Source organism: Oncorhynchus mykiss, chromosome 3 (assembly GCF_057628025.1).
Source record: "Oncorhynchus mykiss isolate SJ-2025 chromosome 3, ASM5762802v1, whole genome shotgun sequence".
Classification (NCBI taxonomy): Eukaryota; Metazoa; Chordata; class Actinopteri; order Salmoniformes; family Salmonidae; genus Oncorhynchus; species Oncorhynchus mykiss.
Genome location: NC_143024.1, coordinates 25,501,602 through 25,612,372, shown reverse-complemented (window position 1 = coordinate 25,612,372; position 110,771 = coordinate 25,501,602). Strand labels below are relative to the sequence as shown.

At 44.4% G+C, this 110,771-nt stretch overlaps 4 protein-coding genes, 2 long non-coding RNA genes and 1 pseudogene across 8 annotated transcripts; 3 read left to right on the top strand and 4 right to left on the bottom strand.

Annotated features, from left to right (window-relative positions):
* Positions 1–5,031: 5,031 nt before the first annotated feature.
* On the bottom strand, positions 5,032–20,104 carry LOC110510755 (maternal B9.15 protein). The gene is made up of 5 exons (XM_021591989.3): positions 19,906–20,104; positions 12,299–12,476; positions 8,273–8,410; positions 7,253–7,592; positions 5,032–7,050 (listed from the first exon to the last, which is right to left on the bottom strand). Exons 2-5 carry the CDS (start codon positions 12,469–12,471, stop codon positions 6,841–6,843), a joined length of 861 nt encoding a protein of 286 aa, XP_021447664.3. The 5' UTR covers positions 12,472–12,476; positions 19,906–20,104; the 3' UTR covers positions 5,032–6,840.
* A 12,604-nt stretch (positions 20,105–32,708) lies between these two features.
* On the top strand, positions 32,709–57,690 carry LOC149984482 (uncharacterized). The gene is made up of 3 exons (XR_016493160.1): positions 32,709–33,281; positions 42,258–42,312; positions 56,735–57,690. It is a non-coding gene; the product is annotated as an uncharacterized LOC149984482 (long non-coding RNA).
* A 2,856-nt stretch (positions 57,691–60,546) lies between these two features.
* Positions 60,547–82,372, top strand: spaca6 (sperm acrosome associated 6). Of its 3 annotated transcripts, XM_090226299.1 has the most exons (9): positions 60,547–60,760; positions 60,864–60,950; positions 62,370–62,441; positions 63,316–63,339; positions 63,664–63,741; positions 65,468–65,571; positions 65,861–66,017; positions 66,350–66,533; positions 73,010–73,757. In XM_090226299.1, exons 1-9 carry the CDS (start codon positions 60,547–60,549, stop codon positions 73,113–73,115), a joined length of 1,026 nt encoding a protein of 341 aa, XP_090082425.1. In that variant the 3' UTR covers positions 73,116–73,757. The 3 variants fall into 3 exon arrangements, with proteins under 3 accessions (XP_090082425.1, XP_090082420.1, XP_036831308.2); XM_090226294.1 differs by lacking the exons at positions 60,547–60,760; positions 60,864–60,950 and adding an exon at positions 80,956–82,372 and having other exon boundaries at positions 61,496–62,441; positions 73,010–73,081; XM_036975413.2 differs by lacking the exons at positions 60,547–60,760; positions 60,864–60,950 and adding an exon at positions 79,933–82,372 and having other exon boundaries at positions 61,496–62,441; positions 73,010–73,081.
* Positions 82,373–83,464: 1,092 nt separating this feature from the next.
* LOC110510523 (hyaluronan synthase 1) lies at positions 83,465–86,929 on the bottom strand. The gene is made up of 4 exons (XM_021591887.3): positions 86,164–86,929; positions 85,657–85,882; positions 85,340–85,472; positions 83,465–85,223 (listed from the first exon to the last, which is right to left on the bottom strand). The coding sequence occupies exons 1-4, from the start codon at positions 86,854–86,856 to the stop codon at positions 84,548–84,550; spliced, it is 1,728 nt and encodes a 575-aa protein (XP_021447562.1). The 5' UTR covers positions 86,857–86,929; the 3' UTR covers positions 83,465–84,547.
* Positions 86,930–91,603: 4,674 nt separating this feature from the next.
* LOC149984481 (trypsin-3-like) lies at positions 91,604–100,318 on the bottom strand (annotated as a pseudogene).
* A 1,288-nt stretch (positions 100,319–101,606) lies between these two features.
* LOC149984480 (uncharacterized) lies at positions 101,607–105,725 on the bottom strand. Its single transcript, XM_090226279.1, has 2 exons — positions 105,269–105,725; positions 101,607–103,798 (listed from the first exon to the last, which is right to left on the bottom strand). The coding sequence occupies exons 1-2, from the start codon at positions 105,352–105,354 to the stop codon at positions 102,523–102,525; spliced, it is 1,362 nt and encodes a 453-aa protein (XP_090082405.1). The 5' UTR covers positions 105,355–105,725; the 3' UTR covers positions 101,607–102,522.
* On the top strand, positions 104,225–105,838 carry LOC149984479 (uncharacterized). Its single transcript, XR_016493156.1, has 3 exons — positions 104,225–104,536; positions 104,905–104,966; positions 105,720–105,838. It is a non-coding gene; the product is annotated as an uncharacterized LOC149984479 (long non-coding RNA).
* The last annotated feature ends 4,933 nt before the right edge of the window (positions 105,839–110,771 follow it).

The following is a 110,771-nucleotide window of genomic DNA, read 5'->3' as shown; positions in this document are numbered from 1 at the left end:
GTTTTCTTTATTTTTACTATTTTCTACATTGTAGAATAATAATGAAGACATCAAACTATAAAATAACACATATGGAATCATGTAGTAACCATAAAAGTGTTAAAAAAATCTAAATATATTTTATATTTCAGATTCTTCAAAGTAGCCACCCTTTGCCTTGGTGTCAGCTTTGCTGGAATTTCTTTCCTTAATGCGTTTGAGCCTATCAGTTGTGTTGTGACAAGGGTGGGGTGGTATACAGAAGATAGCCTTATTTGGTAAAAGACCAAGTCTATATTATGGCAAGAACAGCTCAAATAAGCAAAGAGAAACGACAGTCCATCATTACTTTAAGACATGAAGGTCAGTCAACACAGAACATTTCAAACATTTTGAAAGTTTCTTCAAGTGCAGTCGCAAAAACCATCAAGAACTTGATGAAACTGGCTCACATGAGGCTCGCCACAGGAAAGGAAGAGCCAGAGTTAGTTCATTAGAGTTACCAACCTCAGAAATTGCAGCCCAAATAAATGCTTTGCAGAGTTCAAGTAACAGACACATCTCACATCAACTGTTCATAGGAAACTGTGTGAATCATGCCTTCATGATCGAATTGCTGCAAAGAAACCACTACTAAAGGACACCAGTAAGAAAAAGAGACTTGTTTGGGCCAAGAAACATGAGCAATTATCATTAGACTCGTGGAAATATGTATTTTGGTCTGATGAGTCCTAATTTGAGATTTGGGTTCCAACTGGCCGTGTCTTTGTGAGACGCAGAGTAGGTGAACCAATGATCTCTGCATGTGTAGTTCCCGCTGTGAAGCATGGAGAAGAAGGTGTGATTGTATGGGGGTGCTTTAATGGTGACACTGTCAGTGATTTATTTCAAATTCAAGGCACACTTAACCAGCATGGCTACCACAGCATTTTGCAGCAACATGCCATCCCATCTGGTTTGCGCTTAGTGGGACTATCATATTTCAACAGGACAATGGAAAAACATTCCAGGTGAAGGTGGTTGAGAGAATGCCATGGGTGTGCAAAGGTGTGCAAAGCTGTCATCAAGGCAAAGGGTGGCTACTTTGAAGAATCTCAAATATAAAATATATTTGGATTTGTTTAACACTTTTTTGGTTACTACATGATTCTATATGTGTGTTATTCACCATTATTTTTCAATGCAGAAAATAGTAAAACTAAAGGAAAAACCCTGAAATTAGTAGGTGTGTCCAACATTTTTACTGGTACTGTATGTTGACACCCCTTCAAATTAGTGGATTCAGCTATTTCACCCACACCCATTTCTGACAGGTGTATAAAATCGAATGTACTCAAATCCTCTCAAAAATTTTAGAAAAGACTGTTGCGCAGCAACTCACTGCCTTCCTGAAGACAAACAATGTATACGAAATGCTTCAGTCTGGTTTTAGACCCAATCAAAGCACTGAGACTGCACCTGTGAAGGTGGTAAATTACCTTTTAATGGCATCAGACCGAGGCTTTGCATCTGTCCTCGTGCTCCTAGACCTTAGTGCTGCTTTTGATACCATCGATCACCACATTCTTTTGGAGAGATTAGAAACCCAAATTGGTCTACACGGACAAGTTCTGGCCTGGTTTAGATCTTATCTGTCGGAAAGATATCAGTTTGTCTCTGTGAATGGTTTGTCCTCTGACAAATCAACTGTACATTTCGGTGTTCCTCAAGGTTCCGTTTTAGGACCACTATTGTTTTCACTATATATTTTACCTCTTGGGGATGTCATTCGAAAACATAATGTTAACTTTCACTGCTATGCGGATAACACACAGCTGTACATTTCAATGAAACATCGTGAAGCCCCAAAATTGCCCTCGCTGGAAGCCTGTGTTTCAGACATAAGGAAGGGGATGGCTGCAAACATTCTACTTTTAAACTCAGACAAAACAGAGATGCTTGTTCTTGGTCCCAAGAAACAAAGAGATCTTCTGTTGGATCTGACAATTAATCTTAATGGTTGTACAGTCATCTCAAATAAAACTGTGAAGGAACTCGGCGTTACTCTGGACCCTGATCTCTCTTTTGACGAACATATCAAGACTGTTTCAAGGACAGCTTTTTTCCATCTATGTAACATTGCAAAAATCAGACACTTTCTGGCCAAAAATGATGCAGAAAAATTAATCCATGCTTTTGTTACTTCTAGGTTAGACTTCTAGGTTAGACTACTGCAATGCTCTACTTTCCGGCTACCCTGATAAAGAACTAAATAAACTTCAGTTAGTGCTAAATACGGCTGCTAGAATCCTGACTAGAACCAAAAAATGTGATCATATTACTCCAGTGCTAGCCTCCCTACACTGGCTTCCTGTCAAGGCAAGGGCTGATTTCAAGGTTTTACTGCTAACCTTCAAAGCATTACATGGGCTTGCTCCTACCTATCTCTCTGATTTGGTCCTGCCGTACATACCTACACGTACGCTACGGTCACAAGACGCAGGCCTCCTAATTGTCTCTAGAGGCAGGGCTTTCTCCTATAGAGCTCTATTTTTATGGAATGGTCTGCCTACCCATGTGAGAGACACAAACTCGGTCTCAACCTTTAAGTCTTTGCTGAAGACTCATCTCTTCAGTGGGTCATATGATTAAGTGTAGTCTGGCCCAGGAGTGTGAAGGTGAACGGAAAGGCTCTGGAGCAACGAACCCCCCTTGCTGTCTCTGCCTGGCCGGGTCCCCTCTTTCCACTGGGATTCTCTGCCTCTAACCCTATTACAGGGGCTGAGTCCCTGGCTTACTGGTGCTCTTTCATGCCGTCCTTAGGAGGGGTGTGTCACTTGAGTGGATTGAGTCACTGATGTGATCTTCCTGTCTGGGTTGGCACCCCCCCTTGGGTTGTGCCGTGTTAGGAGATCTTTGTGGGATATCCCTCCAGTGGTGTGGGGGCTGTGCTTTGGCAAAGTGGGTGGGGTTATATCCTTCCTGTTTGGCCCTGTCCGGGGGTATCATCGGATGGGGCCACAGTGTCTCCTGACCCCTCCTGTCTCAGCCTCCAGTATTTATGCTGCAGTAGTTTATGTGTCGGGGGGCTAGGGTCAGTTTGTTATATCTGGAGTACTTCTCCTGTCTTATCCGGTGTCCTGTGTGAATTTAAGTATGCTCTCTAATTCTTTCTTTCTCTCTTTATTTCTCTCTCTCGGAGGACCTGAGCCCTAGGACCATGCCTCACGACTACCTGGCATGATGACTCCTTGCTGTCCCCAGTCCACCTGGCCGTGCTGCTGCTCCAGTTTCAACTGTTCTGCCTGTGATTATTATTATTTGACCATGTCATTTATGAACATTTGAACATATTGGCCATGTTCTGTTATAATCTCCACCCGGCACAGCCAGAAGAGGACTGGCCACCCCTCATAGCCTGGTCCCTCTCTAGGTTTCTTCCTAGATTTAGGCCTTTCTAGGGAGTTTTTCCTAGCCACCGTGCTTCTACACCTGCATTGCTTGTTGTTTGGGGTTTAAGGCTGGGTTTCTGTATAGCACTTTGAGATATCAGCTGATGTACGAAGGGCTATATAAATAAATTTGATTTGAGTACACAGCGATGCAATCTCCATAGACAAACATTGGCAGTAGAATGGCCTTACTGAAGAGCTCAGTGACTTTCAACGTGGCACCGTCATAAGGTGCCACCTTTCCAACAAGCCAGTTCATCAAATTTGCTAGAGCTGCCCCGGTCAACTGTTAGTGCTGTTATTTGTGAAGTGGAGCTGCCCCGGTCAACTGTTAGTGCTGTTATTTGTGAAGTGGAAACATCTAGGAGCAACAACAAACTTTATCAAGATGTGTAAAAGTGGTAGGACATACAAGCTCACAGAATGGGACTGCCGAGTTCAGAAGCGTGAAGCGTGTAAAAGTCATCTGTCCCCAGTTGCAACACTCATTGCCGAGTTCCAAACTGCCCCTGGAAGCAACGTCAGCACAAGAACTGTTTGTCGGGAGCGTCATGAAATGGGTTTTGATGGCTGAGCAGCCGCACACAAGCCTAGGATCCCCATGCGTGATGCCAAGCATCGGCTGGAGCTGTGTAAAGCTCGCCGCCATTGGATTCTGGAGCAAAGGAAACACATTCTCGGGAGTGAATGAATCATGCTTCACCATCTGGCAGTCCGACGGACAAATCTGGGTTTGGCGGATACCAGGAGAACGCAACCTGCCCCAATGCTAGTGCCAACTATACAGCTTTGTGGAGGAGGAATAATGGTCTGGGACTGTTTTTCATTGTTCGGGCTAGGTCCCTAAGTTGCAGTGAAGGGAAATCTTAATGCTATAGTGTACAATAAAATTCTAGAGAATTTTGTGCTTCCAACTTTGTGGCAACAGATTGGGGAAGGCCTTTTCCTGTTTCAGCATGACAATGCCGGTGTGGAAGAACTTCACTGGCCTGCACAGAGCCCTGACCTCAACCCCATCAAACACCATTGGGATGAATTGGAATGCCGACTGCGAACCAGGCCTAATCACCCAACATTAGTGCCGACTTCACTAATGCTGTTGTGGCTGAATGGAAGCAAGTCCCCGCAGCAATGTTCCAACATCTACTGGAAAGCCTACCCAGAAGAGTGGAGGCTGTTATAGCAGCATTTTTTAAATTTTCATTTTATTTAACTAGGCAAGTCAGTTAAGAACAAATTCTTATTTACAATGACGGCCTGCAAAGGGGGGACCAACTCCATATTAATGCCCATATATTTTGAAATCAGATGTTCGACAATCGGCTTGGTTGGGTTGTGTATCAGAGGACGCATGACTTTCAACCTTTGTCTCTCCCGAGCCCGAACGGGAGTTGTAGCGATGAGACAAGATAGTAGCTACTAAAATTTTTTAAAAATGGATACCACGAAATTGGGGAGAAAAAGGGGTAAAAAAAACAAGTACAGGTATAGTTACAAGTGATTCTGGCCTGAGGTAGCGTACAACTCTTGCGCATGTAAATATATACATATTCTCTCAATACAGTATTTGTCTGTGTGAAACAGTACAGTATACACAAGGTAACAGATTGCAAAAACACAATTTCATTTTATAAATCGATTGATTTAATGATATGTGCTGACAAGACAGAGAGATGATATCAGTATAAAAACTGACACAGCTTAACATAAACATTAGCATGGACAATTGTCTATCAGATACAGTAAGAATCGTGTGAATACAGAGTACTGCTCTGTACTCAGAACAAGTGAAAAGGCAATTCATAACATTGAATAAATATACATCCAGAGCAGACCAATGGACCAATAAAAGCCCGTATAAAAATAGAGAATATAGGTATTAAGTTATGAAAACATCTATTCATATTAAAGCTAAACATTTGGATCACCCAAGCATTTTTAATTTCCAATATATAAAACTATTTACAGTAAATCCATGGAAGACTGATTATACAGGAGTGAATACAGTTCAGTGCAGACCCATTCTATCCCAGCAATCACTCACATTTATTTATAAAGCCCTTTTTACATCAGCAGATGTCACAAAGTGCTATACAGAAACACAGCCTGAAACCCTTAACAGCAATCAATGCAGCACGAACCTAGGAAGAAACCTAGAGAGGAACCAGGCTGTGCCGGGTGGAGATTTTAAGAGTACATCACAATTGTGATGTTCTTCAATCTGGCCTTTACTAAAGATTTCTAAAAAAGGAAATGATAAACAAATAATTATTAAAATCATACATGCACCAACACTACAAACTTTATCAAGATATGTCAAATAAAGAATATCCATAAAAATGCATGGAATTTGACTTTACAACAGTGATTTTGGCACCACCCACAGGTGGAAAAATAAATTACAACAAATTCAAAAAGCAAATGTGGTTGATAATTACTATTTGTTAACAGGTTACAGTATGTACAAAAAGCTTCTGGTTGGTCTGTTAATTATTATAAAACAGAGAGAGGTACTTGACAGGTCAAATATACAGGTTACAATCACAGTGAATTGTCAAAAATAATGAGACTATTGTCTCGTATTGATACATTATATTGTAATGATGTGCAGTTAGATGCAGCTTCAGAGAACTCAAGAGACACGGTACATATGTTACTACATGTAACTGCATATCATTACAGTCTATAGCCGGGCTGCCCAATCTAGGTCCTGATACACTACTGATACACTACTGGTTTTCATCCTCTCCTTATCAGGGACTAATTCAGACCTGTGACACCAGGTGAGTCCAATTAACTACCAGTAGAAACAAAAACCAGAAGTATTTTAGGCCCACCAGGACCATGAACTGCTCTGTATCTTACAGTGCATATTTACAATTTTGATGCTTAGAGGTGACAGATGAAAGGTAGTCGAAGCTTTGTTTTTCAGCTTATTGCTGAGGATTCCTGAGATGTTACGAGCACCCAATGAAGGAATACAGCCCTCAAACTACACTCTGTAACTCAAAGCCAGTTCCACTGCTTTTTGTCAATACGAATCATATGAATAGACTTCTTTTAATCAGTGGATTACCCTAAACCCACTGGTAGCCCTTAGGGAAGTGCCTGTAGCAATATTTGCTAAATGCTTGTTTTAGTATAATCCCTGTTTACTTCATTGGCAATTCTACCTAAGAAAGTTACATAGAGGAAATCCCCAAAACTGATTGTCACCAAAAATAAAAATATTAAGTGTACAGCAATCAAAAAATGATATAATGACTCAAGTTCTGCTCCTCGCTAACCCTTCAAATATTTTGTCATACTATCTTAATTGCGCCTCACCCACACCTTCAAAAACCTGCATAGACCCATTGTGATTGGCTTAATGCGTGATCGGCTCATATGTAAAATAGCAGTTTAACCTCCCCCTCTCCAACCAGTTGGTTTAGTTCTTCACAGCCCCCCATGGCTGCAGAGTGGCATAAGGCATGATGAACTGCGGGGGTGGCTGGGGCAGGACGTAGTAGCCGAACACTGGAGGAGGTGGAGGTGGAGGCGCGTACATTGTGGTGAGGAACACAGGACCCTTCTTCTTGTATGTTGTGGGCCACACAGGGGCAGGGTGGTAGAAGTAATGCTGAGAGGTGGGCTGGAGCTGGAGAACAGAGGGAGAGAGAACTTAAGATAGGATTTAGATTATAATTCATCTTCAATTCAATCAGATAGTACTTAGAGATCACTTCCTCTGGATGTGTAGGATCTGGTGCTACGTGAATCCACGTGTCCATAGTGCTACATTGTGCATGTCAGAGAGGGAGATTTGGTACCACATGTAGATTAACCCGAAAAGTTCTTACCAGTGTTTTGGTGACCTTCTGTTGAGCATGCTCCCCCCGGAACCTGTCCCGAACCCTGGGCATCATGGCAATCACATAAGGTTCGCCCTCCGCCTTCTCCTTCTCTTTCTTTCCCTCTTTCTCTTTCGTCTTCTCCTCATCTTTTCTTCCGTCCGTCTCTCCATCCTTCCCCTCCTCCTCTGTATCGCTGGAGACAGCAGAGCCACAGTCAGACGAGCTGGCAGAGTGGTAGTCAGACGTATCCAGGTCAACATCTTTGTCTCCTTTCACATCTTCCTCATCCTCCTCTTCTCCTTCTTTGAAACGTGCTACTGTGAAGTACCTGCAGTTCTCCCCTGACCTGTGAGAGAGGAAAGAGAATACATTAGTTTCTGTAACAAAACACATTGGAATGACCTATAAACCACCTTGTAGCCATTTCCTGCAGTCAAATTACCTAGTGGCCTCATGGGTGGAATGTTATTAATATATATTAATATTCATTTTTCATAATTTCATGATCAAAAAAGCCGCCGAAAATCTGGTGTTTCTATGTCAAACGTTATTTTAAAATGTCAGTCTTCTGTGATGTATATAAAGTGTAATATTAGGATGCAAACTCTAAATTGAATACATTTCAACTCTAAATCTGACATGGAACAGGTGTCTTCTGTTTTTTAAGCCCATAACCATGTGTATGAGGTGTATACTTTTGTTTCACAATAGATATGTTTAAGACTACCAATAATCACTGTGACCGTGATTTAGCCCACTGCAGTAAAAGTCGCCCTCAGGATCACTCCCTCATTGTAGTTGTTGTATTTTCTCACCCTCCTCCTACTGTAACTTGATGAGTCATCACATAGTGGGCAGGTTCGTACAACACATGCATCATGATGATAAATATGGTACCTCCAGAGAGCTGACTGTACAATGAATGATGAATGAAAGCCTTCTTCCTCTGCCTTCTGAGACTGAGTATGTCACTGTCTCACTGTGTGTGTAGGTCTGTGCACGTGTGAGTAACATAGTGTGACTCACCGTGCACACACCTCCAGTGGGTCGATCCACAGCGCAATCTCACATGGGAGGCCCAGCTCGCTGGGTTTGAGCTTGCTCTCCTCACACGCTCTCAGCACCTCCTCATCATACACCACCCCCTCGCTTACCCTGATGCACCTAAGAGAGGTCAAAGGGCAGAGAGCTGTTCACCTGGACCACAGTCAACTTATCATATACAGTGCTGTGAAAAACTATTTGTCCCCTTCCTGATTTCTTATTTCTTTGCACATTTGTCACACTTAAATGTTTCAGATCATCAAGCAAATTTTAATATTATTTATTTTATTTTATTTATTTCACCTTTATTTAACCAGGTAGGCAAGTTGAGAACAAGTTCTCATTTACAATTGCGACCTGGCCAAGATAAAGCAAAGCAGTTCGACACATACAACGACACAGAGTTACACATGGAGTAAAACAAACATACAGTCAATAATACAGTATAAACAAGTCTATATACATTGTGAGCAAATGAGGTGAGATAAGGGAGGTAAAGGCAAAAAAAAGGCCATGGTGGCAAAGTAAATACAATATAGCAAGTAAAACACTGGAATGGTAGATTTGCAGTGGAAGAATGTGCAAAGTAGAAATAAAAATAATGGGGTGCAAAGGAGCAAAATAAATAAATAAATAAAATACAGTTGGGAAAGAGGTAGTTGTTTGGGCTAAATTATAGGTGGGCTATGTACAGGTGCAGTAATCTGTGAGCTGCTCTGACAGTTGGTGCTTAAAGCTAGTGAGGGAGATAAGTGTTTCCAGTTTCAGAGATATTACAATATTACATAATATTACACAAATATAACCCAAGTAAACACAACATTTAGTTTTTAAGTGATCATTTTATTTATTAAGGGAAAACAGCTATCCAAACCTTCATGGCCCTATGTGACAAAGTAATTGCCCCCCCCCTTGTTAAATCAGGAATTTACTGTGGTTAATCACATTTTTTGGAAAGCTGAGTTCAATTTCATTAGCCATACCCAGGCCTGATTACTGCCAGACCTGAAGAATCAAGAAATTACTTCAATAGAACCTGTCTGACAAAGTGAAGTAGGCCAAAAGATCTCAAAAAGCAAGACATCATGCAGCGATCCAAAGAAATTCAGGAACAGATGAGAAACAAAGTAATTAACATCTATCAGTCTGGAAAAGGTTACAAAGCCATTTCTAAAGCTTTGGGACTCCGGCAAACCCCGGTGAGAGCCATTAACCACAAATGGAAACATTTGGAACAGTGGTGAACCTTCCCAGGAGTGCCCGATCTACCAAAGGTCACAAAAGAACCCACAACAACATCTAAAGAACTGCAGGCCTCACTTGCTTCAGTTAAGGTTGGTGTTCATGACTCAACCATAAGAAAGAGACTAGGGAAAAATGGCATCCATGGCAGAGTTCCAAGGCAAAAACCACTGCTGACCAAAAGGAACATAAAGGCTTGTCTCACTTTTGGCAAAAAAACATCTTGATGATCCCCAAGACTTTTGAGAAATTAGTCTGTGGACTGACGAGACAAAAGTTGAACTTTTTGGAAGGTGTGTGTCCCGTTACATCTGGCGTAAAAGTAACACAGCATTTCAGAAAAAGAACATCAGACCAACAGTCCAATATGGTGGTGGAAGTGTGATGGTCTGGGGCTGCTTCGCTGCTTCAGGACCTGGGCGATTTGCTGTGATTTGATGGAACCATGAATTCTGCTCTCTACCAAAAAAATCCTGAAGCAGAATGTCCGGCCATCAGTTTGTGACCTCAAGTTGAAGCGCACTTGGGTTCTGCAGCAGGACAATGATCCAAAACACACCAGCAAGTCCACCTCTGAATGGCTTTAAAAAAACAAAATTAAGGTTTTGGAGTGGCCTAGTCAAAGTCTGGAATTGAATCCGATTGAGATGCTGTGGCGTGACCTTAAAAAGGTGGTTCATGCTCGAAAACCCTCCAATGTGGCTGAATTAAAACAATTCTGCAAAGAAGAGTGGGCCAAAATTCCTCCACAGCAATGTGAAAGACTCATTGCCAGTTATCGCAAATGCTTGATTGCAGTTGTTGCTGCTGAGGGTGGCACAACCAGGTATTAGGTTCAGGGGGCAATTACTTTTCACAAAGGGCCATGAAGGTTCGGATAGCTTTTTTCCCTTAATAAATAAAATCATCACTTAAAAACTCAATTTTGTGTTTACTTGGGTTATCTTTGTGTAATATTTAAATTTGTTTGATCTGAAACATTTAAGTGTGACAAATATGCAAGAAAATAAGAAATCAGGAAGGGGGAAAATACTTTTTCACAGCACTGTATACAGTGCCTTTGCGAAAGTATTCGGCCCCCTTGAACTTTGCGACCTTTTGCCACATTTCAGGCTTCAAACATAAAGATATAAAACTGTATTTTTCTGTGAAGAATCAACAACAAGTGGGACACAATCATGAAGTGGAACGACATTTATTGGACATTTCAAACTTTTTTAACAAATCAAAAACTGAAAAATTGGGCGTGCAAAATTATTCAGCCCCTTTACTTTCAGTGCAGCAAACTCTCTCCAGAAGTTCAGTGAGGATCTCTGAATGATCCAATGTTGACCTAAATGACTAATGATGATAAATACAATCCACCTGTGTGTAATCAAGTCTCCGTATAAATGCACCTGCACTGTGATAGTCTCAGAGGTCCGTCAAAAGCGCAGAGAGCATCATGAAGAACAAGGAACACACCAGGCAGGTCCGAGATACTGTTGTGAAGAAGTTTAAAGCCGGATTTGGATACAAAAATATTTCCCAAGCTTTAAACATCCCAAGGAGCACTGTGCAAGCGATAATATTGAAATGGAAGGATTATCAGACCACTGCAAATCTACCAAGACCTGGCCGTCCCTCTAAACTTTCAGCTCATACAAGGAGAAGATTGATCAGAGATGCAGCCAAGAGGCCCATGATCACTCTGGATGAACTGCAGAGATCTACAGCTGAGGTGGGAGACTCTGTCCATAGGACAACAATCAGTCGTATATTGCACAAATCTGGCCTTTATGGAAGAGTGGCAAGAAGAAAGACATTTCTTAAAGATATCCATAAAAAGTGTCGTTTAAAGTTTGCCACAAGCCACCTGGGAGACACACCAAACATGTGGAAGAAGGTGCTCTGGTCAGATGAAACCAAAATTGAACTTTTTGGCAACAATGCAAAACGTTATGTTTGGCGTAAAAGCAACACAGCTCATCACCCTGAACACACCATCCCCACTGTCAAACATGGTGGTGGCAGCATCATGGTTTGGGCCTGCTTTTCTTCAGCAGGGACAGGGAAGATGGTTAAAATTGATGGGAAGATGGATGGAGCCAAATACAGGACCATTCTGGAAGAAAACCTGATGGAGTCTGCAAAAGACCTGAGACTGGGACGGAGATTTGTCTTCCAACAAGACAATGATCCAAAACATAAAGCAAAATCTACAATGGAATGGTTCAAAAATAAACATATCCAGGTGTTAGAATGGCCAAGTCAAAGTCCAGACCTGAAACCAATCGAGAATCTGTGGAAAGAACTGAAAACTGCTGTTCACAAATGCTCTCCATCCAACCTCACTGAGCTCGAGCTGTTTTGCAAGGAGGAATGGGAAAAAATTTCAGTCTCTCGATGTGCAAAACTGATAGAGACATACCCCAAGCGACTTACAGCTGTAATCGCAGCAAAAGGTGGCGCTACAAAATATTTACTTAAGGGGGCTGAATAATTTTGCACGCCCAATTTTTCAGTTTTTGATTTGTTAAAAAAGTTTGAAATATCCAATAAATGTCGTTCCACTTCATGATTGTGTCCCACTTGTTGTTGATTCTTCACAAAAAAATACAGTTTTATATCTTTATGTTTGAAGCCTGAAATGTGGCAAAAGGTTGCAAAGTTCAAAGGGGCCGAATACTTTCGCAAGGCACTGTATGTATCTTCTCATAGACATCCACACGAAATAACAACCCAGTTACTTCAATTCTTTAATATTTCACTTCCCTTGTTGTTTACCTGAATGCCTGTCCTTTGTTGGGGTTGTCGGGGTACCAGTGGTCTTTGAATTTGTTGACCAGAAGTTGCCGCAGCTTTTCAGCAAAAGCGTCAGCTTTGGTTCCATCCAAGCCACCCCGCTCCACGGCTAGGCGTCTCAGGAAATTCACCCCGGCGTTTACCTCTCTCTTCATAGTTTCTGTGAGGAAATAGGTGCAGAGAACATTAGTCTATCCTGTAAAGCTACTCAACTAATTTAGAAGATTTTAACCAACTGTACAGCGTGAAAAAATATTCCCAAAACTACAGCGTGTGTGTACTGTCAACAACATTATGTTCGCAGTTCCCCAAACCCCAGAATAGCCCTATTTCACAGTCTGCCTTTCAGTCTCATGTTGGGCAGGAGGAAGTCAGCTCCTCGGATAAGAAGACTTCCTAGGGTATTTAGCCACTGTGTGTTTTCTATTATCATTACCTTCAGACCACACTAGAGGTGTATGCAAGTCAGACTGGTCTTCTGTTGTTGAAACAAACTGGGAGCCAAAGGTCGTAGTTTTTATACAGGCAAACAAGATGCAAATAGACTCATAGGCCATGTTGGCATGTCAATATGTTACATACCCAAAACGTGTCAGATTCAGTTACAGACAAAAGGTACAGTATGTGCCTTCTGATGGATAGTGTCTGTTTCTTCTCAATAGTGCCAGACAGTGTCAGATTGACACAGGGGAGAAGCTACAGTACAACCCCTGCCTACAGTACTGGTCAAAGAAGTGTAATGTTTGCCAGCATAGCAGAAACGTTGAGCCAGTGTAGCTGATTAGCCATCATGAAACTACGTATGTGAGGAGTGGAAAGTGTGTGGACTTCCTGCTCTGGTTTAGTCGAGGTGCGAGGGTTAATTGTTGTTGTTAGTGTAGACCTGACATACAGAGAGAGTCAGGGAGATTTTGAAATAAACATTAGTTGCATCAGCTTGAGGAAGGCGTGACAATTATATTCCACCTTAAGCATCTTCCCGGAGGTGACAGACTTTATCTGGTGACACAACTATGTGCTAATGGCATTACGTAAACTGTTGAGCAATTATACAGAAACAATTTGTTTTTACAGTTCACAAGACGTTCATTTCCCTTAAGACCAACATAACAAATAGCTTTCCCGTACAGTCCCACCGGGCACAGATGTCAGTTCAACGTCTAGTTTCGATTTACATTTGGTGGAGTGTCAACTAGCCTGAATTCAATGTGAAATCTGAAGAGAGAAGAAAAATTGTGTCATTGGATTTAGGTCGTCATTTAGGTCGTCATTGAAAAAAAATATGAAATACCCTTACGTTGATGACTTTATGCAAATCCAATTCGTTTCCCACGTTGATTCAACGTCATCACATTGATTTTGGTAGTTGAAATGATGAGGAAACAATGTTGATTCAACCAGTTTTGCCCCAGTGGGGTAGGTTCAGTGAGCTTATACAGTTAGTAACCACGTTGTAACTCAGTTGTAGAGAAATACCAGGTGGTGAGGGAACAAAGTCCTATTCAATACATTATTATTTCACAATATTGCTTTCAAATGCTTTTGATGATCACATGGTACTGTGATTGTATCTTATTCAATAACAGAATGCATTTTTCATTAGAACTCTACCAGTACACAGTCACAAGTCCTTGAAGAACTCAGTGTGCCTCAGGATGTTATGTTGAGACTCTCTCCCTCTATATCTCTTTCACATAAACACACATGCAGACAGACACAGATACACACTACAAACAGTACCCCCAGTCTGAAGACAACTCTCTAAACCCAGCTGATTATGGTTTTTCAGCTAGGATTTCCTGTTTCAGATAGCTGGCATAACTGAAAAGCATTTGCAGGTGGTGCCTCTAGTCTGCACTCTTAAACTGCCTCGTCCCACCGCCAGTGGAAAGAAAGAATGTTAGATAGGCAACAGGATATTTACAGGGGGGGGGGGGGGTGACAGAATGTTATTCCTTTTTACCTTAGGGGTATACAGAAGAAGGGTAGACTATTTAGTTATACATGTGATCTCGTCTAAAAATGTGACATGGACCAATTTGAATAGACTGAAAAAGATTGTTTTCATCACCATGTTGAAACCCAATAGGAATGTGAGAAGTTACTGATGTAGGATCTTCATTTGAGTTTTGCTATAGCAGGAAAACAATCCTGCAGCACCAGAAAATGTGAATTATTATGTGGATTATAATTAATGTATGTTTCTGTAGGGGTCAAATTTTTTTATAAAGGAAAATCAAGTCTGAAATTTCAAAGTGGAAATTATAAACTTCAGAAGCCTTTTTAAACCTCAAATACACTACAAGTTTAAAATGTCCTGCTATGCAGGAAAGTTCTCCTGCAACAGGGTGACCAAATGAAGATCCTACATCTTTGCAGAAATAAAGTAACACAGACTGTTACAGACACAGACTACTGACTCATCACATTGTTCTGACCGAGTAGTTCCCAGTCTGACCACTTCTCTTAACTTCACAGCCACATAATGTCTTTCAGTCTAATAATATCGACCACAACTATCGCCACATGTTTGTTCTTTTCAGACTGCACAGCAACATATAATAATTAATTTGACCTGTATTGTCACAGCAAAATAATCCTGCAGCGACTGGATTGGAACGTTTAGTCAATAATGTTGCTTGATCGGTGGTTAGGACATCAGCTCGCCAAAGGTAGGCTACATGAAAAGTGCAATATTGTTAATATGTGTTAGTGTGCTCCTCTGTATTTCAGCAACAACAGAGTGATCAAATTAAGATTCTACAACTGTAGAGCCATTTCTCAAAAGTGTAACTAACAGACACATATTTTGGCCACTGCTGTACATCACTGAGGACACTGAGAGGCAAATTGGGAGACATGAGCATCTCTGAACTTGGTAATGTGGTTCTTGTGCAGTATCTAGGCCAGGGCATGTAATGGCGAGGGTTATCAAGTCAACAAATGGTGAGAAGTTTCATTCTGTGCGACGCTCCACTCTACTCTGCAGTCTAGTGTGAAACCTCTTACAGCTCAGAGAGCTGACCTCATGTTAGATGATGGCCCAGTCATTTACTGGTTGCCTCATCTGACATCATAAACTTTGCATATTAAAGTGCCATTATCGCTGTCATGACTAAATCATTCACTACCTTATTTAGACTGGATTGATGTGGACGTTGCTTGTGATTAGACTAGAATATGTTAGGACCACCGAGACCAGAATTAAACATCTTCCTGTCTATAAATGACATTTTTCAGTTAAAAAATGTAATGCCATGAACACCCTCATCTATATCCTAGATCTGCATAGATCAGTGGCTCCCAAAACTTTGTATAGTCCCGTACCCCTTCAAACATGCAACTTCCAGCTGCGTACCCCTTCTAGCACCAGGGTCATGTCATGATCGTCATAATAAGTGGACCAAAGCCCAGCGTGATCTGGTTTCCACATCTTTTTATGACTAAGTGAAACTCACAGCAAAACAAAACAATAAATCTCAAACAAAAGGTGAAGCTAACAATAGTGCTAACAGGCAACTACCCATAGTCAAGATCTCACAAAGCACAAAGGGGAAAAAGCCTAAATATGAACCCCAATCAGAGACAACGACAAACAGCTGCCTCTGATTGGGAACCATACCTGGCCAACATTGAAACATAATCCCCTAGATGACCCACCCTAGTCACACCCCGACCTAACCAACATAGAGAATAAAAAGCTTTCTATGGCCAGGGCGTGACAGGTCAGCACACTTTCAAATGTCGTTTTTTGCCATCATTGTAAGCCTGCCACACACTATACGATACATTTATGAAACATAAGAATGAATGTGAGTTTTTGTCACAACCCGGCTCGCGGGAACTGACAAAGACGTCTTATAGGACCATGGCACAAATAATAATATAATAATCAATAATTTTGCTCTTTATTTATTATTTATTTTCCATCTTACATATAAAACCTTATTTGTTCAACGAAAATTGTGAATAACTCACCACAGGTTAATGAGAAGGGTGTGCTTGAAAGGATGCACATAACTCTGCAATGTTGGGTTGTATTGGAGAGTCTCAGTCTAAATCATTTTCCACACACAGTCCGTGCCTGTATTTAGTTTTCATGCTAGTGAGGGCCGAGAATCCACTCTCACATAGGTACGTGGTTGCAAAGGGCATCAGTGTCTTAACAGCACGATTTGCCAAGGCAGGATACTCTGAGCGCAGCCCAATCCAGAAATCTGGCAGTAGCTTCTGATTAAATTACATTTTCACAGAACCACTTTTTGTAATTTCGATGAGGCTCTCGTTCAGTAAGTGGACTGGAGGCAGGGCATGAAAGGGATCACAAATCCAGTTGTTTGTGTCATCCGTTTCGGGAAAGTACTTGCGTAATTGAGCACCCAACTCACTCTCAGGTGCTTCGCTATATCACATTTGACATTGTCCGTAAGTTTGAGTTCATTCTCACACAACAAATCATACAATGATGGAAAGACCTGTGTGTTGTCCTTAATGCAGACAGAGAAGAGCTCCAACTTCTTAATCATAACCTCAATTTTGTCCTGCACATTGAATATAGTTGCGAAGAGTCCCCGTAATCCTAGATTCAGATCATTCAGGCGAGAAAAAAACATCACCCAGATAGGCCAGTCGTGTGAGAAACTCGTCATCATGCAAGCAGTCAGACAAGTTAAAATTATGGTCAGTAAAGAAAACTTTAAGCTCGTCTCTCAATTAAAAAAACGTGTCATTACTTTGCCCCTTGATAACCAGCGCACTTCTTCTGTATGTTGTAAAAGCGTTACATGGTCGCTGCCCAAATCATTGCATAATGCAGAAAATGCACGAGAGTTCAGGGGCCTTGCTTTAACAAAGTTAACCATCTTCACTGTAGTGTCCAAAACGTCTTTCAAGCTGTCAGGCATTCCCGTGGCAGCAAGAGCCACTTGGTGTATTCTACAGTTTACCCAAGTGGTGTCGGGAGCAACTGCTTGTACGAGCATTACACTCCACTATGTCTCCCTGTCATGGCTTTTGCGCCATCAGTACAGATACCTACACGAGCAGCAGCCCGTTAGTGGAATTCCTGCGAGAGATTTGTGATTGGATGTTAATTATATGATTAGGCTAACCGTACTTGACATTGTGTTGTTATTTTGCTGAACACTAGATGGATTAATTACATTTTTGGCAGTGAAACGAGGCTACTCAGGCGAGAAAGAAAACTTACCCAAATGTATAGCCTCGTTGGAAAATATAAATGAACTGTTCGAAAATGTGAAGATTGAAAAAAAAAATGTGAAATCACATTTTTATTTGGCATATCCCCGATGGCATTGCGTGTACCCCCGTTTGGGAATACCTGTTCTAGATCAAAAGCCCTCACCAGAAGAGAGGTGGAGAGCCATGGTGGATGCCTTATGCTGCTAAGGGGGCCAAGAGGTTTAAAGAAGCACTCAGGCTATTTTTGAACTTTTCCTGTTAAAAAAGAATATCCAGAGTATAAATAGAGTAATGTTCACACCAATGGTGGCTGGTGGCACTTTAACTGGGGAGGGTGGGCTCATAGTAATTGAACTGGAATTGCTGGAACGGAATAAATGGAATATTTGATACCATTCCATTCGGTATTATGAGCTGTCCTCCCTTCACCAGCCTCCTCTGGTACACACACTTAAGGTTAAAACAATACGTTTGGAGAAAAATAATGTTTTCTTAAACACAACTGCAAACTTCAAGGAGTTGTGATTGGCATCCTCTCTTGCTTGAGGGGAAAATAGAGGACATCAACCACCCGAGCCACGGCCTGTTCACCCCACTATCATCCAGAAGGAGAGGTCAGTACAGGTGCATCAAAGGTTGGACCGAGAGACTGAAAAACAGCTTCTATCTCAAGGCCATCAGACTGTTAAATAGCCATCACAAGCCGGCTACCACCCGGTTACGCAACCCTTTACCCTAGAGGCTGCTACCCCATGCACATAGACATGGAACCACTTTAATAATGGAACACTAGTCACTTTAATAATGTTTTCATACTGTTTTACTCATTTCATATGTATATACTGCATTCTGTATATACCATATTTACTGTATTCTAGTCAATACCACACTGACATTGCTCATTCTAATATTTATATATTTCTTAATTCCATTGTTTTACTTTTAGATTTGTGTGCATTTCGCTACACCCGCAATAACATTGCTAAATATGTGTATGTGACCAATATAATTTTATTTGAAGATGAAAGCCCCCCCCCCTGTTCCATGTCATACCTTGACCTCCTATTGAGATGTGCCTTTCAGTAAGTAAATCAGGTGATAAAGAGGTGAAAAGGAGCCTGGGTATATTGCATTTACAAGCAGAGCAACCGTTCCAGAAGCAGAGTCTATGAGTGACAGTACACAGTGGCCCACTGCCTCTAACAGACAAAGCAGTAACACTGAGGTGTTGGTATTGCAGCAACCCCTGTATTGATCTTTGTGTAAAGACCGAGACATGACCTCTCTACAGCCCAATAACAACATACATGTCAGTCCATGTTGTGCAAGGGTGAGAAAATTGACATGGTGTCCCAATATTCTGAACCAGTCCACTGAGCCTAACACAATTCAATAGCCTATATAATAACCAATAATTGTATAATAACTAGTTCCTATTAAGATGAGTGAACACTGGCAGTGAGAAGCTTCTGTGTTATACATGCTGTCTGTATTTATTTGACACCAGTTAATGAATATGTTTGTTGTTGAGTAATATGGCTGCTTGGAAGATTATGGTTATAGCACAGTAATGTTATAGCAGCATATACAATACATTAGAGTGTTGGCCCATGCCATGTGGTGAGTCTTGTTGATAGCAAGTTCATGTAAATTTCAAGAAAACCACTGAAACTTCAGATCTAAAAGAGTGGATTTGAGTGTCCTATAGCCTGGCCACGTGCTTCCTGAGCCTATGGAAAGAGTCCACACTGCAGAGATTGGATACATTTTAATACTTGAACTCAAGTGATTGCTATAGTGTAACTTGTGAAGAACATTAAAGTGTTATCATTATCATATAGATCACACATCCTGTAGGCTACACGTCAAACAGATTTCAGATTGGGTTTTCCGTTCAGCCCGTGGTTTTTGTCATTTTCCGCGTTGTGGCGCAGACTTTCTTTCTTTTTTTTGCCTCGTTCGAAAACATTGAACAGGGGAGTGGGTTCTCAACGCGGAAATCCCCCCATGTAATTGGAAATTTTCTAAATGTTTCCTTGAATAGATTCCGCGTTTAACCTTGAAGATGAAGTTTTTTTTTTTTTAAATATACAAACTTAAATAATACTTCGATTTGGGAATAAAAAAGCTAAACAACAATTATACTAGGATACAATTAAATTGGGATTGTCGTGGTGAGTAGGCTGTTGTAATTGCTGTAATTTCTAGTCATTAAGCAACACATTCCCTAAATAATAAATACATGTACAACGTTTGTAATAACCAAACAATAACCAAGTTATTTAAATCACGTGGAAAGAGCCAACATTTGTTTATAAAATTATTTTTCAATCTCATCAAATGGTTGACTTACAAATACGGTACACTTCACAATATTGCTCACTTACCTGTATAATAACCGCAGTATTTTAAATATCCAGTACAATGACTATTTTCTCTATTTCCTTTCTATATTGCTGTGATCATATTATTTGTATAGTTATCCGCACATGTTGCTTCCTTGTTCTCTTTTTCGTACATTCAAAGCGATCCACGTTCCTGGTTTTGCGTTGGTCTGTGGGAATATCTCAATTGCAAACTCCTCGCGTCCTCTCTCTCGCCTTTTCTCAAAACCCATTGGATGAGAAAGCAATAAGTCCCGCCCCTCTGACCTTCTCCTCCAATGGGTTATGATAAGGTTACGGGGAGAGGACGCGAGTTATAATGCAATTGAGATTTCCCTGTGTTGCGTAGTGTTGCAAGCGAGAAGTTACACCGTAAATATGACTCACTTCCTTATTCGGAGCTATGAGCAATATGCTGACTCCCTTTTACTACAACCAGAGACTCCCACTACAGACCAAATATGGTAAGACCCGGTGAACTGATAGTCTTCTACTATCACAGGCTATCATTCAAAAACAAGGATGAAATGTAATTATCACCATGTTATAACCTTATTATAGTCCTAACCTATTATTATTTATATTGATGAATAGTAGGCCTAACAAGACTAACAAGGCTTGTAAGACCACTACAACAACAACAGCCACTCAAAGTAAAATGCCAGTCTACTCAAACTTGAAATTCACCTGTGGTAAGCTTCCATGTTAATTTCAAAGTGACTCCATAGGCCTGCATGTTGGTGTCATGCATGTTGGTGTCATCAGTCGTCTCTGACAACCAGATGTTTTGCATAATTTGTCTAACATACAGTACATAAGGGCAATTATTCTTCCACTCAGGAATCATTCAATAAGTTAAGCGCTTATCAATCATGCCTATAGCATCTTGTATTCTTCACCACTGATGTATATTTAACTTAGGACAGGTAGTCACAGTTTACCTAAGAACGTCCGGGGGCACATTCATTCTGTCATCAAAATAATAATGTTCTTGTCAACCAAATTCAAGACACTACATTTTAGGCTTGTATTCAAAAACATCCTCCAGACTGCTACAAGGAGAAGCCTTGAAATTCCTGATGGCCCTCCTGGATGGCTGCTTACAGTGCTCAAGTCATTGCTATATTGTAACTTGTGAAGAACATTGAGGTATTCAATGAAATGGTTATCATTTAGAGATCACATATCCGGAAGCCAACAGATTTCAGATTGGGTTTTCCGTTCAGCTCGTGGTGTTGTCATTTTCTGTGTTTTGGTGCCTACATTCTCATATACCTCAAGCATAATTGACTCCTCCATTTATGTTTTCAAAAGATCAGGCACCGGCAGCCAGGTGAAACAAAAAAGCTGGTACAGTGTCCAAATGCATCATCCAAAGAAAATAATTATTAGTCAGCTAGCTAGCTAGCCAAGACAAAAAACGTTGACTTGCCAGTCTGTCTTCAAATCTGTAAAGTTTAATGTTAGAAAAAACAGCATAAAGCAAAATATACTGTACCAGTCATAAGTTTGGACACAACTACTCATTCAAAGGGTTTTCTTTATGTTTTACTATTTTCTACATTGTATAATAATAGTGAAGACTAAATATGATCCCCAATCAGAGACAACAACAAACAGCTGCCTCTGATTGGGAACCATACCTGGCCAACATAGAAACATAATCCCCTAGATGACCCACCCTAGTCACACCCCGACCTAACCAACATAGAGAATAAAAAGCTTTCTATGGCCAGGGCGTGACAAATGCCAAAAGTGTGCAAAGCTGTCATCAAGGCAAAGGGTGGCTACTTTGAATATTCTCAAATATAAAATATATATTGATTTGTTTAACACTTTTTTGGTACCTACATGATTCCAAATGTGTTATTTAATAGCTTTGCAAAGCGGAAAATAGTAAAAATAAATAAAAACCCTTGAATGAGTAGGTGTGTCCCAACTTTTGACTGGTCCTGTATGTACAAATGTACAGGAACACTGTGCTTAGGCTGCTGCTAGGGCGCCATGGCAACTAATGAGCTGCTGTGACCTATTGGTCCCCACTGCTGGAGCTGTGGGTCTGATTTCTGATTGAAGAAGTACAGGCTACACTCTCAAACTTTCTTTTTGACCAGCAGAGGGCAGACTGGTCTGAGGTGTCCCATGTTTCTCTCTCTCTCTCTCTCTCTCTCTCTCTCTCTCTCTCTCTCTCTCTCTCTCTCTCTCTCTCCCTCTCCCTCTCCCTCTCCCTCTCTCATCTCTAATTCCTATCACCCCCCACCACACACACACACACACTTAATCTCTTCACATTCAAATTCTAGAGTGGCTCAGCAATGTCGTCACCTTAGCAGGAGCTGGCCAGGGAACAGTGTGTTAGACTGCTGTCTGGTCTCTCCTTTACTCTCCCACCCCCCTGCTGCTTCCCTCCCTCCATTGGATCATAGTCCCTGTCCCAGATGCCAAGTCAAGAGGAAATGATCGTAGAGAGAGAGAGATGGAGAGAGGGAAGGTGGGATGGGAGAATTAGAAAGAGAGAGGATAAAGATATTGTAGGGTCATTGTGGTCTGTTGAGAGTATATGAGTAGGAATATTAATTAACGACAAAAGGAATATTGAACAAAGTCTCTCTCACTATCTCTCCTTCTCCCCTCTGCTATCTTCCCTCTGCTCTCGGCTCTCTGCATCTCTCTCTCTCTCTCCCCATACATTTTCTTAGCCTACGTCTCAGTGGGTCATTCCGGTCATTGACGGCAAGACTGATTGCATTTTGTTCTTGATGCCTTTAAACAAGCAATTAATTTGACCAAAGAGCCACGGGTTGTTTGGCTTCCTGTTACAATCAGGACTGACAGAGAGTGTTGAAAGCCAAGACTGGTCTGGCTCCTTAGAGCTCTTAGAGTAAGGCCCTCCACACAGCTTGAGGGAGAGGTGGGGATTCAAGAGAGAGAAAGTAAGGTTAAGTTCACTCAAGTACATTTAGGCATCTCATATATTGTTACACAGTTGACACATGGTACCCGGGGTGTAGGAACGGGTGGGCCTGGGTGGGCACACACTTATATATATATTTTTTAATGCTCTACTTGTCAGTGTTCCAAACAGGACATTATTTTTTATTTTTACCTAATCACAGTACTTGAGTTGGGCAGGAGCTCCCCAGAACTGAGTACTGACACCTCAAATTTTCTTCTGCTTGAGTTCCTGCACCTCCCATAGAATATTAGCTAAAAAGTATTGAGGAGTTTCTACACCTAATTATAAACGGTACCGGCACCCAAAATGAGTACCGGCACCTATTTCAGTCCAAGTCAAGCACTGACCTAAACATGCATACACCATCAAAAAAAATCTAATACGTTTTATTTTTTATTTCTCTCATACACATATTTAGCAGATGTTATTGCGGGTGAATCAAAATGCTTTTGTTCCTAGCTCCAACAGTTCAGTAATATCTAACAATATACTGAAATCTAAAAAATAAAAGAATGGAATTAAGAAATATATAAATATTAGGACTGGCAATGTCGGAGTCCGGAGTATAAATATGTATGTATGTACAGTGCCTTGCGAAAGTATTCGGCCCCCTTGAACTTTGCGACCTTTTGCCACATTTCAGGCTTCAAACATAAAGATATAAAACTGTATTTTTTTGTGAAGAATCAACAACAAGTGGGACACAATCATGAAGTGGAACGACATTTATTGGATATTTCAAACTTTTTTAACAAATCAAAAACTGAAAAATTGGCCGTGCAAAATTATTCAGCCCCTTTACTTTCAGTGCAGCAAACTCTCTCCAGAAGTTCAGTGAGGATCTCTGAATGATCCAATGTTGACCTAAATGACTAATGATGATAAATACAATCCACCTGTGTGTAATCAAGTCTCTGTATAAATGCACCTGCACTGTGATAGTCTCAGAGGTCCGTTAAAAGCGCAGAGAGCATCATGAAGAACAAGGAACACACCAGGCAGGTCCGAGATACTGTTGTGAAGAAGTTTAAAGCCGGATTTGGATACAAAAAGATTTCCCAAGCTTTAAACATCCCAAGGAGCACTGTGCAAGCGATAATATTGAAATGGAAGGAGTATCAGACCACTGCAAATCTACCAAGACCTGGCCGTCCCTCTAAACTTTCAGCTCATACAAGGAGAAGATTGATCAGAGATGCAGCCAAGAGGCCCATGATCACTCTGGATGAACTGCAGAGATCTACAGCTGAGGTGGGAGACTCTGTCCATAGGACAACAATCAGTCGTATATTGCACAAATCTGGCCTTTATGGAAGAGTGGCAAGAAGAAAGCCATTTCTTAAAGATATCCATAAAAAGTGTCGTTTAAAGTTTGCCACAAGCCACCTGGGAGACACACCAAACATGTGGAAGAAGGTGCTCTGGTCAGATGAAACCAAAATTGAACTTTTTGGCAACAATGCAAAACGTTAAGTTTGGCGTAAAAGCAACACAGCTCATCACACTGAACACACCATCCCCACTGTCAAACATGGTGGTGGCAGCATCATGGTTTGGGCCTGCTTTTCTTCAGCAGGGACAGGGAAGATGGTTAAAATTGATGGGAAGATGGATGGAGCCAAATACAGGACCATTCTGGAAGAAAACCTGATGGAGTCTGCAAAAGACCTGAGATTTGTCTTCCAACAAGACAATGATCCAAAACATAAAGCAAAATATACAATGGAATGGTTCAAAAATAAACATATCCAGGTGTTAGAATGGCCAAGTCAAAGTCCAGACCTGAATCCAATCGAGAATCTGTGGAAAGAACTGAAAACTGCTGTTCACAAATGCTCTCCATCCAACCTCACTGAGCTCGAGCTGTTTTGCAAGGAGGAATGGGAAAAAATGTCAGTCTCTCGATGTGCAAAACTGATAGAGACATACCCCAAGCGACTTACAGCTGTAATCGCAGCAAAAGGTGGCGCTACAAAGTATTAACTTAAGGGGGCTGAATAATTTTGCACGCCCAATTTTTCAGTTTTTGATTTGTTAAAAAAGTTTGAAATATCCAATAAATGTCGTTCCACTTCATAATTGTGTCCCACTTGTTGTTGATTCTTCACAAAAAAATACAGTTTTATATCTTTATGTTTGATGCCTGAAATGTGGCAAAAGGTCGCAAAGTTCAAGGGGGCCGAATACTTTCGCAAGGCACTGTACATGTCACACCCTGGCCATAGAGAGCTGTTTATTTTCTGTGTTGGTTGGGGCGTGATAGTGACTAGGGTGGGTCATCTAAGTGATTAGTGATTTATGTTGGCCTGGTATTGTTCCCAATCAGAGACAGCTGTTAATTGTTGTCTCTGATTGGGGATCATATTTAGGCAGCCATTTCCCCATTGTGCTTTGTGGGATCTTGTCTATGGATAGTTGCCTGTTAGCACTATTATTTAGCTTCACGTTTCGGTTTGGTATTTTGTTGTTTTTGTTCGGTGTTCATTTAATAAAGGAAAATGGACGCCTACCACGCTGCACCTTGGTCCACTCATTCTAACGAGCGTGACAGAAGATCCCACCACAAACAGACCAAGCAGCGTGGCCAGGAGGAGCAGACATCATGGACATGGGAGGATATTTTGGACGGTAAAGGATCCTGGACGTGGGAAGAAATCATGGCAGGAAAGGATCGCCTTCCATGGGAGCAGACGGAATCAACAAGGGAGCATCAATGACGACTCCGGGGTTCGCAACCACGACGCAAGCACGAGAGGCAGCCCCAAAACATTTTTTTTTGCGGTGATACGCACTGTGTCTCCAGTGCGCATTCACAGCCCAGTACGTCCTGTGGCTCCTCCCCGCACTCACCATGAGGTGTGTGTCACCAGCCTGGTGCCACCTGTACCGGTCCCACGCATCAGGCCTCTGGTGCCACTCCAAAGTCCGGTAAGTCCTGTGCCTCCTCTCCGCACTCGCCCTGAGGTGCGTGTCACCAGCCCGGTGCCACCTGTACCGGTCCCACGCATCAGACCTCCAGTGCGCCTCCACAGTCCAGAGCTTCCGGCGACAGTTCCCATTCCAGAGCTTCCGGCGACAGTTCCCATTCCAGAGCTTCCGGCGACAGTTCCCAGTCCAGAGCTTCCGGCGACAGTTCCCAGTCCAGAGCTTCCGGCGTCAGTTTCCAGTCCAGAGCTCCGGTGACGGTCCACAGTCCGGAACCTCCTGAGACGGTCTACAGTCCGGAACCTCCTGAGACAGTCTACAGTCCGGAACCTCCTGAGACGGTCTACAGTCCGGAACCTCCTGAGACGGTCTACAGTCCGGAACCTCCTGAGACGGTCTACAGTCCGGAACCTCCTGAGACGGTCTACAGTCCGGAACCTCCTGAGACGGTCTACAGTCCGGAACCTCCTGAGACCGTCAACAGTCCGGAACCTCCTGAGACGGTTTGCGGTCCAGAGCCTCCAGTGACAGTCTGCAGTCCAGAGCCTTCAGCCTTCAGCAGGGGTTCCCAGTCCAGAGCCTCCTGCGAGGTTTCCCAGTCCGGAGCCACCGGCAACGATCCACGGTCCGGTGCCTCCGGCGACAACCCACGGTCCGGTGCCTCCGGCGACAACCCACGGTCCGGTTCCTCCAGCGACGAGCCACGGTCCGGTTCCTTCGGCAAGGATCCACGGTCCGGAGCTTCCGCCGACGATCCCCGCACCAGAGCCGCCATGGAGGATGACGTATCTGCGAGCAGAGTGGGTAACCCCCGCACCAGAGCCGACACTAGACACCCCCCCCTAACCCTCCCTTTTGGTTTCAGGTTTTGCTGCCGGAGTCCGCACCTTTGGGGGGGGGGGGATACTGTCATGTCCTGACCATAGAAAGCCTTTATTTTCTATGGTGGAGTAGGTCAGGGTGTGACTGGGGGAGGTGTTCTAGTTTATTATTTCTATGCGTAGTCTAGTTTTTGTATTTCTATGTTGGTCTGGTATGGTTCCCAATCAGAGGCAGCTGTCTATCATTGTCTCTTGATTGGGGAGCATATTTAGGTAGCCTTTTCCCACCTGTTGTTTGTGGGATCTTGTTTTTGTATGGTTGCTTCTGAGCCCTACAAGGCTGTACGTTTGTTTGTTTGTTTCTCTTTATTGTTTTGTTGCTGGTTACGTTTAAAATAAATACGATGAACCCAAATCACGCTGCACCTTGGTCTACCCATTATGACGATCGTTACAGTACACTACCGTTCAAAAGTTTGGGGTCACTTAGAAATGTCCTTATTTGTGAAAGAAAAGCACATTTTTTTGTCCATTAAAATAACATCAAATTGATCAGATATACAGTGTAGACATTGTTAATGTTGTAAATGACTATTGTTGCTGGAAACGGCTGATTTTTAATGGAATATCTACATAGGCGTACAGAGGCCCATTATCAGCAACCATCACTCCTGTGTTACAATGGCATGTTGTGTTAGCTAATCCAACTTTATCATTTTAGAAAGCTAATTGATCACTAGTGTTACAACTTCTAACAGTGGTGAGTGGAGGAGTCAAGCGCAGAGAGCAGGTAATTCAGTTCGTGGATATTTTATTCCATAGACTGTGGAGCCACGACATGCAAAACACCAGGGCACATGAAACAACCCGTTCCAAAATACAACGGACTAAAACTGTCCGGAAAAATACTGATTACACTCATACACCAGATAACAGGAAAACAAGCCCGCACAAATACCCAGTGGGCCTATTGCCCTTAAATAGCCTACAAACAAACACTAACTCAAAACAGGTGTACCCAATTACCCAATAAACAGAAACAAACGGAAAGGGAATCGATGGCAGCTAATAGGCCGGCGACGACGACCGCCGAGCGCCGCCCGAACAGGAAGAGGCACCATCTTCGGCGAGATTCGTGACAATTAGAAAACCCTTTTGCAATTATGTTAGCACAGCTGAAAACTGTTGTTCTGATTAAAGAAGCAATAAAACTGGCCTTCTTTAGGCTAGTTGAGGATCTGGAGAATCAGCATTTGTGGGTTCGATTACATGCTCAAAATGGCCAGAAACAAAGAACTTTCTTCTGAAACTCATCAGTCTATTCTTGTTCTGAGAAATTAAGGCTATTCTATGCAAGAAATTGACAAGAAACTGAAGATCTCGTACAACGCTGTGTACTACTCCCTTCACAGAACAGCGCAAACTGATTTTAACCAGAATAGAAAGAGGAGTGGGAGGCCCTGGTGCACAACTGAGCAAGAGGACAAGTACATTAGTGTCTAGTTTGAGAAACAGATGCCTCACAAGTCCTCAACTGGCATTAAATAGTACCCGCAAAACACCAGTCTCAACATCAACAGTGAAGAAGCGACTCCGGGATGCTGGAGTTGCAAAGTTAAAGCCATATCTCAGACTGGCCAATAAAAAGAAAAGATTACGATGGGCAAAAGAACACAGAGACTGGACAGAGGAAGATTGGAAAAAAGTGTTATGGACAGACAAATCTAAGTTTGAGGTGTTCGGATCTCAAAGAAGAACGTTTGTGAGATGCAGAGAAAATGAAAAGATGCTGGAGGAGTGCTTGACGCCATCTGTCAAGCATGGTGGAGGCAATGTGATGGTCTGGGGGTGTTTTGGTGGTGGTTTACCACCAAAGTGGGAGAGTTGTACAGGGTAAAAAGGATCTTGAAGAAGGGAGTCTATCACTCCATTTTGCAACGCCATGCCATATCCTGTGGACGCTGCTTAATTGGAACAAATTTCTTCCTACAACAGGACAATGACCCAAAGCACAGCTCCAAACAATGCAATAACTATTTAATGGAGTGGCCAGCACAGTCACCGGATCTCAACCCTATTGAGCTGATGTGGGAGCAGCTTGACCGTATGGTCAAGAAGCGCCCATCAAGCCAATCCAACTTGTGGGAGATGCTTCAGGAAGCATGGGGTGAAATCTCTTCAGATTACCTCAACAAATTGACAACTAGAATGCCAAAGGTCTGCAAGGCTGTAATTACTGCAAATGGAGGATTCTTTGACGAAAGCAAAGTTTGAAGGACACAATTATTATTATTATCATCAGGCCGTGGCTTGGGTGGCTGAGGTCCTTGATGATCTTCTTGGCCTTCCTGTGACACCGGGTGCTGTAGATGTCCTGTAGGGCAGGCAGTGTGCCCCTGGTGATGCGTTGGGCAGACCACGCCACCCTCTGGAGAGCCTTGCGGTTTCGGGCGGTGTAGTTGCCGTATCAGGATGGTACGTGCTCCCTCTGCTGTCTTCTGAAGTCCACGATCAGCTCCTTCATTTTGTTGACATTGAGGGAGACGTTATTTTCCTTGCAAGACTCCACCAGGTCCCTCACCTTCTCCCTGTAGGCTGTCTCGTCGTTGTTGGCAATCAGGCCTACTACTGTTGTGTCATCTGCAAACTTGATGATTGAGTTGATGAGTTGAAGCGGTCATGGGTGAACAGGGAGTGCAGGAGGGGGCTGAGTATGCACCCTTGTTGTGTCCCTGTGTTGTGAATCAGCGTAGTTGAAGTGTTGTTGCTTACCTTCACCATCTGGAGGTGTGGTGAAGGAAAAGCATTCCAGGTGACTACCTCATGAAGCTGGGTGAGAGAATGCCAAGAGCGTGCAAAGCTGTCATCAAGGCAAAGGGTGGCGACTTAGAAGAATCTAAAATCTAAAATATATTTGGATTTGTTTAAAACTTTTTTGGTTACTACATGATTTCATATGTGTTATTTCATAGTTTTGATGTCTTCACTATTATTCTACAATGTAGAAAATAGTACAAATAAAGAAAACCCCTTGAATGAGGAGGTGTGTCCAAACCTTTGACTGTTACCATATATTACTGTGCTTTGAGTGTTGCTAGTGCATGCATGTAATAGCAGTCATTCACAAACAAATAGTTGAATCTGCTCATTTTGATACAGTACTATATAGACATCAAAATGTCTTACCTGCTTGTGACTCTGTAGGAGAATTAGCATAAGTAACTTTCTGGCACTCCTTTTTTGGCTTTCCGTTTCACCTCCGTGTCAATTCCAAGCTGCGCTGTTCATCAGATTCTTCATATACAATTTAACAATTGATAATATTCTCACCAATCAGACTATTGTCATTTTAATCTAGTCTTTAAACTAACTATATTATCATCTGTGTGAAATGAGTTTCGATATAGTTTAGGTGTAGTTTAGATGGGCCATCATCAGCTGCACATGCCTGACGGGTAAGTGGAAAAATGACACATTCTGTTTGTGATATTAAGATTCTAACAATAATAGTGTGTTAGATTAGATTTATTTAGTTCTAGTCTCATAGTCTATTAATTATAGGCTTTTGGTTTATCATGTGTAGTTCTATAATTTGACCAGACAAGGTCTTCCTCAGGCATGGTTTGGATTGCCATCGTCATACTGTAGCTCTCTTTGGGTTATCGTATTAATTACTTGTGGTTCTTTTCTGTATTTGGTATTTCTCTGGAGAGTAACCCCTGTCTTTGTTTCATTACAATGAAGGAATGCAAAACATGTATAGCATCTCCCTGTGCATTTCTCGCCGGATCACAGATCCTTGATCTGGTACTTCTAAACAACTGCTGGGAATTTAGAGACCTGACCTCAAATTCAGATCATTTATCTGCCATAGTTTGGGCATCAGCCACTCTATGAATCTGCCTGGTATCAATGAAGCCCACGCGCACACGGCCACATGGAATCTGCTTCGCCTTTAAAAACATATTGATTTCTCCAATTCGCAGAGAGCTTTAACGCGATCGATAGCCCTGGCCTTCCAAGATCAGCGCCAGTATAAGCATCCCTTCCCCTAACAAACACACCCGTCTCTCTTCCCCTCAGGTAATGATTGTCCTTGGGCAGGAGAATAGTTTGTCTGCATTAGGAGTGAAGTGTTTCTAATGGAATTGGGTCTCTCTCCTCCCCCACCCTCCCCCACCTCACCCCTCTTCTGGGTCTGTAGTAATGTGGTTCCGTGTGTATATATCGCTGCTTTAATAAAGGTGAGAGGGATTGGGGCACACCTCTCCTTTGACCTTTAACATCCACTTGGTTTTCCATCCATCCCTCGCTCCTTCCTTCCCTCCTCCCCCGCCCTCCCTCGCTCCTTCCTTCCCTCCTCCCCCGCCCTCCCTCTCTCCCCCAGACTCTGTCAGTATGGATCGATAACAGTTTGTATTTGCAACGCATTAGAGGCCTGCCTACCTCCGTGCTACATTGAAAAAGGAGGCTGCCTGCTCATTTTGGTGCTGTGCGGTCAAATCACACCACCCAGATTGAATAGGTGACGTGTGTTCCAGACGTTGTTCTCAATGATCGGACTCTGTATTATGTTTCATAATGTTCACACCTAGTTTATATTATAGCTCCTCCACTGTTCCTATCCATCCTGTTGTTATCTTATTTCATCCTCCAGCCTTGTTCCCTGTTCCTCTGACCCAGTCTTATCCCTCAATGGTCAGTATGGGAAGGAAATGTGGTAAAGGGCAACATGTATGAATGAACATTGGAACCACTAAGAGATATATGCTGGTCTTTGCTATTCCTGTTTTTATTAGAATGTTCCTCAACAACAATTTCTTAGCACCAATCCACACACTCTATAATGTACCTGTGTGGAACACTCTTCAACCAATCAGAATGAAGTATGCAGCAAAGCCGTAGTTAGAGCCTATCATCATTGGCTGATTTTACAGGCTGATTTTATATGCATGTTTATCAAAACACATGAATGTAAAAGTACATACCTAGTGCCCCTGAGATGAACCCTTTACATAAAAAGCAGTTGTTACCATGGTGATCTAGTGCTGTTTCACAAGTTACGGATAGCTTTTCTGTACAATGTATGATTCCATTTAGTAGTTTTAAACACGCAAGTAGACATAGCATATTGTCTTTTTTCGCACCAGAAAGGTTATTATGTCAACACTAAACTCATGTACCCTCACACACACCCGTGCGCCCATAACACGCGCACACGCATTCACACGCACGCACGCACGCTCATACACACACACACACACACACACACACACACACACGGAGTCACAGACCAGAGTTTTGTTCAGTTGGGCCTTCTGGTTAAAATCACTTAAATTAAATACAGAAAAATGGATATGAATAAGAAAATGTACTGCTTGTAAAACTTAACCTTGGGTCTTGCGTTACAACTTGATGATCCAAGATAGTGACATTTCCTGAGTAGTTGACCTGGTCTCAGCCATAACCTTGAATTCATGTTGACAACCCTTTCCCCTCCCCCTATCTGTAGTTCTCCTAGTCCATTTTTGCCCCTCTGTCTCTCTCTCTTTTTCTTGGTCTCGTTCTCTCTTTCTGTTTCTCTCTCTCTCTGTTTCTCTCTCTCTATGTTTCTCTTTCTCCCATTCTCTCTATTTTTCTCATTCTCTCTCTCTCTTGCTCTCTCCTCTGTCTGTGCCTCTCACTAGCTCACCCCCTGCCTGCTGGCTGTGTGTTAGAGTGTGCTGGGGGGCCAGCAAAGGGGAAATCGACTGAGGAAAGCTTTCAGAGTTCAAGTGCACGGCCAGAGAAATGTTCCTGAGTTGGACAAAGGGAGAGAGGAAGGGAAGGAGAAACAAGAAGGTGAGAGGCTGAACTACTGACAAAGCAGCTCTGAGGACGGGGGAGAGAGCATGAGGGTCGTTTTAAAAAATGGGTGAAATTGGAGAAAAAATTGTGAACGGAAAATAGTGAGAAAAAATGTCCATCCCCTCCCCTTCCCTCTCTCCACTTATACACTCCTCTTACCCTCCCCCTAAGATATTCTTTTCAGAACCACCCCCTTTCTCTATTTCTCTCGCCCTGTCCCTCCCTCCCTCTCTCGCTCTCTCCTCCATTCCTACCCCACTTGCACACACACACTAGATGACTGACGCCCTCTTACCCTCCCTCCGTCTCTCGCCCTCATTTTCTCTCTCTCTCTCCATGCTCTCTCCGCTACACCACCAATACTTTTTTCCCTGGCTGTGGCGTGTTTGTGCTTTAGCGAGTGTACAGCGAAACCAGTTCTGTGCTGATCCAGCGTGTGCTATCCCATATCCAGAGCCAGGAGCAGCGTACCTCTTGCCAACAGCCTGCCTCCACTCTGCTGCCTTTTCTGCTTTGATTTCCCACTGTCTGCTTTTCCACCAGACCTTTTCTTTCTTTAACCCTCTGCTCTCTTCCAAGAATGATCTAGGAAGAGGGGAAAGAAATAAGAGAAAGGTGTCTGTGTGAAGGGGAGATGAGGAGGCAGAAAAGGAGAGAGAGAGGGGAGAGGACTAGAGAAGACTGGAGTTAGGCTGCAACACGAGAGGCAAAGCAACGAGGAGAGGGAGAAAGAAGAGAGCAACAAGGATCGAGGGATGATCGAGGTGGAATCGGGCCGAAAACGCAGGAAAAGGGGGGGAAATATTGCCAGACTCATCCGACCTCTGCTGGTATTTTTCTCATCCTTTTGTTATTCACATACTTTCTTTTTAAGGGCTTCTGATTATTATGTTTTTCTATCTATCTCATGGGTTTCTCTTTCCATGTCTTCTAGGGTTTTCAGCGTTGCTTGTCTTTCTTCTTGTTTTTAAAAAGTGTCTCTGTCCATGTGTGTACTTTAGAACCCTTTCCTTCCTCTCGCTCCCATCGGAAGGTTTTCCTCCGTCCTTCCACGTTTCTCTCTCGCCCAAATGAAATGCCATGATTGCTTTTTTTAATTGTAAGTTTTGATATTTTCTCTTGGATTTTCCCATTGAAAACTATGCTGGAAAAGGTGAAACTGAAATTGGGGCCCAGTAGTGAGGCCGAAAGGGAGGGAAGAAGGGGGAGGGGGGGGGGATTTTCCTCAGTTTTTTGTTTGTTTAATCTTCGTGTGTATGGGTATGTAAGTGTTTTATCGTCGTAAGCTTCGTTCAATTATTGTATGCATATTTTCTGCACAGTTTGGAGTCATTATGATGAGTTTGACATAATATTTAACTGGTAAAAAGGCAACATTGTGAAGTGAATGTAGTTCTATTATAGGGGTATCCCCATCTCCACTCTCTCTCTAACTCGCTCCTCGTTCTCCCCTACTTCCTGTCTGTTTGTGTCCTCAATACATCTGTCTGTTAGTCTGTACATAAACACATCTCTTCTGAATGTGCTTCTCTATTTATCGACTAATACGGACGGCAGTCTAACTTACAGCAATCTCTGTGGGCCTTCTCTGTCCGTCCCCATGCTATTGGCTTCCACCCTCGCTTCCACTGTTAGATTTACACAAGTCGGTGTGTCCCTTAATTTCAGAGGCCAGAGTGTGTTCTGTGTGTACATGGATGTGTGTGTTATGTTCTTATTCCATCCCTGCTCTTAGCCGCCCTGTACATCTCAATGGAGACCCGCTATGTGCTCTCGGACCCCGTACCTCTGCCTCTTCGCGGGCGCACAAAGACATCCCCCAGATGTCGCCCTGCCAGGGTGTAAAATTGGTGAAGGGACAGAGAGGGGGGTACCCCGATTGGGAGTTGTCGGAGGGTGACGGCAGGGATGGACGTGGTCCTGATAGCCATGGCTAAGGGGCTTTGTGTCTGAATGGAGGTTAAGCTGGGGACTTAAGTATGGAGCTCAGGCCTAGACACCCTACTGCTAGGCGCCTGCAGGCTTGGTTAATAGTGGGTAGAAGGGCTGAAAAGAAGGCCTGGCTGACTGGCTTTCTGAAAGGCCTGACTGAGATCTCTACTCTATTGTCTTATCAGGTGGACTGAAAGCACGGCGTAACGGTGCTCTCTTCTCCTTCCCCCAGTCTCGCTGAAGGTGATAGTCTATATGGTTTATACCATCATCTCAACACATAAGCAAACTAAGCCTTTATAGTTTAAGGTTTGTGTAAAAACAAAAGACTCAGAGTAGATAATCATATGTTTACTGTATTTGTCGTTTTGTATTTTCATCTTGATGAAAAGGCATTGCACACTGTAGTACTTTTTGGAAATTAAAATGTGTTGTTTGCTAGTCCAAAATCGCACAGTATCACACTATGACGACATGGTGGATCCACGGTCTCACAAAAAAAATGATAGAGAGGCCAGTCAGTGCTGCTAGATATACAGCCTGTGATGATGGAATGCCACAGATCAGTTACCTTCCGTTAAATATTTGAACCGGCTCTAGTTTGACGTCAGTTCCTCAGGCTCTCCCAGCCGTCTCAGCGTCAGTGCTGCAGTGGAGGAGGCCAGTAATGTGCTTCCCTTTATGAAGCGTAACTCAGCCAGCACTATCAATTATACAGCTAGTACTTGTCTGCCTCCGAGAGGGGGTGGGCTACTAGCCTGCTACGGAAGGTACAACAAGCTACTGGGTCCACTATGGCGGGAATGACTGACTGACTGGGGCATAGATAGAAAAAAGCAGCATGTGACCATCATTGATGTATTCCCACTCTCAGGGTCCGGGTGAGAGAACCCCCCCCCCCCGGAATCATTGTTCCAGTTGTGTCACTATGTGTCTGCTTCAGCTTGACAAGGACACAGACCGCTGAAACAAGGCAGAACTAGACGAGCTGTGAGTTCTGTTTGGATTCATATTGCCTAATAGGGGCCTTTTTCATAAATACTGAATTATTTGTGGGGGGGGTTTTCATGCAGTGCTTCAGTCCTCCAGTGTCTCTGTGTGTCTGTCGCCGTGGTTAAATTGAGTTACTAACTCATATGTTTTAGAGCACTCGGCAGCACACCTCGTTTCGTCAATAAAATGGAACCCAAATTATTTTTCAATTGAATTTGATGTGTCCATATTGTATATTGTACTAACACTTAAGTCCAAGCTGTATTTGAGTACATTGATGTATAAGAGCTTTGACATCAATTTGTGCACAGCAATCAGCACATATGAAAGACCCAGGAGTGAGAGGTGTGTGTGTGTGTGTGGGGGGGTTGGTTTAGGTTAGGTTAGGTTAATTACTGGGTTAGTTAATAACTTAGACTTAGGCTGGAATAGACTTTACGTATATCAGGGTATATACAGTATGTCCATCACAGTATGAAATGAAAGCTAATATTTTGAAATGTTTTGATTAACCAAATCAATTTCGGTCTACTAATCATTCATTCTTAGTTGAGATAATAGTCCATTCTTACTTTAAAGGTGAAAAAGTATTGTGATAAGTCAGGTATTATGTATCCAGAATGTTTTACATTTTGATAGAACTAAAAAGCCTCTTTAACTATCAACTCTTCATACCTCTTCTGAAGTATTTATGCCATTGTGTTCAGTAATTGATGTTCTAATACCTTCAAAAATGTGTTTTAACTTGAATTACACACATCACTTCAAATTACACCATTGTCATTGTTCGGACACAATATTACCTTCTCTCGGGGTCAGAGTCTTTCTCCTCATGGGCGACCCCTCGTAATTGGATGGGTGTATGAATGGCTACATTCTTGTGATACTGTACAGTTTTTACATTTTTGTGAAGATTGTTTAGTGTAGTTTTGTCCTGTATTTGCACTGTAGATTGAGGCAGTAGTAGTGGTGGTGGTGTGGGGGTTAAACTGTACAGGCGGGAGGAATGTGTTTCGAGTCAGCAGTGAGAATTCCTCAGTTCTGCATTAGTAGGTCACAGCTTTGCCTCTTACCTCGGCAAACTCTCTGCTCTCTCTTCTCCCTCTCCACCATGTCTGTCTCTCTCCTCCCCCACCCGGCCTCCCTCCCTCCTTCCCTCTCTCTCCTGATCCTTCTCAGTCTCACCATGTTTCCTCCCCCTTCCTCCGTCCCTCTTTCTTTCTTTCTTTCTTTCTTTCTTTCTTTCTTTCTTTCTTTCTTTCTCTGTTCCCTTCTCTAGTTCTGATCCTAATCCTCTCCCTTCTCCCTCTCTCACAGACATCTAAGGCCCGAGGTGTTGGGAGTGGGTTGAAAGGGAAGCGAGACGGGGAGACTGTGTGTGTGTGTGTGTGTGTGTGTGTGTGTGTGTGTGTGTGTGTGTGTGTGTGTGTGTGTGTGTGTGTGTGTGCGTGCGTGCGTTGTGCGTGCGTGCGTGCGTGCGTGTGTGCGCGTGTGTGTGTGTGCTGGTGCGCATGCGTGTGTTATATAAATCTAGCAGTACAGCTCTCACTCCTGCTTACAGTGCTTCTAGTCCTCTATGATTAATTGAGCTGGGTTCCTGAGGAAGGGCCATTATCTATGTCACCAGATTCTACCTCTTCTTATCATCTAGCTTACATGACATCTTCCTCACATGTCCCGCTGGACTATCATGGTCAGTCACCACTGATTCAGCTCCTACTAACATTGATATTCATATTGCTGATCGTCACATGCCAGCATACCTTCCTGCTGAGGCAAAAATTCCAGAACTATCTCGGGTCCTCCACAAGACTGTCTGACAGATGAGGGGAGCTCCCAGAGATGCTGGTTGTGAAGCAAACACAGAACACTATTAAGATGGCACACAGAAACATATACAGCTATAAACACGGCATACACAGGCAGCGGCCGATACTGTCTATCAGATAACTCATGGCGTGTAGTGTTGGTGTGGTGTGACTGTGAGTCAGGCCTGCTGGCTGGCTGTCTGGCTGCCATATTGACACGGCTCACAAGCCTTCACAGTCTACCCCTATTTTCTGCTCAGCTATGCTCTGCAGTACCATTGGTGGCGCTAGCCGGCCGTATTTACAGAGCAACACCCTTTGGTGCTATGGGCCCTAGTGCCAGACGGAGAGAGGAGGGGAGGCGAAGAGGCAGAGGACGGGTGGAGGGGAAAAGAAGGGTGGAGAGGAGGAAGGAAGGAGGGAAGGCGAAGAGGCAGAGGAAGGTGTCAGAAGCACAGGGAGGTAGTGCTGCTCAGTTGGTAGAGCATGGCGCTTGCAATGCCAGGATAGTGGATTCCATTCCCACAGGGGACCAGTGGGTACATGTAAGCACTCACTACTGTAAGTATCTCTGGATAAGAGTGTCTCTTAAATTACTAACATGTACAGTACATGTAGTGGGGTAGAGACGGAGGGAGGTTATGGTAAAGAGGAGAGAACAACTAGAGAGACAGAGAGGTGATGTCAGACCCCGCTGCCTGATTTCCCTCCTGCTCCCTGTTCCACATTGCATTGTGTCCCAGCAAGTGCTCTGTGTTTTATGTCTGTGTTTTCAGAGAGACACAGCTCTCTGAACTACATGTATATCTCTCTGCCCTAATCTAGATCTACCCTAATAACTATGCCAGTGTGTGACTGTGTATATCTTATAGTGGCTGGCTGGACTGCCATGGACGCTGGCCCGTTTCTGAGTTCTAACTCCCAGTTCCCACTGTCATGGCTGAAGAATCCCCAATTTAAAAGACTGTTGTGATACCCCCTGTACAACATTGTGACAAAGCAAACCAACTTAGTAGTAATTGATTGTGAATAGTGAAGTAAAGCCTACTGAGTGTGTCTGGGTGGTTGGTTGTGGTGGCAGAGGGGCTATAGGAGTTTCTGTGGGGGTCAGGGCTGGGAGATGAAACGAGAGGCTGGGGTTGGTCGCTTCATGCTTCAGAGGTTCCTCAGAGAGAAGGAGAGGTCAGGAAAAGACCCCAGAACAAACACCAGGCGCATTGTTCAAGTTCAAGGTAAAGTTGAATGGCACTTTTCATTCCGTCTATTCAGCTGCCCTCTTCCGGCTGTGGGCTTTTTTGTAAAAGTGGTATTAATTGGGGGGAAATTGTGCTGTTGGGTCAAATTAGACATTTGTGTTATGATAGCATAATTGAGAAGCAATTAGGTCAATATTAATTGCATTTACACATTTTACTATTTAAAATAGCATGAGGGCTTGACCATGTAGCGTTTGGATGGCTACTTGGCTCAAAGAAGCAATCAGACAATTCAATTTGAAAGTGTGTTTGGAGGTAAGTTAAAAAAGGTCAGCATTTTACTTTTCAGAATAGCTATGGAAATAGATTTATTTCCAGAGATTTGATTGGAAATCTGGCTTTGAAGGGGACAGGCCCGGCCCTCCCTCCACGAGGGCTGACCCGTGCTCAGCTGCAGTGTGTCTATCCGTGCCCTCCCAAACCTCCCAGACCCCAGACAATGGGTCAGATGTCAGGCCGGGAAATGCAACACTCCCCTTCCCCTCCTCTTCTCTCCTCCTCTACTTCCTCCTTCCCCCTCTTCTCTCTTCTCTCTGTTGTGTCTAGTGGCTCGTCAGGTGCTGTTCATTAACCCTTCACAGGGGACTTCCCGTCCCGTCCCCATCCCGCCCTCTGTCCGAAAATATAACCTTTCTATTTAGCAATTGGATATTTTGTCTTTCAGGAAATGTATTGCGTTGTCTAGGCCTGTTCAAGATGACTATACTATAGGAGGATAAATCACCAAAGAACAGAACTGTATAGACAATGTAGAATAGACCCCAACCCCCTAAATTCCGCACACTGCTTATGTATGTGGTAAGGCCCTTGCTTTTCAAGGCTGTAATTGATGGTTTTGTACTCTCTGACTCTCTGACTCTCATCACACACACGCTCACACGCACACACACACACACACACACACACACACACACACACACACACACACACACACACACACTGAGGCACATAATTCTGGGTCTGAGTCACCTCTTTAACAGAAAGTCAATAACAATACAGGAATGATTAATCAGGCCCTTTATTCCCCTCCTCCACTCTCCCTCCCTCCCTCTCGCTCCCTCACTTCTCTCAACCCCACTCTCACCCTTTCTCAGCTAACTATTGATCTGAATGCATTTGCCTCCCATTTATCGCTCTAAACTCCCCCCTCTAAAGTCCCCCACTGCCACTGCAATGAGCAGCAACAAAGACCCTCTCACTCAAGAGAGTCTGACACACACGCACACATAAACACAAACACACTCCATATGTTAATTTGTGTGTAAAATCGTGTTAATTGTATTTTATGTAAAATTATGTATTTTTTGCCCATTTACTAGTCCAACTAAAGCAGCATGTTCATATAGGATGTTTGCACAGCCACACATATGCACAGATTGCTGAGGGAAAGTGTAAGGGGAGTCCAGTAGTCAGAAATTGGCTGTATGTTAATAGTATAATATAATACATGCCATTTATCAGACACTTTTATCCAAAGCGATTTACAGTCATGCATGCATACATTTTACATATTAAGAGGGTTAAGGTTAACTTCTGCAGTGTAGTGAGCACCCATCACCTTTTTGTGTAAAACACACTAAGCTTTATACCAGAGTAACTACCTATGTGATCCTCATTTTACAGACTTGTAAGTCTACAGTTATACATTACTACCTAATTCAGAAATCATTTGTATTAAATAAGACGTTTGGTAGAATGGGCGCTGATTTATAAAGCTTCACAATGTTTCGGGGATGCAGGTGCACTCTAAGCCTCTATGCAGGCATGTGTGAGTGCGTGTGTTTCGCCTCAACCTTTGTAAACCTGTTGCGGGATTGAAAATGGTTTGACTGACAGCTCCTTTGACCCTCCCCCTCATCCCCTAACCATTCTAGATGGTGGCAGTCAGGTTGCCATGACACCAGACTGTTTTGTCTGCCCTTTGACCTCCCGAAGGGGTGCTGTGGTCAATCAGGCATTACATTTGAGGGGCGAATGGAAGGGGGAAAGAGGCAAGGGGCGAGGGGCAAGTAGTCGAAGGAGGGGGGCAGGGGGGTGCATTTCCTCTCTAAACCCGAGGTACAAAAGGTTCCTCTATACATACGCTGTGTACACAGACATGGAGATGGAGAGTCGTGAAGGGGGAGGGAGGGGGGAGGGAGGCATACTGAGACAAAGACACATGTGCACACAGACATGAAAGCTCGCTCGCTCTCTCTTTCTTTCTCTCTCTCCCTCCCTCTCTCCCTGTCTCTCTTTCTCTCCCTCCCTACCTCTCTCTATCTCTCTCTCTCTCTCTCTCTCTCTCAGGGAGGAGGGTAAGTGAACTAGGATGTGTGTCCCAGGTGGTGGAGGGGGTTATTATAGTCATTGTGCCTCCCAGTCCGGCCAACTGAAACCGTTTGGCTGCTGTGCCGTTTGAAGTTATATTTATCAAGCACAAGCAGGAGGCTCAACTTATACACCGAGATCTGTGTCTTCTAATTATTGAGAATGGGGAGGAAAGGACACGTGTTTGTTTAGACGGTTTGATATTAGGGATTGGACATGTGTCCAATCCCTGTGCAGATGTGTGTCCAGATGCTTTCCTGAAAGATCAAAGAGGGCGAGGAGGTGTGAATCAGATTATATTTCAACACCCTAAATTTATGATACTTCAAATACCATGAAATATCTGATTTTTAATGCCTATATATTTGACCAAAACATCCCATGTCATTCCCTGAGTGATACTTTCAAATTTGCATATGATTGTCAAAATTCTTCAAGTGGCCAATTAAATCTGGATAGCCTGTACAAAATATTGCCATTTTGCATTGTGCTGAATTAACCAATGATTAAGTAAATCAACCTGGCTAAATTGTATAAATGCATTAATGAAAGCACTTGAACTGAATGAGACAGGCACTCTAGATGCTGAATGTGGATTTGGGTGAAGTTCTGCATGTGACGTTTATTGTGATTCATTTACACTCTATCTATAGTGCTGTATTTATGACCTCCTTGTACAGATCACACAGTATAGCGTTGATAGATGATTGTTCATTTCATTATTTTTCCTGTTTATTTACTGTAGATGGTGATAATTGATTGTGTAATTTAATCCTTTTAATTGCAGCTGTGTTTGCCTGCTTTTCATTTCCCTCATTAGCAATGACCTTTTTCTGACCCATAGAAAATAGGGCATGGAGCGTTTCTCTGCTCTGAGCCCATATACTGGTGTCAAAATATTGACATTGACTATTAAAAGTGCACATCACCACCATGGCCCGAATCTGTGTACGTTTAAAAATTGGTCCTCATATATGGTTGGTTTAATATGCCGTGCCAGATGTTGAGACAAAGAAAACCTGTCAGAGCTCAGGAAGTTAGAGGAAACTACTTCCCAGTGGTAAATTCCCATTTCATATTTCCATTTCATTCAAAATACTGATGCATACTGTGATGTGCCGTACTGAGCCATGTGTTTATCTATCTTCTGAAGCTGAGCAGTTAGAATTGACGGTGATATTTAAAATGTCACACTGTCATCATAATCACTTCAAAAAACTGGCAGTGGTATTTGAATGTGTGTATTACGTTAAGTAGCTGTGCAATTACTTACTTGACACTTGGATGAAATTGAAGCTGTTATGATTCATATGTTATGAATCTCCGCCCCTCTGGAAAGAAGTTGACTTATAATCTGTTGTCTGGAATATCTACCTCATTCAAATAGAAATATCCCACTCATCAATCATATGACTGGAAAACAACACTGTGTTTTTCCACAGCAGCTATGGTGCTGCACCTCTACAGTACGTCTCTCTCTAAGCCCTTGTGACTCTTTGTGTTTCAGTGTGGGGACCGGACCCATCTCCTGTCTTCCTGGTCCTCAGCAGAACAGCCATGAGGTAATATCCTCTCCTCCTCTCTACCTCCATCCATCATTCCATCCCTCACTCCCTGCACCCTGGGTCTGGGTCGTCATCATCCCTTCTAACACCCATCAGTCTTTTAGGTCTCCTGTTTCTCAATCTGTTTTATCTTCTGTTTTCTGTCTGACAGACAGCTGTCTTGCTGCCTCTATAGAAAAGCTCTACTATCCCATCTGCTTTATGGAGAACCAGGTCTCTTCACCTCCCTGTTTCTGGCATGACTCATGACTCATTACTCATGACTCATTGTGCTGTGGTGACTACAGTTTGCTTGTGAGACTCCTGGATTCTATGGTTTTTACCATAGCTGTCTACAGTCCATGTACAACAAATAGACTCCTGTATTCTATGGTTTTAACATAGCTGTATATAGTCCACGTACAACAAATAGACATGACTAGAGCTATGCCTATTTTCTTCTCAACCTATTGCAACATTTGATTGAAATCTCAAACTCCACATTTGAGTAGAAAAACCTAGAGAAGGTTACTAGCCTGTAGTTTCCGTAATGTAATCACGTAATGTAATGCACCCCGACTGGGAGGGGCCAGGGGCACGCCTGGCACACCAGCCTGGCCCGGGCAGAGATTGACAGCTGTGCCCTAGCAACCATTGGTTTGGCACATTGCCAAGCCGCCAGGGGTTTCCAGGGAAGAGGTTCCCATGGCAACGCTCATTTTGCCACTTTGGTTGGCGTACTTACAAGGTTGGCGTTGGGCAGATTAATGTGTGTTACAGCAACGCTGCTCTCAGCTGGAAAATCAAATGCTTATTCCAGCAGATTGGACCCGTCTGCACGGCATTACCATGGCGATTTTAAATGACATAGCTAAATTAGTCCCATCTGATGGTCTTTTACGCAGTAATCAAGGAGTGGCATTAGTGGCTTTTAATTAATCAATTCTTTACCGTATAAAGTCTAACACGGATGTTTGAATTTCAACCCTGGTCCAGTAATGTATCCATTCATTAAATGTCAAGGAAATTGTACAAGCTGTGAATAATATTTCAGAGATTGATTTCCAGCAGACCAGACACTGCCCAGTAGCCTGTCTTCACTTCGTCAACCGTTTTTTACAGTCTCTCCATCCAACTGCGCTAGCTGGTGCATTCACCACAAAATGTCTCTCCCATTCACACATCCTCTGGATGCACTGAAGGATCAAATAAAATCTAATTTTGTTTGTCACATACACATGGTTAGCAGATATTAATGCGAGTGTAGCGAAATGCTTGTGCTTGTGCAGTTCCGACAATGCAGTAATAACCAACGAGTAATCTAACCTAACAATTTCACAACAGGGACAAGTGTAAAGGGATGAAGAATATGTACATAAAGATATATGAATGAGTGATGGTACAGAACGGCATAGGCAAGATGCAGTAGATGGTATCGAGTACAGTATATACATATGAGATGAGTAATGTAGGGTATATAAACATATAAAAGTGGCATAGTTTAAAGTGGCTAGTGATACATGTATTACATAAAGATGGGAAGATGCAGTAGATAATATAGAGTACAGTATATACATATGAGATGAGTAATGTAGGATTTGTAAACATTATATTAAGTTGCATTGTTTAAAATGGCTAGTGATACATTTTTTACATCCATTTTTCCAATATTAAAGTGGCTGGAGTTGAGTCAGTATGTTGGCAGTCTGATGGCCTTGAGATAGAAGCTGTTTTTCAGTCTCTCGGTCCCAGCTTTGATGCACATGTACTGACCTCGCCTTCTGGATGATAGCGGGGTGAACAGGCAGTGGCTCGGGTGGTTGTTGTCCTTGATGATCTTTATGACCTTCCTGTGACATCAGGTGGTGTAGGTGTCCTGAAGGGCAGGTAGTTTTCCCCCGGTGATACGTTGTGCAGACCTCACTACCCTCTGGAGAGCCTTACGGTTGTGGGCGGAGCAGTTGCCGTACCAGAAGGTGATACAGCCCGACAGGATACTCTCGATTGTGCATCTGTAAAAGTTTGAGTGCTTTTGGTGACAAGCTGAATTTCTTCAGCCTCCTGAGGTTGAAGAGGCGCTGCTGCGCATGTGTGGGTGGACCAATTCAGTTTGTCTGTGATGTGTACGCCGAGGAACTTAAAACTTACTACCCTCTCCACTACTGTCCCGTCGATGTGGATAGGGGGGTGCTCCCTCTGTTGTTTCCTGAAGTCCACGATCATCTCCTTTGTTTTGTTGATGTTGAATGTGAGGTTTTTTTCCCTGACACCACACTCCGAGGGCCCTCACCTCCTCCCTGTAGGCCATCTTGTTGTTGTTGGTAATCAAGCCTACCACTGTAGTGTCGTCTGCAAACTTGATGATTGAGTTGGAGGCGTGCATGGCCACGCAGTCGTGGGTGAACAGGGAGTACAGGAGAGGGTTCAGAACGCACCCTTGTGGGGCCCCAGTGTTGAGGATCAGCGGGGTGGAGATGTTGTTACCTACCCTCACCACCTGGGGGCGGCCCGTCAGGAAGTCCAGTACCCAGTTGCACAGGGCGGGGTCGAGACCCAGGGCCTCGAGCTTGATGACGAGTTTGGAGGGTACTATGGTGTTAAATGCTGAGCTGTAGTCGATGAACAGAATTCTCACATAGGTATTCCTCTTGTCCAGATTTGTTAGGGCAGTGTGCAGTGTGGTTGCGATTGCGTCGTCTGTGGACCTATTGGGGCGGTAAGCAAATTGGGGTGGGTCTAGGGTGTCAGGTAGGGTGGAGGTGATATGGTCCTTGACTAGTCTCTCAAAGCACTTAATGATGACAGAAGTGAGTGCTACGGGGTGGTAGTCGTTTAGCTCAGTTACCTTAGCTTTCTTGGGAACAGGAACAATGGTGGCCCTCATGAAGCATGTGGGAACAGCAGACTGGGATAAGGTTTGATTGAATATGTCCGTAAACACATCAGAAAGCTGTTCTGCGCATGCTCTGAGGACGCAGCTGGGGATGCCATCTGGGCCTGCAGCCTTGCGAGGGTTAACATGTTTAAATGTTTTACTCACGTCGGCTGCAGTGAAGGAGAGTCCGCAGGTTTTGGTAGCGGGCCGTGTCGGTGGCACTGCGTTGTCCTCAAAGTGAGCAAAGAAGTTGTTTAGTCTGTCTGGGAGCAAGACATCCTAGTCCGCGACGGGGCTGGTTTTCTTTTTGTAATCCGTGATTGACTGTAGACCCTGCCACATACCTCTTGTGTCTGAGCCGTTGAATTGCGACTCTACTTTGTCTCTATACTGATGCTTAGCTTGTTTGATTGCCTTGCTGAGGGAATAGCTACACTGTTTGTATTCGGTCATGTTTCCGGTCACCTTGCCCTGGTTAAAAGCAGTGGTTCGCGCTTTCAGTTTCGCGCGACTGCTGCCATCAATCCACGGCTTCTGGTTTGGGAATGTTTTAATAGTTGCTGTGGGTACGACATCGCCGATGCACTTGCTAATAAACTCGCTCACCGAATTAGCGTATTCATCAATGTTGTTGTTTGACGCAATGCGGAACATATCCCAATCCACGTGATCGAAGCAATGTCGAAGAGTGGAATTAGATTGGTCGGACCTGCGCTGAACACACCTGAGCGCGGGAGCTTAATATGCTGATAGAATTTAGGGAGTCTTGTTTTCAGATTAGCCTTGTTAATATCCCCAGCTACAATGAATGCAGCCTCAGGATATGTAGTTTCCAGTTTACATAGAGTCAAATAAAGTTTGTTCAGGGCCATCAATGTTTTTGCTTGGGGGGGAATATATGCGGCTGTGATTATAATCGAAGAGAATTCTCTTGGTAGATAATGAGGTCGACATTTGATTGTGAGGAATTCTAAGTCAGGTGAACAGAAGGATTTGAGTTCCTGTATGTTGTTATGATCACACCTCGTCTCGTTAATCATAAGGCTTACCCCCCTGCCCCTCTTCTTACCAGAAAGATGCTTGTTTCTGTCGGCGCGATGCTTGATGAAACCAGCTGGCTGTAACGACTCCGATAGCGTCTCTCCAGTGAGCCATGTTTCCGTGAAGCAAAGAACGTTACAGTCTCTTATGTCTCTCTGGAATGCTACCCTTGCTCGGATTTCATCAACCTTGTTGTCAAGAGACTGGACATTGGCGAGTAGTATGCTAGGGAGCGGTGCGCGATGTGCCCGTCTCCAGAGCCTGACCAGAAGACCGCTTCATCTGCCCCTTTTACGGCGTCGTTGTTATGGTTCGCGGGCTGGGATCCGATCCATTGTCCTGGGTGGTGGGCAAAACACAGGATCCGCTTTGGGAAAGTCGTATTCCTGGTCGTAATGATGGTGAGTTGACGTTCCTCCCGACTGTATGTAATAAAACCTAAGATTACCTGGGGTACCAATGTAAGAAATAACACGTAAAAAAACTAAATAGTGCATAGTTTCCTAGGAACGCGAAGCGAGGCGGCCATGTCTGTCGGCGCCGGAAGTTATATTCTGAGGCAATTCCTGGCTATGATGATCAGAGGGTTTTGAAGTGAAGGGTTGAATGGGGAGATGGAAACTGACAAAGTACTGTACGTAATAGTGTGGTATAGGTCTGTGAGGGTTTAGGAGTCCATTGCTGGCAGAATACTATGTAGGCTGCGACAACCTTCTAGGGGCACACACCGGCCCCAGCACAGACACTTAAAGTTGGCCAGCTTTCTTGGTGGAATTGCCTCAGGCCCCCAGACACACAGACATACCTGCTGAGGAAATAGAGAGAGAGAGACGATAAGAGAGAAAGACTACGAGAGAAAGAGAGAGTGGGATAGCCGATAATGGCACAACCACGCTGCATTCCTGCGTGATTTGACTGTGAAAAAGATTGCAGGCAGGGAACCGAGCGGAGGAAAGGGAGGGGGAAGGAGGGGGATTTGTAGAGAGAGGGTGACTAAAAGGATAAGAGGTGGGAAACGAGGGCGGGTGAGGAGAAAAAGGTCAGCTGAGTGGAGAGAGGGAGGGGCAGGGAGGCCAGCACTTTTGGACAGGAGAGGAACGAGAGAGGGTGATGGTGGAAAGGAGAAGGGGAGAGAAGCAGACAGGGGGGATTAGGAATTTGAGCACAGTCCAAAGGGGGGGAGGGGCGTGAAGAGGAAGAGGACGGAGGGGGAAGAGAAAAATTCCACCTGGCAACGTTTGAATGGTTCCGCTGGCATAGCCATGGTAACCCTGGAATCATCTGATTGGCTGAGGGAGTGTTCTGAGGCTGGATGTGTCTGGGTGTATCTCGCTCTCTCCGTTCACATACCAGCCTCATCCACGGATAGCTAGCTAGCGAAAGTTCGAAGTAAGGTCTGCAGAATGATAGGTGGGGCAAAACACAGTCACTGATCTTTATTTGTTTCCTTCTTGCTAATGTCATCTGACAACTTTCGACTGGCAGTATGATATCCCTCATAACAGCTTTCCCAAACCACACGCCACACAAACACAGAGATATTGCTTTTCAAAGGCAGAGAGAGACACAAATAATCTGTTGCAGAGCTACAGTCGCATAGTTACAATTTCACAGCTTCACTTCATTTCTTCAGCCGGGCACCGGGAGGGATTTGAACCTATATCCACAAGGCTAACGATATGCGTCAGTATTAATTGCACAGGTAGTACCATTCACAAACTGGGGGAAATCAGGCTGTTATGGCACAAACACACAGTGTGACTTTATCATTGCAGGCCCATTCATTTTAGTGCAGGTCACTGCGCTCCCCATTCAACCTTTACAGCAGAAATCCGTTTAGCTAAATGAGTCAACTAATTTGGTTAAAACCCTTCAGGGTAGAGGCTCCTGATAAACACAGAGGAACAATGACAAGCATCGTCTCAAAGACATTTCTGATTTTGGATTTGCAGATGTAAGCACTTTAAAATAAAAAATGCTTTATTTATAAAATGTTCAATAACTACATCAACTATAATTTTGTCTAAAGCTATTATGACAACAGCACACAGAAATGATGCAGAACAGCTATTTTTGACTGTGGTATTTCATTACATTTCATTAATGTGTTTATATCATAACTCATAACTATCAGAAGAGGATATGCAGCCACATAGTGTATATTGACAGTAAGAGATAATGCATTTAAAACCATTATGGGGTCAGAATAGATATTTCAGGCCACTCTGTAGTGAACTGGGTTAGAACTGGGTTAGCACTGTGTTACGAGACCAGTGTGATGCTTGTTAGAGCGCTGCTGAGAGGGAGTGGAGAGAAAGAGGGGACAAAGCAAGGTCAGTCGCCACAAGAGGGCAACAGTGCCCCAGAAATGATTGCGGTGGTGGTTGGTGGTACCAGTTGTGCACAGTTTTCTCCTGACATTATTATAACGATGTGTGTGTGTGTGTGTGTGTGTGTGTGTGTGTGTGTGCTTTCTGTAAAATGATATGTCTAAACTCCCCTTGTGTGTATTGTATGCTATCATCATCATCAAAAAAGACATGTCTATTAACAGACAGATTATATTTTGACCATTCAGACAAACGGACAGACGGACAGACGGACAGACAGACAGACAGACAGACAGACAGACAGACCGACAGACAGACACAGAGAGAGAGAGAGAGAGAGAGAGAGAGAGACAGACAGACAGACAGACAGACAGACAGACATACAGACACAGAGAGAGAGAGAGAGAGAGAGAGACAGACAGACAGACACCTGGCCGGCTGGTGAAGACGTGGCAGAGGGAGTGCTACTACAGAGTGTGCTGCGGTGTGAGGTAGTTGGTTGTATGGTTTCACATAATAAACAGCCCGGAGATAACTGTACAACCTTCTAGCTTTCCCCGCGGTGTCACCACAACCTACAGTAAGCACCCCTGGAGTCACACCATCAAGACAACACTGTGGTAAGTATAGGACTGTTAGAGAAAGTACATGACACAACACAGAGAGGCTAGTTTAGGTCACTAACAAGACAACACAGAGAGGCTAGTTTAGGTCACTAACAAGACAACACAGAGAGGCTAGTTTAGGTCACTAACAAGACAACACAGAAAGGCTAGTTTAGGTCACTAACAAGACAACACAGAGAGGCTAGTTTAGGTCACTAACAAGACAACACAGAGGCTAGTTTAGGTTACTAACAAGACAACACAGAGAGGCTAGTTTAGGTCACTAACAAGACAACACAGAGAGGCTAGTTTAGGTTACTAACAAGACAACACAGAGGCTAGTTTAGGTCACTAACAAGACAACACAGAGGCTAGTTTAGGTCACTAACAAGACAACACAGAAAGGCTAGTTTAGGTCACTAACAAGACAACACAGAGAGGCTAGTTTAGGTCACTAACAAGACAACACAGAAAGGCTAGTTTAGGTCACTAACAAGACAACACAGAGAGGCTAGTTTAGGTCACTAACAAGACAACACAGAGGCTAGTTTAGGTCACTAACAAGACAACACAGAAAGGCTAGTTTAGGTCACTAACAAGACAACACAGAGGCTAGTTTAGGTCACTAACAAGACAACACAGAGAGGCTAGTTTAGGTTACTAACAAGACAACACAGAGAGGCTAGTTTAGGTCACTAACAAGACAACACGGAGGCTAGTTTAGGTCACTAACAAGACAACACGGAGGCTAGTTTAGGTCACTAACAAGACAACACAGAGGCTAGTTTAGGTCACTAACAAGACAATACAGAGGCTAGTTTAGGTCACAAGACAACACGGAGGCTAGTTTAGGTCACAAGACAACACAGAGGCTAGTTTAGGTCACAAGACAACACGGAGGCTAGTTTAGGTCACAAGACAACACAGAGGCTAGTTTAGGTCACAAGACAACACGGAGGCTAGTTTAGGTCACAAGACAACACAGAGGCTAGTATAGGTCATAAAAGGTAACATTTGCTCTATATTGAAGAACAGACAGTGTAAGTGAACTGTGCATGGAGGCCATTTTTCATTATGTGATCCATTAGTTTTTTTCTGTCGTGGAAGGTTGAGTTGAGTTGGATTCAATAGATGCAAGAGCTGCCTCCTGTCTGGTCTCTTTTGCTTCAACTGAAATGTGTCTTCCGCATTTAACCCAACCCCTCTGAATCAAGGCACTACAGCCCTGTGTTATTACATATCACTACTCTGGGTCAGTAAGTTATACTATGTACTGTACACTGCATAGTGCACTTACTGTAGACTACCTCTCCTTGAAGGCCAAAATACGGTCCCAGAGCTCTCTCTCTATAGGTGCCTCTTAAAGTCCTTAACTAGACCTTCAGATCCAATATCATACTGTATCATACTCCCCACGATAACACACCTCAATACTGCATTCCCTCTTTCCTGCAGCCATTTGACTGGATTCTACTGGCCAAAACTAGTACAAGTGTTCATTTTCAGTCGTTACCAGACTGTCATTGTTCTGCAGCCTCTGGCTCTGTGGTTCTGATCGATGACACCCAGAATTTGTCCGCCTGTCTGGAATAAAGAAACTCACTAATGCCTGCCATCCTGCACAGTGGTAAAATTGTTCTAGTCTCTCCTCTCCCTGCTTTACTTTCATACAGGATAACAATATCATATAACATCCCAATAACTAATAATTCTAGCTATGTAACTGGGTGTCATGCACCCACATTCATTCTGTGTAACATGATCCATGTCTATGGCTCTCTCGTCTGTGTTCTTGTCTCTCATATCACTCCAGAACATGTACTCTTTGTGTTCCGTTTTCCTGAGGTTTGCATTCACAGTCAGAGAAATATATCAGTTGCTTGCGAACAGCCAACCCCTCACCACCCTCCCAGAAGCCCCCCTCCTCTCCTGCTGCATCCCCCCTTCATGCTAACTCAACCAACCTCCCCCTCCCTCTCCCTGCCTCCTCTCGTCCCCCCAGTGTGTCTGGGCTAGTAGCTAAGACAACAGGCATCCGCATTGCGTTGTGGCTCCTCTCCTGGAAGGGACAAAAGGGGGCACATATCAGAATTCTGCTGATTCAGCGCTGTTCTTTATCATACCCACAACGCCTTTCTCATGCCGTCCCAGATAGATGCACCTTTGTCAAATTCCTGACGTGTCGAGCGTGGAAGGGTTGCGTTTTCTCCCTCTCTCTCCTTCTGTGTTCTTGTCTCTATAATTGTTGTATCCTCTGTCATTTTAGTGAGAACAGGGAGCTGCCATTTATTTCTTTGTCTCTGTATCTCCATCATTGTGGCAGAGAGAGATCTGGATATCACTGATTGGATCAGTGGGTATTTTATCCACATGGCTGATCAGAGCTCATTGGTAGTCTGGGTAGATAATGCAGCTTGCCTACATACATGCACACACACACACGCGCACACACACACATGCCGCATGCACGCACGCACGCACACACACACACACACACACACACACACACAGCCAGCCAGCCAGCCAGCTGTTACAGGCATCTATGTGATCTGTATGATCCAAACATATACAGTGCTACATGCTAGTTAGAACAGCCCAGACATGAGAGGGGGGGATGGACCGACTCAGACCAATGACGTCACATCTTCTGCAACACTCTTTGTGCTGCCTGACAGTGGAGTGATGCGGTGCAGAGCAGAGCCGCCAGCAGATGCACCTGTCTAGGACAGCATATCTGTGTGCATCTGTGTCTCTCTGTCTCAAAGCCCCAGCACCACGAGTGGCTCTTGCTATTTAAGTGCAAATGTCTCAGAGATAGCTTCCAGCCTGGAGTGGTAGGCTCAGAAACAGATACAGGAAGGTATGCTGGCACTCACTCTGTCAGGCGAGTAGCTGTGAGCTTGAAAATGAATGTTTTGCCTTTATATTCATTCTAATCTACTTTAAGAAAAAGATTGCACTGGATTTGTCTGTCTGGTATTGATGGTGTCGTTGGTAATGATGGTGTTGTTGGTAAGGATGGTGTTGATGGTAATGATGGTGTTGTTGGTAATGATGGTGTCGTTGGTAATGATGGTGTTGTTGGTAAGGATGGTGTTGATGGTAATGATGGTGTCGTTGGTAATGATGGTGTCGTTGGTAATGATGGTGGTGTTGGTAAGGATGGTGTTGATGGTAATGATGGTGTCGTGGTAATGATGGAGTCATGGTAATGATGGTAATGATGGTGTCGATGGTAATGATGGTGTCGATGGTGTCAATGGTAATGATGGTGTTGATGGTAATGATGGTGTCGTTGTTGATGATGGTGTCGTTGGTAATGATGGTGTCGATGGTGTTGATGGTAATGATGGTGTCGATGGTAAGGATGGTGTCGGTCGATGGTGTTGATGGTGTCGTTGGTAATGATGGTGTTTATGGTAATGATGGTGTTGATGGTAATGATGGTGTTGATGGTAATGATGGTGTCATGGTAATGATGGTAATGATGGTGTCGATGGTAATGATGGTGTCGATGGTACGGGTGGTGTCGATGGTAATGATGGTGTCGATGGTAATGATGGTGTCGTTGGTAATGATGGTGTCGATGGTGTTGATGGTAATGATGGTGTCGATGGTAATGATGGGGTCGATGGTAAGGATGGTGTCGGTCGATGGTGTTGATGGTGTCGTTGTTGATGATGGTGTCGTTGGTAATGATGGTGTTTATGGTAATGATGGTGTTGATGGTAATGATGGTGTCATGGTAATGATGTTGTCGATGGTAATGATGGTGTCAATGGTAATGATGGTGTCGGTCGATGGTGTTGATGGTGTCGTTGTTGATGATGGTGTCATTGGTAATGATGGCGTCGTTGGTAATGATGTTGTCGTTGGTAATGATGGTGTCAATGGTAATGATGGTGTCGGTCGATGGTGTTGCCGGTGTCGTTGTTGATGATGGTGCCAATGGTAATGATGGCGTCGTTGGTAATGATGTTGTCAATGGTAATGATGGCGTCGTTGGTAATGATGTTGTCGATGGTAATGATGGTGTCAATGGTAATGATGGTGTCGGCCGATGGTGTTGATGGTGTCGTTGTTGATGATGGTGTCGTTGGTAATGATGGTGTCGTTGGTAATGATGGTGTCATGGTAATGATGGCGTCGTTGGTAATGATGTTGTCGATGGTAATGATGGCGTCGTTGGTAATGATGTTGTCGTTGGTAATGATGGTATCACTGTAATGATGGCGTCGTTGGTAATGATGTTGTCGTTGGTAATGATGGTGTCATGGTAATGATGGCGTCGTTGGTAATGATGTTGTCGTTGGTAATGATGTTGTCGTTGGTAATGATGGTGTCGGTCGATGGTGTTGATGGTGTTGTTGTTGATGATGGTGTCATTGGTAATGATGGCGTCGTTGGTAATGATGGTGCTGGTTTTGGTGTGTTTTGTGGAATAATCCATTCGGCTGCTGTTGAGTTCTCTGCTTAATGAGGTCTTGGTCTGATGTTATATCAGAATGACGAGAGGTTCCAGTGAAGATCTGTATTAAAAGCCTGGTTGAATGATACAGAGGATCAGTCTGATAAATGATCTCCCCTTGTAGGACTCTTTGATGTCTGATAGGATCTCCTTTGTCTGTTGATGTCTGTTGTTTTCCTGGTCAATATGCCTCCGCTCCTCAACCGCCACCTGCTGGCTGCTAAATTAAGATTACAAACAGCTATTATCGTTAGACCATAGTTTATAGGCTAAAGAGAAATCTTTCCCAAGGAGAGTGCACTCAGAGTCGCTCCCTCCAAGACTATACACACACAGCAAGCATACTGTACATGTGCGCACACACACACACACACACACACACACACACACACACACACACACACACACACACATACGGAAGCAAGCACTCATGCACACACACACATGATTTAGACGCTCCCGCGCCCTCAAAGACTTGTGCACATCGGTGATAGTCTTTACAGTGTAACAAGGTTAGAGCACTTTATGACCAATCATGATGCTTACACATCAAACCTTCCATTTATGTCCTGTCTCTCTGAACAGACAACCAAGTGGCTAAATAAGATTCTGTTTCAGGTCCGCATTCCCCTCAGGGGCCCTGTGATTCTGTTATACAATAAACACATATGTACAAACGAGGTAACAAGATGTTCTCTCTGAGGACCTGAGAGCAACACAGACATCTCAGCCGACTGCCATGAGCCTGGCATCTGCCTTTGGTTATTACCAGCCGTTAATGCTAGTTTCTATGGGAATAATGGATATACTGTAGTAGGCTGCATGCTTTACTCCGTTATTGATTTGGTCCTCCTATCTGGGCGGTTTATTTGGTGTTTTCTCTGTCATTCAAGCTGCCGTTTATTAACTGTAGAGATATTAATGGCTGGATGATTGATGTAAACCTGGAAGGCAGTGGTGATATCAGGAGCGCAGGTTCATGTGCTCTCCTTTGGCTTGGTGCACCTTCACTTCTCACCCTGTTTGAAATTCTGACCCTCCCCCTCCATTCCCTCTGCTTCCGAGCCTCTCTGACACCCTCTAAGCTCCCCCTGTCTAACACACACATTTCTCCTCATTCCCAGACACACACACACACCAGCACAGAGCCCACAGATTGCAAAGAGGGGGCTGGGCGGGTAAGTGGAGACGTGTTATTCGAAAAACGTGAGATATAAAGCGAGAGGGATATGGAGGGTAGGAGAGAGAGAGAGAGAGAGAGAGAGAGAGAGAGTTTTAGATTGGGGACAAGGCATGTAGAAGTGGGAGGGATGCTCAGAGCAGAGAGAGGAGACTGGAGAATGAGACGATGAAAGCAAGAAGGAGGGGGAAAGCGAGAAGACAGACTTTGTGTATGTGTGTGTGTGTGTGGGGGGGGGGGGTATTTATGTGTGTGTGTACGTGTGTGTAAGACAGTTTGTGTTTTGTTTTTGGGAGGGGGTGCGCATATGCATATATATATGTTCATATGTGCGTGTGTTTTAGCGTGTATGTGTGTTTGTGTTCCCGGTGACACAGATTGATGGAGGGAGAAGACAGAGGCTGAGGGGACTGTGCTGGTGGCGGTGGGGGAGGTAGGTAGAGAGTAGAGCATGCAGGATAATAGAATCAATACTGTTGTCTGTAACATACCTGCCGTTGGGCTTTCAGTCTGGCCCCAGTAGCCAGTCAGCCATCAGACCCAGCCGCCGTAGAGCAAAGACAGAGAACGAGAGGGGGGGGACAAAGAGAGAGAAAAGGAGGGGAAATGCAGGCATTGCCGCCTTCTTTTTTATTTGCTTCAAATGATGGTGAATGAAGATGGAGTGTTGAAAAAGGCTAAGTTTGATTCCTTTGTGTTTTTTAAACCTTTGTGTTTTGTTTAGTGCCTCTGCCGCCAAGATGTACTGGAACTTTGGATAGAGGAAGATACCATCCTTTTGTGTCTCTGTGCCTGTATTTGTGTGTATATGCATGTATGTGCGTGTCCTTGTGTGCCTGTGTCTGTATTTGTGTGAATATGCATGTATTTGCGTGTCCTTGTGTGCCTGTGTCTGTGTGTGTGTGTGTGTGTGTGTGTGTGTGTGTGTGTGTGTGTGTGTGTGTGTGTGTGTGTGTGTGTGTGTGTGTGTGTGTGTGTGTGTGTGTGTGTGTGTGTGTGTGTGTGTGTGTGCCTGTGTCTGTGTCTGTGTGTGTGCCTGTGTCTGTGTGTTTAATCAACAACTGCACCATCAGAGGACACATGTTGAGGGAGACATGTTGTCCACATGTCTGTGTCGCTGCTACTCTATGTGTTCGTCTTGTTTCTCCTCTAGATTCCCAGATTGCTTTAGTCAATCTATCTCTGCTTTTCTGCGTTTCAAATTATCTTTCTCACACATTGATGATATTCCATTTAGAATGATGAAAGGGGATTGGGAACTCGTTTGAGATTGGAATTGATGGAGAGAGGAAATCTATTTTGGTTGATATTTTGATGTGGTTTATCAGTATATGGCTGATATCTGCACCTGCGTTCACACCATATGTGTGTTCAAAAGCAGAATTTAGTTTGTGATTGCAGTATTGTGGTAAAAACGATATTTACAGATCCAACTGAAGTGTATTAATAATATGGACTTGTAACTTGAACCGCAGATAAATACATCATTCATTAATGTGTGAAGTTGTGACAAATGTCTTCAAATGGCTCTTCTTTCCTTTCTGTAAAGACTCCCCCTGTTTCACATGATTCACATTCATCAACATCTATTTATTTCTGACAGCTAAACAGATACGGCCGATAGTTGATTCTTTATTTAACTCATTGATTGTATTTTTCTCATTATTTGAAATTATTGTCACAAAGAGAATTTACCTGTGTTGAGTCAGTCAGTGTGTCAGTCAGACTGTCTACCAATAGGTGGCACTGCTACGCCAAATTTTCTCTCACAGAACTTTTGCTCTTGGCACTGTAGTAGGATATATTGGACACAATGTACTTGAGTAGTTTTTTTAAACAAATCAACATGTTTGAGAGAAGTGTATGTACAGTAACATGTTCTTATTTCATAGTGTTTGACTGTCCCTGAGAATGACGTCATTTCATTCCCTCCCTCCGCAGGTAGAGTCGGACATTTTGGAAACTTGTATCCAGCGACATCTTGCTAAGATGGATCCGAAGGCTTCTCTCTTCACCCTTCCACATCCTCCTTTAACCCTACACGACCATCATGTCCTCTGTCCCCATCTCACCCTGTGAGTGAGAGCACAGCTCATGTCCTTCATTTGAACCACTGTCAGACTAACAAAGGCAACATCTACCTGTAATTGTCAGTGAAGACAGGGTGACAGTGGCTCAACCACTAGGAGTTAGAAGAGAGAAAGGGGAGAATTGCTCTTTAAGTCCTCGTAAGCAGATGTAGCCATTCTTGGCCCGTAGCTGGTTGCCCCTGCAACATAGTGTTGTTAAATTGCAGAGCAGACCCACACAATCAGGCTGGAGATTGTCAAGTGTTACATAGTGGTATCTTAAGTGTAGAGGAATTATACTGACTGGGACTATTTTATTCTGATTGACACAGCTCAGTGGACTGCCTAGGAGGTCCGTAGAGGCAAATGTCTCTAAAGAGCTATTAGAGAAATGATTCAGAGTCGAGGTTATTAAGATAGTATATTACATATTAACGGAATATATTAGGTATGAATACACACACTGTCAATCAGTATACCTCTAGAAGGTATGTATTATATTGTATGTTATACCACAGCATTGTTGAATACTTTTCTGATTGGCGAAAAGGGCATTCTAGAATGGACATTAACAAGTTGTTATACAGAATGTCTGGAATGTGTATTAATTATATTACATGTTTCATATTGTTTCATATGTTTCATAATGTTTCACATTTCAAACCCACACAGGAGCGGGCCGGTTGCCGCAGAAATGAAAGTGTCAGACGAGGTCATAGCTTTGTGTCGTCGGTGCGACGATGCGTTTCTTTTTTCTTTCGTAAAAAATCATTTCATCCATCTGGCCACCTTTGCTTATGTGAAACGCCTGTGGAACTACTTTTCCCAGCATGCCCCTCTGTCCCTGAGACCCTTAACCTGTGAGGTCATAGTAGGTCACAGGTGAGGTCCTTGGGAACAGGGCTGCATTCATGTTCATCATTGTGGAGAAAAAGAAAAGAGAAGAGTCGCTGTGGAAGATGACTTACTGTTTTTATACGTCAATCAACTACTTGTTATTTCCCATAGAATGTTCCAGTTTAAAGAATGCAATGTATAGTGTTTCAACTGGTGTTTCCTTTTAAAGTGATCATAGTTAGAGTTGCTTCCACACATCTGAATACAAAATAAAAACCCAGATTTTGCCACCGTGGTTGGATGTCCCATGTCTTTATATCTGATAATGGTACACACAGCCCTATCCATTCTGCAGGTCTCTACTGAATGTTGTGGTACTTATGTACTTGTCTGAAGTGTGATTCCCTCTTAACAACAAATACCTGTTGAAGAGGATGTTTGTCTATGACCTCAGGGGGCCCACCCTATTGGCTGGCTTTGTGTTCTAACCCATCATGGGAGCCAATCAGAAGACAGCCAAGGGTGGTGACCCCGTCAAAGTTATCATCTTCGAAGACAGCTAATGATCCAAATGAAATAAAGTATTTACACACTGTTACTGTATTTTTTTTTACTGTATAAATTGTATGTCTTAATTCCTAAATAAAGACAGAGTAATGTAAACGGTGTGACAGTCTGTGTGAACGTGTCAAGAGGAGCATGCTATGAGCTATGTCTGGCAGATCTGCATGGGAGAGACTCCAGAGGTGTTAAACATGTTATCATCTAATTGAAGACTTAATGTTAATGTGGCTGCTGGCACTGAAGCACTAACCACATTAACCACAAAGCCACATTTAACATATCCCGTACTATCATCTAGGTAATGTACAAACATGCAGTCATCCAGAAATATCATCCTGCTGACCTCCCAGTCACACACTAGATATTAATGGCGAGGATTTCAATCCTTAAATGTAAATATAAACAGAACTGAATGAACATTTAGCTTTACTGCCTGAAGTGTCAGTTCATCAAAGTGCCCTTGTTGGCTACACACACACAACAAGGCACACACACACACACACACACACACACACAGTCTTGTACAGCTAATCTTGTGGGAACACACAATTCAGTTCCATTCAAAATCCTATTTTCCCTAACCCCTAAACTTAACCATAACCCTAAGCCGTACTCTTACCCTAACTCTAACCTTAACCCTAAACTTAACCCAAAAACCTAACCTTAAACCTAAACCTAACCCTAGCTCCTAACCCTGAACGTAATTCTAAGCCTAAGCCTAACGCTAATTCTAACCTTAACCCTAAACCCCCTAGAAATAGCATTTTACCTCGTGGGGACTAACACAATGTCCCCAGTTGGTCACACACAGGCACACACATGTATTTGTGCCCCCCCCCCCCCCACCCAGCTTTGAAGCTAGGGAGGCTGTCTGACTGGTTGTCTGACTCTGGCAGTCCTGGAGCAGACTCTTGGCCAATATTGATTAGCTTGTCTGTGTGGAGACAGATGAATGCTTTAGTACCCAGCTCACCATGCCACTGGAAATATATTAACTTGGTGTATTAGGCACCCTGTCTGGTTACCATGGAGACACACAGAGAGAGAGAGAGAGAGAGAGAGAGAGAGAGATGGGGAGAGTGGGGGTTGTGGGGGGAGGGGAGGGGAGGGGATAAGGGATGTGATGAGGCAGTGGGCTTGATTGGTAGTCTCTCTTTCTCTCTCTCTCTCTCTCTCTCTGTTATCCTTTATCTCTCTGTTGTCTCATGATCTCTCTTTTTCTCTCTTCCATGTCTTTATCCTTTTTTTCAACCTCTCTTTCTCGCTCATTAATTAGGGATTGGCACTTTTTTCCATCACTCATTATCTCAATAATTTCAGTGTCCTCCACTGCACAGGGTTTATTTCCCTTTCTGTTTCCCTCTCCCTCTCCAGACCACCAGTGAGCCTGTCTTCTTTCATTTTTGTTTTGGCTCCTTCACAGACAAACTTCTACTCTGTATTGTTACGGTTTCATGAGCATTTTAAACTCTCTTCACTCCCCCCCTAGTTTCCCCTCCCTCCCTCCCTCCCTCCCTCCCTCCCTCCCTCCCTCCCTCCCTCCCTCCCTCCCTCCCTCCCTCCCTCCCTCCCTCCCTCCCTCCCTCCCTCCGTCTGTCCGTCCGTCCCTCCCTCCCTCCCTCCCTCCCTCCCTCCCTCCCTCCCTCCCGCCGTCTGTCCGTCCCTCCCTCCCTCCCTCCCTCCCTCCCTCCCTCCCTCCCTCCCTCCCGCCGTCTGTCCGTCCCTCCCTCCCTCCCTCCCTCCCTCCCTCCCTCCCTCCCTCCCTCCCTCCCTCCCTGCCTCCGTCCGTCCGTCCGTCCCTCCCTCCCTCCCTCCCTCCCTCCCTCCCTCCCTCCATCCCTCTGCTCTGCAGTAAAACTGGTGCATTGTGGTAGCAGAGAGAGGGGACCAGAGACAATGGAATTGAGAAGAAAGGTGGTTGAAACTGACACAGGCAAAGAGAAGGCTTTGGTGCTCTTCCTATACCTAGTCATGAAGTGGGAGAGCATTTCACATGTATTACACTGTCATTGTCAGATATAAGTGGAGTGGTTTATTAAAGACACTTACACCTCAAGTGAAGATGAACATCTGCTCTGCACAAATCACCATGGGCTCAAAGACACAGCATTTCATTTAGTGTGTCATGCAAATGGAATATCCATGGAATCTGAATTAGAATTCTATGTGAATATCTTGTATCTCAGTGACATCCTTTATGACATCATACATTCATATTCAACAATACAGTAAGTTTTGGAACCTCAACCAACTTTTCCCACATGACAGCACATCATCCTGAAGATGTGGGAGTGGGGGTTGTGGGTTCTGTATGCCAGCACGTTGTTCAAACCCTCTTCTAGCTGCTATCAGTGCTTTGTGGAGGTTGAAGACAGCATACGTCTGTGTTGGGGACACGTCCTCACCGAATACAACATTCGAAATGTAGACTCGTGCTTTAAAAAACTAGAGAATATATTCAATAACAACCAGAAAGTGATTGAGGCAGGACGAGTTGGTGAGAAAACTGATCCTGTTTTATTTAGGCACTGTGATTTGGCTTCCCTAGATGGGTTATAAAATAAGAGGATGATAAGAACTTGGAACTTTGTATTTCTCAGGGAAAGGTTATGATCAGAAGCTGAAGGAGATCCTAAATGCTGAGATCATGCCCATGGCGGAGGAATTTGACAAGAAGATGAATGATGGTACAAGTCCTGCTGTCTGCGTCACTCCCAACAAAATAGTCCTTTCCTCATGTGCTTTCCTCACCGCTAATGGTGTTGGGAGATGACATTAAATAATTGCTTTTGGAGAGAGAGTTAGGTTATTACGGTGGATTTTGTTTTCTGCATACTGTATCACAGTCATGGATGTTCAAAGTTTGATCAGAAAGAACACTTTGCCTTCCAAGAATGGAATGGACATTTTATTTGATGCACACAACCACCATTACTAGGTATGACTGTGAGATGTGGTTGTCTTACCTAGCTACCTTAAGATAAATCCTCTGCAGATGTAGGGTCATCATTTGAGACAGTTTGCTACAGCAGGAAAATAATCCTGTAGCAACAGGAAATGTGAATTAATATGTGGATCATAATGAATGGACATTTGTGTAGGGGTTGATACATTTAAGGTAAAAACAAGTCTGAAATGTCAAAGTGTAAAGTACAAACTTCAAAAGTATTAAAACCTCAAATACACAACATGTTTTACATTTCCTGCTTTGCAGGGAAGTACCCCTGCAACAGGGTGATTCAATTGTAATCCTGTAACTGTAAGTCGCTCTGGATAAGAGTTTCGGCTAAATGACTAAGATGTAAATGTACTGTATAACTCTCTCTCAAACTTTCCTACATCCCCATGCTTTTTGATTCCCTTGTTTTACACTGGATGTTTTACACTGGATGTTTTACACTGGGGGCAGTGTTTTACACTGGATGTTTTACACTGGATGTTTTACACTGGGGGCAGTGTTTTACACTGGATGTTTTACACTGGATGTTTTACACTGGGGGCAGTGTTTTACACTGGATGTTTTACACTGGGGGCAGTGTTTTACACTGGATATTTTACACTGGATGTTTTACACTGGGGGCAGTGTTTTACACTGGATGTTTTACACTGGGGGCAGTGTTTTACACTGGATATTTTACACTGGATGTTTTACACTGAGGGCAGTGTTTTACACTGGGGGCAGTGTTTTACACTGGATGTTTTACACTGGGGGCAGTGTTTTACACTGGATGGTTTACACTGGGTATTTTACACTGGATGTTTTACACTGGATGTTTTACACTGGGGGCAGTGTTTTACACTGGATGTTTTACACTGGATGTTTTACACCTGATGTTTTACACTGGGGGCAGTGTTTTACACTGGATGGTTTACACTGGGTATTTTACACTGGATGTTTTACACTGGATGTTTTACACTGGGGGCAGTGTTTTACACTGGATGTTTTACACTGGATGTTTTACACTGGATTTTTTACACTGGGGCAGTGTTTCACACTGGATGTTTTACACTGGGGGCGGTGTTTTACACTGGATGTTTTACACTGGATGTAGCAATTGAGATATATTTTTCTCTCATTCTCTCCTCCTTCTCTCTCTATCCATCAGACACAGTGTATGACGAGAGGTTACTGACAGCTGCAGACAATTTCATTGCGGCTGCCTTCAAACTGCCTAGAGGTGAGACATAATCGCCTTCTCTCCCTTGTATTTCCTTTTCCTCACTACTACCTCACACCATATTTCAGAACCTTTCTTTCATATCCAGACCGTTACTTGCCATGGGGTAAGTAGCATCAGAGAAATGTCTTCATTCTTACCTTACCTTCCCAACCTGTCATCTGTATAGTGTGGACTCTGTATAGTATGGACTCTGTATAGTATGGGCTCTGTATAGTATGGACTCTGTATAGTATGGACTCTGTATAGTATGGGCTCTGTATAGTGTGGACTCTGTATAGTATGGACTCTGTATAGTATGGGCTCTGTATAGTATGGACTCTGTATAGTATGGACTCTGTATAGTATGGACTCTGTATAGTATGGGCTCTGTATAGTGTGGACTCTGTATAGTATGGACTCTGTATAGTATGGACTCTGTATAGTGTGGACTCTGTATAGTATGGACTCTGTATAGTATGTACTCTGTATAGTGTGGACTCTGTATAGTATGGACTCTGTATAGTATGGACTCTGTATAGTATGGACTCTGTATAGTATGGACTCTGTATAGTGTGGACTCTGTATAGTATGGACTCTGTATAGTATGTACTCTGTATAGTGTGGACTCTGTATAGTATGGACTCTGTATAGTATGGACTCTGTATAGTATGGACTCTGTATAGTATGGACTCTGTATAGCTCTGTATATTACTTTTATCAGTCTAACGATATACTTGGTTCTACACTGAACCATGTCAATCAAGTCAAGACAACTTGTCATGTCGATGTTCATCAGTAAAAATGTTTTTGTTGTTGTTGCTTAAATAGTTTTCTCTGCCTCTTCTTTCTTTCTTGTAATTTTTTTTGTTTTCCCCCTATTATCTCTACCCAGCTTCTGGATGTTTCCCTCCATGTGGTGAGTGACTGTTTCCTCCTCAAGTGTTCCTCCTCGCATGACCTTCCTGTTTAATCTCATGAACTCTTAGTAGCTCTGCTCAGCTATGGCCTCAACATGTTAAAAAGATTCCAACTATTCTATGAATCAATCTATGATAGCAAGGTAGTTGTAATACCTGCTGTCAATATAATAGTTAGTTAAAATAATTATACTAAGACATGTTATACGAAGTATTAAATATATTTAATTTCCTATTGAATTCCTATGGTATTTCCTTTCTATTCTACCTTGTTCTAGAAATGTATAGGCCATGTGTTGCATTTCCTCCCATGGGTTCCTCAGGTTTTCAGACTACTGGTTATGTCTACAACTGCATCACCTGTCAGTATGACTCCTGTGAGTTCCCACTTGACTGTCCAAGTGAGTAACAAAACCCCACCACATCAAATCTATTGACCATTCACACCGATTTTTTTCATAACTCAAATACCCTCATCTCCCCAATGCCTGGTTAAAATACTTAAAAGACTGTCTGTGTTAAAAGACTGTCTGTGTTAAAAGACTGTCTGTGCAGGACGGTCTGTGCAGGTCCGTTTGTGTTGGACTGTCCTTGTAGGTCTGTCTGTGTAGGACTGTGTATGTAGTTCTGTCTGTGTAGGACTGTGTATGTAGTTCTGTCTGTGTAGGACTGTGTATGTAGTTCTGTCTGTGTAGGACTGTGTATGTAGTTCTGTCTGTGTAGGACTGTGTATGTAGGTCTGTCTGTGTAGGACTGTATATGTAGTTCTGTCTGTGTAGGACTGTCCTTTTAGGTCTGTCTGTGTAGGACTGTGTATGTAGTTCTGTCTGTGTAGAACTGTGTATGTAGTTCTGTCTGTGTAGAACTGTGTATGTAGTTCTGTCTGTGTAGGACTGTCCTTTTAGGTCTGTCTGTGTAGGACTGTGTATGTAGTTCTGTCTGTGTAGAACTGTGTATGTAGTTCTGTCTGTGTAGAACTGTGTATGTAGTTCTGTCTGTGTAGGACTGTGTATGTAGTTCTGTCTGTGTAGGACTGTGTATGTAGTTCTGTCTGTGTAGGACTGTGTATGTAGTTCTGTCTGTGTAGGACTGTGTATGTAGTTCTGTCTGTGTAGGACTGTGTATGTAGTTCTGTCTGTGTAGGACTGTGTATGTAGGTCTGTCTGTGTAGGACTGTGTATGTAGTTCTGTCTGTGTAGGACTGTGTATGTAGTTCTGTCTGTGTAGAACTGTGTATGTAGTTCTGTCTGTGTAGAACTGTGTATGTAGTTCTGTCTGTGTAGGACTGTGTATGTAGTTCTGTCTGTGTAGGACTGTGTATGTAGTTCTGTCTGTGTAGGACTGTGTATGTAGTTCTGTCTGTGTAGGACTGTGTATGTAGTTCTGTCTGTGTAGGACTGTGTATGTAGTTCTGTCTGTGTAGGACTGTGTATGTAGTTCTGTCTGTGTAGAACTGTGTATGTAGTTCTGTCTGTGTAGGACTGTGTATGTAGTTCTGTCTGTGTAGGACTGTGTATGTAGTTCTGTCTGTGTAGGACTGTGTATGTAGTTCTGTCTGTGTAGAACTGTGTATGTAGTTCTGTCTGTGTAGGACTGTGTATGTAGTTCTGTCTGTGTAGGACTGTGTATGTAGTTCTGTCTGTGTAGGACTGTGTATGTAGTTCTGTCTGTGTAGGCTATACGTTACATAAGTGCATTTTCCCCTCATGAAAACATCCACTTGGTGTCTTTCATCCTTGAAATGTTCTTAGCAGTGAAGTCTGATGATTTTTTTGCACAGACAGCCTCCCCAAGGTACCCTTTAAATCCTTGGTTTCTTTATGTAAGGTGACAGTCCCCTCCCACACACCATGGTATTCATATCCACCCAGTGCTGCACAATTACTGTTCAGCATATCATCCCTTCCAGTGCACCCCGCTAGAGGCTGTATTTAAATATTATCATTAAGAAGACTCAGACTGCCACTGTCTGCTGCCCCCTGAGAACAGCTTCACCACAAGGTGAGAGAGTTTCACTGTGTGTGTGTGTGTGTGTGTGTGTGTGTGTGTGTGTGTGTGTGTGTGTGTGTGTGTGTGTGTGTGTGTGTGTGTGTGTGTGTGTGTGTGTGTGTGTGTGTGTGTCTACAGCAAAAAACATCACAGTCATGGAGAACAACCGGACACAGATGAGGTGTGACGTCCCCTTTCCCCTGCCTTATGAAATGAAAGTGGTCTGGAGGTTTGCAGAGGAGGTCAGTGGATGTTATGGGATGTAGCTAGTTCTCCTATCCTTAGAGTGCCAATGCTGGAGATAATGGCCTAGCCCTAGCATGTCCATCATTATACAGTACCCACTACAAATCCTCACAATCAGGGCCCAAGTATGTCTTTAGATGAGAAACTCTCCCAAAACGATGAGCTGAATTATTAAAGTCATATTATAAAACCCTCCCTTTTTCTGAAACTTCCATTTAGACATGATTCCTTTGTAGTGAGAGAAGATCAGAGGATTGTGCAGTCATGTTGTCCCCTGACTTGCAGATCAGGACCCAGCAGGTGGATCAGTTTGAGGAGGTGACAGTAGGGATAGACCGGCTCTACTCTATCCCCTCAGCTGGTCTGCGACACCAGGGTACATACCAGTGTGAGATCTACTCTGACCAGCGCTCCTTAGTCAGACTTTACTACCACCTCATAGGTAATGATAGTGTTGTAGAGAGACATTCATTCAAGTCCCATATTATTTTCTATGTGTTGTATGGTGGTGACTCGCCATTCACCATCAATGTGTAGCAAGGTGGTCATTTTGTGCCAGAGAGCTTAACCACACATCTTTGTATATATCTTTATAGTCGATGTATCTCCTCTCTTTTTCTCTGTTATCTCCTCTATCTATCTCTCTGTGCTCTGAGTCTCTGACCTCTCTCTCCGCCATCTCTATCTCTCCCTCAATCTCTCCATCCCCACTCCCTTCCTCAACCCTGTCCACCTGTCTTCTCTCTCTATCCCCCCCCCCCCCCCCTGACCTAGTCATCCCCCAGGTGGTTGTAGGCCACAGTGAGCTGCAGGAGATATTTGATCTGTCACTGCTTCCAGGGGGACAAATTGTCACTGTGCCTGGTGGATGGTCCCTTGCCCTCCTCCGTCTCCCCCCTCCCTCTCTCCTCACGGCCTGTCTGACTTCTCTGCTGCTGCTGCTCTTCCTCTCCCTGGGGTAAGTGAACAGAGCTGTACAGTACTGCAGATATACCCTTCACTGCCCACATACAAAGTACACTTTTAGAAAAAAGGGTTCCAAAAGGGTTCTTTGGCTGTTCCCATAAAAGGACCCTTTTTGGTTCCAGATAGAATCCTGATGAAGACATCTTGGCTGTTGAAACGATGTTGCTCCTAGAGTGTGCGGCTCTCCTTTTCTTTTTCAGTAACTCTTTTTTGTTCCGTGTAGAACCCCCTGGGGAAAGGGTTCTATGTGGAACCCAATAAGGTTCTACCTGGAACTAAAACGGTTCTAACCTGGAAACAAAACGTTTTTTCAAAGGCAGCGTTTCCCAAACATGGGAAACAACCAAGCTGTGCACATTTGGTTTTTGCCCTAACACTACACTGCTGATTCAAATGATCAAATCTTGATGATTAGATGATTATTTGAATGAGCTGTGTAGTGTTAGGACAAAAAACAAAACGTGCAATCCCGAAACGGCCCTGTTCTATGGGGAACGCCACAGAACCCTTTTAGGTTCTAGATAGCACCTTTTGTATACACCCTATATACCCTCGGTGTCAGTGTCCCAGCTCACATACAGTGCCTTGCGAAAGTATTCGTCCCCCTTGAACTTTGCGACCTTTTGCCACATTTCAGGCTTCAAACATAAAGATATAAAACTGTATTTTTTGTGAAGAATCAACAACAAGTGGGACACAATCATGAAGTGGAACGACATTTATTGGATATTTCAAACTTTTTTAACAAATCAAAAACTGAAAAATTGGGCGTGCAAAATTATTCAGCCCCCTTAAGTTAATACTTTGTAGCGCCACCTTTTGCTGCGATTACAGCTGTAAGTCGCTTGGGGTATGTCTCTATCAGTTTTGCACATCGAGAGACTGACATTTTTTCCCATTCCTCCTTGCAAAACAGCTTGAGCTCAGTGAGGTTGGATGGAGAGCATTTGTGAACAGCAGTTTTCAGTTCTTTCCACAGATTCTCGATTGGATTCAGGTCTGGACTTTTGACTTGGCCATTCTAACACCTGGATATGTTTATTTTTGAACCATTCCATTGTAGATTTTGCTTTATGTTTTGGATCATTGTCTTGTTGGAAGACAAATCTCCGTCCCAGTCTCAGGTCTTTTGCAGACTCCATCAGGTTTTCTTCCAGAATGGTCCTGTATTTGGCTCCATCCATCTTCCCATCAATTTTAACCATCTTCCCTGTCCCTGCTGAAGAAAAGCAGGCCCAAACCATGATGCTGCCACCACCATGTTTGACAGTGGGGATGGTGTGTTCAGCTGTGTTGCTTTTACGCCAAACATAACGTTTTGCATTGTTGCCAAAAAGTTCAATTTTGGTTTCATCTGACCAGAGCATCTTCTTCCACATGTTTGGTGTGTCTCCCAGGTGGCTTGTGGCAAACTTTAAACAACACTTTTTATGGATATCTTTAAGAAATGGCTTTCTTCTTGCCACTCTTCCATAAAGGCCAGATTTGTGCAATATACGACTGATTGTTGTCCTATGGACAGAGTCTCCCACCTCAGCTGTAGATCTCTGCAGTTCATCCAGAGTGATCATGGTGGATGGTCCCTTGCTAAGCGGAGGGCTACTGGTGAGCGCTACTACTCCTGTCTCTCCTTCAAGATCCTGCACTACCTTGTCGGTCCATCTACGCTGGACCGGTTCGTCAGCTTCCTGCAGTGCCTTAATAGACTCTGGGGCGGAGGGCTGTTTTATGGACGAGACCTGGGCTCGGGAACATGACATTCCTCTCAGACAGTTAAGGGAGTCCACGGCCTTGTTCGCCCTGGATGGTAGTCCTCTCCCCAGGATTCAGCGTGAGACGCTACCTTTAACCCTCACTGTTTCTGGTAATCATAGCGAAACCATTTCTTTTTTAATTTTTCGTTCACCTTTTACACCTGTTGTTTTGGGCCATCCCTGGCTAGTTTGTCATAATCCTTCCATTATTTGGTCTAGTAATTCTATCCTCTCCTGGAACGTCTCTTGTCTTGTGAAATGTTTAATGTCTGCTATCCCTCCTGTTTCCTCTGTCTCTTCTTCACAGGAGGAGCCTGGTGATTTGACAGGGGTGCCGGAGGAATATCACGATCTGCGCACGGTGTTCAGTCGGTCCAGGGCCACCTCTCTTCCTCCACACCGGTCGTATGATTGTAGTATTGATCTCCTTCCGGGAACCACTCCCCCCCGGGGTAGACTATACTCTCTGTCGGCTCCCGAACGTAAGGCTCTCGAAGATTATTTGTCTGTAGCTCTTGCCGCCGGTACCATAGTCCCCTCCTCCTCTCCCGCCGGAGCGGGGTTTTTTTTTGTTAAGAAGAAGGACGGGTCCCTGCGCCCCTGCATAGATTATCGAGGGCTGAATGACATAACAGTGAAGAATCGTTATCCGCTTCCTCTTATGTCTTCAGCCTTCGAGATCCTGCAGGGAGCCAGGTTTTTCACTAAGTTGGACCTTCGTAACGCTTACCATCTCGTGCGCATCAGGGAGGGGGACGAGTGGAAGACGGCGTTTAACACTCCGTTAGGGCACTTTGAATACCGGGTTCTTCCTTTCGGCCTCGCTAACGCTCCAGCTGTCTTTCAGGCATTAGTCAATGATGTCCTGAGAGACATGCTGAACATCTTTGTTTTCGTTTACCTTGACGATATCCTGATTTTTTCACCGTCACTCCAGATTCATGTTCAGCACGTTCGACGTGTCCTCCAGCGCCTTTTAGAGAATTGTCTTTTTGTGAAGGCTGAGAAGTGCTCTTTTCATGCCTCCTCCGTCACATTTCTCGGTTCTGTTATTTCCGCTGAAGGCATTAAGATGGATCCCGCTAAGGTCCAAGCTGTCATTGATTGGCCCGTCCCTAAGTCACGCGTCGAGTTGCAGCGCTTTCTCGGCTTCGCGAACTTCTATCGTCGTTTCATCCGTAATTTCGGTCAGGTGGCAGCCCCTCTCACAGCCCTTACTTCTGTCAAGACGTGCTTTAAGTGGTCCGTTTCCGCCCAGGGAGCTTTTGATCTCCTCAAGAATCGTTTTACATCCGCACCTATCCTTGTTACACCTGACGTCTCTAGACAGTTCATTGTCGAGGTTGACGCGTCAGAGGTGGGCGTGGGAGCCATTCTTTCTCAGCGCTCCTTCTCTGACGACAAGGTCCACCCTTGCGCGTATTTTTCTCATCGCCTGTCGCCGTCGGAACGTAACTATGATGTGGGAAACCGCGAACTGCTCGCCATCCGCTTAGCCCTAGGCGAATGGCGACAGTGGTTGGAGGGGGCGACCGTTCCTTTTGTCGTTTGGACTGACCATAGGAACCTTGAGTACATCCGTTCTGCCAAACGACTTAATGCGCGTCAGGCGCGCTGGGCGCTGTTTTTCGCTCGTTTCGAGTTCGTGATTTCTTATCGTCCGGGCTCTAAGAACACCAAGCCTGATGCTTTATCTCGTCTCTTCAGTTCTTCAGTAGCCTCCACTGACCCTGAGGGGATTCTCCCTGAGGGGCGTGTTGTCAGGTTGACTGTCTGGGGAATTGAGAGGCAGGTAAAGCAAGCACTCACTCAAACTCCATCGCCGCGCGCTTGTCCCAGGAACCTTCTTTTCGTTCCCGTTCCTACTCGTCTGGCCGTTCTTCAGTGGGCTCACTCTGCCAAGTTAGCCGGCCACCCTGGCGTTCGGGGTACGCTTGCTTCCATTCGCCAGCGCTTTTGGTGGCCCACCCGGGAGCATGACACGCGTCGCTTCGTGGCTGCTTGTTCGGTCTGCGCGCAGACTAAGTCCGGTAACTCTCCTCCTGCCGGCCGTCTCAGGCCGCTTCCCATTCCCTCTCGACCGTGGTCTCACATCGCCTTAGATTTTGTCACCGGACTGCCTTCGTCAGCGGGGAAGACTGTTATTCTTACGGTTGTCGACAGGTTCTCTAAGGCGGCTCATTTTATTCCCCTTGCTAAGCTTCCTTCTGCTAAAGAGACGGCACAAATCATCATCGAGAATGTTTTCAGAATTCATGGCCTTCCGTCAGACGTCGTTTCGGACAGAGGTCCGCAATTCACGTCTCAATTTTGGAGGGAGTTTTGCCGTTTGATTGGGGCTTCCGTCAGTCTCTCTTCCGGCTTTCACCCCCAGTCTAACGGTCAAGCAGAACGGGCCAATCAGACTATTGGTCGCATCTTACGCAGTCTTTCTTTTCGCAACCCTGCGTCTTGGTCAGAACAGCTCCCCTGGGCAGAATACGCCCACAACTCGCTTCCTTCGTCTGCGACCGGGCTATCTCCTTTTCAGAGTAGCCTCGGGTACCAGCCTCCGCTGTTCTCATCTCAGTTCGCCGAGTCCAGCGTCCCCTCCGCTCAGGCTTTTGTCCAACGTTGCGAGCGCACCTGGAAGAGGGTCAGGTCTGCACTTTGCCGTTATAGGGCGCAGACTGTGAGGGCTGCTAATAAGCGTAGAACTAAGAGTCTTAGATATTGTCGCGGTCAGAGAGTTTGGCTCTCCACTCAGAACCTTCCCCTTAAGACCACTTCTCGCAAGTTGACCCCGCGGTTCATTGGTCCGTTCCGTATTTCTCAGGTCATTAATCCTGTCGCAGTTCGACTTCTTCTTCCGCGATACCTTCGTCGCGTCCACCCGGTCTTCCATGTCTCCTGTATCAAGCCCGTTCTTCGCGCCCCCGCTCGTCTTCACCCCCCCCCCCCCCATCCTTGTCGAGGGCGCACCCATCTACAGGGTCCGTAGGATTTTGGACATGCGTCCTCGGGGCCGTGGTCATCAGTACCTAGTAGATTGGGAGGGGTACGGTCCTGAGGAGAGGAGTTGGGTTCCCTCTCGGGACGTGCTGGACCGTGCGCTGATCGATGATTTCCTCCGTTGCCGCCAGGTTTCCTCCTCGAGTGCGCCAGGAGGCGCTCGGTGAGTGGGGGGGTACTGTCATGTACTGTCATGTTGTGTCTTGTTTCTGTCCTTTCCCTTCACCCTGTCTCCCTCTGCTGGTCGTTGTTAGGTTACCTTTTCTCCCCCTCTTTTCCCCAGCTGTGCCTTGTCTCCTCCTAACTACCTCGTCACCCCTTTTCCCACCTGTTCCCTTTTTCCCTCTGATTAGGTCTCTATATCTCTCTCTGTTCCTGCTCCTGTCCTTGTCGGATTCTTGTTTGTGTTGTTCATGCCTGAACCAGACTATCGTCATGTTTGCTGCAACCTTGTCCTGTCCTGTCGGAACCTGCCGGTCCATCTGAGCCTACGTTTTGTTTTGTTATTAAAGAAGCTCTGTTTACGTTAATTCGCTTTTGGGTCCTCATTCACGCACCGTAACAGCACAGTGCTCCTTGCGATGTTTAAAGCTTGGGAAATCTTTTTGTATCCAAATCCGGCTTTAAACTTCTTCACAACAGTATCTCGGACCTGCCTGGTGTGTTCCTTGTTCTTCATGATGCTCTCTGCGCTTTTGACGGACCTCTGAGACTATCACAGTGCAGGTGCATTTATACAGAGACTTGATTACACACAGGTGGATTGTATTCATCATCATTAGTCATTTAGGTCAACATTGGATCATTCAGAGATCCTCACTGAACTTCTGGAGAGAGTTTGCTGTACTGAAAGTAAAGGGGCTGAATAATTTTGCACGCCCAATTTTTCAGTTTTTGATTTGTTAAAAAAGTTTGAAATATCCAATAAATGTCGTTCCACTTCCTGATTGTGTCCCACTTGTTGTTGATTCTTCACAAAAAAATGCAGTTTTATATCTTTATGTTTGAAGCCTGAAATGTGGCAAAAGGTCGCAAAGTTCAAGGGGGCCGAATACTTTCGCAAGGCACTGTGCACAGAGCTGTAGATAGACCTTTGACAGTGTTAGTATCCCTCCTCCCTCACAGATGGAGACAATCATTTTTATTCTATAGGCTATAGTATAGACGGTTATTAACGCAGAGAGTGCCTTAATACCCCTTAGCCGTGGCATATTCACCATACGGTGCATCTTCAGGCCTTATTGCTGTATTAAAGCCATGTTGCTGTAACAGCATCGGATTGCTTTTTTGCCGTGCTGCCAATAAAGATGGTTTGAATCTGAATGTGACTTAACCAGAGAAAGGGCTGTCCCTGTCAAATACGGACAGGCAGTTTCAAATCCTTTCATATCTAGTTTCCAGAACAGTAATGAGGTTCATGTTTGCTATGTAACTGTGACACTATATCTCATTTCTTGGGGCCTAAAATGATATGAACACTTAGAGCTCCAATAAGACCAAAAATATTAGATTCTCCCTCAAAAATTATACATATCTAGTCTCATATGATGGCCATCATACCCAATTCAGCACTCATACCAGAGCTGTTTTATTTATGCATTATGTCATGTGTATATTACAGATATTACCAAGGGGATATCCTAGTCTAGACATGGGTATAGTCTTACATATCACGGAGAAGCTCTCGTCTGGACTAACTCATCTGTGTACCTGGTTGTCACAGGATTCTGCACTGGTGGTCGATAAAGAAAGAGAAGAGTGATGTGGAGCAAGCTGAAGACGATCCAGATTCAAGGTGCCCAGTGCGGGAGATTTATCTACTGCAATAAAAACGAGCAATCGGTCTTTAGCTGGTTTCACCACTAGAGGGCGATAAGCACATGTTAATATCTGTAACTTCAGTGCTTTAAGGCAGGAGTCATTAAGATCGGTTGCCTTACCTTCCTGATGTAAGACAGTATTTGTTATAATGACAATGATTAGGCTACTATCATCACCACATACTGTGGCATGGTGAGACCAGGGAATGCTTTATGGGACAGATTCAACACATGTTTACTTGTTCAAAGACCCTTACTGTTATGACAGATTCGATGTGATACATAATGTGACCTTTTTAATTAAGAAATCCTCAAACCTCAACCCTAACCTAGCCTCAACCCTTACCGTAACCCTAGCTTCATTTCCACATCCCGGCTCAACCCTAACCCTCAACCCTCAACCCTAACCCTCAACCCTAACCTTAACCCTAACAAAAAAATAATTAGACACAGATTGTTAACTGTTAACTGTTAACTGATCATTAACTGTGACAGACATATGGATTAAAACTATTGTATGAATTAACCCCTTCATTGGTTGAAAAAGATAGATCTAAAGAATGGTTTAAGCGATTTAGAAAATACAAAGTAATCTATTGTATTGTGTTTAATATAAAACTTTATTTTGCCCTGGTGAGGCAGACAAAGTTATGCTACAGTATTGTCAACTTGATGTGGCTCATGAGTATTACTGTATTATTAGTTCACTGTATTCTGGCTAGGTGGTTGTGAGACTATTGTGACACTGACCATACCATGATGGAGGGAACATGATCTGAGGAGAGGCGGAGCGTTACTGGCGTTATAAACCCTCAGTGTGTGTCTAAATATATACAGACATGACTCATCGCTTAACCCAGCCATTTAACAGGCGCTGAGGGTGTATTTTTTTCCTATGGTTTGTTCAGTTGTCTGGGCAATGGGTGATGCATCAAGGGGCCTCCTAGCTGGAAGTGTATTCTAGATTTGATCAAACCTGGAATCAAATTTTCCACTTCATGATATGCTGTTGTGGTTTGTGGCTTTTTGACCACCTACCGGACCAAACACTCTTTTTATTTAGTTTTTCTTAACCTTTATTTAACGAGGCAAGTCAGTTTTAAGAACACATTTTTATTTACAATGACGGCCTACCCCGACCAAACCCGGACGACGCTGGGCCAATTGTGCGCCTCCCTATGGGACTCTCAATCACGGCTGGATTTTATGGAGTTAATGGAGAAACCAAGGCAGAATCTCAAATTTGATGAAAATCACTACTATATCCAGTTGAAGTCGGAAGTTTACATACACCTTAGCCAAATACATTTAAACTCAGTTTTTCACAATTCCTGACATTTAATCCTAGTAAAAAATCCCTGTCTTAGGTCAGTTAGGATCACCACTTTATTTTAAGAATGTGAGATGTCAGAATAATGCTAGAGAATGATTTATTTTAGCTTTTATTTATTTCATCACATTCCCAGTAGGTCAGAAGTTTACATAGAATCAATTAGTATTTGGTAGCATTGCCTTTAAATTGTTTAACTTGAGTCAAAAGTTTCGGGTAGCCTTCCACAAGCTTCCCACGATAAGTTGGGTGAATTTTGGTCCATTCCTCCTGACAGAGCTGGTGTAACTGAGTCAGGTTTGTTGGCCTCCTTGCACGCACACGCCTGTTCAGTTCTGCCCACAAATGTTCTATAGGATTGAGATCAGGGCTTTGTGATGGCCACTCCAATACCTTGACTTTGTTGTCCTTAATCCATTTTGCCACAACTTTGGAAGTATGCTTGGGGTCATTGTCCATTTGGAAGACCCATTTGCGACCAAGCTTTAACTTCCTGACTGATGTCCTGAGATGTTGCTTCAATATATCCACATAATTTTCCTGCCTCATGATGCCATCAATTTTGTGAAGTGCACCAGTCCCTCCTGCAGCAAAGCACCCCCACAACATGATGCAGCCATCCCTGTGCTTCAAGGTTGGGATGGTGTTCTTCGGCTTACATGCCTCCCCTTGCATTTTACTTCAGTCATAAACTGTAGATTCATTCAATCAAACGCATTCAATTCAATAATTGAAAAAAAGTACCTCAATTTTCATTGAGTTGACATGAATTGACTTTGACCACAACCCTGTACACCACATGATCGCAGCATTTTATCATTGAGCATTAACCTTAACTTAGAGTCACCAATATCGCAAAGATGAATATATGTCACAAATCAGCCCAACGTTAGAGCCTGCCCCAGCCTCGACCACACCTGTAGCTTCCATCCTCATGGGGCTCTATATCACTCTGACAGAGGTCACATCACTGACTTCTACTGTCATTTTACCAGAGAAAAGGTAGTTCTATGTAATCACATCAGGTAAACCTGGAACTTGGCTTTGTTTGAAGTCCCCATTGATGTTCCCAGTACTCTACAGATGATGATTCCCAGTACATCCTAACAGATGATGATGGACTGGACCCTCAAATTGTATTAAACTTTTATAAGGGAGTCAAGCTGAGACCAAGGTCTCTTTTACAGATGAGCCTGATGAAGGAACCAAGGTCTCTTTATTTGATGGACGATTTGGCTGCTTTTGTGTGTCCGTCATCGTTTGGAAAGGATTATGCTTTGTAAATGACATGCATTACATGCCAACTTATGTTTTGGTATCTTGGAGCCTGACCCTTTTCATCTCAACAACAAAGGCCTTTCCTTCAACTTGACTGGCACAAAGCATGGTCGTAATACAATTATATCATCAGGGTGACATCTTTTGAGACCTCATGGTCAGGTTGTTGTAAAATAAGGTTTTTAAATGTCTTTTTAGCGACCAGAAAAACACTTCTTTACCTGCTTCTCTGACCTGATACCAATCAAAATATGACATATTTCCCAGACGTCTCGATGTCGGCGTGATAAAATATGACATATTTCCCAGACGTCTCGATGTCGGCGTGATAAAATATGACATATTTCCCAGACGTCTCGATGTCGGCGTGATAAAATATGACATATTTCCCAGACGTCTCGATGTCGGCGTGATAAAATATGACATATTTCCCAGATGTCTCGATGTCGGCGTGATAAAATATGACATATTTCCCAGACGTCTCGATGTCGGCGTGATAAAATATGACATATTTCCCAGACGTCTCGATGTCGGCGTGATAAAATATGACATATTTCCCAGACGTCTCGATGTCGGCGTGATAAAATATGACATATTTCCCAGACGTCTCGATGTCGGCGTGATAAAATATGACATATTTCCCAGACGTCTCGATGTCGGCGTGATAAAATATGACATATTTCCCAGACGTCTCGATGTCGGCGTGATAAAATATGACATATTTCCCAGACATCTCGATGTCGGCGTGATAAAATATGACATATTTCCCAGACATCTCGATGTCGGCGTGATAAAATATGTACAGTATTTTGGGTGTAATAACGTCTGACGTCTTTTCAACCAGAAAAACAATTTACAGCCAGAAGTTTACGTCATGCCAATTGTCCCCTGTCCAGAAGCATCTCAGCCCATAGAAAGAATCAGTGTAGTTGGAACCAAGACAACTGTTTTTGCGATGATTCCAGTAATGGATTGTGACCTCACCAAGTGAGTGTGCAGTTTGTTACCTTACCCAATCAACCCTGAGGAACTCCCAGACAGTCCATAGGCTCCCCAGCCTGAGGAAACTCCCTTAGCTAGAGGCGTTGAAATACAGTATGACAAAAATAACCTCTGAGAAATGGTGTAATCTTACAGGATATTCCACCCCCCTCCTCCTTTTCCAACTCTGAGAGGCAAACCTGGAGGTTTTATCGTAACTCTCACTGGGTGGGAAAAGTAGCGTAGTTTCCATAGCAGTTGTTGCGTTTTGGTGGTAGTTAGGGGTAGTTAAAACTAGTGGAAGTCCATTTCAGTTGCATTACAATGCGTGTTCTCTGTCCGCATTTCACCTTTGTCCTTCTTGCTGTCTTCATCTGTCATGCCTCACAACACGATTCACGTAAGACCTCAACATCTACTGGTTTCGCTGCATCTCGTACGATTATGAGGTCGTTGTGGTACTAATGACAGTAATGAGAATCACGATCATATGATTACATTTACATAGCACTTCTCACAAGGCCGCAAAGCACTTCACTGTGCGTTGTCATCCCGTCCACAGTGATTTGAGAACATCAGCTCCATTGGTATCAAAGTGGGTGACTATTGATATGGAATGACTTTGAAACCTTGATGGAGAGGTGGAGATGGGAAGGAGATAGATCCGACCCTCAAACTTGCAATACACACACACACACCACATCTTTCCGTTTAGTCACATTACTGTGGGAGCAGTATGTCTCTCGTTGGGCTGCCAGCTGAGATCACTCCTCCCAGACGCAGGGCAGGAGGCCTAGACAGGGTGGAGGAGGAAGGGATCATTTGAACCAGCTGCCAGGGGTAGTGATCTCCTGCTTCGTCACACAGAGACCTCCTCAGACCCTGTGTGACCAACTAACAGCCTGGGAACCCTGGCCTGGGTCCCAACATAAACCCAGCCCCTCATATCAGCATCCTCCATCCACATCTCTGCGTCTGGGCTTTCACAGACGGTCAGGGCGTTTGGGGATAGTCACGTCATATATGTCACCTTATCAGATAGTATATATATCACATAGTCCCCCTCCTAAGGCAAGAAGTTAGTGAAGCCAGAAGTCTATAACATGATATCAACCCACATCTAGTGAGGGTGATGAGTAATGGTGATGACATAAACTGCTACCCTTCAGACCCTCACATACTCACCACAAGAATGTTTTGACTCATTTTAATCACCACCCTTGTTGTACTGGCAGTATTGACCGGCACTGGCTATCACCAGTTAGATTGGTTAGATTGATACTTAATACAGGGAAGCTGCCCAAAGTCATCATTTATGCATATAATTAAAAAAATTTAAATAAAAATTATCCTCAATTTCGTGGTATCCAATTGGTAGTAGTTACCAATCCATTATTTTATATATATATATATATATATATATATATATATATATATATATATATATATATATATATATATATTTACCCCTTTTTTCTCCCCAACTTCGTGATATCCAATTGGTAGTCTTGTTTCGTCGCTGAAACTCCCGTACGGACTCGGGAGAGGCAAAGGTTGAAAGCATCCTCCGAAACACAACCCAACCCAGCCAGCCACACCAATGTGCTGGAGGAAACACCGTACACCTGGCGACCTGGTCAGCGTGCTCTCCACCTGGCCCGCTAGTGCGGCAAGGATATCCCTGCCGGCCAAACGCTCCTTAACCCGGACGACACTGGGCCAATTGTGCGCCACCCCATGAGCCTCCCAATCACACAGAGCCTGGGCTCAAACCCAGAATCTCTGGTGGCACTGCGCCACCCGGGAGGCCCTATTTATGCACATAATTAATGTCATGTTAGTGCTCCCACTAACACATACAATACCCTGTAATATCATCATAAAATAGATTTTTTATCTCAATGTGACTCCCTGTTTAAATAAAGGTTGTAAGAAAAATGTAAGAAAAATAAATACAATTAATTGGGAGATGTGATGCGGAGGGATATTGATACGCCACAGTATCAATTATTTTAAAAACTACAGAATTCCCCAAATTTTTGGGGGTGTTTTTACATAAATGCACTGTAATCAAAGCTTTAAAGGTCCAATGCTGCTAATTGTTATATCTCAATACCATTTCAGGGTAAAAACTTGCAAGAAATTAGCTTTAAATTGCAAGAAATTAGCTTTAAAACTGAAAAAAATATCTCTGCCCCAAGGCAACATATTTTGAATTGCAGGAAATTTGCTTTATAACTACAAAATGTTCTCTCTGATGCCGACAGGGTAGCCTTTAAAATGTTTTTTTCCCATGGCCTGAGAGTTGATTAGTTAAGCCATGCCACTGCAGAAGCCACTGCAGAAGTCGTAGTAAAACTGCAACAACCTTTCATTCAATAGAATAAAAGAACAGTACAAAAATAACAGGTATCAGAATAAAAACGTCAATAACAACAATAACGTCAATGACGTCAATAATAACAAATAGTCGATTTGAGTATGATTTGTCCTAATAAATAAACAAAAAAGTACCAGGCTTGAATACATCTGATTGGGTTTTAAGACCTGTTGTTGTGGACTATAGATACTGTAACTACTCCAGAAGATAACTGTCTGAACTTACTGTTACAGAGACTCACTCAGGTGCAGCCCTGCATCATGTAACACTGACTGACTGACTGACTAGTAGGAATTGTGTTATGATATTATGAGGGGGACTCTGATGATTTTGCTATCAAAAAAGGGGTCCCTGACGCAAAAATTACTTGGGTACCCCTGCCTTAGAATATAAACTCAGCAAGAAAAGAAATGTCCTCTCACTGTCAACTGCGTTTATTTTCAGAAAACTTAACATGTGTAAATATTTGTATGAACATAACAAGATTCAACAACTGAGACATAAACTGAACAAGTTCCACAGACATGTGACTAACAGAAATTGAAAAATGTGTCCCTGAACAAAGGGGGGGTCAAAATCAAAAGTAACAGTCAGTATCTGGTGTGGCCACCAGCTGCATTATGTACTGCAGTGCATCTCCTCCTCATGGACTGCACCAGATTTGCCAGTTCTTGCTGTGAGAAGTTACCCCACTCTTCCACCAAGTCACCTGCATGTTCCTGGACATTTCTGGGGGGAATGGCCATAGCCCTCACCCTCCGATCCAACAGGTCCCAGACGTGCAACAGGTCTCAGACGTGATTGAGATCCGGGCTCTTCGCTGGCCATGGCAGAACACTGACATTCCTGTCTTGCAGGAAATCATCTGGAGGGTCATGGCAGGATGAGCAGGAAGGGTACCACATGAGGGAGGAGGATGTCTTCCCTGTAACGCACAGCGCTGAGATTGCCTGCAATGACAACAAGCTCAGTCCGATGATGCTGTGATACACCGCCCCAGACCATGACCATCCACCTCCAAATCGATCCCGCTCCAGAGTACAGGCCTCTGTGTAACGCTCATTCCTTCGACGATAAACGCGAATCTGACCATCACCCCTGGTGAGACAAAACTGTGACTCGTCAGAGAAGAGCTCTTTTTGCCAGTCCTGTCTGGTCCAGCGACGGTGGGTTTTTGCCCATAGGGACGTTGTTGCCGTTGATGTCTGCTGAGCCCCTGCCTTACAACAGGCCTACAAGCCCTCAGTCCAGCCTCTCTCAGCCTATTGTGGACAGTCTGAGCACTGATGAAGGGATTGTGCGTTCCTGGTGTAATTTGGGCAGTTGTTGTTGCCATCCTGTACCTCTCCCTCTTGTTAAACAGAAAACCCAAACATATGGCAGAAGATCCACACGGTCTGCCATGAGAGGTGACTGTATAGTTCCCTTAAGGAAAAGCACCTTTAGTTATCCGTTTTCTCTGTGAGAGCTTCCCATGTCTGAAATACACGCAATCAGACACACATAACTGCACCATATATCACACTTTCACAAAATGCTTGAAAACATGGCTAAAGGTCAATCAGATTTGTGAACATGGTCCCTAGCTGTGTGTTGCCGCTTTCCATGTTGTCTGTTGTCTGTAGCTTGTGAGGTGTGGAAACACTTTGTTGCTTTTATGAATTTTGTCTTGCTGCTTTTTGTTCTATGTTGCTATGTATGTATGCTATGTCTTGCTTGTCCTATGTTGCTATTGTCTATATTGTAATTGTTTTTAATAACCTTCCCAGGGACTGCGGTTGAAAATTAGCCGGCTGGCTAAAACCGGCACTTTTACTGAAACGTTGATAAATGTGCACTGTCCCTATAAAAATGTAAATAAATAAAATAAACTCCCGCAGGTGTGATGTTTCGGATGTACCGATCCTGTGCAGGTGTTGTTACACGTGGTCTGCCACTGCAAGGACGATCAGCTGTCCATCCGGTCTCCCTGTAGCGCTGTCTTAGACGTCTCACAGTACGGACATTGTAATTTATTTCCCTGGCCACATCTGCAGTCCTCATGCCTCCTTGCAGCATGCCTAAGGCACGTTCACGCAGATGAGCAGGGACCCTGGGCATCTTTCTTTTGGTGTTTTTCAGAGTCAGTAGAAAGGCCTCTTTAGTGTCCTACGTTTTCATAACTGTGACCTTAATTGCCTACCGTCTGTAAGCTGTTAGTGTCTTAACGACCGTTCCACAGGTGCATGTTCATTAATTGTTTATGGTTCATTGAACAAGCCTGAGAAACAGTGTTTAAACCCTTTAAGATGAAGATCTGTGAAGTTATTTGGATGTTTACAAATTATCTTTGAAAGACAGGGTCCTGAAAAAGGGACGTTTCTTTTTTGCTGAGTTTGTTATTAAAGGAATGCATTTATTCATTTACACACTTTTTTCCTACACAAAGAGCAATAGTAAATGTTCCATGACAGATTTGGACCAGTGGTTTAACCAGTTGATAATGCTGTTGTCGTGTTCATTTAACCAGGTGATAATGCTGTTGTCGTTTTCATTTAACCAGTTGTTAATGCTGTTGTAGTGTTCATTTAACCAGTTGATAATGCTATTGCAGTGTTAATTTAACCAGTTGATAATGCTGTTGTAGTGTTCATTTGACCAGTAGATAATGCTGTTGTAGTGTTCATTTAACCAGTTGATAATGCTGTTTTAGTGTTCATTTAACCAGTTGATAATGCTGTTGTAGTGTTCATTTGACCAGTAGATAATGCTGTTGTAGTGTTCATTTAACCAGTTGATAATGCTGTTTTAGTGTTCATTTGACCAGTTGATAATGCTGTTGTAGTGTTCATTTAACCAGTTGATAATGCTATTGCAGTGTTCATTTAACCAGTTGATAATGCTGTTGTAATGTTCATTTAACCCGTTGATAATGCTGTTGTCGTGTTCATTTAACTGGTTGATAATGCTTTTGTAGTTTTCATTTAACCGGTTGATAAGGCTGTTGTAGTTTTCATTTAACCGGTTGATAATGCTGTTGTAGTTTTCATTTAACCGGTTGATAATGCTGTTGTAGTGTTCATTTGACCAGTTGATAATGCTGTTGTAGTGTTCATGTAACCAGTTGATAATGCTGTTGTGGTTTTATTTGACCAGTTGATAATGCTGTTGTAATGTTCATTTAACCAGTTGATAATGCTGTCGTAATGTTCATTTAACCAGTTGATAATGCTGTTGTAATGTTCATTTAACCAGTTGATAATACTGTTGTGGTGCTCATTTCGGTCCGTTGCACATCTATAAATGAAAGACCAATCATCATTGTCAGAGCAATATATATCTGTTTATTAACATTTTGATAACATCACAAGGTATTTGCTTATAGAATTGCTTGTGATCTTTAAAGTTAGCTCTGACAAGTTCGTTCAGCTTATTATAATTGGGAAGGGGATACCTTGTCAGTTGAACAACTGAAAGGATTCAACTGAAATTTGTCTTCCACATTTAACCCAAACCCTCTAAATCAGAGAGGTGCGGGGGACTGCCTATAATTGACGTCCATGTCACCAGTTGTTGGGGGTTAACTGCCTTGCTCATGGGCAGATCGGCATATGTTTCAACCTTGCCGGTTAAGCGATTTGAACCTGTGACCTTTCGGTTACTGGCCCAACACTCTTAACCGCTAGGCTACCTGCTGCCCCCAGCATGATGCTTCACACAGCTAATATTTTCTCTGCAAGACAGGCTCTTTAACACTCTGTTATTGTTACATAGCAGTGTTTAAAAACAAATGGGTGTCACTTACACAATTAGTATATACAGTAATGAACTGTTTTCAGCCTCTTTTAGAACTTCCACCCACCCAGACCTGTCATAAAAGTGTTTGTATGGAACAAAAACAGCAACAAAGACTCTCCTCCCTCTACCAGTCAAATGAAACCAATGCAAAGCAACTGGCCCTCTAACTGCCCTGAGAGGTCAGAAATGTTGACTCTACATCAGTAATTATACCTCTTGATGAGCAACGATGACCCTTCTGATGATAGATGTCTCTAACAGAACCTCTAATTTCTCAGATTATCATGTGTTGCACAATGGAAATGGCACGTCTTTCCTACAGTCAACAGAACCATTAGTGGATAGTACATCATGCAGACATTCCATTGTAAACTAGGGGCCAGTATTAGGGGCTACAGTAAAGGAATAAATGGTAGATTATGGGTTATCGAAATTTTGGGAATTACTCTTACCTATCAACTGTCAGGGAAATCAGGGGTATAGTTAGCATTGATAGTGGAGTCAGATGAAGCAACCACCAAGACACTGATTTCAACATCCTAGGATCATTGAGAGATGGGTGTGGTAACCAAAACAATCCCTCCTCAACAAATCAACAGTAGGCTACTATACTTCATTTTCCTCACACAATACTTCCTTTTTATTTTCTCATTTTTATCAAATTCCCAAAACATATATACATTCATTCGCATTTGCAAAATAACATGATAAAGGAAATCATCACATACAATGAAAAATGTGCATAAACAATCTATACCGATGTGCTCAGTCAGTTCAGTTCAAACCGAGCCAGGTGCATCTCTCATGTCTATACTCAACATGACAGCAGAACCATTGTCCGTCTATCTCACAGGGCTTCACAACGCATCCCTGGGAGTGGACATCACATATATGATTGTCTTATTGCGCAGTCTGTCACTATTATTTACACTGAAATAAATAGCTTCACTTAGAACCAACCACAAGACATTTTGCTAGTTTGCTTCCAAGGTAACGTTTTTAAAAAAGCTGTGATTAAAATCCAGACCAATTTCCAGTGCATTATTGAGAGAAGTATATTTTAAAAAAAAGAAAAGGTACTATGTCTGATATAGTATTTTTGTTGTGTAAGGCACATATCAAGTCATTTACAGCGTGATCTAATAACAGTTGTTGTGCTCAAGAGAGATTACAAATCCTTATATTAAATAAATGTAACACTTCGTTCGTTAGGAAGTCAGTAGAAATAAGCAACAGCAAATCAAGGGCCATCTAGAACAGATTATTAGTCTTATCATCAACTGCTGAGAGGACTCCTGAGAGGTATACTATATTGCTTCCATATACAGTTTCTGTTATAAAGTATGTGTAAAGACAACTGAATGTCAAATATTCACTCTCTTAACAACTAACAACTCCTTTCTCCATCTTCAGTAGCACGGCAAACTGTAGTTATCAACAATATATTCTCATCTTTGACACTATTCTGGATAAAGCTTCCCAGAGTCTAGGTAATTGTTCTCATATACTGTACGGTACATTATATACATTTACATATTCTCTGGTTCAGTTGATTTAGCAGCTGCATAAAGTTTATATGTTCACAAACAGCTACTGTACTGCAAGATGAAATAAATAAATGAAAAATCTTTGATGTACAAAATACTAAATAAATACTAAATATCCAGTTTTTTCCCCTTGTATAGAAAACTATCCCTATACGCTTACGTCATAACTTTGGGAGCGTTTCCTACACAGCCTGCGGAACCACACCCAGTAGAGGAAGATCATGAGGAACCAGTAGCAGACGTACGCCACACAGCCGTAGATCAGAAACCTGGTCTCTAGGACCTTAGCCGGCGTGAACCAGCCCTTCTGGCTCTCCTTGTAGATGGTGTAGCAGGACCCGCCCAGCAAGATGGCCGCCCACACCGACAGAGGCAGCAGGGGGATGTAGTTCCCAACCATCTTGCGGCGGCCTGACGTGCCCCAGCTGCTCTTGTTCATGGTGATGATGGCAAAGTACTTGGCGGGCAGCAGGCTGGTCATGTAGAGGGCAGAGTAGAGAGACATGAACACCATGACCAGGTCACGGCGCAGGATGCAGGCATAGGCTGCTTTGATCAGGCCGATGAGCTGGATGCAGCAGAGGACCCAGAGGATGTCCCACAGGGTGCCTGTCCAGAACAGCTGGATGATGGTGGCCGTGACGAAGAAGGGGAAGACACCAGAGACGATGGACTCGTAGGTCATCCACAGGTGGTGCTTGTGCCACCACATGGCATTGTAGAGCCACTCGCGGAAGTAAGACTTGGTCCAGCGCGTCTGCTGGTTGAGCCACCGGAGGAACTGGCCTGGCGTCTCCGTGTAACACTTGGAGCGGGCCGTGTATCTGAGAGCAGAGGATGGATGATGATGAATGAGTCTATTATCATCTTATCTCCAGTAAAGTGTTGTGATTCAGTTTATTTGTGTATGAGGAGTATTTGTGAAGAAATGTATACTCACTTGGTGGCATAGCCCATGCTGAGCATGCGGTTAGTGAGATGTCTGTCATCGCCAAATGTACAGTGAGTCCCCAGAAACTTCTGGTTGTACCAGGACTCTAAGAACTGCTGGAGGAGGTCATTCCTGTACAGACCTGAGGATGAAACCAAATCTATGTTATAGTACTGCAGTTTACATGCATTTACATTCAAATTGTATCACAGCTATGTTACTGAATACAAATAACATAATATTACACGACTCCCAGTAACATAAACAAGAGAAGCAAGGTTATGACTCATGTTTATCGCGGTCACAGGAAAATGTCATTTCCTTACCCAGGGGGCCGCTGATGCAGGAGACACAGTTGAAGAAGGACTGGCAGGACCTCTCGATGTTGAACGCCATCCAGTAGCGCAGGCTGCTCATGAAGCTGATGTAGGACTCCTTGAGGTTGAGGATCATCACGTCTCCTCCCACCGCCCCATACTTCTGGTTGCTCTCCAGAACCTTACACAGCTCCACCGTAGCTAGGGGGTCTAGCTTGGTGTCAGAGTCACACACCTGGAGGAGAGAGAGAGAGAAGCAGAGAGAAACAGAGAGAGAGAGAGAGAGAGAGAGAGAGAGAGAGAGAAAAAAAACAGAGAGAAACAGAGAGAGAGAGAGCGAGAGAGAGCGAGAGAGCGCGAGAGAGAGACATTATTATTAACATGAACTATTAACAATTATTAACATTATAGGACAAGAAACAGAATGAAGATACTGTGTGCTCTGATCCAAGGTGTTTAAAAAAAAATGAAATACAGTATTTCCCTAATGTCAAGAGATGTAAATCATCTCCTCACCTGTATGTAGTCCACCGACTGTCCCAGTGCCTTGAACGCTGTGTACATCACCTCCCTCTTTCCACCCCACTTCTGCATGATGCACACACACCTCCTGCTGTTGATCAGATCCTCCACCTCCCTCCTCTGGGGGTCCTCTCCCAGCCCATAACTAGCGTCCCCAGCGGGGCCTATCATCTCGAGGATGCCTGCCTTCTGGGTCTGGGTGGGGTCCCATGTGTGGTAGTTATTCCTCCACACGTAACAGCCAGGGTCCTGGTCTGCAAACACCTCCCTAAACATCTCCAACATGTAGATGTCGTCCTCTGAGTTCCCATCCACCACCATGATGACCCGCAGCAGCTCTGGAGGGTACTTGAGGGCCCGAATGGAGTTGAGGCACTCGCGCAGGTACTCTGGGTCCTCCTGGTAGGCTGAGATAGTGAAGCCAATGGTCTTGGTGAAGGTGCAGGCCTTGCACCGGGCCCTCATGCGGCGGTGCTCCACGAAGGCAAACAGGCTCTGGACCAGGACATGGAGCCCCAGCAGGAGGCCGTAAAAGCCGAAGGAGATGATGCCATATGGGGAGGTGGCCAGCTGGAAGCCCTGGACATAGGCCCACACCATCACCCCCAGCACCACCAGGGCAAAGAGGAATGTCAGGATGGCACGGACTATCGAGCCCACCTGCCTTAGTAACGGTTTCAGTTCCATTTTTCCCCCTTTAGATACCTGCTGTCAATCAAGGAAGATGAACATTTAAGATAAATACATTGGAAGAGGAACAAATAAGGCTAAATTAAAGATAATATTTCATTTCTTGAATTAAGTGAATTGATTGATTGAATTAGGCTCCTGAAAATACAACTGAACGTTACAGGACTACATGTAATAAAGGCTGTAAAAAGGCTATACATTATTTCAAGTATTATTACATCAACAATACCGTGTCTACAAAATGTATTTGATTTTAACAATTAGGATAGCTTATTACAAGATAGAAGAAAAAAAATATCAATCTTCAAAAGACATCATAAAGAAGTTACCTTGTTTCTTTGTGACGTAGACAATGTACAGCAAAACGAAACTGTATTTCTAATGGTAAAAAAAACGAAAAACATATTTGGATTAAAAAATGTATAGCTTTACCTGACTTTGGTGCCAAAATACTGCACTCTTGAAATGCCCTTTCCTCTCCGTCTCCTACTCCCACTCTGCAATTTGCGTGAAGTTGGATTACTTTATAAACTTGAGAAGCACGCTTACTCCAGATGCTGCCAGATGTGAGCGCACATACAGTGGCCCAAAGCAAACCATCATAGGTATTAACGCCCTTAATACTGGGCTTGTGAGTCAGCACGTGCTGCGTCAAAGTAGAAAGGAGGTCCATAGTGAATTCGCCAAATATAAATCAACAGGGATTAGTTTTACTTCGGTAAAAGTAGTTATGTGCGTAAATGTTAAATATTTGTTGTAGGCTATCTGTTTGTTTTTGTCGCCAAAAAAAGATTGATCTTGATCAATTATAGCTACTTATTTACAGTTCTGTAGTTCATTTTGGTCACATTTTAGAATACAGGCATTTAGATATTATTCACTTGACTGTTGGATAGAATAGAGTAGAATAAAATATAATATCCTACTAAATTCTTCCCATAGGCAACTTGTGGCATTTGGATTCGACAATAAATACATAACAGCACAATTCACATATGACACAAACCCCTTATACAAGATCAACCAAAAGTGTGGGAAATATGACTACCCTCATCTCCATCATACATTTCCATTGAGGAATATTGCTGCCTTGTCCCGACCAGTCACTACTACCATGATCTGTCAAGAAGTTGAATGATGCCCTCTGGTGGCACAATAATAACCCTGCATCCTCTCTCTTGTACTGAACACGTTAAGGCAATTCCAGTCACAAGGCTAACAAATGTATATCCACCACCACACATGAATGGTGCATAGAGATGGGCACATCAAGCAGTGTTTAAGACCATATGACCATATCTTATCTCATGGATCAACCTGAGGGTCTTTGTTTTGGTTCAGTGACAGTGTAACATGACACACTATAATACTGCCTCAGTCATACATATTCCTTGGTAAAGAGGCTGAATATACTACAGTAAAACCCTGGGAGTATTTGACATTGCTTTGTTTCCCAAATGGTGGGTCGGAACTCGTGCCCCATGGTCAATCACCGCTAACTCCGCTTGGGTTGCAGACTCCCAAAATATTGGTTTTATTTGTGGTTTTGCATGGGTCACAAGAAAACACCAACAGCCTCAGAGAGCAAATAACTTGGGAACCACTACCATATTGATGACCTCGAAAGACCTAGCTGCAGTGGTGTATAAAGTACCTAATTGTCATACTTGAGTCAAAGTAAAGATACAGTACCTTAAAAGAAAATAATGACTTAAGTAAAAGTGAACGTCACCCGGTAAAATACTACTTGAGTTAGTCTAAAAGTATTTGGTTTTAAATATACTTTAGTATCAAAAGTAAATATAATTGCTAAAATATACTTAGGTATCGGAAGTCAAAGTATGAATCATTTCAAATTCCTCATATTAAGCAAACAAGACATCATGATTTTCTTTTCTTTCTTTTATTTACGGATAGCCAGGAGCACACTACAACACTCATCATTTACAAACGAAGCATTTGTGTTTAGCCAGTCGACCAGACCAGAGGCAGTAGGGATGACCAGGGATGTTCTCTTGATAAGTGCTTGAAATGGACCATGTTCCTGTCCTGCTACGCATTCAAAATGTAACAAGTACTTTTGGGTGTCAGGGAAAATGTAATGGAGTAAAAAGTTACATATTTTCTTTAGGAATGTGGTGGAACATAACTAAAAGTTGAATAGTTGAAAAATATAAATACTATTGTAAAGTGAGAGGGGTAACAAGTGCACTGTAAACACCAATGCAATGTAGAAACAGAAAATATTTATTAGGCCAAACATTACTGTTGTATACAGTAGCATACAACAAAACCATAAACATATGTAAACCAAAGGTATATTCTTTAGAATACAGTAAAGAACACAATTGTGTGTGTGGGGTCCCGGGGGGGCAGTCCAGGAGTAGGTGGGGTGGGGGGGGGGGGGGGCACAATACTTCGTCCACGTCACAAGATACGTTTTCTCTTGCCAAACATCGAGGGAAGTATCTCCTAGCATGGCGTATCCAACCTTGGACAGAGGCAACCTCTATGTCCCCACATGCGTCCTCCATTGCCTGGAAAAGCGGCATGCGGGCATAGGGTTGGCGATCATACACTTTCCATCGCCAGGCTGAGAAGAATTCCTCTATGGGATTTAGAAAAGTGTAGCATTTTGTGTAGCATTTTGATTGGTTGTGTTTGGAAAAGGAAAGCAAGTCACTTCCTGTTAGATTTTTGTGTTTTGGGTAGAGAATTTTGTGTAGTGTTTTGAAAAAAGTGTTTTATGCAATTGACAACTGAGTCAAAGGCTGAGAAATAGCTTATGGTTTTGGATATTTGGTGTGTAGTTTTGCACTTTGAGTGAGAGGTTTTAAAAATCGTGTGACATGAAAAGATTTTGTGTGTAAGCAGTTGGAAAAAACTGTAAGTAATACTTTAAAGTATATTTACTTACAGTTTTTTCCAACTGCTTACACACAAAAAGGTTGGCTTCAACCTCACCAAAACCAGGCGCCGCAGAAGAAATGTAATAGGACAGAGGGCAATTACCAATGTCCCTGGACAGCGTGGTGGTAATATAATTCTGTGCTGCCATCACTCAAAACGGGGTCCTCCATCACAATGCCACACTGGGTCCGTACATTATGCTCACTTTTTTGGATGCAATTTACACAATGCTTGTCCCTGATTCAGATCAGGAGCCTGCTAGATTTGTGGTTTTATGGGACAATGTTAGTTTTCACCGGGCTGTTCTGGTCCAAAACTGGTTTGCCACCCATCCACAATTTGTAGTTTTGTACCTACCCCCATATTCAGCTTTTCTAAATCCCATAGAGGAATTCTTCTCAGCCTGGCGCTGAAAAGTACATGAACGCCAACCCTATGCCCGCATGCCGCTTCTCCAGGCAATGGAGGACGCATGTGGGGACATAGAGGTTGCCTCTGTCCAAGGTTGGATACGCCATGCAAGAAGATACTTCCCTCGATGTTTGGCAAGAGAAAACTTATCTTGTGATGTGGACGAAGTGTTGTGGCCAGACCCAGGCCGGAGAAGAGATGAAGCGTAGCTTAGCACTGGTGACTACCCCCCCCCTACCAATTCCTGGACTGCCCCCCCGGGACCCCACACACACAATTGTGTTCTTTACTGTATTCTAAAGAATATACTTTTGGTTTACATATGTTTATGGTTTTGTTGTATGCTACTGTATACAACAGTAATGTTTGGCCTAATAAATATTTTCTGTTTCTACATTGCATTGGTGTTTACAGTGTACTTGTTACCCCTCACAGCAGATTACTTTCACTGTAGAACATTGTATTGGTGTTTACAGTGTACTTGTTACCCCTCACAGCAGATTACTTTCACTGTAGAACATTGTATTGGTGTTTACAGTGTACTTGTTACCCCTCTCAGCAGATTACTTTCACTGTAGAACATTGTATTGAAATAGATGTAAGCCTATGAAAGACCAAAGAGCTTTAGATTTAGAACAACAGTGTTTACATGGTATATCCAAAAATGTACTATTATAAAAGCAGTGTTTGCCATTTGAGGGAAATGCTTCATTCTGACGTGTTTATGGCATTTTGAATGCAGTGTTACATTTTGAAGGAGATGTGAGGCATTTTGCATTTTGTGTGTGCAGTTTTGGGAATTGTGTGTAGAGTTTTGAAAAAAGGAGACAGTTTTGAAAAACGTGTGTAAGCAGTTGGAAAAAACTGTAAGTACTTTACACCACTGCCTAGCTGTCCATTCTACTTTATTTACCCTGACTACATCTTTAGGGACATAGAAATGTGTTGTTGAGACCGTTGAAGGCCCACACCCATAGCCACCAGCACTGTTGTGAATGAATCCACACCCCTCAGGTCAGACCCAAATAGAATGCCTCAGGCCACAGGGCCAACAGAACCCTTGGCATGGTCACTATGATGTCATGGTGAAGGGTGTGGTACTTGGGGTATTTTGGATGGTGGGTGGACTTGACAAACCTGGGTAGTCTACCGTATTGTGAGAATATTCCCACACTGGAAGACTGACTAAGACCAAAGTCTAAATGGAATATGTATTCTTTGCTTCTCTTTGCTAGACATTTGGTCATGTTTTTTGATGATTGCTTAAGATTGATCACTGTATAGCCAGCAGAGGGAGCCAAGTGTTCCATTTTTATCCCTTAAACCCTCTAGCTAGCGCCTTCACGATAGCTCAAATTCTGATCTGACTTTCTCAATTCCTCTCATACGAAGTCAACCCTAACAAAGACCACACGATAAACCATTCAATAAACAGACACACTTTATTTGATATTGTCAGTTCAAATGGTTAATTCCATGACATCAGGACCAGCCTTTGCTACTTAGCCAGATGTCATGGTGTTTTGGATCCATGACACGTAGTTGCAGACTTCTGTGTAGACGCCAGGCTTCTTCCTGAGAGCACAGCCATGACCCCAGGACACAACACCCTGCAGCTCCCCATCACACACCAGAGGGCCACCAGAGTGACCCTGAGAGGGGGGGGGGGGGGGGTGAAGAGAGAGAGAGACAGACAGAGAGAGACAGAGAGAGACAGAGAGAGACAGAGAGAGAGACAGATGACCATGTATTCACCCTGCACACCCTAATTGACAACCAAACAAACCAAAACAAAGGCAAAGTCTTCTCATGCTTTGTTGATTTCAAAAAAGCCTTCGACTCAATCTGGCATGAGGGTCTGCTATACAAACTGATGGAAAGTGGTGTTGGGGGTAAAACATACGACATTATAAAATCCATGTACACAAACAACAAGTGTGCGGTTAAAATTGGCAAAAAACACACACATTTCTTCACACAGGGTCGTGGGGTTAGACAGGGATGCAGCTTAAGCCCCACCCTCTTCAACATATATATCAACGAATTGGCGCGGGCACTAGAAAAGTCTGCAGCACCCGGCCTCCCCCTGCTAGAATCCGAAGTCAAATGTCTGCTGTTTGCCGATGATCTGGTGCTTCTGTCACCAACCAAGGAGGGCCTACAGCAGCACCTAGATCTTATGCACAGATTCTGTCAGACCTGGGCCCTGACAGTAAATCTCAGTAAGACCAAAATAATGGTGTTCCAAAAAAGGTCCAGTCACCAGGACCACAAATACAAATTCAATCTAGACACTGTTGCCCTAGAGCACACAAAAAACTATACATACCTTGGCCTAAACATCAGCGCCACAGGTAACTTCCAAAGCTGTGAACGATCTGAGAGACAAGGCAAGAAGGGCATTCTATGCCATCAAAAGAAACACATTTCAACATACCAATTAGGATTTGGCTAAAAATACTTGAATCAGTCATAGAGCCCATTGCCCTTTATGGTTGTGAGGTCTGGGGTCCGCTCACCAACCAAGACTTCACAAAATGGGACAAACACCAAATTGAATATAGCAAAAATATCCTCCGTGTACAACGTAGAACACCAAATAATGCATGCAGAGCAGAATTAGGCCGATACCCACTAATTATCAAAATCCAGAAAAGAGCCGTTAAATTCTACAACCACCTAAAAGGAAGTGATTCACAAACCTTCCATAACAAAGCCATCACCTACAGAGAGATGAACCTGGAGAAGAGTCCCCTAAGCAAGCTGGTCCTGGGGCTCTGTTCACAAACACAAACACACCCTACAGAGCCCCAGGACAACAGCACAATTAGACCCAACCAAATCATGAGAAAACAAAAAGATAATTACTTGACACATTGGAAATAATTAACAAAAAAACAGAGCAAACTAGAATGCTATTTGGCCCTAAACAGAGAGTACACAGCGGCAGAATACCTGACCACTGTGACTGACCCAAAATGAAGGAAAGCTTTGACTATGTACAGACTCAGTGAGCATAGCCTTGCTATTGAGAATGGCCGCCGTAGGCAGACATGGCTCTCAAGAGAAGACAGGCTATGTGCTCACTGCCCACAAAATGAGGTGGAAACTGAGCTGCACTTCCTAACCTCCTGCCCAATGTATGACCATATTAGAGAGACATATTTCCCTCAGATTACACAGATCCACAAAGAATTCGAAAACAAATCCAAATTTGAAAAACTCCCATATCTACTGGGTGAAATTCCACAGTGTGCCATCACAGCAGCAAGATTTGTGACCTGTTGCCACGAGAAAAGGGCAACCAGTGAAGAACACACACCATTGTAAATACAACCCATATTTATGCTTATTTATTTTCTCTTGTGTCCTTTAACCATTTGTACATTGTTAAAACACTGTATATATATATATATATATATATATATATATATATATATATATATATATATATATATATATATATATGACATTTGTAATGTCTTTACTGTTTTGAAACCTCTGTATGTGTAATGTTTACTGTTAATTTTTGTTGTTTTTCACTTTATATTTTCACTTTGTATGTTGTCTACCTCACTTGCTTTGGCAATGTTAACACATGTTTCCCATGCCAATAAAGCCCTTGAATTGAATTGAATTGAATTGACAGAGAGAGAGAGAGAGACAGAGAGAGACAGAGAGAGAGACAGAGAGAGAGAGAGAGAGACAGAGAGAGACAGAGAGAGACAGAGACAGAGACAGACAGAGAGAAACAAAGAAACAAACAATCAAACAAACTAACAAACAAAGAAAGTGACAGACAGAGGTGGGATAAGATGGGGAAGGTGATGGGAGAGATAAAGAAAGAGAGAGCGCAACAAGCCAGAGTGACAAAGAAAGAGAGAGCGCAACAAGCCAGAGTGACAGGAACAAGATAGAGAGATTCAGTGACAGAGCAAGATGAAGAATGACAAGAAAAGATATAACCAGAGATCAGTGTGATTGCGTCATGGTAAAAATTGTGAAGACAAGATGGTGAAATATGAAGTATAGTACAGGTCTATTATGTCAGTTACCTGGCATGAATCCTTGCCTCCCTCCATGAAGCAAGCACAGATCATGTTCTCAGTCATCTGGAAGAAACAGACTTCCAGGCAGGTGTTATCAGTCCGGAGGGGGACCTCCACACACTGCAGTGTATCATGGTATCTCACTGGAACAGAACATTAAAGAAAAGACACAGACATGTAACAAGGCATTACAACTTTCTATTTAAATAAATCATAAGTGGAAAACTTGAGATTTCTTAAGACTGTAAAAGGACCAATCACTCTAAAATAGCTGTTATCCTCAGCTGTTAACCGTTTATAACCAAGGCAGCATGGTACTGTACAGTACACATTGTCGAGTAGGAACCTGAAGTAAGCATTTCATCGGATGGTGTATACCATGTGTATCCCGTACATATGACTAATACAACTTGAAACTTGAAACACACATTCCACTCACAGCCTTCGTTGCTGGCGCGAAGGCTCCCCAGCCAGAGACCTGGCACATGGTTCTGGCAGTGCCACACTTAGTGAGGAGGGCCACAGGGCTCACATAGCTGTTGAGGGTGGCAGGCAGGCTTAGCTTTATCAGGTGATGTCACTATCCTGGGTACCGGAGTTGAACCGGGCAGACATGTGCTGCTTTGTCCTCAGGCTCCTTTATGTTATGCTCCCCAGACGGACCTCCAATGGCAACCTACAGCCCGAATAGAGATTATACTGTGGTTGTTGGAGGGGAAAGAGGGTCCTGCACTGGGGAACTTGTTGGATTTTGTTGGATTTGCTGTATGCTTGGTTTACCCATTTCATGCAAACAGTTCTACAACAGTTATGGTCTAAAATCTGAATGGACTCAACCGTTAAACATGATATTACAAAGAGCAAAGCATACAATTCTAGATTAAATGGGGATTTTAAGGCCTACACCAACTGAATGTTCATAAAATAAAATAAAAAAACATTTCAACTATTTTTTAAATACTCTAGCTGTCAGATCTCCCCAAGGAGATGTGGGTGTAGAGTCAGGCGATGGAGAAACAAGTACCAAGGAAAGTGTGTTTTATTTAACTGGCTCAAGAAAACAACAGGACTCTGGGCTACAGTAATCGCAATGAAAATCCCCACTCAAACACAGTCCAGGGAAAACCCCCCTGTAGAACATGAGCAAATAAAACGAAACCCCAAACTCAATGACAGTTCAACGAAAGCAATCCCACACAAAACCCCAAAGGAAATGTCGAATTCAATACCCCCCCTAATTAACCAAAGTGAAACCAGGTGATACACAAAACAGACATAACCCAAATAAAAGGAAAAGGGATCGGTGGCAGCTAGTAGACCGGCGACGAAGACCGCAGAGTGCCGCTCGAACGGGGAGAGGAGCCACCTTCGGTGGAAGTCATGACTGTACCTCACCCCTGACGCGCGGCTCCCGCAGCGTGCCGACGCCGGCCTCGAGGACGACCCGGAGGGCGAGGCGCAGGGCGATCAGGATGGAGGCGGTGGAACTCACCCAGCAGAGATGGGTCCAAGATGTCCTCCACCGGCACCCAGCACCTCTCCTCCAGACCGTACCCCTCCCAATCCACGAGGTACTGCAGGCCCCCCACCCGACGTCTAGAGTCCAGAACGGACCGTACAGTGTACGCCGGACCCCCCTCGATGTCCAGGGGAGGTACCTCACGCACCTCAACATCCTGTAGTGGACCAGCTACCACCGGCCTGAGGAGAGACACATGAAACGAGGGGTTAATACGATAGTAAGAGGGGAGCTATAACCTATAACACACCTCGTTTATTCTCCTCAGGTCTTTAAATGGCCCCACAAACCGCAGACCCAGCTTCCGACAGGGCAAGCGGAGAGGCAGGTTTCGGGTCGAGAGCCAGGCCCTGTCCCACCCTGCGAACACTGGGCCTCACTACGGTGGCGGTCAGCGCTCACCTTCTTTTGCCCGTTTAAGGGATTCCTGGACGGCTCTCCAGGTCTCCTTTGAGCGCTGCGCCGAATCCTCCACCGCAGGAGCCTCGGTCTGACTCTGATGCCATGGGACCAGGACCGGCTGATAGCCCAACATGCACTGAAACGGCAACAAGTCCGTGGAGGAGTGACAAAGTGAATTCTGGGCCATCTCGGCCCATGGGAAGAACCTCGCCCACTCTCCAGGCCGGTTCTGGCAATACGACCACAGAAACCTACCCACATCCTGGTTCACTCTCTCCACCTGCCCATTACTCTTGGGGTGAAAACCAGAGGTCAGGCTGATCGAGACCCCAGATGCTCCATGAACGCCTTCCAACCCCTGGGAAGTAAACTGGGGACTCCGATCAGACACGATATCCTCAGGCACCCCGTAGTGCCAGAAGACGTGTGTGAACAGGGCCTTCACAGTCTGTAGGGCCGTAGGGAGACCGGGCAAAGGGAGGAGACGGCAGGACTTAGAGAACCGATCGACAACGACCAGGATCATAGTGTTCCCCTGTGACGAAGATAGGTAAGAAAGTCTACAGACAGGTGTGACCAAGGCCGCTGTGGAACGGGGAGGGGCTGTAACTTCCCTCTAGGCAGGTGTCTAGGAGCCTTACACTGAGTGCACACCGAACAGGAGGAAACATAAACCCTCTCATCCTTAGCCAAGGTGGGCCACCAGTACTTCCCCCTAAGAGCCCGCGCTGTCCTCTCAATCCCCTTATGACCAGAAGAGGGTAGAGCGTAGGCCCACCTGATCAATCTATCACGAACACCAAGCGGGACATACCTCCGACTCTCTGGACACTGAGGTGGAGGAGGTTCTAACCGAGACGCCTGCTCGATGTCCGTGTCCACCTCCCACAACACAGGTGCCACCAGACAAGAGGCCGGAAGTATGGGGGTGGGATCGATGGGTCGCTTCTCGGTATCATAGAGACGGGACAGTGCTTCGGCCTTCGCGTTACGGGAACCTGGTCTATTAGAGATAGTGAAGCGAAATCTGGTAAAAAACATCACCCACCTTGCCTGACGAGGATTCAGTCTCATCGCCGCCCAGATGTACTCCAGATTATGGTGGTCAGTCCAGATGAGAAAAGAGTGTTTCGCCCACTCAAGCCAATGTCTCCATACCTTCAGAGCTTTTACCACAGCCAGCAACTCCCGATCCCCCACATCATAGTTTCGCTCCGCCGGACTGAGCTTCCTCGAAAAGAAAGCACAGGGGCGAAGCTTCGGGGGCGTGCCCGAGCCCTGTGATAGCACGGCTCCAACACCAGTCTCGGACGAGTCCACCTTCACTATGAATGGGAAAGAGGGGTCCGGATGCTCCAATACGGGAGCGTCGGTAAACAACACCTTCAGATGACTGAAAGCTCTGTCCGCCTCCGCCGACCACTGCAAACGCACCGGCCCCCCCTTCAGCAGTGAGTTAATGGGAGCAGCTACCTGCCCAAAACCCCGGATAAACCTCCGATAGTAATTGGCACACCCTAAAAACCGCTGCACCTCCTTTGCCGTGGTCAGAGTCAGCCAATTATGCATGGCAGCAATGCGGTCGCACTCCATCACCACCCCAGATGTGGAAATGTGATACCCCAGGAAAGAGACGGCTTGTTTGGAGAACACACATTTCTCGGCCTTGACGTACAGGTCATGCTCCAACAGTCGCCCAAGTACCTTGCGCACCAGAGACACATGCGCGACGCGTTTGTCTCTGTCGTGACACTAGCACATAGTAACTCTGCAGTCTGCACTTAAGATTTGTAGCAGTGGGCAGCAGATAGCACCCATTCACTAGAAAGGAGAATCCCTCCACAGAAGTTGTACCCTGTGTACAGAGACACCTGGTAGGGAACAGAGTTCTTCCTGTGCTCATACCCTGCTGCGATCTTGTCGTCCCTCTCAAGGGAAAAAAAATTGCCTGATTGAGATTAAATGACGTCTTAGGTTTTTCATCAGAATCCGGTGTTAACATCGACCAGCAATTTCTTATGTTATGTATTCTGAGCAAATGTTTAAGTAAAATAACAAGTTACTCTCCTACCTGCCCCTCCAAACAGTGCCAGAAGAGTGAGAAGTGTCATGTTCTTGTTTAAGTCTGTTTTGCTGACAGGATCAGTGTGTCTCCCCTCTCTTTTTTTCGTTTCACTCCTCTTATCTCACCTGTTTCAAGGACTTTCTTTATCTCAATTTGGAGCTCAACTTGTACCAATGACACTCTTGGGGAAAATAACTCCCCCCACCCCCCTCACTGGGAGTCACTAATGATAACATAGACAAGTCATTCCTGCATTAAACCATATCGAGCTGTAACTACCTTACTGATGTATGAGTAATAGTTAGACTCATTTGTTAGGTTCTAACCAGAAATGCATCAGTCCTCTATACAGTCTAAACTGTATATGCTTTAATTTACAACATTATAATGAAAAGTGTGTGCTTCCCAGTTATAATGTGTGGCAAACCTTTTCAAGGTTAGGAGCGTTTGTCACAAATTAAGTGGTAAACTGCCACCAAATCACCCAAGAATGAGAGTTCTTTCGAACAGGACAGTACCTGTGTGTTTGTTTCTCCGTCCTGGTCCACCCAGGCCGTAGGCGAGGTCAAGGATAGCAGGGTTCGGTACACAAATCGGGTTCTCGGTAGGTCCAGGTCCAAACGCCAACAGGTAAGTCCAAAACAATCCAGCTCATACACGGTAAATCCAGCCAATCTCTATTGTCTCTTTCTCTATTGTTCATAGATCCTTCCAGCACTCTCTCTCTCTCTTCCTGGTTTTTCTTGACCCTTTATCTGTGTCGGCTCCACCTTGTTCCCCTTGCTTCTAGGACTTGTAGTTTTGGCGGTCGGCCATTTTGTGATCTGTAGTTCTGACAGGGGTGGCCATTTTAGTGATCGGGCAGAGCCCGTTTATTAGTTCTGCTCTCACATATCTGCCATTTATCACTCAACCCCCTTCTTTGCCACACATCTCTCCCCCTAGATCCGACCCCCTAGGTCGGGCTACCGCAGCAAAATATGCGTGCATGCGGGATAACCCATCCACGTTTCCCATTTCCATCCCTGCTCTGTGTTTCAAGTCAAAATGAAACGGTTGGGGACTCAAAAACCACCGCATCACCCGAGCGTTCTTCTCTTTAGCCCTATGCATCCAGGTGAGTGGGGCATGATCATTGATGAGGGTAAAGTGGCGCCCCAGCAGGTAGTATTTCAGGCTTTCTAGAGCCCACTTTACTGCCAGCGCCTCTTTCTCAACGACTGAGTAGTTGGTTTCCCGTGGTTCCAGCTTCCTGCTTAAAAACAGGATGGGGTGTTCCACCCCTTCTACCTCTTGGGATAGCACTGCTCCCAAGCCGACCTCTGAGGCATCCGTCTGAACCACAAACTCTCTCTCAAAGTCTGGTACCACCAGCACTGGATTACAGCAGAGAGCCTCCTGTAATGTCCTAAATGCTTTGGGGCCCTTTCATCCCATTTGACCATGTTTGGCCCTCTGGCTCTAGTCATGTCGGTAAGTGGGGCGGCCACTGTGGCATAACTTGGGATGAACTTCCGGTAGTAACCGGTCAGTCCTAGGAAGGCTCGAACCTGCTTCTTATTTACTGGTTTCGGCCATTCTCTAATTGCCTTCACCTTCTTACGTTGGGGTTTGATTAACCCTCTTCCCACAGTGTATCCCAGATACTCTGTTTCCTCTAACCCCACATAACACTTGGCAGGGTTTGCCGTGAGCCCTGCCTTTCTAAGGGCGTCTAACACTGCCTGTACCCGGGGTAAGTGGGATTCCCAATCTGGGCTGTAGATCCCCACGTCATCTAAATAAGCTACGGCGTATGCTTTGTGCGGTTTTAGGACTTTGTCCATGAGCCGTTGAAAGGTGGCTGGGGCCCCGTGTAAGCCGAATGGCATGACGGTGTATTGAAACAGGTGTTGCAAAGGCTGTCTTTTCTTTGGCCCTGGGGGTCAGAGGAATTTGCCAGTACCCTTTTGTCAGATCAAGGGTCGTAATGTACCGAGCATTACCAATTTTCTCCAGTAGTTCATCTACTCGGGGCATGGGGTAGGCATCAAACTTGGAGATTTCATTTACCTTCCGAAAGTCGTTACAGAACCGCAAAGACCCATCGGGCTTGGAGACCATCACAATTGGGCTAGACCACTCACTATGTGACTCTTCGATCACTCCAGCTGTCAACATTTTCTCCGTCTCTGCTCTAATCGCGGCCTGTCGAGCCTCGGGTACCCGATATGGCCTCATACTCACTTTTCTCCCTGGTAGGGAAACGATATCATGAGCCGTAACCTCAGTTCGGCCAGGTATCTCTGAAAACACATCTCTGTTTTTCTGGATCAGGGTCTTTACTTCCTGTACTTGTGCTGGGGACAGAGTGGGTGAAATATTTACTTCGGCTGTCTCCTGAGTGTGTGTGGGGTATGTGACCATTAGTGTTTCTCTCTCTCTCCATGCTTTTAACAGGTTTATGTGATAAATCTGTTCCTGGGGCCGTCGACCTGGCTGTCGGATCCAATAATTGACTTCTCCTATTCTCTCCAGCACTTCATATGGTCATTTCCATGTGGCTAGTAGTTTACACTCTACCGTGGGGATCAGCACTAACACCTTATCTCCCGGTTGAAATTCCCTCAGGGTAGCCTGTCGGTTATAAGTGTGCCGCTGGTGCTCCTGTGCTTGTCTCATGTGCTCTCTGACGATGGGCATGACTGTGGCTATCCTGTCTTGCATTGCCGTGATGTGCTCTATGACACTAGTATACGGGGTGGATTGGTGCTCCCAGGTTTCCCGGGCGATGTCTAAGATTCCCCGGGGATGCCTCCCATATACCAGCTCAAAGGGAGAAAACCCCAGTGAGGCTTGAGGAACCTCTCTAATGGCAAACATCAGATACGGCAACATGCAATCCCAGTTTTTCCCATCCTTATCGATTACCTTCCTGAGCATTGACTTCAGGGTTCGGTTGAATCTCTCAACCAGCCCGTCCATCTGAGGATGGTAAACTGATGTCCTCAACTGTTTCACCTGCCACAGTTTACAAAGGCCCGCCATAAGGCGGGACATAAAGGGGGTCCCCTGGTCGGTAAGGATCTCCTTTGGAACCCCTACCCTGGTGAACAAGAGCACTAATTCCTTTGCAATATTTTTGGAAGCCATCGTCCGAAGGGGAATGGCTTCTGGGTAGCGAGTGGCATAATCTAGAATGACCAGAATGTATTGGTGCCCTCTGGCAGATTTGGGTAGTGTGCCCACTAAATCCATCGCTATCCTCTCAAATGGCATTTCGATTATGGGGAGTGTGTTACGCACGCCTCTATGAAGAGGGAACGCAACACCCTGCTACCACTAAACTCTCTGTGATGCGAAAGAGGTATGGACTGTAGGTGCGAGTAAGGATGACACAGACAGAATGTGGTACCGTTTACAAGGACTTTATTTCTTTACACGGTAATATGGGGAAAGGGGGCTGGACGGAACCAAAGCAAAGAAAGTAAATCTCAAAGCCCCCCCCTCTCCTATCTTACCTGCCTACCCACTACTTACCTAATTTAGCACCACCTGGTGCCCTAACCAAAATACAGGGGGTGGTCCGCCCAGGTCTTACCTAGTGTACCTAGACAATGAATATACTACGGGTATATGTATGCCCGCGGGCCTCTTGCCTAAGCACTCCCAAGGTGCCTTCCCCTTCCCCCCTGGGAACAAATGAAACAGAATATTAAACAATTTCACAAACAAACTAAGAAACAAAGTACATCAAATAAGCTCTATCTGAGATCTATCTGCACTAACGGGCTTCTAACAGCTGGTCGGGGAGCTGTTAACTGGCACTCCGGGCACTCTCCACAATGCCGAGCCACTTCAGCTTGAATTCCTGGCCAGTAAAACCTCCTTACAATCCGGTCTCGGGTTTTATCGATACCAAGGTGTCCACCCAGAATGTGCCCATGAGCTAGATCCAGTACTGTCCTCCGGTACCAAGTGGGAACCAACAACTGTTCCACCACATCAACCCCTATTTTCGAGACTCTGTACACCAAACCCTTTTTCATGATGAAGTGGGGAAAAGTATTAGGCATCATCCCAACATTTATGGGAGTACCATCTACGACCTGCACATCTGCTCTGGCTTGCTGCAGGGTTGGATCCTGGTTTTGGGCCGTCCCGAAATTAGTCAAGGACCCTGCCAGGTCTGCTGGTTCTAGATCGTCGTCCTCTGGATTCAGATCGACCCCACCCCCACTAGTACCGGGCTGTTCGTTATCAGGGATGTTTGCCACTTCATCCTCCTCCTCCCCTACTAGCACCTGTGATGTTGTCCCCTGGGATACCTATTTTCTTGGCTTTGGTTGAAGGCCCCATGCTTCTTCCTGCTTGGTCAGGGTTGTTGGCTTCTCAAATATGCCATTCTTGTGGCCTAACTTCGCAAAGTTAGGAAGGTTTCTACCCAATATTACATCATATGGCATCTTTGGGACCATGCCGACCTCATAATCCAGCAGACCGTCCTCTGTTTGAATGCTCACTAAGGCCGTGGGGTACAGACGGGTATCCCCATGAATGCATGTAACACTGATATCCTGTCTTGTATCCAGTTTATGATTCGTCACTAGGCTTGCAACGACCAGGGTTAGCATACTGCCGGAATCCAGCAGTGCTTCAACCTCTTTCCCTTCAACCTTTACCCTGCACATATATTTGTTTCTTGATCTTTCAAGTACAGTGGTTACAACAGGACATGCATACCGTATATCATCTTTATTTTCACCGAGGTTACATTGCATTGGCTCTTCTTTAATAGGGCAGTAGGCTGCAATATGTCCCGGTTGATTACAATTGTAACAGATAATAGGGGTTCGGGGGGGAGACCCCCTCGACTCCCGGTTTCCGTTTTTTCCCTTAGTGTCTCGGCCTGATTCTGATTCTTTCCTCATGGCCCCACGGTGCTCTCTTCCCCCTCTATATGTTGGGACAGCCTTACCCTGTCCGCTGGTTCGCCCAGGCCTGGGGAACGGGAATCTTTCCTCCTGTGCCTGCTCAGCTGTTCCTGCCGTACAATACCGTTCAACCAGGCCCACGAGATGGTCGGCGGAAAATACCTTGTTCTGGCCAACCCATCGTCTCACTTCTTGTGGTAGACCTCGCTGAAACTGGTTGAGTACGATGGTCTCAACGATCTCGGCGGATGACCGGGTCTCTGGTCGCAACCATTTCCGTGCCAGGTGAATCAAGTCGAACATCTGTGTTCGCGGGGGTTGTCCCGGTCGGTAGGACCACTGGTGGAAGCGGTGTGCCCTCACGGTATCGGTCACTCCCAGTCTAGTCAAGATCTCTCCCTTTAGTTTATCGTAATCCTGTGCATCTTTCAACTCCAGGTCAAAATATGCTTTTTGAGCATCCCCTGCCAGGTATGGTGCCAGAAGCCCTGCCCATTCTTCTTTCGGCCACTTCTCCCTCTCTGCCGTCCTTTCGAAGGTGGTAAGATATGCTTCCACATCATCCTGTGCTGTCATTTTTTTAAGAAAATGATTGGCCCGCCTCTGGGTATTTGCAGCTGGTAATTGAGCCCCAATTTGGTCCGCTAGCCCCTTTAGGCCTTCTCTTAACCTCTTAGAGCTCTAGGGGCGCTATTTCATTTTTGGATAAAAAACGTTCCCGTTTTAAGCGCGATATTTTGTCACGAAAAGATGCTCGACTATGCATATTCTTGACAGTTTTGGAAAGAAAACACTCTGAAGTTTCAGAATCTGCAAAGATTTTGTCTGTAAGTGCCCCAGAACTCATTCTACAGGCGAAACCAAGATGATGCATCACCCAGGAATTAGCAGAATTTCTGAAGCTCTGTTTTCCATTCTCTCCTTATATGGCTGTGATTGCGCAAGGAATGAGCCTACACTTTCTGTCGTTCGCCCAAGGTCTTAGCAGCATTGTGACGTATTTGTAGGCATATCATTGGAAGATTGGCCATAAGAGACTACATTTTCCAGAGGTCCGCCCGGTGTCCTTTGTCTAAATTTGTGCGTAATCTTCAGGTGCGGTCATTTTCTCCTGGGATTCATGAGAGAAAGCATGTGTCCAAGAACGATGTATCAATGAAGAGATATGTGAAAAACACCTTGAGGCTTGATTCTAAAAAACGTTTGCCATGTTTTCAGTCGATATTATGGAGTTAATTTGGAAAAAAGTTTGCGTTTTGAGGACTGAATTTATGGATTTTTTTTGGTAGCCAAATGTGATGTATAAAACGGAGCTATTTCTAATACACAAGGAATCTTTTTGGAAAAACTGAGCATCTGCTATCTAACTGAGAGTATCCTCATTGAAAACATCAGAAGTTCTTCAAAGGTAAATGATTTTATTTGAAGGCTTTTATGTTTTTGTTAATGTTGCGTGCTGGATGCTAACGCTAATGCTAACGCTAAATGCTAACGCGAAATGCTAACTCTAGCTAGCTACTTTTACACAAATGATTGTTTTCCTATGGTTGAGAAGCATATTTTGAAAATCTGAGATGACAGTGTTGTTTACAAAAGGCTAAGCTTGAGAGATGGCATATTTATTTCATTTCATTTGCGATTTTCATAAATAGTTAACGTTGTGTTATGCTAATGAGCTTGCTGATAGATTTACACAATCCTGGATACAGGGGTTTTTTCATAGCTAAACGTGACGCAGAAAACGGAGCGATTTGTCCTAAACAAATAATCTTTCAGGAAAAACTGAACATTTGCTATCTGAGAGTCTCCTCATTGAAAACATCTGAAGTTCTTCAAAGGTAAATGATTTTTTTGAATGCTTTTCTGTTTTTTTGTGTAAATGTTGCCAGCTGAATGCTAATGCTAAATGCTACGTTAGCCATCAATACTGTTACACAAATGCTTGTTTTGCAATGGTTGAGAAGCATATTTTGAAAATCTGAGATGACAGTGTTGTTAACAAAAGGCTAAGCTTGAGAGATGGCATATTTATTTCATTTCATTTGCGATTTTCATGAATAGTTAACGTTGCGTTATGGTAATGAGCTTGAGTCTGTATTCACGAACCCGGATCCGGGATGGGGAGATCAGAAAGGTTAACTCCCGGGTGTTTCTCTCTTGCTCTTCTCTGCAGCTGGTTGGTGCAGTGCTGGACCTGTAACGTGTCCTGATACATTCGCATTGCATCCTGATGAGCTATTTGTTGAGCTCTAGTTGCCTCTTGTTGGGCGGCCACCGCTTGTAACAGGGCCTGTATGGCTCCCTCCATACTAATTTTCCTGAGAAACTGTCCTAACCAAACAAAGCCATAAAAAAAAACCTGACTCCCCTTTGGAGTGCTAACTGAACATTTAAAAAAAATATATATTCTACCTAACCAGTGGTATGGTTAGTCCATGCCCGCATTCTCCACCACGTGTGGCAAACCTCTTCAAGGTTAGGAGCGTTTGTCACAAATTAAGTGGTAAACTGCCACCAAATCACCCAAGAATGAGAGTTCTTTCGAACAGGACAGTACCTGTGTGTTTGTTTCTCCGTCCTGGTCCACCCAGGCCGTAGGCGAGGTCAAGGATAGCAGGGTTCGGTACACAAATCGGGTTCTCGGTAGGTCCAGGTCCAAACGCCAACAGGTAAGTCCAAAACAATCCAGCTCATACACGGTAAATCCAGCCAATCTCTATTGTCTCTTTCTCTATTGTTCATAGATCCTTCCAGCACTCTCTCTCTCTCTTCCTGGTTTTTCTTGACCCTTTATCTGTGTGTCGGCTCCACCTTGTTCCCCTTGCTTCTGGGACTTGTAGTTTTGGCGGTCGGCCATTTTGTGATCTGTAGTTTTGACAGGGGTGGCCATTTTAGTGATCGGGCAGAGCCCGTTTATTAGTTCTGCTCTCACATATCTGCCATTTATCACTCGACCCCCTTCTTTGCCACAAATGTAACTTATTGTCACATTGTACACTCTTAGAAAAAAGGGTTCCAAAAGGGTCATTCAGCTGTCGCCACAGGTAGAACCTTTTTTTTTGGTTCCAGGTTGAACCCTTTTGGGTTCCATGTAGAACACTCCGTAGAAAAGGTTCTATCAGGAACCAAAAAAGGGTTATTCAAAGAACTCTCTGATGGGGACAGCCAAATAACCCTTTTACATTCTAGATAGCAAAAACATTCCAAGAGCGTATAGGCTACAAGTAGAATGGAAGTTGTCCTCAAATGAACAATAAATTAACTTGTCAGGCGTTGTTTGACAATTGGAATTTCCTCCTAAGATGTGTTTGTCCATGTTTTCTAATGGGTATTCACACATATTTCCCCTTGTCCTGTTAGAACCTGTGAATTTAAGCTCAACTGATGTTGAATATGAATCTGTCATAAAATAGAAAACTGCCTGCGCTAAACATCAGGCAGTGTGTGTAGGTTAGTTCCTTAAACCTCTGTCATTTCAAAGCCAAAGATAGCAGTGTGTCATTTCTATGACGCCACACATGAGAATGTTGAGCAAGAGTGGTAGACCTGCAGATAACTCAAAATGTGGTTGTAGTTATAGATGTGGTCATGTCATGCTGAAAATTATGCTCTTCTTGTTACGGTGCGTGAATGAGGACCCAAAAGCGAATTAACGTAAACAGAGCTTCTTTAATAACAAAACAAACGTAGGCTCAGATGGACCGGCAGATTCCGACAGGACAGGACAAGGTTGCAGCAAACATGACGATAGTCTGGTTCAGGCATGAATAACACAAACAAGAATCCGACAAAGACAGAAACAAAAACAGAGAGAGATATAGAGGACTAATCAGAGGGAAAAAGGGAACAGGTGGGAAAAGGGGTGACGAGGTAGTTAGGAGGAGACAAGGAACAGCTGGGGGAAGGAGGGGGAGAAAAGGTAACCTAAAACGACCAGCAGGGGGAGACAGGGTGAAGAGAAAGGACAGAAACAAGACACAACATGACAATACATGACAGTACCCCCCCACTCACCGAGCGCCTCCTGGCGCACTCGAGGAGGAAACCTGGCGGCAACGGAGGAAATCATCGATCAGCGCACGGTCCAGCACGTCCCGAGAGGGAACCCAACTCCTCTCCTCAGGACCGTACCCCTCCCAATCTACTAGGTACTGATGACCACGGCCCCGAGGACGCATGTCCAAAATCCTACGGACCCTGTAGATGGGTGCGCCCTCGACAAGGATGGGGGGGGGGGGGGAGACGAGCGGGGGCGCGAAGAACGGGCTTGACACAGGAGACATGGAAGACCGGGTGGACGCGACGAAGATATCGCGGAAGAAGAAGTCGAACTGCGACAGGATTAATGATCCGAGAAATACGGAACGGACCAATGAACCGCGGGGTCAACTTGCGAGAAGCGGTCTTAAGGGGAAGGTTCTGAGTGGAGAGCCAAACTCTCTGACCGCGACAATATCTAGGACTCTTAGTTCTACGCTTATTAGCAGCCCTCACAGTCTGCGCCCTATAACGGCAAAGTGCAGACCTGACCCTCTTCCAGGTGCGCTCGCAACGTTGGACAAAAGCCTGAGCGGAGGGGACGCTGGACTCGGCGAACTGAGAAGAGAACAGCGGAGGCTGGTACCCGAGGCTACTCTGAAAAGGAGATAGCCCGGTCGCAGACGAAGGAAGCGAGTTGTGGGCGTATTCTGCCCAGGGGAGCTGTTCTGACCAAGACGCAGGGTTGCGAAAAGAAAGACTGCGTAAGATGCGACCAATAGTCTGATTGGCCCGTTCTGCTTGACCGTTAGACTGGGGGTGAAAGCCGGAAGAGAGACTGACGGAAGCCCCAATCAAACGGCAAAACTCCCTCCAAAATTGAGACGTGAATTGCGGACCTCTGTCCGAAACGACGTCTGACGGAAGGCCATGAATTCTGAAAACATTCTCGATGATGATTTGTGCCGTCTCTTTAGCAGAAGGAAGCTTAGCAAGGGGAATAAAATGAGCCGCCTTAGAGAACCTGTCGACAACCGTAAGAATAACAGTCTTCCCCGCTGACGAAGGCAGTCCGGTGACAAAATCTAAGGCGATGTGAGACCACGGTCGAGAGGGAATGGGAAGCGGCCTGAGACGGCCGGCAGGAGGGGAGTTACCACACTTAGTCTGCGCGCAGACCGAACAAGCAGCCACGAAGCGACGCGTGTCATGCTCCCGGGTGGGCCACCAAAAGCGCTGGCGAATGGAAGCAAGCGTACCCCGAACGCCAGGGTGGCCGGCTAACTTGGCAGAGTGAGCCCACTGAAGAACGGCCAGACGAGTAGGAACGGGAACGAAAAGAAGGTTCCTGGGACAAGCGCGCGGCGACGGAGTTTGAGTGAGTGCTTGCTTTACCTGCCTCTCAATTCCCCAGACAGTCAACCCGACAACACGCCCCTCAGGGAGAATCCCCTCGGGGTCAGTGGAGGCTACTGAAGAACTGAAGAGACGAGATAAAGCATCAGGCTTGGTGTTCTTAGAGCCCGGACGATAAGAAATCACGAACTCGAAACGAGCGAAAAACAGCGCCCAGCGCGCCTGACGCGCATTAAGTCGTTTGGCAGAACGGATGTACTCAAGGTTCCTATGGTCAGTCCAAACGACAAAAGGAACGGTCGCCCCCTCCAACCACTGTCGCCATTCGCCTAGGGCTAAGCGGATGGCGAGCAGTTCGCGGTTTCCCACATCATAGTTACGTTCCGACGGCGACAGGCGATGAGAAAAATACGCGCAAGGGTGGACCTTGTCGTCAGAGAAGGAGCGCTGAGAAAGAATGGCTCCCACGCCCACCTCTGACGCGTCAACCTCGACAATGAACTGTCTAGAGACGTCAGGTGTAACAAGGATAGGTGCGGATGTAAAACGATTCTTGAGGAGATCAAAAGCTCCCTGGGCGGAAACGGACCACTTAAAGCACGTCTTGACAGAAGTAAGGGCTGTGAGAGGGGCTGCCACCTGACCAAAATTACGGATGAAACGACGATAGAAATTCGCGAAGCCGAGAAAGCGCTGCAACTCGACGCGTGACTTAGGGACGGGCCAATCAATGACAGCTTGGACCTTAGCGGGATCCATCTTAATGCCTTCAGCGGAAATAACAGAACCGAGAAATGTGACGGAGGAGGCATGAAAAGAGCACTTCTCAGCCTTCACAAAAAGACAATTCTCTAAAAGGCGCTGGAGGACACGTCGAACGTGCTGAACATGAATCTGGAGTGACGGTGAAAAAATCAGGATATCGTCAAGGTAAACGAAGACAAAGATGTTCAGCATGTCTCTCAGGACATCATTGACTAATGCCTGAAAGACAGCTGGAGCGTTAGCGAGGCCGAAAGGAAGAACCCGGTATTCAAAGTGCCCTAACGGAGTGTTAAACGCCGTCTTCCACTCGTCCCCCTCCCTGATGCGCACGAGATGGTAAGCGTTACGAAGGTCCAACTTAGTGAAAAACCTGGCTCCCTGCAGGATCTCGAAGGCTGAAGACATAAGAGGAAGCGGATAACGATTCTTCACTGTTATGTCATTCAGCCCTCGATAATCTATGCAGGGGCGCAGGGACCCGTCCTTCTTCTTAACAAAAAAAACCCCCGCTCCGGCGGGAGAGGAGGAGGGGACTATGGTACCGGCGGCAAGAGCTACAGACAAATAATCCTCGAGAGCCTTACGTTCGGGAGCCGACAGAGAGTATAGTCTACCCCGGGGAGGAGTGGTTCCCGGAAGGAGATCAATACTACAATCATACGACCGGTGTGGAGGAAGAGAGGTGGCCCTGGACCGACTGAACACCGTGCGCAGATCGTGATATTCCTCCGGCACCCCTGTCAAATCACCAGGCTCCTCCTGTGAAGAAGAGACAGAGGAAACAGGAGGGATAGCAGACATTAAACATTTCACATGACAAGAGACGTTCCAGGAGAGGATAGAATTACTAGACCAATTAATGGAAGGATTATGACAAACTAGCCAGGGATGGCCCAAAACAACAGGTGTAAAAGGTGAACGAAAAATTAAAAAAGAAATGGTTTCGCTATGATTACCAGAAACAGTGAGGGTTAAAGGTAGCGTCTCACGCTGAATCCTGGGGAGAGGACTACCATCCAGGGCGAACAAGGCCGTGGACTCCCTTAACTGTCTGAGAGGAATGTCATGTTCCCGAGCCCAGGTCTCGTCCATAAAACAGCCCTCCGCCCCAGAGTCTATTAAGGCACTGCAGGAAGCTGACGAACCGGTCCAGCGTAGATGGACCGACAAGGTAGTGCAGGATCTTGAAGGAGAGACAGGAGTAGTAGCGCTCACCAGTAGCCCTCCGCTTACTGATGAGCTCTGGCTTTTACTGGACATGAAGTGACAAAATGACCAGCAGAACCGCAATAGAGACAGAGGCGGTTGGTGATTCTCCGTTCCCTCTCCTTAGTCGAGATGCGGATACCTCCCAGCTGCATAGGCTCAGCACCCGAGCCGGCAGAGGAAGATGGTAGTGATGCGGAGAGGGGGGCAACGGAGAACGCGAGCTCCTTTCCACGAGCTCGGTGACGAAGATCAACCCGTCGCTCAATGCGAATAGCGAGTTCAATCAAGGAATCCACGCTGGAAGGAACCTCCCGGGAGAGAATCTCATCCTTTAC

Bases quoted from the DNA above. Each gene is read 5' to 3' on its own strand.
- LOC149984480 (XM_090226279.1), bottom strand. From the start codon at position 105,354: ATGCAATGCGAATGTATCAGGACACGTTACAGGTCCAGCACTGCACCA. The intron at 103,799-105,268 runs GTTAACCTTTCT...GAGCTCTAAGAG, and splicing joins CAAGAGAGAAACACCCGGGA to GTTAAGAGAAGGCCTAAAGG.
- LOC110510755 (XM_021591989.3), bottom strand. From the start codon at position 12,471: ATGAAGAGAGAGGTAAACGCCGGGGTGAATTTCCTGAGACGCCTAGCC. The intron at 8,411-12,298 runs GTAAACAACAAG...GACCTCTCTTAG, and splicing joins AACAAAGGACAGGCATTCAG to GTGCATCAGGGTAAGCGAGG. The intron at 7,051-7,252 runs GTAAGAACTTTT...TCTGTTCTCCAG, and splicing joins AGAAGGTCACCAAAACACTG to CTCCAGCCCACCTCTCAGCA.
- LOC110510523 (XM_021591887.3), bottom strand. From the start codon at position 86,856: ATGGAACTGAAACCGTTACTAAGGCAGGTGGGCTCGATAGTCCGTGCC. The intron at 85,883-86,163 runs GTGAGGAGATGA...TCTCTCCTCCAG, and splicing joins AGTCGGTGGACTACATACAG to GTGTGTGACTCTGACACCAA. The intron at 85,224-85,339 runs GTGAGTATACAT...CTCTGCTCTCAG, and splicing joins AGCATGGGCTATGCCACCAA to ATACACGGCCCGCTCCAAGT.
- spaca6 (XM_036975413.2), top strand. From the start codon at position 62,156: ATGTTTTACACTGGATGTTTTACACTGGGGGCAGTGTTTTACACTGGA. The intron at 65,572-65,860 runs GTCAGTGGATGT...CCTGACTTGCAG, and splicing joins TCTGGAGGTTTGCAGAGGAG to ATCAGGACCCAGCAGGTGGA. The intron at 66,018-66,349 runs GTAATGATAGTG...CCCCTGACCTAG, and splicing joins ACTTTACTACCACCTCATAG to TCATCCCCCAGGTGGTTGTA.